The sequence below is a fragment of the Magnolia sinica genome, chromosome 3, assembly GCF_029962835.1.
Source record: "Magnolia sinica isolate HGM2019 chromosome 3, MsV1, whole genome shotgun sequence".
NCBI classification, from domain to species: domain Eukaryota; kingdom Viridiplantae; phylum Streptophyta; class Magnoliopsida; order Magnoliales; family Magnoliaceae; genus Magnolia; species Magnolia sinica.
The window spans coordinates 115399335-115543513 of NC_080575.1; the positions used below are offsets into that span (position 1 = coordinate 115399335).

Sequence of the window (144179 nt, forward strand, 5' to 3'; positions counted from 1 at the left end):
GATGGCTCCCATCAAGGACGAACAACTTTCCTACATGCTATGTGTAGGAAACAAGATAACTTCCATTCATGCTATCCTTAGTGACCCGACATAGCAGGATTTGATTGGACCATGTGTTGTTGTCACAAATGACATTGATCCAGTATTGTTGCTGTCGGAGATGGCTCCCATCAAGGACGAACAACTTTCATACATGCTATGTGTGGGAAACGAATTATGCAGCGAGTAACTCACTGTACTATAGCATGGTGTGGATACTTTTGTAGGGCCCGCCGTGATGTATGTGTTTTATCCACATTGTCCATCGGTTTTTTCAGCTCATTTTAAGGCATGAGCCCATCATTGAAGCATATCCAAAGCTTCTGTGGACAGTGGACCAGACCACAGAAGATCATGTGGATAACGATGTCCGCCATTGGAACCTTTTTAAGGCCTACAATGATGTTCAATTGTCATCAAACTTGTTCATAATGTCGCACAGACCTAAATGATAGGAAAACACAAATATCTATCAGCTTGATCCAAAACTTCTGTGGCCCCGGGAAGTTCTCCACAGTAAGCATTCAATTCGTCACTGCTTCCTATCATGTGGTTCATGTTAGCTTTGGATGTGCTTCAATTTTGGGCTCATGCCTGAAAATGAGCCGGAAAATGTTTCATGGATAAAACACTTACATCATGGTGGCCCTTACAGCGTATCCACACCATGCCCTATAGCATGGTGAGCTCCTCACCAATGTGCATCCGCTTTGCATGGTCCCATCATTGATAGATGTACATGGCCCAATCAAATCCTGCCATGTTAAGTCATGGGGCAATCTACTTCCTTTGAAAATGATATATGTGGCATATATTATCTCAAATTAAATCAACCAAGTTGTGACACCCACTTTACCCGGAGAGTCAAAATACATTGGTTGAACAAAGCTAACCTTTGATTGTGGATACTTGGTTCTGAAATAAAGCCATTGAATACTGTTCATTTTTAACCATCCAATAAAGCTCCACCAATCAGGTAGTGAGATAATCAAATAAGTTGAAATTTTGGTTCACGGTACATTTGAAATGCTACACATAGCCTCCAAAGCCTTTTTCCTAGCAAGAAAAATGGGAAAGGACACTACCTATGACAGAAAAAATTTCCATACATGCATTCTTTCTCTCCTTCCCTCAGCCACACATCTCTTTCGTTGGCTCCTTTTTCTCTTTTAATTTTTTGTGGCCATCATCAAAGAGACTAATTGAGAAAATAAATAAGTGATTTTGAGGGAAAATTTTGGGGGTTGACCCTTTTGCTACGATGTCGTGAAATAGGGTTTCTTTACTTTCCCACCGTTTAACCGAAAGTTATAAACAGGCCCTAAATTCCATGTTTAATAGTTATTTGGCTTCAATCTCCATCTTGTTTGAAAAAACAAAAAACAAAAAACAAAAAACAAAAAACAAAAACAAAAACAAAAAAACAAAAATAAAAACTCAGTTACGATTTAGAAATGCAAATTTATATCTTTGAATCCTTTGACTCATTTGATTGGATGAGCTAGATCAGAATATTTCTAAACAAATTTATAGAAAGTGTTTCTGTTTTTTTTTTTTCCATTGGAACTAACAATTTTTATTTTTATTTTTTATTTTTTTATTTTTTTATTTTTTATTTTTTACTCACGCACACACACTCACTCCGTAGTGGATACTTAAGATCTTGAACAACTGATTCAATAGAAAAACTCAAAAGAATTTTAAAAATAGTATCATTTGCATAGGATTATGTTATATTGCCATCAATCTTAGAGCAATGGGAAGTGGACCGCGCTAGCAATTGGCCCATTTCTCAGCGTTGGGAGTAATGTATGGCAATATGAATCCATTTTAAAGTGGTGTTGTCCACTCCCTGATTTTTAATAGAGAAACCATAGAATGCAGGTCCCCTTTTCTTTTAAATAATTAACTTTCTTTTTGTGCACGTGCTCAACTTGTGTAAGATCCAAACCAATCCGATCATTGGGTAGCCCTTACCTAGGATGGCAGAAATTTGAATCCATTGGACAATCCTAGACCATGGATTGGAGGAGTTTTTAGAGAAAAAATGCTAGTCTTGTTGACTTTTATATATATATATATAACCATCCATTTTCTTTCCTCAATATTCTCATATAGGATGGCTAGGATTGTCAATTAAAATGATTTATTTTGGGGATCTGGTCCTTCCCAGGTAGCGCCCACTTGAAGATCGGTTCGGATCTTGTATATGTTTGTCATTATTTGAAATCTAGCCACCTATAATCAAGACAAATGGAAAGTAGGAAACACTCTCAGGAGGCAGCCTCACCTCGAGCATCATTACACAGACAATTTTGAGAATTGACTGGCTTTAGCAGTCGTTAAAAGCAGTTGGGACATAAAATAATAATAATAAATAAATAAATAATATTAAGAAATGCCTAAGTTATGCTGCTCCTACTTGCATCCGGTGAACTTGGACAGTTCACTAGACAGGATTGCCTAATAGAATTGAATGTTTAGAATCATAAGACATCCATGATCCGAGCTATTAAATGGACTGTCATTATATTTCTTTATTCCAACGGCTGGTAAAGGGCGATTGGTGCCAGATCCTAAGTCACGGCTGAGGTGAGACGACCTCATTTGCTACATCTAAATATAATACAAGTGGCTATGTTTTTTATTTCTTATTTCCAACATGCTTTCATAAGATAAAGGAAAGTTGCATTCTTTCAAACCTGAAGAAGCACGCCAACATGAATTGTATGATCCTCGACCCAATAATATCAAAAGTTATCCTCAGGTTTTCATTTTGGGTCCCACGTCTAGGTGACCGACCATTGGTTGGATGCCGCTCACCACAGATGGCCCACAATTTTTTAGGTCAGTATCATCACGTGGACAATGTTTTTGGGCCGTGGTTCATTTGTGGTGAGGGCCAACCGTCTAACAGTCTGGATTACTGAAATATGGGTCCACTTAAAATGAAAGCCTGAGTGCACTGTACATATTCTTGGGTCCAGGATTATATCATTCTGTAATGGAAAGCATGCATAAAGCAAGTATCACATCTGGTCAATGGGTTTGAGGCAAATGAACGGACCTCGTTGCTTCTGGGCCCATTTCCTTTTTTGCGATGCTAATAAACTGGGTCATTACTCAATTTGTGGGTCCTCGGTAGGAGTATAAACGGATACCAGTCCTTGAGCTAGGACGGGCCCGGTCCAAAGTAGATGCCCTTGTCCCATTAGCCCTGGCCCTATCTAGTGTAATAAATATTGCAAAATTTTGAAAATAGCTTGATAAAATTGTAAAAAAAAAAAAAAAACACGCTAAGGGCCTGTTTGGATGCCACCAAATAAGTTTTTTCTTATTATTTTTTTATTTTTTACCTGTAATAATAGATAAGTAACTCATTTGAGATAAGTTTGGTTTAAGATTAATTATAAATTACTTTTTTTACTTAAATGTATTTATTCACTTCAGCTACATAAGCAGAAACCAAGATAAGTAACTTACTATCCAAACGCCCTCCAAATGATGCTATCATGCGATTTTCAAAATATTAACATATTTTATATTGTTGAGAAATTTTCAAAAATATTAAGAGAATAACCTCAAATTCTAAAAATTTCTAGAGAAATTTCTCTAGGAAGAAAATTGCGAATGAGAGTTGCCCTTATAGCATAAGGGCCTGTGTAGCTGGGCGGATTAAGAAGGATTAGGAGGGATGGGATGGTAAAGCTCCATGATATGCCAAACGAGCCCAATAGACCTGATGAACTTATTCTAGGATACAGCAAACACATGGATCTTAAGCCAATCCACTGACATCACCATCATTATCTTAAAATTGATTCCATCCCCCTTAATCCCATTTAATTGTGCCTGGGGCGTATTTGGTTGGATGGATTGGAAAGTAAAATCCTAGAATAAGCTGGGCGTGCCAAACAAACCCAATGAGCTTGTCTGGGGATATAGCAATCCTATAGATCTTAAACCAACTCACTGACACCACCGTCATTACTTTAAAATCCGTCCCATCCCTCCTAATGCCACGGAAACAGATACCAAGCTGGGCCTTGGCCTTAGCGCCACTGGGCTGAGCCATCCTGATAATGAAATTGTAAGGAAAAGAATGACATGGTCAAAGGTGGGAAATCATCCTAAATCGGAGGAAGTTTTGGCACATACCCTTCATTTGTCACCAATCCCATCAAAGGGGCTTTTATGGTATGAATATGACGTCACATCATCCATAAGTGATTTGAAATTTGACATGTATGTCCAATACGACCATTCACAAGTGTTGTCAAATCATATAATAGCAACCCACTAAATGATTGGACCGAAAAAAAAAAAGGAGTGGGGCGAGAAATTTATCATAGTTGCTCACCTGGCCTGGCCGAAAAACGCTGGCCGTAGATTTCAAACTTGAGCCCAGCAGTTGGAACAAGTTTAGAGGTCCAAGCCCTGACCATCCTGCCGGTTGCCACACCTGCTCTTTAGATTATGGCCTTGTGACTCGTCCGAGAACTCACATTCAGTCAGGTTGGGCTGATTCACCCTGGCCAGGACAATTTATGACTCGATTGTAGATTGAACAAGTTAATCTGAGTGACCAAGTCATTTGGACGGCTTCAGTGGATCAAACAAATTATTTAGGGTATGCTCCTAAAAATGCAGCAGATTTAAATTTCAAGTGGACCACACCAGATGAAATAGTGGTGATTGACCATTAAAAGCTTACCGAGGACTATAAAAGTTTTGGATCAAACTGATATTTGTGTGGTCCTTTTATCCAGACCTGTGTGACCTTATCAACAAACTGGAGGACAAATAAATAATTTGGTGCTCCCTAAAAAGTTTTTAATGGTGGCCATTCAATTACCATTGTTTCCTGTGGTGTAGTCTATTGGATGTTTGGATCTGCTGTGTTTCTTGGGCCTGTGCCCTAAAATAATCTAGCAAAACGGATGGACATCATGGATATAAGACACATACATGAAGGTGGGCCCCACAGGGATTCACTGAAGCCGTTAGCTGCTTAACCATGCATCCATTATAGTGGGCTGGGCCGGGCTGTCACTTTGGGCCTTAATGACCATCCAACTAGTCTGTCCTGCTTAGTTCTCGAGTCTCAAACTCACTCTCAGGACCACGTTCTACTTATTACAGGTAAAAAGAAAAAGAAAAGAAAAAAAAAAGGGACAATAGTACACCTTTGCAAAGTGGCAAAGGTGGGTGTATCTATCAGTCACGTGGGTTTCAACAGTGACTCCCTGCAGATTAAAATACCTATTGGGGTGGGCCCAGGAAGAGGTCTGTATTGTTTAGAGAATAGGGCATGGAGAAGGACATACTACCATCATTAGGGGAAAGGGAGGGGAAGCGGCTAATAAGAAATGGAAAGTAAACATAGCTTAAATGGAAAGTAAACATAGCTTATAAAATCTAGTAAATGGACGGTGATGGTGGAAGGACATGGCTTTTAATACATAGATTCTAAACAAGGTGATGTATAGAGAAAGCAATTGAGCTGTTTTGGCTTGCTTCCAAAGGGCCATGTGCAATGGCCTTTCTCACCTGGAAAAGACGCTCAATGGCTACATTTTGTGAGTAGGTCGACCCTATATATATATATATATATATATATATATATATATATATATATATATATATATATATATATATATATATATATATATATATATGGAAATGGTTCCATGCGGTCGAGCTCATGGAAATTTCCCATGAGGTTGAGCTGTGTGGGCCCCACTGTGATGCGTGTCGAACATCAACACCATGCATTTGATAGGTCTCCTTTACATTATGGGATATCCTAAAAATTAGCTGCCGTATACGAAACTCAGGTAGGTTGGACCATCTAAAATCATGTGAAGGCATACCTAAAACATATAAAAGCACTTTTTAGGGTCTACTTAAAATTTGGATGCATCTGAAACTTGGTCTAACCCCTCATCTAAGTGGGACACACATAATGGATGGGCTCGATTTGTGAACCACACCTAGGTGGGCCCAACAAATGATTATGAACGTTTTAATGGGAGAGTAACCCTTCTCAACTTTTATACGTGGTGTGGCCCACAAAAGTCATAGATCAACTTGATTTTTAAGGCCGAAGCCCAATGGGGTAGATGTTTGACACGCATCACAGTGGGGCCCACACAACTCAACCACATGGAACCATATGTGTGTGTGTGGGGGGGGGGAATGGTTTTATGTGGTCGAGCACGTGGGAACTTCCCATGTGGTTGAGCTGTGTGGGCCACCATGATGCGTGTTGAACATCTACCCCATTAGTCAGATGCACCATTCCATGGTGGGCCTAGGGCTTAAAAATCAAGTCAATCCGTGACTTGTGTGAGTCACACCACATGGAAAAGTTGAGAGGGATTACCCTCCATTAAAACATTCATAATCATTTGTTCGACCCCACTGAGAACTGATTCACAAATTTAGCCCATCCATTATGTGTGTCCCACTTGGATGAGGGGTTAAACCAAGTTTCAGATACATTCAAATTTCATATATATATATATATATTGAAAATGCTCAATCTTACCGGAACTTTTGAGCTCTATGGACCCACAGTAATGTGTGTTGGACATCCATACCGTGCATATGGTGGGTCCCCTCTAGGTTATGGGATGTCCCAAAAATCAACTATGTCCGGCACCTAGGTGGGTCACGTCATCTAAAATCATGTAAAGTCATACTTAAAACATTTAAAAGCACTTAGATGGGTCTACCTAAGTTTTGAAATGGCCTGGAATATGATGTGACCCTTTATCCCAGTGGGACATACAACGGGTGGGTTAGATGTCTGGACCACATCTACGTGGGCTTTATAAATAGTTAAAAGGTTTCAATGGGTAGGCATCTACTTTCAACTGTTGTTTATGATGTGTGGCCCACCTAATTCATGGATTGGCTTAATTTTTAGTTATGACACATCATGAAATGTGCATCTAATTGATGACGTGGATGTTGAGACATGTTACAATGAGGGCCACGTGAACTCAACCTCATGGGAAGCTCCAAGAGGTTGATCTCATAGGACACACACGTGTATACAACGATACCAGGGGTGCAGGGCACGTGTGAAGCATGTGGAAAGAATGAAAGAGAGAGATCGGACAAAGAAAATTCGAAAACTATTTGGGTTCCTTGCTAAGGTGCTATTGGAGTTTCTTTCATAAATTTGGGGAAACAAATCAACATGCATAAGATCCATGCCTATCCATTAGGTAAACCACACCCTTTATGGCCTTGATTCAAAAAATCCAGCTGATTCAACAATCAGGTGAGCCTCTTTATAAATTTATACCTAAAATATTTAAATTTATATGGTGGTGTGGCCCAATTAAATTTGGAATATTGTGATTTTGGATAGTTCTTTCATCATGAAAAGCACATAAGATGAATGGGACGGATGGCATGTAAATATGGCATATTGATTGGATGGCTTGTAAATACGCGGCAGTAGGCCTACATAAAATTAGTAATAGAGTTCCATCTCCTTTGTGTGGCCAACTTGAGTTTTGGATGATTACGACTTTTAGATTCAATGGTTAGAATGGAGTAGTGCACCTGATGGACGAAGTGTATCTCGTGAAAGTTCCCCATATATGGCTTTTTGTTTATGAAAGTAACCCTAATAGATATTTAGCTTCTGCAGGTCACCAAATGCAGTTGGGGAAAGTAGGCTTGATGAGAAGGTGATTTGGCGCGCTCAAGGTTTTTAATTGTTTTTTTTTTTTTTTTTGAAAAATATTAAGTGTTGAATGACATTTGCAAGGGAAATCTTAACCTTATGCTGTATAATATAGGTTCAAATTCCTAAAATACATAGAACTTTATTTAAAAAATCTTGTCATGTTCATTAAATACACAATTATTTGTTGTTGGAAACTAATTGCCTTCACCACTCATGTTATATATATATATATATATATATATATATATATATATATATATATAAAGGAAAGTTGCACTTGCAATGCATGCGAAGAAAAGGATAAAGAAAGAATTTCGAAGGGAGAGAATGAGATAAAGATAAAGGTAATAGATGTATAAAAGAGAAGGTCCTCAGTAATGGGCAACCCATATACACTCTTTTTTTTTTCTTCCGTTTATGCACTGCACTTAAGTTTTTGATCCATCTTTCATTTGAGTTGACATCCTAATATGAACCACTGCACGAAATGTATAGATGGAAGATATGGAGTAATCGTGATAAGCCTCATGTAGCCTTTGTTGGAAGGCTCCCTTGTAGAGTTGTCATGTTGTCTACACAACTCCCTTTTAGAGCCTACACAAATACAAAAGGAGGTGAAAGTAAGCTAATGGCACACAAATTTTGATACGGGTGGAGTAGGTAAAATCTAAGCCATTTGTTGTAATTAAAATCCAAGCCATACGTTATAAGAATGTAGATTTCAAAATTTCAGACATATCATTAACTATATTAAAAATCTTAATTAATGTTTCATAAAATCTTAAAGGGGACAGCTCTCCTAAACATTAATTACATGGAAAAAATGTGTCCACTTCTCTGCTTGTATATGACAGAGATACATATAAAAAACATGCACACATGTGTGGATTCCCCGAAAAATGGAAAGGAGCGGATTAGGCATGACCCTAGTTTCACCCAACACAGAGAGGCTCTAACAATGGCCCCACCTTGATGTATGTACAATATATCCACATTGTTCAACTGTTTTGCCAGCTCATGAACTAAATACAAATCACAGGTGGACCACATTGTAGGAAATAATGGTAATTGAATGCCCATCATTAAAATTTTCATACTGCCCATGATATTTATTTGTCATCCAGCCTACTGATAAGGTCACGGGTACCTAGATGAAGGGAAAAACAAATATTAACTTAATTTAAAACTTTATAACCCACAGGAAGTTTTTAATGGTCAATCAGCACTATTTTTGTAGTGTGGTCCACCTCAGATTTGAATATGCTTCGATTTTTTGTCTTAAGTCTTAAAATGATTTAGGAAAACAGATGGACAATGTAGACATACTACACATCATCAAGATAGGCCCTGCAGTCAGGGCTGCACCGTGTTGGGTGAGGCCAGAGCTGCACCTAATCTGCTTCCATAGACAGGCTTTCTGAAATTGTACACTGTCATATATTTAGCCAATTAAATTGTCCAAATTATAGGACCATCAGTGGAAAAGTCATCACCACAGGATTAGATTTCTTGAATAGTTTTAGGTGCCATTTGATCAATTGAAGGAATAAGTTGCTAAAAGCTTAAAATGTTGAATTGTAAATTTGAAATTATTTTAGAGATAATTTAGATAATTTAGTCAGGACTAGAAAGAAATTTTAACGCACCACCACTTTCTATGGGGACAGGCAAAATTGCTGAAAACAGGTACGGTACTTTCTCTGATAGGATGACTATTATCTGCCCAATTCAAAAGTTTGACTATTTTTCTTCTCAGCCGTCCAGGAGCTGTCCACGAATCAACTCAAGTGTGTGTGTGTATATATATATGTACAGTACTTTCTCTTATTGGATGACTATTCTCTGCCCAATTCAAAAGTTTGACTATTTTTCATCTCAGCCGTCCAGTAACTGTCCATGAATCAACTCAAGTGTGTGTGTGTATATATATATATATAGATGCTTACACATAATTGGTTGGACAATTTAAATTGGTTTAATTAGCTATGCATTAAATAGAAAAAATACTTCTTTTTATTTATATGTAATGCTTACCCATGAGATGATACATGATATCAAATTTTATATAGAGATAATAAAATACGTGTCACGTATCTATTACGTTTATCTACCAAGGCATGCTAATTTAATTGTATTTGTAAAAAAATATTAAACAATCCTAATTGTTTGATCCACGCATGCAAGTTATATCTAAACTGTTGGAATGAAATTCTATCAACTCACTTTTCTTATAATAAAAATTATACTATTAATTACAAAAAACAAATAATTTTATATGCTTCACATGCTTATAATGGACCATGAATATTTAACGGACCGGATTTGTTACACAGGTGGTATATTGTCTGGATAAATCAGAGTTTAACTTATCTAAATATACTATTTTCTTTTAAAACAAATTTGCTCGTACTCACACCCTGATCCATAGCTCAAGTGGTAGACTGATAAAAGATACCTCGTTTCAACACTGAGGTCTTGGAATCGATCCCTGGTGGAGATGGCTAACAGTGAAGTGGCAACCTACAGTGGGGAGTACTAACAAGCTCACCCAAAAAAAAAAACCTAACTCGTGCTCCTCTCTCTCTCTCTCTCACCCTTCATTTGACACTCTCTCTCCCTGTAGCATTGGAAACAGAAGCCTACAGCTTTATGTTATAACATGTACCCAAAATGAAATAGATCCAAACCTCGAGTGGGACACACGACAGGAAAAAGGTAAGAATTGAACTTCCAGTTCCACCATTAAAACATTCAAGCGGCTACAAAAGTCGTTTAAATGCGGCCACAGATGGCATATATACATCATGGTGGACACAGGGAGGTTTCAACGGTAAGAACTCCCTTACCTACTTTTTCCAGACGTGCGGCTCACATGAGTTTTGGATCTGCATCATTTTTGGGCACAATTCTAAGATGATCTGGAAAAACAGATGGACGGTGTGGACTTATCATAAACATCACAGTGTGCGCCACCTAGCTTCGCGTGGAAGGAAGTTCCCGCGGATAGCTTTGGCCGCTCGCGTAACACCTAATCCACTTCCTATGTTCTCCAGATTGAAAATTTTATGTAACCAACAATGTTGGACGGAGGTCCACTTTTTCATTTTTTAAAAAGCACCCCCCCGTGATGTGTTCATGAGATCCACTCAGATCATTAGTTGTGTAATGCTATGTTGGGCTCGGAGCCAAAAAATCAGGCCATGCAATGATTTAAGCGGGTCATACCAATTAAAACAGATAGAAGAGACATCCAACCTTAAATTTTACATGGCCTACCATGATGAGCATGTGAGATTTACTCCAACCATTAGCTCCCGCACCAAATTTTAGTCCACTGAGCCAAAAATTTGGCCCATAATTAATTCAAGTGGGCCACACCAAGGTAGAGAGTTTGGAGGTTAAGCTTTATATCTACACTTTCTCCAATTGTGTGGTTCACGTCAATTAGGGATTGGGCTCATCTTTCTCCACGGGGTCTAACATATAGTGATGCACCTAATGATTAGGTGGATTTTACATTAATGCTACAACGAGCTCCATACAAACAACCCACTTCTTTGGGTCAATTACATGGAAAGAGTTTTAACATTAACTAATCGTCAAATGACCCATCCAGTTGGATCAATTTGAATGGTCCAACTAATTATGTGTGAGCATTTCTTATATATATCAGGGGTGCATATCGAACCGGTAGAACTGTAGAACCGGACCGGAACTGATCAAACGGTCCGATTCTAGAGTGCACCGGTTCCGGTTTCAAAAAACAAAGAACCGGTTAGTTCGGTTTGATTTCGGTTTAGGGATATGTAAAATCAAACCAAATCGTGATTCAAACTGTGAAACCGAACCTAAGGTAAAAAAAATTTTAAAAAATAAGGAAGAAAAGAAAACCCTAAGTCTACCTAACCCAACCCTACTGCGTGCCTACTCTCTCTCTCTCTCTCTCTCTCTCTCTCTCTCTCTATCTCTCTCTCTCTTACTGCGATGTGCAGTGTTAGTGGTTGTTTAAATTCATACCAATTGGGTTGGATTTTAAAAAGCTCAGAATTGTAGAATCGATTCGGTTTTCGTGGTCCAGTTCCGATTCGGTTCTAGGGTGCTAACAGTCCAGTTCCGGTTCCAAAATTCCTGGAACCGTATGGAACAGTTCGGTTCCAGTTTTACCTCAGAATCAAACCGAACCGTCTTGTATGCGCCGGTACTACACACACAATGATGCCATGTGTACAATTTCAACCACCAGTCTGCTAGAATATCAAGAAATGGGGTCAATCAATCAACTGCGGGTGTCAGGTATCAATTTGCTTTAAGGGAATTGATCATATACAAATTTGTGTCATGTTAACTTAACCCACAACAGTAAGGATTAGGTATGTTTATCAGCTTATTTTAAGGCATGAGCATAAAAATAAAGCAGATCCAAATCTCAAATGGGCCATAAAGGGCGATCATAAAATAAACTATCATTAAAAACTTTCTCAGGCCAACTGTAATATTTCCCCAATGTGTATTTGTCATCCGCCTGTTTACAAGGTCACAAAAACTTAGATGAAGATAACAAATAAATATTAGCTTGATCTAAAAAATTGTAGCCCATAAGAAGTTTTTAACGGTCAACCACTGCTGAGATTTAGATCCATTTATTTTTGGGCTCATCTGCTAAAATGATTAGACAAAATGACTGGACGGCCTAGATATAGAATACATAAATCATGGTGGGTCCCACAGTAAGGGCCACACTGGCTTGGGTTAGGCGGGCCGCATCTAATATCTGCTCCCTTAACCGTCTTCCTAGGCGTCTCCTGTGGATAACAACCGCCCCTTAAATCAGAATGGTCCATTCATCAGGCAGGCTACCCGGTTTAAATCAATATACATCCGATGGTCTGAATCAACATTTGTGTGTGGCCCACCTAATTAGTGAAATGTTCAAATTTTGGTCCGCGTGATCTTCATGGTATGGCCCACATTTTTCACGGCTCAGATGTTTCACTGAAGGTACAGAAAAGCTGAAAATAAAGACGTTGATGAATGAAAGAAAGGAAGTTGATCCGGTGCATCTGGAGGCATAGGAATTACGCACCCCCATGTCATTGGAACTCAAACCGTCCACATGGATGACATCGAAGCCGTTAATTTGGTGTGTCCGGCAGCTAGTGAACCACAGACAAAAATTCTCATTGCTTAGAAAATCCCAGCCCTTAAACCTGTTGGGGTTCAAGCGGAGCGTAAATGACAAAAATAGCAACAACCCTTATCTATCAGATGGTCTGGACCGTTGGAACAAAGAGACTTCCAATCAGAGTCAATCAATTTCAGACCTAGCAAGATGAATGGTTAAGATCATCGTGCAGTTTACCACGTGTAGGCTTCAGGTGGAGTCATGAAAGCATATGATCTCTTCACGAAAGAATAAGCCAATCTAGAGTTCCGAAATACCAGAAATGGTTGACTTACCAACCATCAGCAGCCACCAACGTCTGCTGTGACTCCAACGCCGAAGTCTTCAGGAAGGATGAAGCGTGCTTGGAAAATGAGAAAATACGCCCACCACATCAGAAATTGCTAATCCCAGGCGCTGAATGACACCCGTGCTCATCCACACGCATGTACACGTGCCAATATGGAACACGTGTGACTCATCAGACATGCGGCATGCTAATCTGATGGAATATGCCTAGATATTATTGCCTGAAAATAAGGTCATTTGCTTCTACATGGGCCACAGCATTTAAAACAAACGGACCAAGAAATCATTGTAACCATTGGTTTGTTTGATTTTACTGTGGGACGGAAAAAAGAAGTATAGATGGAACTAATAAAAGAAACAGAACAACTGTCCACATCCTCCTGAACCGAAAAGGGCCCTAATGTGGGTGGCTAATATCTTCCGTTTTGGGAGGGTTTTTAATAGGCTCTGAACTTTGGAGATAATGCAAGACTCGGTGGCCCATCATGTTATTCTTCACGTAGAGAGCGCAGGACACGGTTTCGGTGGACCCCTGACTGTTGGGCCCACCATGATGTATTTAGTTCACATCCACGCCGTCCATCAGTTTTAGAAGCTCATTTTAGGACATGGTGCCAAAAAAGAAGCAGATCCAATTCTCACGTGGACCGCACCACAGGAAACATTGGTGAGTGACCATTAAAAACTACTTGTGGGCCACAGAAGTTTTGGATCAAACGGATATTTGTCGTCCCTTCATCCAGATTCCTGTAACCTTATCGACAGGCTGGATGGAAAATAAACATTAATTGAAATATTCAATTAATATAATCAAGGAAGAGGTCTGGCTCATTTTTACTTTTATTTTTTGGCGTGGGCGTCCAACGCACTGTTTCGTGTAGTATGGTCCACCTGATATTTGGATCTGCTTCTTTTCTGAGATCATGCCCTAACATGAACGGTAAAAAAAGGATACATGGCAAATAAACATTACGGTTAGTCTTAGGAATTTTTTAACGGTAGGCGTCTAATTCACTCTTTCGTGTATTATGGTCCACCTGATATTTGGATCTGCTTCTTTTTTGGCATCATGCCCTAAAATGAGCTTTCAAAATGGATGGATGGCGTGGATGTAAATCTAATACATCACGATGGGCCCTACAGTCAGGGATCCACCGAAGCCGCATCTGAGAGTGCAATCAATCTATCTCTACTAATATCCATTTCATCCAGCATACTCTTCATCGGCCACTGAGAACAAAACATTGGCATGATTCTTACCGTCCGATCAATCGCCAATCATAATTATTAAACAATACAGTTTCAGTCAAAGAAATAGGCCATCCATTTGTGGGAGACTGGGCCCCATCATAAAGCGGTGATGTTTCTAAAGTATCACTTCGATCAGAGTATCGAGGCGATCTTAACCGACCTAGGGTTTAAGACCCGTGGACTCTGGCTTACTCATACAGTCTCGAGCCGAGTCACAACGAGTCAGGATAGATTCGGGCTGAATCGGTGGTGGAGTCGGGGGTTACACTCCAGGTGATTTAGTGGGTCCAACCAAATCGGGTCCAATCGAGTCTGAGTTGAATCGGGTGAGTTCCCATATGAATCATCCGAGTTAGCAATCCATGCAACCGACCGATCCATGGCCAATAAAATAAATGACTACAAAAGAGAAAGTCAACTTTCTAACGGTCAGGATCATCCCTTCTGGCGTAAAATTTGGATGGTAACTGACAGAGTTGGGACTGGACGTAATGGACGGTTCGTATGTATCGAATGGCGGGTGACAGTGTCCCGGGAGCACTCGAGCACCGAATCAATTCGCCCGCAAAAAGAGCCAAACAAACACATTATCCTCCCGTCCAGAATCCAGTACAAGGGGACAATAAAAAGGGAGCGGCGCAAGCGCTCACACGTCGTAAGGAGCACACGTACGTGAGATCCATCCCATTCATCAGCCAGGCCCTTGCAAAATGGTCCTTGTGTAAAAAAAATAGGCCTGCGCCGTCTTCAAGTGGGTCACCACGCACTGGATCGTCCAATGATCCATCCACATTCAACACCCATCGTAAACGAAAAATGACCCAATGCTCCACATTTATTAATGTACATGTGTGACCCACCTGAAGAAAATACCATAGGTTTAGCATCCACCAGGATTTCCTGATTGATGAACGGCTGTGATCTCACACACGTGCGCTAGGGTGCCCGTGTCTGGGTTATGCAGATGGGCGCTTTCAAGCATTACTCCCTATCGGGAGATGCGACGGCAGAAAAGGCCCACTGAGCTGGGATCAGCCATTGTAGTGGGGCCCACCTTGGCTGAAAGCAGCCAAAAACAGTTGGTGCCATATGAGTGGCCCTGGTTGGGCCCTACCTGTAATGATTTTGCGAATGTCATTTATCATATGCCGCACCGCAAATTTCATAAGAAAAGAAAAAAACCCAATTCTTTCCAGCTTTCTTCAATCCCTGTTCTCATGAAATCCAAGAAACTAGCTAGAGAGAGAGAGAGAGAGAGAGAGAGAGAGAGCGCTCTTATCTATGAAATCGTTGGAGAAGAGAGCTTCTTTTTTCTTCGTTTTATGATGAAATCTGCTTATAACCGTCAATATTTTATTGGAGAAAAGCCCAATCCCAACGAATCCTCTGCGAGTAGTTACGTAAGATATATCCCTTGCTGCAAAAGCAACAACCATTTGCACACGTCAGCTTACGTTTTCTCTTTCTTCCCCCTACAGTCCCGTCAACTGCGACCGCTACACGCGCGAATAACTATCTGGATGCCCTTCTCCGCAGGTGCCAGCGTTGGAAGTCTATCCCGGCCGTTCGTAGGGGAGGCCGAATGTGCATGTTCCGTGGTCCAAGGCGGGCGGCTTTAGTTGTCGCACTGGGCCGGGTCAGCCTTCGCGGTTCAACTGGCCTGTCCGGCTAGGCAGGGGGTTTGGGCTAAGCTTAAGGGGTCGTTTGGCACCTTAGATTGAAGGGGATCAGAGGGGATTAGAGGGGTTTCAAATCCCTTTGTTGTTTGGCAGCGTAAAACAACTGGGTTTGTAATCTTTGAGGGAAGAGCTTGGATTACACCTAAAATCATTTCAATAGTTGCAGGTATAAATGTATGTCACTGTACACTATCATTCTACTGGGCACATGGCCCACTAACGATGATCAGCACCGTCCAAACATTGTTTATATAGATTAGCACCATCCAAATACTGTCCAGCACCGTCCAAACATTGTTCATATTAATCAACGATTAAAAATCGTTGGTTAGTCACTCAAACATGATCTTGTGCTTGCGGTCCATCTAACACTTGGAATTTCATCATTTTTAGGCAAAGCATATATTTTAGCGGGCTTATCAAAACCATAGTGTCAAAAATTATATATCTCACTAATTGGGGATATTAAAATTGATTTAGTAATTAAATTCAAACCCCCATAAATATACCATGTATAGGTATTTTTGAATTAAAGTTGATTCACACACCAAGGTGCCAAACACACTGAGAGGATTGTCAATCCAGCGGGTTTCTAATTCCGGGGGTTGCGAATCCAGGGGGTTCCAAATCCACGCTCCCAAATAGGCCCTAAGGGTACAACTTTGGTCAGGCTTAACTCGGATCAGACCAGTCCAGCCCAAAATTTTATTCAGGTTTGGTTGAGCCGAGTCTGGACTAAGGCCTCAGGCAACCCGCCCAACCTATAATAGCACAAATGATTATATTTAATGAATATGTGGTATCATATACAATTCACTGCATTTTGACAAGTACCATGATCCTGACCCAACCCCACCAACCTGACTCAACACCACAACTAGACCCAACTTGAGATGGGCTAGGGTTGACGATATGATAAACCAAAGTTGGGGATGTTAGGTTAGGCCTTGGGTTGAATTTAGGGATCATTTTCAACCCAACCCAACTAGCCTAAGTTGCAAACCTAATGGTCAGTCAACCTGGCTGCGCATTAAAAGTGCAGCTCATTTAAGTGGATTTTGGGTTGATCCGATCCCAACCCAACCCATATTACTTACCAATGGGCTCAACCAAATAACATAACTCAAAATAAATAAAATTTTAAAAACAAGGTACACACATAGAGATGGGCATGATGTATGGGTGATCTATGTAACGACTGAGTACAGCTAGCTGACCTTTAGTCCTATATTTCATTCTTAAACTCAAGATGGTCCTGTAGGTTGGGTTGGTAAAGCCTGGCCCAATTAAAGTAAAATGGGTAGGGTGTGGTTGGGCTGGGGTTCAACAAGCTTCAAACTGACTAGGCATAAGGTAAAGGGTGGCAGGTGTGTTCTGGCGGGAATTCTGTGCTCCTTTGGACTGGACCCGGACCCGGACCCGGCTGATTGCCATCCCCACGTGAATTCAGTCATCAGGTGGGCCACACGTGTATCAAAAAGTTGGATGGTCAAAAGATTGACCGAATGTTCACATTCGAGCATAAGTCCGGCCCTGATGATGGACCGGATCGGCCCATCGCTCGTACCAAGTGAACCATCCGAATGGTTTCTCAAGCAGTAATTTATCAACTGCGAACCGTTCTTAACGGGTAAGTTACTCCATGCTCCGACGGAGTAGGATCGTTCATACGCATGCACTTAAAACTTGTACTCTTAGCGTAATTTTGAAGAAATTAAAAAGTCCAAATGTGGAACCAACTGTAGATAGATCATAATTTCAGAATGATTTAACTTTTATAATATAAAATTAACTGAAAGAATTTCATTGAACTCAGACCGTTGACTGAGTCATATATAATCGATACCTTATGGGTCCATCACCAGGTTGGATAAGGCTTAAAATTCAGTCTAACTCTAAAATTAGGACCCGTATAAAACTGGAACAAAAAAGTTCGACGGTTATTTTGATTTACGTACACGCAAAATTCATAATTTCCGAGTGAACGAATATCAGTTATCATTCACCTCCAGAGTAGCAAAGTTTCTCTTATGGACGTTTGACACGCTCACCCAGTTCAACGCGCTCACCTGAAGAGAGAAGGCGAAGTAAAAAAAAAAAAAACGAGAGAAAAATCCCAAACCCCTCTCCTCTCTCTCTCCCTCTCTCTCTCTCCCTGCATTAAAATCAGAACCTCTTTCTTCTCTGCAAATGGAAGTCTATGTATAGGCATCGAAATTTAAGAAAATTACAATAAAATATCCTCTCTTCTATTTTAAATCTCTCACAACCCTAGCATTTCTTCTCTCAATCTCTGGAGAGAGAGAGAGAGAGAGAGAGAGAGAGAGAGAGAGAGAGAGAGAGAGAATTGCAGAGAATTTTCATAATCCATGGCAGCTGTTGCAGAGAATGCGATCGCCTCCAACGATCAGTTCCGTCATCGTTCTTCCACTGCTTCTGTTGGTTCTGCTGCCTCCGATGATTCGAAATCCGAATTCCAACGCGACGTTCGGAAGCTTGTCGATTTGCTGTCCAAGTTGAATCCTTCTGCGAAGGAATTCTTTCCTTCTTCGTATTCCGCCGAAAACCGGTCGCAGAGTAAGGATTCCATCAGTGACGGATCGTCGAACAATCGAAGGGTATTGTCGGAATAGTTCTATTTGTTTTATTTTCATTTGATTTTGTTTTTGTTGGGTTTGAGATGAAATGGTGTTATTTTGTATAATGTATGTGATGAATATATATATCTGATACGTATAATTGAATGAATTGATATTTACACCCAGTTGTTTGATACACGGACCCTTTTTCTCCTACTTTAGATAATACAACTGTACAAATTTGTATCAAACAGGGTGGGAATATCAAACAGGATGGATCGTCGAACGATCCAAGGGTATCACGGGAATGAACAAATTTTCTTACTTCAGTTAATTGAATACTCTCTTTTAAATTGCTGTCATTCATTTTTTTTTTTTTTAAAATGTGGAAATTGGAGAATCTTCTATTTTATTTTACTTTTTAAAGGGTTTTTCTCTTTTGCTTTTTGGATTTTATCATGGGGGTTTTGATCAGAGCCTCTCTCTTCTTCTTCTTCGTATTATTTTTTGAACAGAGGAAGAATAATTACAATCAGTGGAGGAGGAGGTTGAATGGGAGAGGTCTTAGAGCTCAGAGAGAAGATAGCATTCGGCGAACTGTGTATGTTGCTGAGATTGATCAGCATGTGAGTGGAAAGTGCATCCTCACTTGTTATTAGCATTGAATTTTGAATCCCTTTTGATTCTTAGAGTGATTGAACTAACCGTGGAGTCTGTTGAAATCAGGTGACTGAGGAGCAACTTGCTACTCTATTTGCTCACTGCGGACAAGTGAGTTACTGCTTTGCACATTATCTTTTTTGCTTTTACATCTTTATGGTTTATATTGTTGGATTTTGCTTTTGTGAAATGCAAGGAGCTTTCGTCTTTGTGGTACTTAGCTATCTGAAAAGGCAGATCTCCACCCATGCTTTTGGTGGGAATTTTGTCATGCTACTATGCTAAGACTGGGAGTTGATTATCAGATTGCTGCTGATCTTTTGCTCGTTATTTTTTGGGATTCTATTCTTCTACTTTATGAGCCTTGTTTCCTGGTAGCCTTAGAAACTGCAATCGCATTGGTTTTGTTTAAAGGAAAAGTCTGAAGATGCTTTTGGTAATGGTGTACTTGTTTTGTTTTGATTCTTGGACACCAACCTTCACTAAATTAAAACTTGAGCTTTTGAAGGTGGTTTGGCGATGAACATCATCATCTAAGCCTTATCGCAATTAACCAGGGTCTTCTGGGAATGAACAATTTGGACATGCATATAAGGCCTTTTCTTGGTTTACCTGTTGTGTTTTATATAGCAGAAAATACCAATGGGTGCTCTATTCTGCTTGCTGAAGAGCGTTACTTGGTTTTGGAATTATCCAACAGATCATGTCTTATATGCTGTAATTCATCAGCATCATCATTGCCTTGTTTGGATCAGCTGTATGAATCCTGCTTTGCTAAAAATTTCTATGCTTATAAGCTATGATTTAAAATGTTGAGACCTTAAAACTGTATGAAAGATCAGCTATATGAAAGATATGAGAAGTGCATTCTAAATTTGAGTTGCAGTTGCCCAAACATTGTATTGAGATAATGATCACTTGGGAAATAAAATGAATGTTTCCATGGCATTTCTGTTCCTCACATGGCTTTGTTGGGTGAACCAGGGTTTAGGAAACTCTAACCTTGACAAATGATGAGCTTAATCAACAATCAACACCATTCTCCATGATTTCTTTGTAAGGATATTAAGAGTGGTACCTATTGATGTGTATTGTACATGCCTAACATGAAAGTACTTCTGGAAATAAAGTAGTCTTTCCACATCAAAGAATGAAACTTGAAGGATGCGGAACCATTCCTTGTTGCTCAATAGTGCATGGAGATTATAAATTTCATTTACAAGCCTATCTATCTTATATTATTTTGTAGCTGATATGACCCTAATGATTTATTTTCATTGTTAAAGCACTTCTCCAGTACCTCAAGTTGGTCTATTTTGGTGTTCCTTGTATTTGAATTCATCTCCTTGCAATTAAAGGGAAATGAAAGAAAACCCATGCAATATTTTGGAAGAGATATGGACAGCAGTGCATTTTGCTTAGCTTTATATATATATATATATATATATTTTTTTTTTATTTTATTTTCTTCTACTGTACAATTTGATATATATATATATATATTTATATTTATTTTTATTTTCTTCTACTGTACAATTTGAACTCCTTAAGCTTTATGGGTAGGGTGGTTGTAGGCAATTTCTTCAATGCTTATGTACATTGTATGGGTAAGTTGGGCTTGTGGCAGTCCATGATCGTCATTCAAGCAGTTTTAGCTGTTAAGTGAGACGATGGACAATGTTTTAAAACGTGGACTCATTTGGACCAAAATTGACCACTAAAATGTGTTGGGCCACTTAGAAATGCACTTTTGGAAACAAACGTATGGACTGTCTGGGTTAGACATGCTCATCCGTTGGACCGGAGGGGAAAAATGTCAAATTTGGGTTTTTAATTTTTCAAATGGAAAAAAATTAGATGTGTGGGTAGGGTGTGAAACCTATGACCAATTGCTCAAGAAGCAACTATGACCAATTGCTCAAGAAGCAACTTCCTATCCACCCCATAGATGTTTTGTTTCGTGATTTTCGTCCTTGTATATATTTATAGTTTAGCAATGACAACATGGTAGGTTGGATTGGTTGGACCAAATGGGAATCTTGGCATGGAGACCCAATCGCGTGGTTCATTGTATGGGCATTTGCAAAACTCTTGAAGATGCCATAGATTGGATCAAAGATGAAGATTTTTAAATATACTCACTTTTATTTAATTACCATTGGTGAAAAGTTTGGATCTCTAAATAAATCTATCTAGACTACCTCCTTTGCTTTTATCCGTTCTAAGAACCATATTCATATAAGGTTTGAATTCGAACGGAGGAAATTTCACTATCGTTCTTTCATTCTTTTTGATGAGGTAGTGGGAGATGGGTATGCATTTATGATTAGGATGTCCTTGAGCGACGGGGTTTCTTTTGTAGGAGAGGAAGCATTTTTCGATCAATTAGTTTTTCAATGTGGAAGTGATGAAGTGCTCCAAGGGAAACAAGAGAGATGAGATATTATGGCTCCCCGCACCCTCTTTTCCCTTTCCATTCTAGTGGGGAGAGAAATGAGTTCCTAATTACTGTATAAGGGGTAGGCATTTCTATCCATTTGCATTAGTTATGGATGAGGTACCATGGTGTATGTTGTTTGCAAATAATTTAGTTTTGATTGACGAGATGAGGGAGGGGTTAAATGCAAAACTAGAACTATCTAGGGATGCTTTAGAATCCAAGGGTTTTAAAATCAATTAGACTAAACTAGTGTTTCAAATACTGCCCGTAGTGTAGCGTGGCCGTAGTGCTACGTAGCGTCCCAAATAGCGTAAATCCCCTGTAGCGTATGCTACAGGGGTCGTAGTGTACGCTACAGCTACATAGTGCGTAGCGTCCGTAGCGCAAGCTACAATGTATTTTTTTATTATTTTTTTCATGTTTTCTTTGTTTCTAATGTTGAGGAATGTGATACTTGTATTATACTTGATACTTTTAACCTATGGGATTTTTATATCTTTTCATAATTGTGACTAGTGGTTTCAATTAGACATTATTAATTAAAGTGGTTTGCTTAGAAAGTTGTTGATGTGATAATTATTTGCTTTGGCTTATATATGTGGATTGGCTTTTGATAAATGATAACTAATAACGTTTTTGAACATGCTTATAATTGATAAAATGAATCATCTTTTAGGCATATATATATATATATTCACTATTTATTATATTTGTCCTATTTTTTAATTAAAAAATAGAAGTATTGTGTAGCTTACGCTACATGCTACGTATTTACGCTACACGCTATAGAGGGCTGAGCACTACGCATCACGCTACTGCTATTTAAAACACTGGACTAAACAAAGCATTTGGAATGCAATTTTAGTAATCATAGGAGTGGGGACGAGGAATTAATTTAAGGTTGTTGACCAAGAAGTACCACAAAATGGCCATGTTCAATCTCTTGGATTGATAATTCATGAGAGTGGAGAGATTGAGAAGGATGCTGCTCATAGAATTAGAGCTGAGTGGATGAAGTGGAGATGTTCCTTTGGAGTTATTGTGCGATTACCTGCATTGTTAATCAAAGTAAAGAGGAGATTTTATGGGATAGCTATAAGACTAGTCGTGCTTCATGGGACAAAATGTCGGAAGTCAAGCTAAAACATGTTCATAGGATGAGCACAATTGAAATGAGGATGTTGAGATGTGTAAGTAGCAAGATGTGGAAGGTTATAATTAGAAATGAATGCATTCGAGTTCCCAACCCTCTATTATATATAACACAAGTAGCGTTTGGCCTGATTTACCTCAGTAGTTTGTCATGGGGAGGGGGTAATATTTTGATTTTAAAAGGTAAATGATATGTGTTTGGCCTTTCCAATTAAGGCATTTTGCCCTTTCAATTCTTTTATGCGAGAAGCCTGTTCCCACACATTTCTTTGTGTGTACTCGTGCCAACGCTTATAATTAGGGAGCCCCAAACGCTATGTGCCCATGATGGGGACATCTCGCGCACATGCACCCCCCCTCCCCCCCAAGGAGGAGGAGGGCCCCACCATCGATCTGGATCGATGACGACGTCCAAGGAAGGCCTCCTAGTTAGAGGGCTGCGTTTTGGTTCGTTGGAGTGGACCCGATAGTCATGTGAATCCCACCATGGGTTCTTAATATCGTGACCCACTATTATAATTAATCTAGTATTTTAGGTTTTGCTTATTATTGTTATTAGAAATATCATGGACGGTTTAGATTGCTTTGATTAGTTGTTATTTTTGATTATTTTGTCGCCAAGTAATAGGTTGCGTACATGGCGCGAGTTTTGGGGTATAAGATTTTATTATAAATAGGCACCCCTTGTAGTCTTTTTAATTCAATGAAGATTAATAAAATTTCTGCGTTTTTTTGCTCTTCTAAATTCCTGAGTTGTGGAGATTCAATTGGGTGTGAAACCCTCCCTTCCTCGAAGGGTTGACTACCGTGGTGCGAAGCCACACCTATTCCGATTCACCCTCACATTCTTTCATCCATATTTCTCTTATCTTACAATCATCTACGTGTCAAATCCATCCTCTATTGTTGCCATTTTTCTCTCTACAGCAAATTTCTAGAATCTAGCTTTGCAGAAGGGCGGAAACTTCGGCGGAGCACCACGTACAAACTGTGCATCGGATCGAGTTGAAATTTGGAGTCCACCCCTGGCCGACCAGGGCCAAGGAAGCCTTTTTCTAAATAGTGGGCCCCACACACGTGCGGCCGGGATCACACGCACGTGCGTCTGGGCCATTTGCTGCTGTTCACACGTGCGGTACTTCTCTGGTTCGTGTCTCTCCTCTCATTCACTCCTCTTTCACCCAAAATCCCTAAACCTAACCCTAAATTATTGAAGTTTCTAATTTTATGCCCTTTCTTCAACCTTAGGGTTCCCCGAATTGAAATTTCCGAATCCCTTGGATAGAGGGAATTATTTTTGTGCATGTGTGGATGAATTTACTCTTCTTTGATTCTTGTTTGGTCTATAATTTTGATTGATCCGGCCTTAGCATGTGTAGGTCTGGATCTGCATAAGATTCCCCTTGATTGAATGTTTGAACTTTTGTGTGGGATGTGGAATTTTGTGTAATTGTTTTTGAACTAGTGTGATCTAAAGCCTGAAAATCTTGCACATCATACTTGAATTTCATGTCCTGCATCAGCCCACTGGGATGACTTCGTGACGTCCACTCCTTGCATATGTTTCGCCTCCTCATATTAGGGCATCATCCCAAAAACAAGGCAGATCCAATACTCGAGTTGGCCACAACATGGCAAAAGGTGGGAATGGTTTGTCCACGGTAGAAACCATTCTTAGCAACTTTCTCTCTCTCTCTTTGAATGTAACTTGCACCTACATGTGCCCGCACCTTTTTCCTCCGTCTCTTTCTCCCTTTTTCTCTCATGTACTTTCTCCATGTATGTTGCATACAGGGGCATGCCTACAAACTGAACAACACATGAGGGACAACGTACATGAGATCCACCTTGTGCATCTGTTTTTTTTTTTTTTTCACCCTAGAACCAAAATGCCCATCGAAAACTTTGGTATGCCACATTGTAGAGAAGAGTTGGGATGGGACACTCAACATCATTTGAGTGTGGGGCGCCCACCACGGTTTATATATGAACCTGGATCACTAGGATGAGGGATTTAGGATGTACCAAAAAATCACATTGTTTGGAAACTTTGGTGGTCACACCAGATTTTAGGCATGATTTTACACTTTTTTATTGTGAGGCCCACCTAAATTTTGGATAATGTGATGTTTGGGGTAAGGCCAAACATTAGGTGGCACACTTGATGGACAGTGTGGATCTTATGCATGTGAAGTCGTTCATCCCATAGAAGCAGTAGACACACCCCCTTGCATGCATATATGTAGTCACCCCATTGTTGTCCCTTCTCTTCCATCTCTCTTTTCTTTTTGCTCTCTCTCATAACTCTTGACATGTGTTGCATGTGCCATAACTCATAGTAGGTAATATGATGAGAGAAAGTAGACTTGGATGGTTTGGCCATGTGCAATGGAGACCAAGAACTGCACCAATTAAGACTTAAGAGTGAGTTGGTTCAGGTTGAAGGCTCTAAAATGGCAAGGGTGAAGTGTAAAAGAATGTGGGTGGAGGCAATAATAAAAAAATTGATGACCTACGTTGAACTGAGGATATGGAAATTGATAGAGTGGAATGGTGGAACTGGATCCATGTAGCCGACCCTAGGTAGTTGGTGTAATGCTTAGATGACGACGACGATTGTTTGGATGATAAGAAAGAACTAATATAATATTTGACATCCTACTGTGATTAGGCGTGTTTGGTTCTGTGAGCCATTCCTATGCCTTTGAGGGGTTTCACTGTCTTGCCTTCATTGTGGTTGGTCTCAGATTTTCTTGGAGTTCCAGCTTGCCGACAAGCGACTTTTAGTACAAAAAACATGTTGACTTTATTAGATTAATTCAATAGTATTAGAGCTGTAGTAAATGAAGCCAGAACCTGCAGATTCTAGTGGGGCTTCTTAAGATAACAAAGTTGATGCTAAGGTCATATGCTGCCTGTTTGATCTCGATGGATTTGTGAAGGCCTGGCATGTTGGCTTTCTTAAATTAATTCAATGTGTGTAGGCTACTGGTAAATTAAGCCAGACACTGCAGTTTCTGGCGGGTTTTCTTCAAGATAATAAACACTTAATGCTCAGGTCATATGCTGGTCCTTTGATCTCAATGGATTTGTGAAGTGCAGAGATACCTTTTACTCTGAGGAATCTGCTCTTTTGCATCCTTTAGAGAATTTTCTTTGAACTGAAGGGCATTTTCTACTTTCCTGTGCGCAATCTACTCAAGTGTTGTTACTGTAGCTACTACCTATTACTGCATTTGTTTAGCTGAATCATCCATGATTTTGTGGTAACTGTGCAATGGTAGCTATCACCAGGACCTTGAGCTTGCCCTTCATTCAAGGGAAGCTCAGGTTGGGTGGCAGGAGCCTTTGGAGCAATTGGGAGGCTTGGGGTCCCGAATCTTCTTCTTTGTGGTATATGCATGGATGAATGACATCTTCATTTTCAGATCTGGTTACCTTTCTGGTAGGCTGGCAAACATATACATGAGCACTGCCAGCATGCTGACATGTTCTTCATGTATGTGAAACGATAAACATACTTCAAACATGTACAGGGTCTTTTCCAATAATGTCTGCTTGTTGAAAACCTTTTCTTTTATTTCAATAGATTGAACATGCATCGACCAGCATGCATATATGAAAAATGTTGAACAGTCACTTTTTACAAGATAGATGCTGGAGAAGCTCCTCTGTCAAAAAGACATCATAACTCTGAAGTTCATCATCATCATCATCATCCTTGTAGCCTTCAAGAATGATAATTTGAGCCACCATTTATCCCAAAACTTCCCAATTTCCATGATGGTCGTTTAGGAATTGTTTGCCCTAACACATCAATCCCCTGAAACATTCTTTTCCACTGGATTCCTTTCCCCAGTGGGAGGTTACTCAAACTCATTGTGGGTTTTTCTCTTCCAATTGGTAAAACTCATTTGATTCTGTTTACAGTTTACAGGTATGCCCCTCCATCCACACATTTTTTTTTTTTTTGCTTTGTCATTATGATGGGGATGCCCTGGTTTGCTGTAAAAAAAAAATCATATGTTATTATTCTTGCTCATGCGTTGACCAAATCCCAGTTTATTACCAAGCTGTAGTGGTTGATGGTGGAAGTGATAACCAAGTGGACAATCGTTTATAGAAATCATGGATAGGTCTCAAGATCAAATGGCATGGTTGGATATTACACAGACATATTTGTTCACATGCAGTTGTGATTATCTTTAACTTGCAAAAAGTGGGAGTGGATTCTGGTGCTGCAGAGGGTTGGTAAATGCAAAAGCATAAGAGCGGTAATGGGAACACGGGTTTGTAGCCAGAGTGGCATCTGGTTGGAGGAATCTCACAAAGCTGCATCTAAGATCTTTGATGCTGTAGGCCTGTCTTTATTTTCACATTAGTTGGTGTTCTTGGTTGCATGGACCAAGTGATATCTGGTTCAGACTGTTATTGGTAGATCACTTTCGCAAATGAGTTGCCGGGAATGATGTGATAGCTGGTGGTTTGCTTGATCCCACGTGTGGAGCCCTGCCAATCCACAGTGGGTCAGACTTCTTAGATCTTCTGGACTAAAGAATCAGGCTGTTCAACTCCTCAGGTGGAGCACTGTACAAAACAAACAGATGGCTAAAACAATTTCTCTTGCTATCCATTTGTTTTGTACCTTCTGGCCTAGAGTGAAAAAAAACCTGGCTTTTAGGTTAGGGCTTCAAGGTGCCTGGCTTGGGCCTAGAAAATGCAGAAATTTGAATAGGCCCGGCCAGTGCAGTTCAAAATACAGCCTGATGCTTGGCCTGTTGACAACCCTACTTCATTTATGTCTGCATTCAAGGTAGTGGGCTTTAAGTTCCATTTCTTGCGCACCGTGCTTAGATTAGTCCCATAGGGATGGTTTTGGAACTTTGTTGCTGGAAAAGGCTCTTTAGCAGGACTGTATTCTAATAGCATTAGGAAATTGTGCATGATTGGCAGATGATGGCTTTTTTATTATTTATTTATTTATTTATTATTGTATATTGATCCTTGTATTTTCAGATTTTTTAATCCCCTTCAGTTAATCAAGTTTCTATCATAAAGACTAATAATTCAATAGTTTATAGGATAATGAGTCTTACAGAAATTGAAAAATGGCCTAGCAGGTTTCCAGACAATACGGATCAGGCATACCCTGTTTTGCTTCTCTTTTCTAAGTTTGATGCAAGACAATTAACTACTTGCTCTAAAAGCTCGAACTGTTAGAGTATGACGAATTAATCCCTTTATCTCATAGCCCAGGCTCTATATCTCATGGGTTAGGACCTCAGCTGAACCCCCATTGTGGGCTCGTGGGCCCCAAATCACATGGGCCGCCCACCCCAAGTGTGTCCCCGCATACCACGGGCTACCCCACTCGAGCCCGGTGTGAAATGCCCCTGCATTAATCACCCCCGGTGAGGAGTCTCGAACACGAGACCTCCCCTGTGGGCCCCAAATTACATTGGTCACCCACCCCGAGTGTGTCCGCACATCCCAGGGGCTACCTCACTCGAGCCTGGTGTGAAATGCCCCTGCATTAAGCACCCTCGGTGAGGAGTCTCGAGCACGAGACCTCCCGCTCTAATCCCAATTTGATGCAGGGCAATTAATCACTTGCTCTAAAAGCTTGAATAGTTAGAGTATGGAGAATTAATCCCTTTATCTTATAGCCCAGGCCCCACATCTCATTGGTTAGGACCTCGGCCGAATTCCCCTCGTGGGCTCGTGGGCCCCAAATCACATGGGCCGCCCATCCCAAGTGTGTCCCCGCATCCCACGGGCTACCCCACTCGAGCCCAGTGTGAAATGCCCCTGCATTAAAGTTCATACCTTATTAGTGTGAGCAGCCTCTCTAACTGGTTTTATTGTACAAAATCATCGTCATCATCATTTAAGCCTTAACAACTAATTGGGGTCGGCTACATGAATCCTGTTCTGCCATTCTACTCTATCAAGGGCCAAAATGTTTGTACACGAGGTTTCATAAAATAAATGCCACGGTCGCCAATTCCCACGGGCCTCTAGAGTTGCTGGAATCCGCTTTCATCTCATAGTGCAGGAAGTAGTGACAATATCCATACACCATCTCATGGTGCAGGAGTTGAGCTGGAGAAAGTTTAACTTGATGCCTTTGTAACTCATTTTCTTGATTTAATTCATATATCATATACCTGTTCTTGTACACAATAGTCATTCTTCTTTCTGAGGTCACTTTTCATGAATTCTTCTTCTCTGAACTTCAATGAGTACTTTGAAATGATTTTTTTATTGTTAGAAATATGTGCTGCATGATTTTTCCTTCTCAAGGACATGCTTTTCTATACACTGGGAAGATAGTTAATTCATGTACAAGAGAATGAAGATTATGAGCTAAGCCCTACTTCTATTCAACTTGGTTGTTGATCCTGCGACTGTGTTGTCTCTAAGACATTTGAAATGTTTACACTGAAGGTAGTTGACTGTCGTGTTTGCGGTGACCCCCATTCAGTTCTTCGATTTGCATTTGTAGAGTTTGCTGACGAGCGTAAGTCAGCTTCTGACACTAAAATCTGTGATATATACTACACAATGCATTTGTTGGTATTTTGCACTTCTTACAAATCATTGTTGGAATCTGTGTTAACAGAAGGTGCAGCAGCAGCCCTAAGCCTGTCTGGGACCATGCTAGGTTACTATCCTGTCAGAGTTTTGCCTTCAAAGACTGCTATCTTGCCTGTGAATCCAACGTTTCTTCCGAGGGTGCGCATGAGTAACTTTCCCTCTCTCTGTCATTGCGCTATGCTGCTCTAGATATTTTTCATGTCTTTTGTTTGTCAGTGGTTTTTAGCTTACCTTTGGAGAGAGTTTCTGTTAAATATGTTATGACGTTTGAGATTGATGCAGTCAGAAGATGAACGGGAAATGTGCGCCCGGACAGTTTATTGTACTAACATTGATAAGAAGGTACACATTTTATGCTGTGTCTTTCATGAATGATTGGGCTGTCTGACATGGCCATTTACATTTCGTGATTCATTTCAAAGTTTAAAAAATACCAATTATTCCAATTTGATTTGTCTTTAAGGCTGCTTCTGGAAATTTCCATATAGATATATATATATTTTTTTTGGGTATATTGGTTGGTTGGCTTTTCTTTTCTTTTCTTTCTTCCTTTTTTTCCTTTCCTTTTCTTTCTTCCTTTTTTCCTTTCCTTTTTTTCCCCTACTAATTGCTTGTATGCGGTGGAATGATAATGGAAGCCGAACGGATGGGGTTAATGTTTGACTGCTTTTCTGCCCTGGAGACTATTTTGTTTGTTCCAGGTTCTACCAACATGACAAGTATTATTTCATTGGAAAAGCATTGCACCCACCCACTTCGTTAGGTGCTTCCAATGTACCTTTAGGTTTCACACTTTCACCGACATATTTATTTATTTTTTTCCACTTTAGATCTTTCAATTTTTTTTCCTGCAGGTTTCTCAAGCTGATGTAAAGATTTTCTTTGAAACATATTGTGGTGAGGTCAGCACACTGCCCTAAAACTGGTATTTTTGTGATGGGTTCCTGAAAACAGTTACATCCAAGGAGCCTTTTTCATTTAGTTGGCATAGTTTGTGCTGTACAGGTTTCTCGCCTGAGGCTTCTGGGGGATCACTTACATTCAACGCGCATTGCATTTGTTGAGTTTGTTTTGGTAAGCATTCAGACTGAATGATAATCACATACTTATGTATGCATTGGTTTTGTTTTAGGTTATCATGCAGCAATAGCAGCCTTTTCTATCTTTGATGATCAATAACAGTTTTCATTGTGCACTATCATGGACCCATAATTGTCATATAGCTTCCACGCAGCACTCCACTAACACCACTGTCTTATTGAGATGGCATTGGGTTGGTCTTTCACCTGCAATGCCACTCATACAAACCCCCTCAAAGTACACATGAAGAGGCTGAGAACCACAATTAAATGAAAATGGCTAGTTTTATTGATGCTTCGCAAGAGACAATGCAGGGCATGTACCATGAGTATGGCACATGAACGCTCATGTGAGTATGAACCCTTACATGAACTTATCACCATGTAACTCTACAGAGACACACAATGCATAACTGAAGTGGTCATAAAATCATACTGGTCAAATGATACCTATGACATAACAATGTAGTTAGTCCCTCTTAAGGCAGCAAAGCAAGTATGCCTTCTGGGCTAAAACTTGTCTTCCAGGCCATTTGAATATGCTAGGTCAACTGACATACCACCAGCTGAGATGGCTGTGACATTCTTCCCATCTTGGAGGCACCACTGCAGCGACCACCCTCGTCAAGTTTTCATGGAAGAACTCAGCTCCAGACATGAATATATTTCCTTCTGAAATTGAGAGTCCATCTTCAACTTGACCATGTTGAATCAGACCGTCTCATCCAAGTGAGCTCCACATAACAAGTGACAAGCCAAAACTCTCTGTTCTGGCCTGAATGACTTCCTGACTAAAAAGATTCCAACAAGCTGGTTGGTGACCGGATTTTGTCATTGAAGAACCCACTAAACTCGGCCTCAGTCTCTGCTGTCTCACCCAAAAAAACCTTTCTAGTTCCTGAAGTCCGCGTGTTGTTCATGGTTTCATCCTCAATTTCAGCTATGACAAATGAACTGGATGAGTAATTCACCCAAACATGAAGACGTGCATGAGCAACTTGCATTTTTCTTCACAGTTCATGAATGTCAAGAACTACAAACATGATGTGAGACTTAAGCTTCACTAAAATGCTAGATTGTAAATATTGGGTATCAAATAATTGAATAGTTGTGAAGTTCATTACATGAACTGGCTGGGAATGTTTCCAATTAAGCCAGACTCCAATGTTTGTTTCCTGCAATTTAAAAATTGGTTCACCAAAATTTCAATCCCTTCCTCTTTTATGGTGATAATGAAATGAAGGGCTCCAGACAATCTCACTACCACGATATTGAAATGAGACTGGACACAACGAGCCCTAATTATCAGCAATGTGAGTATAAGTCCTCGAAAAACTTGGCTAGGCAACAATCCTTTCAAAATCTGACAGCCCCCCCTTACCAACTCGAAATCAAACTGAATTTCTCGGTTTATCAAATTAATTTATTAAAAGAAACAAATTGAAGGAGTAAGAATCAAACCCCAGCTTTCAGGAAGCATAGCAATGCTCTTAACCATCAGAGTATATCTGTTTTATATTTCCTTCTACTATATAAATATTTTAAACATTGATTACCCTTCGTGCCAACCCCAATTAGTTGGGATAAGGCATGGATGATGCTGATGATTACCCTTTGTAATATTTTTAATTGAGTTGACTAGGGTCGAGTTTTCAAGTCAACCTGACCTGGCTGAACACCGTTTTGAGTCGAGCTTACGGGTTTTTGAACTATGTGGGGATTAGAGAATAACAAGGGAGATAATGGGTGCTCTTGCCGAACTCTACACTGCACTTTGAGAAAATGTTTGGGGCTTTTGTTTATAAGAATGGAGAACCACATAGAAGACATGCAAGCTTCAATCCATTGAGAAGGTATTAGGGCTTGTTTGGATGCACCCCCATAGGTAGCCTCCCTTCCCATAGTACTTATTTAACAGAAGTTAGTTTGGTAGCACCTTCTTAAAAGTAGCTTGTTAGCTTAAACTTGCTTATGGCCATAAAGTATTTTTTATTTTGCTTTTTATTTTTTTTTACTCTCACTCATCTCTCGACCTGATGGATGGTCCACATCAAAGGTGGGCTCCACATGATGGGTAGTGGACATTGAAGGTGGGCTTCACATGATAGACAATTAACATTGATGGTAGGATCCACATGATGGATCAACCACATCATGATGGGTCCCATATAATGTATGGTACGCATCATTGGTTGGCCCCTAATGATGAAGGATCCACATCCAAGGTGGATCATTGAAGGTGGGCTTCACATGATCGACGATTAACATTGATGGTGGGACTCACATGATGGATCGCCCACATCAAGATGGGTCCCACATAATGTATAGGCTGCATCATAGTTTGACCCCTAATGATGAATGATCCACATCCAAGGTGGGCCTTGCATGGACGGCCCACTTTGAAGGTGGGGCCCACACGATAGGCGGTTCGCATCAAAGGTGGGCTCCACATGATGGGCAATGGACAATGAAGGTGGATCCCACATGATGGACAATTAACAATAATGGTGGGCCCCACATGATGGATAAGCCACATCAAGGTGGGCCCCATAAAATGGACGGTCCACATCAAAGGTCGGCTCCTAATGATGAATGACCTACATCTAAGGCAAGCCTTGCATGATGGAGGATCCACTTTGAAGTTGGGCCCCTCGTGATGGATGATCCACCTCTAATATCCAACACGATGGACGGCCCACATCCAAGTGGGCCCCGTATGATGGATAGCCCACAATCAAGGTGGGCTGAGCAAGGTGGATGGTCCAGATTGAAGGTAGGTCCCACACGATGGATAGTTCACATTGAAGACAGCCAAGGTGGGCTAGCATGGTGAACGGTCCATATCAGAGGTTGGCCCCATATGATAGACGGTGGATATTAAAGGTCGACCCACATGAATTAGAAAAAATTGGAAAAGATTTTAATGGAAGAGATTTTAAAAAAATGGAAGAGGAGAGAAAGATGAGAAAGAGAGATTAATGGAAGAGATTTTAAAATTACTTTGTGATGCTAGAAGCCAAACATACTTTTTAACTTTTTGGCGGATAAGTACACAGTTTACCAAAAATACTCATATGTTGAATAAATAGAAACCAACATAAGCTACTTGAAGCATGAGTAGCTTAAGCAACGACTTATGATCCAAACGGGCCCTTGTGTCTGATTTTTCCCTTTGAATTTGGACCACTCATTATTTTACTTTTAACCATCCATTAGATAGCCACTGGTTTGGTGGTTAGGGTTTCATGATTAGTGTCTCTCTCTCTCTCTCTCTCTCTCTCTCTCTCTCTCTATGTGTGTGTGTGTGTGTGTGTGTGTGTATAATGGGACCTGCAATTTCGATGGTTTGAATACTGTACATCAACTGCCACATGTGAGGAGGACGAGTCAGCACCATTTTTTAGGTGCAAAACTAACATAAGAATCTATCCCCCCATTTACCTGCCTTGTTTACCCCTCCTAACTACTTTCTTCTGTCCTGACAGGCAGAAAGTGCTATTATTGCACTGAACTGTAGTGGGATGGCATTGGGATCTCTACTCATTAGGTATGTTCCCCCAAGTAAAGGCATCTTGAATTTGTTTTCTTTCTTTATTTTTTCCCCCTACTTTGATTTCCAATTTTTATGTTATGACATTTGGAGCTTTTGTGGGTTATTTAGGGTCAGCCCTTCAAAGACACCGGTGAGGCCTCGCGTCCCACGTGCGATGTTGCACTAACCTGGGGATTCTCCAAGGATCGCACATGATTGTCTAATTTCCTATTGAGAGACGTCGCTGTGTTAAAGGAGTGACAGTGACCATTGTTTTCAGCACATAACCATCTTCTTTGATTGGCAAAACATTTTTCTGCAACTGAACTTGACCTGCCTTGAAGCTTTGAAGTTTGAACATGACCCGCTCATCGCTTTGCCATGTCTGTTCTCGTTGATTGTATGTAGGTAAGTTGGTTTATGTAGCTGCTGATGTTATTTATTAGAGATGTTTATCGGACAGATCTGAGAGGCTGAGGCAACCGAGTTTATTAGGTTCTGGGGTTGAGGATAGTGCATCTTAACCACGTCTGGTTAGCTCAACCTTTCAGGTCGTTGAGCATATGTGAGGCTGTAGGACTATATTCTCTATTGAGGGCCATCTCTGTTTCTTCTAATGTATGAGCTGATTTTCCCTGCTGGTTTGGTGCTTGGTTTTTTACCAGTAAAAATGTGTATGGAAATGGTATGAACATGGTTGCAATTGTGCAATCGAATATTTGGGATATGGATAGTGTCAATGGATTGCAAATTTGCAATCTGAATAGGGGAATAAAGGAAAGAATCATGAATTTACTATCTAATTGGTTGGAGACGTTAGTTATTGCGTGGTGATCTGACTAGTATAACTATTACAAGTTTTCAACCTTATTATCGGTTTCTTGGGAATGAACAGCATTAGCAGGAGATTGTAGATTTTTTTCATCTCATGTGTGGGGTCTTTTATGGAAATAAATGGTTTTGATACTTGAATAGAACCACAGTTAGCAAAACTCCTTGAACTCAAAGACTGTTTTTGAGGGGAAAAAAAATATTGCATAATTGATTTAACGTTCAAAACTCCATAGATTTAAGGAGATGGGAAAACAAATTGGTTTTTTTGGGCAATTTGAATTAGACAGGGTTTTTTTTTTTTTTTTTTTTTTAAGGGGTGAGTTGAAAGAGATTGGTGATCACCATCCTGTGATAGGTGTTTGCACACACCCACACTCACACCACACGCACGCACGCACGCATAGTTTGGCTAGTGACCCCAACACTAGCCAGCTAGCTGGTGTCAAAGGTCTGTGGGCCACATCACAGACATCAGTCCAGAGTAGATATCCACACATTGAAACCTTCACGATCCGTTATGGGGCCACTAGGTCATGGTCCAAGTATTGAATAATATTTCATGGAATTAAAGAATGATATTAACCCTCCATCCCAGTACATGTTCACATTAGTGATGGGGCATATGGAACTTCTAATTGAAGTTTCTATTATGAGGCGAGTTCATCTTCTTTTTTTTTTTTTAAAAAATTTTTTATAAAGAACTTTCCTATTTGGAGCTCAAGGGGTGTTTGGCATTTCTACAAATAAAAGTTTATTAGCTTATTTCTATTAAAAAAGAAAGAAGCTTTTAGAATTATTTGTGAAAGTCTAATTGGGGGACTTGTTCGTTTAGAAAGTATCAAATGAGCTTCGATTTTATAAGTTGTGAAAGGGTATTTTTTAAAAAAAGAGTTTATTTGGCTTAAGCACATAGACATTTTTTTGGCTAATTTTTGGATAAATTTGTCATCGAACTTTTCAAGTAATTTACATCTTGCCTTCTTCTCTTTTCTTTATAATCTCATTGAGGTGGGCGCACATAATGAACGACCCATATTGGAGGTGGGGCCACACACGATAAATGGTCCACATCAAACGCAGGCCCCCTTAATGATGGATTATCCACATCAAGTGGGCCCCACATGATAAATGGTCCACAACAAAGGTGGGAACCACATGGTGGATGATGGACATCAAAGGTGGGCCCCTCATGATGAATGGCCCATATTAAAAATGGGGCCTCACATGATGTATGGCCCATATCAAGGTGGACCCACATAATGAATGGTTCACATCAAAGGTGGTCCCCCACATGATGGATGGTCTGCATCAAAGTGTGGCCCATCATGAAAGAATATCTAGATCAAGTGAGCCCCATTTGATGGGTAGTCCATATCAAAGGTGGGACCCACATGATGGATGATGGTCATTGAAGGTGGGCCCACATGATGATCGACCCATATTGAAGGTGGGGCCCCACACAATGAATAGTCCGCATCGAGATGGGCCAACATAATGGCTGGAGTGGCCTTCACGTGATGGATGACCCAAATTGAAGTGAGGCCCCTCGTAATGGATGGTCCACATCAAGTGGGTCCCACCTAATGGACGGTTCACATTCAAGTTCTTGCATGATGGATGATTCATATCCAAAGTGGGCCACATGATGGATGATCCACATAAAAGATGAGCCCCACACGATGAATGGTGGACATCAAAAGTGGACCCCACATGATGACAATCCACTTCGAAAGTAGGGCCCACACTATAAACACATTAAATATGGACTCCATGTGATGTGTGATGGGTACTGGACAATGAGGAGCCCGACGTAAAGGACAATTAGCATTGGTGGTGGGGCCTTAATGATGAATGGTCGACATCCGAGACGAGCCTTGCATGAAAGACGGATCGCTTTGAAGGTTTGACTCACACGATGGACGGTCCACATCAAAGGTTGGCTCCATATGATGGATGATCCACATCTAATGTATGACATAATAGATGACGCAGATGTCTTAAAATATGAAGATTATAACCATCAATTCTTTTGTCATTTTGGACATGGCATCTACGGCGAGATCTACCAAAACAGCTATTTAAATTATTCTTATAATAAAGTTGTTGTAATATTTAAAATTAATGTTAAACTACCTTTGAAAAAAGCTCTTATTTAAAAGTTTTACCAAAGGTACTTATCTCAAATCTGAGATCATTTAAAAAAAAATAAAAATTTGAAAAACTAATTTTACCACGAGCTTATTTAAAACAAGAAATAGAACAAAAAGAACTTATTGAAATAGCTTCTATTAAAAAAAAAAAAAAAACTCTTAATGAATTAAATTAGAGATGCCAAATGAGCCCTTAGTTTGTAGATATATAGACCATGGTTGATCTATACAAGCCATTGATCTTATGACCCATCATGGATGGCCCATTCCTAGAATATCCTCTCAATTTGTCAACCCCAATCTTTCCATTGTTGGCATCCAAATACATGGTTAAAAAGAAATGCACAAAGAAAGACCAAAGATTTGATGGTTAGGATCATCTTAGCCTGAAGATTTTGGATGAATCGTCCATTCATGATGGGGCTGTCAGATCAATGGCCTGGATAGACTAACTATGGGCCCCACATCCACAAACTAAGTTCCCTATTCATTAGGGAGCTTAGTACAAATGGATGCTAGTTGGCAATCTAATGGTCTTTTTGGTGGAAATGAAATTGCAACTTATGGGAATGAATATCATAAGATGGTTGCTAATTTGTAAAGACAAAGGCATTTTTGGAATAGATGAAAAAAATAATTTCAATAGAGATGTGAATTTACAATCTAAGTACCAGACGTGGGTTCGAGTGCCCATGGTACTCTGCTACGATGACCCAACTACAAAAATGCCCTTTTTTAGGGCTTGTTTGGATATTACCAAATAAGTAGCTTTTCTAATTTAAATTATTTTAGTTATTAAACTTAAATATTTTTTCTAAAAAACTACTTATTTAAGTTTAATAATCAAATTAACTTATTCAAGAAAAGTAACTTATTAACTTCCGTAAGTAGAAAAAGCTACTTGGTAGTTTCAAGACGGCCCTAGAAAACAAAAGCCAGCAGTTGCAGCCCCTATTTAGTGATGAGAAAAGTTTCATTTATTAAATGGTTAGGATGGTCCGATGGAAGCAGCTTTTGCTCAATGGCTAATCAAACGGGAATATGTCTGGTTGAGATCATCATAACTTGCCACGTGTCGGTATGTTAGCAGATTACTCTGTATTTCAGCCACTTAATGGTCTTTCTTGAGAGAATGTTGTCCCTTGTTTTTTGAATTATTTATCAGCCGTTCATTCATAAAGTGACAGTCAAATACAATCAACTACTCTTATGTTTTTATTCTTTTATTAATGGCATTCACTCCAGTAATCTCAACGCATTGTTATAGGATTCCTTGCCGGCTGTCTGCCCGTTGATTATTACAAATTATTTTACGGGATTCTTTGCTGGCTGGATGCCGGCCGTCCACGTGTTGTTCATTTGAAAAGTGAAGTGTGTGCAATTTCAACCATTGCCAACGTTACAGAAATACCAATGGGAGGAAGAAAAAAAAGGTGAAATGAGGTAATGCCGCACGTGACGAACCTTGCCTAGCAGCGACTATAAGAAAATGCCTGAGGAATTTGTTGACCGGGCTGTGAAATTTACACCATAAAAATGTATGAGATCTGAACCGTTCTTTAGGTGTGTTTCACCTTTAGTGAGTGGGCCACAGCCCAAGAGGCAAATTGATTGAAGGACGTATGAGAATATATGTCTGTAGTTAGAAGAGGTCGACCAAAGGTCAATCTGACCAATCAGGGGTGCGCTGATTGAGCAGTTTGAATCAGTCCATTACTTGATTGGGCAAAGATGAATAATGAACCGTTCAGATCTCCCACACATGTGCCGCTTGTGCAGGAAATACGGCAAAATGTTTAGCCTTTTTGGCACGAACTTATGATGGGCATTGGAAATGTTTGGGGCCACTATTTTACAATCACTCCTTTTATAACCGAAAGCAGAAATGATGGTTTGTTGCCAAAAGTAAAAGAGCTGGTGCTGGCTCTAGTACCATAGGCTTACCGTACTGCACCTTTTCTTCCTGCAATGTGTCATATGTATAGGAAATGCTAGCCGTGGAAAAGGTTGGCCCCATCATGAAGATCGTCCTCTGTGAAAATCAGATCCATCCAAAACATCAAGTGATTCCAACCTATATGTTGGACTGTATGGCCATCCGTCTATTGGTTACTGGTATCGCCTACCCTATGAGTGGATCGCCTTGATTTTCATGGTGGTTGATTTTCGCTACGTGACATACCCTTCTTACCATTTGGATTTCCCAAACAGGTGATACCTGGAGAGGGGAAGGATGCTGTTCATCAAGCATATGGTGTGATGGTCAGTACCTGATCATTTCTCAAAGTTTATGGGCCAAATGATCACACCCAATAAACAAGGTCCCAGCCCTATCACGCCTCCCTGTCTTTCTCATTTGTCTCATTTTTCTCTTTTTAGTGGACATGGCCCATGTCTTTTGGTTTTTTCTTTTATTTTTCCCGAGAGTTTCATTTTAGATTGTTTTCCTTAAAGATGGTTTCCTGAACTGGGCAGGGCCTTCGTGTGAATCAAGAACTTCTAAAGTTTTTGGAGAGGGACCCACCCTGACATCACTTTCACCCTTTCTCTTTGTCTTTCTGTGTTACTCTCCCCCTAATGATTCATGTTGCTTTGAATTTATAGATAATAATAGAGACTGTTGGCTCTTGGTGAGCTAACGGTGGACACTTGGTAAATTTTGACATGTAAGATATGTGAGGGGGAATCCATATCAATAGTCAGGCCAAAAATGTTGTCAGGTGTCTATTGATTGTGGCCAGCTAATGGTACACGTGACACTATAAAATGGTCCACTAACACCTGTAGGAGTAACAAATGGGAACTAGGATAATGACATCACCATTGGGTTATCACGAGCCTGTGGTTTTATTTTGTTAATCTAGTATGTTAGTTGCGTTTGGGATGTGCTGGAACTCTAAATGTGCAACCTGTTTGGATTTGCGATGTTTTACGGGTCGGATAGACATGATTTTAGGATACTAATTAGGTTTCCCACAGCATTTGGATGATTAGTCGGGATCTAATTTGTTAGGTTCTAAATCCTCTAATCAAGTTCATCGATTGTACCTGTGATGTACCAAAAGTCTTGCCCACTTGACCTATTAAATTTTCAATGGTCCTTACCATGGATGATTTTATCAACGCTTAGCAAAAATTAGAAGAGTAATTTAATGTCATTTAAGATAAGGTGTCTACCGCATGATACTTGATATGTGGACATTTTGAATTTATATATGGAGGCATACATGATGTAGAGCAAGTCGCAGATACTTTCATGTCCAAGATAGATTAGAGAAGACCCGATCAGAAGTAGATGTCATATATCAAGACTATCAGAACTTTTAAACATGCATATCTCATAAACTGGAATGAGTTACTCAACATAATATATATGATTTTGGGGTAGGATGAGCTATTTTAGCCAACTAACCCGGCTATGCGGGGTTATCCTTGCTGAATTTGCGAGATTTCATCAAATCGACAATCGAATTTCATGTTTATTTCCATTTTTACTATTTTTAGTAAGTTCTAGTTTGATTGCTGTTTTTACTATTGTTAATAAGTTATACTTTGATTGTTGTTTTTACTATTTTTAGTAAGTTTTGATTTGATTGTAACTCTTCATCCGTTGTGCTCTAGGAGTTGTGTCCAACATGAAAAGTGCTTAGAATAATTAGGAGAATAATGTGGTTAAGCCATGTAGGACACTTACTATTTATAGTTAGTTATGAATTTTAGGGAGTTTTAGTTGTAGTTTAATTCCTGAACTTTTTCCAAGGCTCGGTATCCCTATTTAAAGGGTTAAAGACTCATTTATTTCAATTTATCAATTAATTTATCAATTTTCTAGAATTTTATTATTATTATTTTTTTATTTTTTCCTCGTGAATTCAAAAAATCCCTGTGAGAAGTTCATAGAAGCTTCATGGATTCGAAGTAGTTATCTTTGAGGAAGACATATGGTAATCGACCTTATCATGTTCATCCTTATGTCAATACATTAACTCAAACTAAACCAAATAAATTATGATAATTGATGTCTCTCGAAGCGAAAGTTCAAAAATCAGATTGGCTGAACAAGCCTAGTCTCGACACTTTTTGTTGTTGTTGAAGTAAGATACTTTCATTTTTAGTGTCTAATGAAAACATCCATTATTGGATAGTCAACCAATCTAATAATTGTAATTTTTTATTCATGATAAATTCGATTGCGATCACAATTTGGGGAGTTTATTTTGAATCATTTGCATTCTGTGTATGCAATTTCTAAGTAATTCATAAGTGCATGCGAATCATCCATCACACTCTACTATCAAAGTTTCTCTCTTTTTCCAATGGCAAAAGGCCGTTTGGGGTAGTTAGTACCCACAAAGCAACTTTAGGCTTCTCTTAATAAGCAATGATTGCCTCTATGTAGTAAATGCCTAAACTACCTTTCCATATATAAAAGAAAATGGTTACTCACCTAAAACCATTTGTGTTTATACGGTACAACTTATACCATTGTTTTATGCCTTTCGGATTTTGTTTAGGCTTAAAAATTTGGCTACACTCACATGTCAATTTTGCATCATTTAAAAAAATGGCGGTGGCTCGTTAAACCTGCACATGCGATGGTTGCATAGGATATTCAGACCGCCCAGCTAGTTGACTCGACTGTAGATGGGATGCGGACCCCATGCAACAATGGCCTATTGCCAATAAAAAATACCATGTGTGACCTGCAATGGAAAAAGAATAATGATTAAAATATTTACTCTTTCTAGGTGCATAGGATGCTTTTTCATTGATGACATATTATTGTTGAACAACAGTTGTATGCAATTTTTGTTCATGCAAAATATCATAACCGCAAAGTTACATTGAGAACATGATATCAATTGTCTTATTTTAACTTTTGAATTTGGAACACTCATTATTTAACTTTTAAGCATCTGTCTAATAGTCGTTAATTAGATGGTTGGGATTGCTTCTGTGTGATTTTAATATGTGCTCCATTTGATGGTTTGGATAATTGTACATCAATATAATGTTTGAGGACGAGTCCCCTCCCTTTTCTAAATTATGGTTCGAAATTAACGCATGAGTTTGACTCTTGATAATATTAGTCTAAATGCTTTAAAAGAGTTGTACGGTACAATCCATTCTATTGTTTTATGCATTCAGAGATTTATTTCAGGCTTAAAATTTTGGCCACCCTTATGTTTCAATTTTGCAGCATTTAAAAAATAGTGGTGAATCTTCAAATGTACACATCCAATAGTTGTATAGGGATTCAAACCACCTAACTTGCTGACACAATTACAGATAGGACATGAACTCCATGCAACAATGATATATTGTTAATAAAAAATGTCATGTCCGCGTGATATACATGGGATTCATAGCGAAATGATAAAATCATTAGAATCTTTACTCTTCGTACGTACGTATGCCGCTTTTTCATTGATGATACATTATTGCTCACAACAGCTGTGTATAATATGTGTTCATGCAGTGTACCATGACCACAAAGTTACATTGAGAATATAAGAGAGGGACTGAAGGATATGTCTCAGCTGCTGCAAATGCGGATTCTTCTATCTGCTGTAGGTGTCTAGGCGAATCATCGACTGCAGACCGCCTAAAGGCAAATATTTCATATTCGAGTCGGTTCGCCCAATTAGGTCTCGATCTCCAGCAATTCAATTATGGCGAATGAGAAATATCAACAAATAGTAGGAACCCAGCAGCGAAGGGGGTTACAGGGGAAGGTAGCAGCAGGAGTGCTATTTTCCCTTAGTTCTCTCGTCTGCTCTTCTCCTTCATTTACTGTCTTATTTTAACCATTGAATTTGAACCACTCATTATTTAACTTTTAAGCATCCGTCTAATAACAGTTAATTGGATGGTTGGGATTGCTTGATCCGCATGATTTTAAGATGTGCTCCATTCAAAATTGGATCCACAATTTGGATGGTTTGAATAGTTAGTTGCACATCAATGTAGTGTTCGAGGAGAGTTCCTACCCCTTTTTAAATGGTTTAAAATTAACACATGAGTTTGGCTCTTTATAATATTAGAAAGATGGTAGGGTACGACTCATTTTATTGTTTTATGCCTTTAGAATTTTGTTTCAAGCTTAAAAATTGGACTGTACTCATATTTCAATTTTACATCATTTAAAAAATAGTGGTGAATCTTCAAATGTACACTTATGATGCTTGCGACAATGAAGTATCACCAGTAAATAAATTAAAAAAAAAACCATGCGCACATGCTGGACATGGAACCCATAATGGAAAGATCAAATCATCATAATTAATCTTTACTCTTTACAAGTGCATATGACGCGTGTACAACCGTATATAATTTATGTTCATGCAATGTAGCATAACTACAAAGTTACATGAAGAATATGATATCAACTGTCTTATTTTAACCGTTGTATTTGAACTACTTCTAATAACTTTTAAACATCCATCTATTAACAGTTAATTGGATGGTTGGGATTGCTTGATTAGTGTGATTTTAATATGTGGTTTGGATAACTATACATCAATATATGGTTTGAATCCCCACCATTTTTTAAATGGTTCAAAATTAATACATGAGTTGGATCTGGATATCTTTAGACTAAATGCTTTAAAAGGATTGCACTGTACAACCCATTCTGTTGTTTTGTGCCCCTTAGAAGTTCGCTTCAAGCTTAAAAATTGGGCTACACTTATATTTCAATTTTGCAGCATTTAAAAAATGTGGTGAATCTTCAAATCCACGCATGCGATGATTGTACAAGAATTCCGACTATCTAACTTGCCGTCACAATCACAAATGAGAGCGTGGACCTATGCGACAACTACGTATCACATATAAAAAGTATCGTATGCGTGTGATAGATATGGACCCATGTTAAAAATAAAAAATTATTAGAATTTTTATTATTTGCATGTGCACATGATACTTTTTCATTAACAACACATAATTACTACCCAAGAATTATATACAATCCTTGTTTATTTGTGTAACGTAGCATAACCACAAAGTACATTGAAAATATGATATCAACCACCTTATTTTAACCTTTAAATTTGGACCACTCACCATTTAACTTTTAAGTATGGGTGTAATAGCAGTTAATTAGTTGGATGGGATTGCTTGCTCGGTAAGATTTTAAGATGTGATACATCCAAAATTGGTCCCACAATTTGAATGGTTTGGATAGCTGTACATCAGTGCAGTGTTTGAGGATGTGTATCCACCCTTTTCTAGATGATTCAAAATCAACACATGAGCTTAGCTCTTGATGATATCATAGTAGAATACTTTAAAAAGGAAATTAACCTAGGACTGCTTGTAGGGATCATTCTCCATACCAATTACATATAGACTTGCTTTTTCTAGCAGGTGGCAAAAGTGAATGGGATCCAAAATAGTAATCTGATGGGTTATACCATGGATGGGCCATACCCCCAAAAATCACTAAGATCTGATAATCCTGAGCACTCTATTGTACCATGGATGGATCATCACTCTTTTTCCTGAAAACAATCCAAGGGTTTGGATTGTCCAATTAGTGTGGATTTTGGTATATGGTCCATCCAAGGTAGGGCTTACCTGATAATCGTTTCAGATCTTGTACACATTTGCCTCTGGTCACTGAGGCAAAAGAACTTATCACAAGTACTATAACTAGTGGTACTGTATCCTCTTTCAGGACAACATGCCACTTGCACACAACATCAGTACCATGAAAACAGTAGGTCCCTTCAGTAATATCATCATTCTTGAAAATCATGATGATCCGATCACTAGGTGGGCCACACCAGTATATTGAGTCAGGCTGTCGGTTGTACATTGCTTCAAACGTGTGACTCATCCGATGGGCAGAACGATCTAATTTTTTGTCCTAGTTAAATTAATGGTGGGGCCTACTGTTTTCACGGTAATGATTTCCTAAAAAGGCGAGATATTCTACAAACGCAATATCAACGGTGGGAACATGGGGTGTCGGTTAAGATATATAAAAAAACTCCTTTTGATTTGTTGGTGAAACGAAGAATCTGCTAAGGAAACATATCTCTAAAGAGCTCTTGTGAAATTACTGAAATACCCTTAGGCAAAGGATGGCTTCTGCTCGCTTCATCACCGGAGCCGGAGCACTAACACTTTTATGGATACTAGTTCGATACGCATGCTTGGACAGAATAATCAATCGATCTGGACCATACATTACATCCATCCAAACTCCATCGAGCACTATACATAGTTACACTGACTGGAACAGCGTCACCCGATGGTATGACTAAGTATTCTTTCCAGTGAAGTCCTACGCAACGGTTAGGTTTGTTAGACAGACATATTTCTGGATATGGTCCGTCCAAGATGGGGACCACCTGATGATCCGTTCAGATCTCAAGTAATATAGGCAAATGTACGTCGAGTAAGGCAATGATAAGATAAGAGAAAAAAAAAAAAAACAAACGCCATGGTGCCGAAGCAGATTGCCTGTGACCCGCATAGTAGGGCTAAAAGTTACCCGTGATCGACCTGACATTGGGTTGGGCTTGGGGAAGATGTATCGAGTTTGATTTCAGGCTTAAGTTATACAAACACCAACTCGATAATTCTTGGGCCAGGCTTGGGTTGAGGTCTTGGGTTGCCCAACCCAACCCGAACCCAATCAATATATAAGTTACTTCTAAGCTATAACTGGGTGTGGATCCTATGTATCGAAGACATAGGAAATTTAAGTTGTCCGGTCTCATTGGTCCACATTATTTCCGATGACTAAAGCCAACAAGAAATGTTGGATTTCTCTCTCCTAAATAGATTGTGTGCTGTACAACATGACTTTTAAATGAGTAATTGTTCTCTATTTTAACTTGTTTGTTTAGAATAAATGAAATTCTTTGTGATAAATAAACACATGTATAATTAATAAAATTATAAATATAAAAAATAAGACGTGTATTAAAATATAATAAATTAATACAATTATTAAAATATTAGCATATACCCTCCGACCAACCAGCCTAACCTGACCGAACCCGCTTGGGTTGGGCTTGGGTTGAATTCCCAACCCGGGGTTGGATTGGGTTGGGTTAGAGTCGAGGTACAGGAACCTTGGGTTGAGCACCAAACGGACCCAAGTCGCCGGACTTTCATCCCTATGCATAGAGATATACCTATGCTAGGGATGTGTTGAGCTCAAAGAGATGTCCCTGACAAATCTACTCCGTCCATATGTTTTTAAAGACTAGAATAGGACAGGAATCTAAAAATCAAGAATGTCCAAGACTTAGGTGGGTCACCCCAAGCGAAACAGTGGGAATGAAAACGTCCACCGTTGGAACTTTTCTGGAGCTGATCATGATGTTTATATGCCATCCAAACCGTTCATAGGGTTAATATCACTCAGATAAACTGTACGCACAAATATCATCGTGACCCCAAGCGTCAATTCCCACTGTTTCATGTGGTATGGTCCAAATGAGTTTTGGATCTGCCTGATCTACAGACTCTTGTCCTATCGTTGTCTTTCAAAACAGATGGACAGTGTGGATTTGTCACAGACATCCCTGTGGCCCCACACAGTCCCAGACACAGAAATATCTCTGTAGCTATTGCAGGCAATCCGCTTCCGTCCAAGCCCGGATGTAGATTGCCTGCGTCACAAGCTAAACCGAAAGGTTGTTGTTTGATGCTCTTAAAGAAAATGACACTTGATACGTAGGCACAAGGAATTTGTAAACATGGGTACCAATAATACAAATTAAATTAACTCAACTGTCGCTAAGTTACACTCCCAAAATTAAATTGGTTGAACAATTCTAAATTTGAATATTCATGTATACTTGTTTAATGAAATAAAACTATAACCATAATTTTCATTTTCAACCGTCCAATAAATGTTCACTGAATTAAATAAACACAGTTTTTATTTCATTATACATCTAAACTTGGACCCATAACTTTAAAAATTTATTTTGAACTTGTACGGCACCTACCAACGCAATTTCTAAATATCATCTATCATATCATTCCAGAGTATCAAACTTTTCTCTTTCTAAAATGCCCCCATCAATTAGATCGGATATCTGAATTCCTTTCGTAGGTTTTTTTTGCATTTTAATGTTTTTTTTTCACGTAAAGCCGGTGTAGAAAGTAGGGGTATGATCGTCATATAAAATTCAAAAAGAGAAAAAGCCCCTTGAAAGGGAATGGTTTTGCGGGAGGAATAAAGCTGGGCTGCTGGAGATAGACGATCCCAACAAAGCTCCAGCTTTTCTGCATCCAGTTTTCTCTTTCTTTGAATTTCCAAGAAACACATATGACAGAAACAAGGGAATAATATAAAAACGAATTTCAATTGATGGAAGATCTGAAGTGTGCGTTTCACACATTTTTATATAATTGCGCAGTTCATTGAGCATTCAAAAGGTAAACATCCGTGTCAATCCAAGCCATCCACATTGTGGGTCCCATTCAAAACTGACGCTGATTTGTTTTGGAAAACCTCAACCATCCGATTGGTAGCCTTTGAATAAATGGTCCACTTTAATTTGGTCAGGGGTCCAAATTCAACGGCCAAAATCATAAGGTTTGGATCATCCATCAGTATTAAGTTTGGCCCATGGATTCAATGTTCTGAATTTAAATTGCATTTTTGCCACGTGTCCAGGATGAGTTGGAAATAAGCCATTAGGAAACACACATCAAATCCTAGCCTTTAATTTATATAATCACGTTGCAACCCACGATCCAAATGTAGAGCGTCACCTCCACATAAGAAAAGTGCCTTGCCTGCCAATATTGAAAAAAAGATAATAATAAATAAATCAAATAGAATGAAAGGCATGTGTATCTTCAAATTCAAATAAAGATCATAACAATGACATTTTGGGAATATTGGGGTACTTCGGTAGATGGAGGTTCACACCTGAATTCTTACATTCTCTTGCGTCTCGGGCATTTTTTTTGTGCTCTATTTCTTGTGAAAAAAAAAAGAGAGTCATTTTCTGCATCTTTTTGTTGTCAGAAAAAATCGACAAGGACCCCTCTTTTTTGCTAGACTAGCCACCTTCTTAAAGCTTGGAAAGTCATCATATGTACCAAAATCCAATAACCCAAGCTTCCAAAAACCTTGCTTGCTGCCTGTTATCACAGTAGAAACAACATAAGAGAGAGAGAGAGAGAGAGAGAGAGAGAGCCACAAAATACATAAAAAAGAAAAAGAAAAAAAAGTTTAAAAAAAAAAAAAAAAAAACAATGGTATTACCTTAGTAGCACTGGAGGTAACAAAAGAAACCGAAGTAGATGTAGCAGTAGAGCCCGATAATTCGGTCAGGCCGACATTATAAACCATGGTTATGTCAGGATGGTACAACCCGTAATTCCTCTCCGACGTTGGTCCGGGTTTCATGTACTCATTAAACAGAGCAAACAGATAAATCTCTAATCTTTGGTTAGGCCTATAAGGGGTCCCTTCATTCAACATCTGCCTTTGCACCAAGTTCTTGTTATAAACCCTAGCATTTTCTATGGTTGCACCCACTTCTTCTGAGTCCCCTTTTGATGGCCACCCAGTCTCAGAAACCCCAACATCCAGACCATCAAACCCCATTCTAGAAATAGCAAATGAAACTGCATCCACCATTGCATACAGCATGTTGTTGTAGTGCAGATTGGTCTTAGGGTCTGTCATTCCAGAATTAGGGTTGAAAAGAACATAGTCTAGTGAGACTCCATTTGGGTCAGCTTTGTATGAAAAGTAGGGGTAAGCATTGATCCAAAATGTCCCTTTAGTCCTTGTCAAGAACTGCAAGAATGGTGCTATGACATTGGCGAGATTTTCTTGAAAGGCTCCAGAAGAAGGTGGGAATGACTCAGCGAGCACTGCTAGTGAACTCGCGGTAGAAACATGGATGGATGCATCGAGACCGAGCTGGACGAGTGCAGCGTGTATGCTGGACATGGCGGGTACTAGATTCGATGTCAGCGTTGCATCGTTGCTGGCGAATACCTCATTGCCGACGTCGATTCCAGTGATTTTGGTGGATGGGAAGTAAGGTTTTATATTGGTTGTGACCCATTGGAGAGCTTGTCCAGGGTCTGTGAGTGTGGATACCAAATTGTTAGGGACCATCACAATGATTTCGATTCCAGAATTTGCGAACGCGGTGAGGATTTGAGGATTGGTATCGTAGATTCTTGTTTTGGTTATCTTAAGGGAGGTTAAGAGAGTTCGAACTTGTTCTGGTTGGGGTAGATTGTCAGCTAGTTGGCCATAGTTGATGCCGAGTGGGGTTACTCCTCGTAGGAAACCAAACTCTACAAAAAGAAAAGAAAAAAAGACAGTCAAACAAAGATATTCAATGAAAAAAGTAGAAGAAACATGGTTTTTTAATAGTAATAGGAGGTGATCAGATGATTTTATCATGGAAATTGATAGTTACACTCACCCATATTGATAGATACACCTTTTCTTTTTATATTTTGGTGATATACAAATTGGAAAATGGTGGTTGTATCTATCAAAAGGGTAGGTGTAAATAGTGGCACATTTTATTTACACATGAAAAAGAAACCCACATGAAAAAAGGTAATAAAAATGCAAGGTTTTGAAAAATAAAATAAAATTATAACACTGTTATAACGAAAATGCTCTCTCCCCTGCAGTTTTTGTAACAAAAACATATGTTAAATAACGGATGTTATCTGGAAAATATAGAAAGAGAAAGATTACCTAAGGGTAAGAGAGAGAACAGCAAGCAAATGGGAGTAATTGTAGAGCTGAAAGAGAAGGTAGCCATGGCAGAGAGGGAGAGAGAGAGAAAGAGAGAGGCTATTGTAATTCCTCTCCTCGCTCGTCCGGAATTCTCTCTCTTGGCTTTGCCTTGCCAACTCTCTCCTATCACAGCTCTCTTTATACATGTTTTTGCCTTGCAATATTCAAGAGTGATTGGACATTCCGAAGGAGTGTGGGGTCCATGCAACTCACGTGACCAAGCTACGAAGGGTTACGGCCGACGGGAAAGGGGCGAGGTAAAGCGCCGTCGCTTAAGTCGCTTTTTCTGACCGATTGAAAATGTGTAACGTGCGTAAAATCGACTCCGTTCATCACTAGGTACATCACCCCCTTTTTTATTCTTCAATTTAAAAACCATTAAAATCATGTGGTATGTCCACCTGAGTTTTGAAAAAATGTACCTTTTGGGTGATTATTCAACCTGACGTGGACATTACACTAATGGGTTGGATGATATGTAAACACCATTGGTAGAGCTTACACCAAATTAATAGCCGGAGTCCTTACTAGCTTTTTCCTAAATGGCGGCTAAGGTGGTTAGGTCTTTGTCTTTGACCGTGTTTGCTTACCCGAAGAAACCCAACACAACCCAATGGAAGTGGATTGCCTTTGACTTCCGGCACAAAGGTAGCTGTGACCGGGGCTGTGTGGGGCTCACAGAGATGTACGTGATAAATCCACTCCGTCCATCTGTTTTTAAAGACCACAAAAGGACAGGTATCTGAAATCAGGAAGATCCAAATTTCAGGTGTGCCACACCAATGAAACACATTGGGAACAGAAACGTCCACCGTTGAAACCTTCCTGGAGATGAGAATGATGTTTATATTCCATCCAAACCGTTCATAGGGTTACTACCACCCAGATAAACTATAGAAATAAATATTATCCTGATACAAAACTTCTTTCAAAGTAGGTGTTCAAACCCCAGTGTTTCATGTGGTATGGCCCACATGAGTTTTGGATATCTCTTATTTTTTTATTTTCTTTTTTAATTTTTAATTCTGTCCTACTGTGGTCTTCCAAAACAATTGGACGGAGTGGATTTATAATGGACATTTCTGTGGGCTCCACAAGGTCAGGCACAGGAATATCTTTGCCCTGGCTTACAGGCAATCCGTTACCCATCCGATAGTTTTCTAATTTTTTTTTTTTTTTTTTATTTTTTTTTTATTATTATTTTTTTTTAACACACACACTCTCCGATGTTTTTTGCTTACTTTTAAAAATCAAAGAAAATAGAAAAGCCAAAATATAGGTTTTTTATACTAATAGGATGTGCCACGTGTCAATAGCATTGTCGGGCGAAATAACACAATTTTGAAAAGATTCATTGGGTTTGCCTTTGATGACAAATAGACGTGTGAAGGCCTTGAAAATGCCAGAATCTTCGTTGCTTCTGCTACGACAAGGGCTGGCGAGTTGGCCCAACCCAAGGTTCCTGTACCTCAATCCTAACCCAACTCAACCTAACCTCACCTTGGGTTGGAAATTCTCAACCCAAGTCCAACCCAAGCGAGTTCCGTGGGGTTGGCCAGCTTGATCAGGGTAGATATATGCTAATATTTCATTATTACATTAGTCTATTCAATTTTCAATACAAGTTTTATTTTTAATACCTATAATTTTATTAATTATATATATGTAGTTACTTATCGTAAATAACGTCTTTTTCTAAACAAATAATTTAAAGTGTAGGACAGCTACTCCTTTAAAAGTCATATTGTGTATCAAGCAATCTATTTGGGAGAGAGAAATCCGGTGTATCTTGTTAGCTTGAGTAATCGGAGATGACATGGACCAACGAAACCTGACAACATTCGGATTTCCTGTGCCTTCAACACAGATGATCTATACTCAATTATAATTAATTTAGAAGGAACTTATATATTAATTGAGTTCGGGTTGGGTTGGGCAACCCAATACCTCAACCCGAGCACAACCCAAGTTTTCATTGGGTTGGCGTTTTTATGGCCCAAGCCTGAGACCAAACTTGATACATCCTGCCTAAGCCCAACCCAATGTCGGGTTGGTCACGGATCGGTCGGGTTGAAACCGCCCAACTTTCAGCCCTAGATGCAACCCTCTTTTTAAGAACTCCAAACTTGCCACCGGGGTAGCCTACTTGAATCAAGGAAATTCACGATTTTAATTTCCAGTAAGGCAGGAAACCTGATGGATGGACTGGAACTCATGAAAGTTCAACCCACCGGCTCTCTGTGGGCGAACATACCTAGCTCGTTTTATGCTAGTGCATTCATATTACTTATAGGATAGACCAAGGGGGAGACATATATTTTTTGACGAAAGGTGTGCTGGTGAGGTACTAACCACATAGAGAGAGAAGGAACAGTGCAGTCTTTTTTACGGTGATTTACTCACGTTATTCATTTAGATGCATGGATTGAATGTCAATTACTCATTACTATATGCTTCACGGGTTGCATGGTCTCTCTAATTATATGCTTCTCTGCCAAACATACACCAGAGTAAAAGTGCATGCATGCTACAAGCAAGAAGCGACGGTAGCAATTTAGGCTATTGCTTTGAGTAAGAAAAATCTTAACTGTCACTTGTCAAAGGACTATATTTTGCAAATGATGATGTAAAAAGTGTTTGTATATGGTAGAAGAAAAATAAAAAATAAAAAATTGGATCTATTTTAAAGTGTGCATGAATTAGTATGAACCTAAAATCAATTGTAGAGGGTGAAAATCAATGCTTGTTCATTTAATTTTATTTTTATTTGGAATTCACCACCATAGGGTTTCTACTTTGTGTGCCAAGGAAACTTTACCATAGCATGTAGCTTTGTAAGGCTTCTTAGGCTGCTTTTACATATTTATGGAGTTGCACGTCGATTTTGCCACAAAGCTTTTCTTATAATAGATGGGTTTTTTAAGGACAATTCTTATAGATTATTTAAATTGCAATCAATACCCATTGTATACTTGCATAACTACATAAGAAATGAATGAGTAAAACTTGTCAAAGTATGAATGTCTTCACCTGTATACTACATGGATGTAAGTGATCAACCTATCTCATGTCATCATACACATTCTTCTATGTACCATCTTAAGGCTTATTGTTCTAGGCCCATCATATCTGCTGGCCATGAATGATCATCCAAAAAAAATTGAAATGTTGATTTTACAAAATAATACATATTATGATTTTGAATCCAATAGTTTAATAAAAATGATTTACAAAACTAGTTCATTCGGGCATCTTAATTGATTATTTTGATTCTTGATATAAGGTAAATCCACAAGGGCTATACATTCTTTATTGAGAATCTTAATCTTTATAAGAACATGATTGAACACCCATTTAACCACGATCCTCCCAAAAGATTCAAATATTGGTGAATTATAGCAATTGATTAAATCTCTATTAGAACTCTAGGTCATCTCAAGTCTATAAGAATAGGAAGTGCAAGCTAATATCAAACAGTTAAATTGTGTATACATGCACACACCTATAATATACATGAGTGGGGCAATGTTCTATTGCAGACACTCCACAACATGTATAATGGCTCATGGATTTGGCTATCCTGACTTATCTACTGACAATAACAATTATCTAGATTTATAAAGAACCAAATAAGTTAGGCCTTATAATGTTTTTTACATTGAATGTGTCTTACTTCATTCTCCAGAGATAAAGAGATTGTGATTAAGTTTTCCAATGAATTCATCCATATCATCTCCATTTGACTAAAACAAAGCATTAGGGTCTTTTTGTGTAACAACCCGAAATTTCACGACCAGAGTTTGTACTCGTGTCCGATAAGACTGGGTGTTAATGATGTATAAATTGGATGCTTTTGAAAATCACAACGTATTTTTTTCCTCATTTGGATCACATCCATATATATTCATGAAGGTAACATTCATAAGAATAAAATCAATTGTATTGATTATATTTTATCAGAGTAATAAGAATAATCAATTGCTCTCTCAATGGAAACTTATTACAATATCAGAGTTTATAGCGGAAGTATAGAACTAATTTATTAAACTATCTTCTCATTCTTTTCGTATAATCTTTTATAGGGAAGTAGTACTCTAAGTCTTCAATCTGTACGTCACCTGCATCATTTGTACGGTTGAGAGAGGATCAATGTCCTACTCATAGTGACGGTTATCCTTTAAGATTAACAATAATTCAAGATATTCATAAAAATAAAGTAAGGGTCTGATGCGTACCATGCTCCACTAACATTAGGGTATCAGCATGCACGAACAACTTATATGAGATGCATACCTAGCAAAGCGTGTGCGGCTCATCATACATAATGATCATCACAATGTGAAAAATAGTTTCATGATATCCAGCTCCACCCATACTCTCACTATACGGATATTCGCCGGTATGGCCAACGCTACCGTGGATTTACATGAACACCTCAAGGTGCATAACACATGAGTTAGATGATTTACGTGACACGATTTATTCATGGAGCGACTATTTGCAACATTCAAATCCCGAAAGTGATGTGATACTGCATTTGCGAATTACACACATTGATTTGTGCACCACTATCCAAAACCCAAAGAATTACGTGTCGACTAAGATGGCATTTACCCAGAGCGCATTATGTCTATGATAGACTATTTGAATCACTAGTTGTAATATATTTGACCACATCGTTTGCACTTATAGAGAATATAAACTGAATTATGGAAATTTTGAAATATTAAGATACATGCTCAAGCCTTAAAGGTAAATAACACATGACCAATATAATAAAGAGAAGAATGATAATGGTCAACTCAAACAGTGACAATGACCAACATAACAAATAGGAGAGTGATAATGGTCAACTCAATAAAAGAAGAATAGTAATGGCTAACTCAGCAAATAAAAGAACGGCAACGACCAATTCAATAATAAGGAGAGTGGCAGGGTGAACTCAATAAATTTGATAAGGCAGGAGCAAGGCTTATATCTAGGGCCCACGTAAATTCATGAAGATCACATGTAATATCACAAATCCTCACAGGATAAGTAAATGATGATATCAACTAAATCAATTGAAAGAATAATTCTCAGAAAACATATAAACAAGAAAGATAGGATAATTCACATAATTAAATGCATGAAAAGGCAGGATAAATAGAACAACTTAAATTACTGCAAGCTTAAAGGATAAAACCCTCACATGTCGAGTAGGATCACGCTCTTAATATTGAATATATGTGTTGTAGTATTCAATTCTAGCAATATTAACACAATTCATATGATTAGTTTTCCATATCATGGGAATTGTATGGTTGATCCACACTTTGCCTACGATTTAATATGGATGTAGACTAGAGTAGTTTCCATACTAATTTAAGAATTTCAATTCACAGTCATCTGTCTACTTAGATCAACAAACATCCTTAATTTAACAATTCTCGAGGTTTAGCGATTCTCTACGCTGAGTCGACTCAATGTGACTCGCTAGCTGATCAATCTAACTCGAAAGCCTAATGAAAAATCTGGTGTATGATTTAGATTAAAAGGAAAATTAGCAGAGAGATCTTACCTGTCAAAAAGGCTGGCTGAGGTTTCTACAACTAGACTCGACTCACAGTTGGACTCAGTGATTCCACTGAGTCGACCCGAAAACCTATTCTGTCTCTCGTTTTTTCTCTCTTGCGATCCCTCTCTTTCTTCCCTTCTTTCCATATCTCCTCCAGTCGCTGGGCAGCACGCCCATTTATAGGTGCGGTGCTTATTCCAGATGTTTCTAGCGAGATCGTTCGCAGGCCGATTTCTCTTCGCACTCTGTTCTTGCACAGCGGAGATGCTTGCGTTTGATTCACGTTTGGCGTGGATGGCCGTCCATTCCAACCAATCCGACCTCTTGGGGATGGTCGAAACTTCCTTTCTCGTAGCTTGGACGGTTGGGATCATTGTCTTGGTCCCGGGTTTACCCGTCCGCCCTGATGGATCGTCCGGATTGCTCGGACGCACGTTTCTTTGCGTATTGCCGGTTGCGGTGATGTCAGTGGGGCCCGTATTCTATGGTTTTTGAGAAATCCGTGCCTTCCATCAGCTGTTGGTGGAATTTCGGTCCGGGATCGAGTGCTTCGACTACAGTTGGCGCGGCCCACCTGATGGATTGTGTGGGGATCGTTCGGACGTCCAGCAAGGTGGAGGCCGATCCTTGCCGTGGCTCTGACCAAGATTACTAAGATCTTGGTCGGATTCAGCGTACATTCGAATGGACAGTCCGGATCGGACTTTTGAATCGAGAGGGTGGCCCATCAGAACCGTCCGCGGCTTCTTCGTTTGAATTTTCCGCAGCGGGTAGTCCACTAGAGAGAGGACTCTCTCTCTCTCTCTCTCTCTCTCTCTCTACCTGGAAAGCACGGGTCCACTCTGGTTTGACCGTGCTCACGGTTGCTGTACATTGCGGGTGAGTGTGCACACGCACCTTGTATGTGAGGTCCACAGTGGTGTTCCGGAGAAATCCACATCGTCCAATCGTTTTTCCATCTGATATTAAGGGCTAAGCCCAAATTTGAGGCGTATCTAAAGATCAGGTGGACCATGATTAGTGGTATTTTGATCCATACCGCTGAAACCTTTCTAGGCTCTATTGTGGTGTTTATTTGTCGTCCAACCTGTTCATCGATCCTTCTTCGCTCGCTGGACACCACATTCAATGGTTGAGAGGCTGGTTTGTCAATTCGGTCTCTTTTACAATGATCAAAGGGCTGAAATTTGATGCGTACAATTAGTCTAAGATTTCTTAGGCATAGTATAAAATTCGACGTCAATCGGGTAGAGGGAACCATGTGATCTAAAATTCAAGGTCTAAGTTAGTGGCATTTTCGTAAATACTGATAATCTAAGAGTTTTAGGCAAATCTAATAGTTCTAGATGGGTACACGTACATTTCTAATATACTCTTAGATGTGAACTTATATCTAAATCATTATGGACAAAGGGTTATTTACCAAATCATTAAAGGGAAGGTACTTACATCAAATCTCATGATGGATGGTCCTAACTTTAAAATCAACGGTCAGGTTGCTGGATCTATGAATGGAGACTGTTCTCAAAGGTTAGATTAGTGTCAGGGCAATGATATAAGGCTAGAATAGTTAGATTGGTAAGGTACATATGTATATGTTACGTTGAATCTTGTGGTAACGCTCGAGAACTTTCGATGCTCGAGTATCGAAAAGTTTGGAGCATTACAGTTTGAGACTTTGGATTTGGAACCCCTTGGATTTAAAATCCTTATGTTACGTTTGACACTTTGGATTCAAAATCTTCTATAATTCAAAAGTAGCTATCCATAAGAATTTACAGGGATTTGAATTTAATTACTAAATCAATTTTAATATTTTTAATTAGTGTTAGTATATAATGTTTGACACCATAGTTGTAATAAGCCTATTGAAATATATACTTTGCTCAAAAATGATGAAATTCCAAGTCTCGGATGGGCCACAAACACAAGATGACATCCAAGTGACTAACTAATGATTTTTAACCATTAAGTTTCATGGACAATGTTTAGACGACGTAGATCATCATTTGAAAGTAATTATAGTGGTGCAATTGATAATCTGATTGTTTTGGAATATCATTAGTGGGCCATGTACCCAATAGATTAATCGCCTAAGTGACACACATGTAACACACGCAACTCTTGGAAGGAATTTAAATGTAATTCGAGCTTTCACCTTGTTTCAAACCCCCTCTTTGAGGGGATTTGAAAACCTCAATTACCTTACGGTGCCAAACATACCAAGGGATTTGAAATCCCCTCAAACCTCACCAAATCCATGGTGCCAAACGATCCCCCAGCAAAATAATAATAATAATAATAATATATTAAGCTAAAAAGTAATACATTCCAATAAATGTTACCCCCAACTTAAAAGATTAAATTCCTTGCCTATTCCCTAATGATGGAAGCTCCTGAAGTATCCAACCGCTTAATTATGAAGGCAAAAATATCCACGACTCCTCACAAATTGGGCCAGTCAATAAGTGGGCCACAAATTCTTGAAAGAAAAGGGCCAGTCAATTCAAGAAAGATGACCAATGAGCTATAATGTTAGGATACTTCCATACGCAACAAGTGTGTACACATTGACCTACACAGGCATTCAAACACAATAGACGCATTGCTATTTACAATATTACTATAATAGCAATACTAGGTGCCTTTATTAATATATATTTTAATATTACAAGCCTTATGAATTCGCTCGTTACTTTGACTGTGTATCATCTTCACAAGTATGATTTGGTTTGTGCGAATTTTGAGAAAGCTTACTGAGTCCGTCTTTTTTATTTTATTTTATTTTATTTTATTTTTTTTATTTTTTTTATCTCACTTATTTTCTGTTGATTAGCTTGAGTTTGGATTTGTGCATATGGTCCATCATATATGTGTCTCACCTACTGATTAGACTGCTGATATTGAGCCGATTTACTTTTTATAAGTGGGCCCGTCTTGTGAATTACCTGAAACGTGCAAAAAGGAGCTGAGTAGCCTCCTCAATCTATCTTGGCGAAAACCGATTTTAGCATTTGTTTTCGTGATTCGCCTTCCCACCGCCTTTCCGTGGCTCAAGCGAAAGGGTGTGAGAAATGTAAGGTGATTTACGCGAGGAGGGGTTGAAGAGGGGATTTGCAAGGGAAGGGCCAACATGGTGGAGGTGTGAGGGATCCGGTCCATTCTTCATGTAGGTCTCAGTGTTGAAATGTGAATAATGGTAATTAGACTGGCCAAATCATTAGGTGGGCCGCACATATATGTTATGATTTAAGTGATTCGGTGGATTACTTATAGGATAGTACTTTTACTGTGTGGGGACACATAAACAAACACATACGTGAGAATACAGCTCATGTGATGTCCAACATTTTATTATTATTATTATTTTTACACACGCACACACACTCATGCTAGTGGAATTTCACCACCTATGGATACTCGAACCCTTACCGGGTGTTGAAACTCATAAGAGTCTACCACCCAAGCAAGAGTACGGATCCAATGTCCAGCATTGCTTGTAAAGGGAATTTGTTGTGCAACTGCTCATTACTATGGCACGTTTAAGAACATGTAATCAAGCAAAAAAAAAGAAGAAAAAAGACGTGTATTCTGTATCCAAACCGTCCATCCGTCAGATCATTTTACGACATTATCCTAAAAATGAAATAGATCTAATTACCTGGTGGACCATACTATAGGAAACAGTGGTAATTGAATACCCTACTATTTAAACATTCATAGGACACATTAATGTTTCTGTTTTTGCGGTATTTATTTCCCATTCAATCTATTAATAAAGTCACGTAAGCGTGCATAGAGAAATTAAAAACAAATATAAGGCATTAAAATGATATGAAAAAGCAGATAGACCGCGTGGATGCAGGATACATATCAAGGTGGGCCCAACGGTAAGAACCGCACCGTCTTGGTTGAGTCCGGATTCTCACATAATCCATTTCCTGGCCCACCAACTTTTTAAAAAATGTCAGGTCTAATACAAATGTGACTCCTCTGGCAAGCATCTACGTGTCAATGAAATGGTTCCATGTCGGTCGACCCACACCCAGTATGATAATTCTCCAGGAAATACCTAACTCCAGGACAATGTCTCCCAGCCGACTGGGGATTGCTTCCAGCAGTACAACACATGCTCTTTATATGTGTATACACCTCACGTTTACATTACATTACATGCATGGATATCTCCATCCAAAACTAACGTGGGACACACCATAGCCAACAATGTACTATTATGTTTAAATTTTATATATTCATCTATTTTCGTACACTTGTGTTTTCCAATGGCTTGATTTTTGTCTTCCCTTCATCCTTGTGGGCACATGATTACTAGTGTGGCTAGCGTATGCAAAACAAGATGGCCCCATATGTCAATATTAGAATGTGTCAAAGATACGTTCTTATCATGATTGGACCGAAAGAAGGCTGATTGTGAATTGACGGTAACTTTTTTCCAGGGCGCACAAACTATTAATCATAACTAAAATGAGTCATCCGAGATGAATTGACCCACATTTATCTATTTGTCAGACGACGTACGCTTTCAGCTTAAAAATGAATTTTTAGGAAAAATTTATTATTTTTAATAATTTTAAAATTTTTAATACTTTTCTATTTTTAGTATTTTAGAAATAACTTTAATTGCACTAGCACTTTTCTATCAAAAGTTTATTTGAAAATTTTATTTTTAGAAATTAAGCTTTATACTAGTTTTAGTAGAATTATAAATTTCATTAGAGTTAGAATTTTGCTGGTAATTATAAATTTTAAAGTTTTTTTCTATATTAATAATAATGTAATAGGTACACACATAGTAGGTAATTATTTATTAATAAAATTTTGATTTCTTTCCTTGTGATTCTAACAAGTTCCGTGGGATCCGGAGTAGGTATCTCCGCAGGAAGACGTGATTGACCTCGTCACGTACATCCCCGCATCACATGTTATCTGAAAATTTCAACGGTTGCGTCACACTCGCAATGTCCCCACCATTTATAGAAACGAGGATTAATGGTGATTAACATAGGTTTGATCCCATATGAATGTGACCATACCCAACTCGATGCACTTGCATCACACGTGAAAACAAGGAGCATGTTTGACCATATGTTTATTTTAGTGGGGCTATCTATTGAACGGTTGTGATAATCCGTTACCCATGTCCCGATCAACCGACTTATCGGCGTTGTATAAGATTTCCATTTGATAATATAAAGAAAGAAAAGAGGATAACGAGTAACGTGGTGATGGGACGTATATGGTCCCCCATCCAATGCTACTTTCCCATGTGAAAACAAAAGGTGGCCTGATCTTTTGCACAACCTTCTAAGTTTATGGTCCACGTATAATAGGGCCCACTATTTTGGACGGTACGAATTGAGTCACACGCATCCCTTTACAATGCATACGTCTGACCATCGCACTCAGCCAGTGGCGTATTAGAGTTTTCCATGTGAAAACACCACGGGCGATGCAACAAGCGGCGGAGAGAATTCGCAATTAAATAAGTTTACCAAACACCACACGGTGGTAATAGACCGCAGCCATCGAATTCACAATCATATGAGGTGTAATACTCCTTTTTTTGATTTTGTTTCCAAGAATCTGAAAGATTGAGGATTCGGGTGGGCCACAACATAAGGAGTAACGTAAATTCATATGTTAAAATATTAAATTCACGCTTTATGGCCCACTTGAGTTCTGAAATAAAGTGACTTTCGGTAAGTTTATTCATCTTGATGAAGATAATCAGATGAATGGATTGGAGGGCATATAAGAACGATGTGGAGCTGCAAATATAACTAATTGGTGGTGTCGACATCCCAACTGTTCCCTATGGCGTGGCTAACTTGAGTATTGGATCCGCCTCATTTTCGGATTAAACGGTGATAATGATATGAGACAGTGGATCTGATGAACGGGGTGGATTTCATGCTTGGTAACTCCACGTGTCTATCGGTCAGTGCTAGTACATCACCACCCAAGTTACCCTAGTGCGGTTCAAACAGGATGTGGTTTTTTTTTTGTTAGCTTGTTAGTACACCCACTGTCAGTTCACACTTCACTGTTAGCCACCCTTCTAGGGTCTTGATACCAAGACCTTAGTGTTGAAATGAGTTTCTTTCACTCAGTCTACCACTCGAGCTATGGATCTGGGTGTGGACGTGATTTGGCTAGTGACCCCAACCAGCCAGCTAGACGGTGTCAAAGCTCCGTAGGACCCATCATGTAAGACCTGTACCATAATCCGTACCGTTCCGTAGGCTTTCGTGGTCCTTCCGGTCGAATTCCGACAATTCTCGATTCATATTCGACGTTTGCACGCAATCCTAAGCCAAGTCCCGCATACCGAAGTCGGCTCGAACTGAAACCTATACCTTGTCGACCGTGCCGTCGCCGCGGTTCCAGCGCCGTGACTCGCGCACCGAACCGATACCCAGGGTAGAAGATGTAGGCCCACGTTCAATTCGAAGAAAATGCCGCGCGTACGAATTCCGAGAGAATCTCTACGACCTATCCCATCAATCAATCAATCAATCCCATCAATCAAGTACACATCACACATCAAGTCCAGTACAAGCAATATATACCCTATCCTTACCCCTCTCTTACACAAGCTATCCAAAGTCAACTTTCTCTCTCTCTCCACCCATCCCTTTCTTACAACCCATTACTCCACCCATCACCGATCACACCTCACCCATCCTTTTCACTCATCACTTCTCTCTCTTCCTCATTTTCTCAAAAATCTTTCCAAGCAACAACTCTCACACGTCCAAGCTTCTCCCTCCCAAATGCCAAGTGTGGCCTACTTTCTCTACTCTCTCATCTCCCATCTCAACCGTTGATCCATCATCTACCACCATCAAAAGTGTAGGCAAGGAGCTTAGGAACCTAAGGGAGCAAGGAGAAGGCCTAGAGGTGGGTGATCTACTGTTATTTCTTATCTTAGGGCCCACTTGTTGGTGAGACCCATTTTAATGTATGTGATTTAATCAAGAGGGGCCCATAGTGGCGGGGTCCCTCTATCTCATCGTATCTCTCTCTCTCTCTATATCTCCCTCCCTCTCTCTCTCTCTCTCTCTCTCTCTTTTTTTATGGGTGTGGTCCACTAGATCTACACCGAACGTGGACCCACCATGATAGATGTATTCTATCGACGCCGTCCATCTGCTTTTTCCATGCCATCTAGTGAGCCTGACTTGGATGATGGAAAAACACAAATATTAGACTGATCTGGTGGGTCACGTGCATGTGGGACCCACCGTGATGTCCATCTCGTCCAGCGACTCTGGACGCTCGCTGGACGAAATAGGGGTGGCTAACGTGGAGTGCATGTATTGACATGGGTGTGTACTAACAAAGCAAAAAAAGAAAAAAATTACTTTTAGGGTGGGCCGCTCATGTAGGCCCCACCTTGATGTATGTATACAATCCAAGCCGTCCATCCTTCTCCTCAAGTCATTTTAGGCGTTGAGCCAAGTTTCGGGACCAATCCGATTCTTGGGCGGGCCATACCATAGGAAATAACGGTAATACCTTTAAAACCCATCTTGAATCTTCTATTCGCCGAGAATATGTCACATATTAGCCTCATTTGGACGATCATGGACTGTATAACCCAGTGGTCGGGTTGGATTTTTCGTATGTGGGCCCCACCTAGGAAAATTTCCAAACCCAAGAAAAAAAATAACAAGAGGCAGCAGCAGCTACTGTCGCCGCTGACAGCCCAAGGACGCCAGCAGCTTCCTGCTGCGTGGGCGTTAGAGGCAGGGACCGTGGGTCCCAGCCGTGGGCCCCACCGTGTTGTGTACTGAACATCAGCACCATGCATTAGATGGCCCCCTTTCAAATGGTGGGCCCACCTTAACTTAGCCATGTAAGTGAACTCAGGTGGCCCACATCACAGGGGACAGTGTGATTGAACGCAAGCCATTGAAACCCTTTTCGGGCATCACAGAAGTTTTGAATCAGTGTGAAATTTGTTTTTCCTTTTCACCCATGTCCGTGTGACCCTATTAACGGGTTGGATTGCAAATAAACATTACGGTGGGCCCCAGTCCCACCCCAGGTCCACGTGACCCTATCAACAGGTTGGCTGGAAAATAAACATCACCGTGGGCCCCCTGGTCCACGTGCCCTTATGAACAGTTGGATGACAAATAAATGGTACAGTGGGCTCCCAAGTCCATGTGACCTTATGAACAGATTGGATGCAAATAAACATTACAGTGGGCCCAAGGTACAAGTGACCTTATGAACAGTTTGGATGGCGCATAAACATTATGGTGGGCCCTAGGTTGGACAGAAAATAAACATTTTAGTGGGCCCTAGGTCCTTGTGATCTCATCAGCAGGTTGGGTGGAAAATAAACATTATGGTGGGCCCACTTATGTATTTATTATGTCCACACCTTTCATCAGTGTGGACCTCCACCATGAAGTATGTGATTTATCTTTGCCTTCCATCCCTATGGGACCTACCGTGATGCTTGAGTTTCATCCAAACTGTCCAATAATTTTGGAGATTATTTTAAGGCCATGTGTTGAGGCCTATCTTGGTGTATTTGTGGGTCGTCCATTGAGGCCCACTTTGATTTGTATAAGGCCATTTGTTGAGGCCCATCTTAATGTATTTGTGGCGGCCGACTAAGGCCCACTTGAGATATATGAGTCCATGGTTTGAGGCCCAATTGATGTATTTGGGCCCTTGGGTCGAGGCCCAACAAGATCTATATAAGGCCCATTGCAATGTGTGATTCATGGCAGACCGTGCCTTGGGAGTAATGATGGTTTGTTGTCCACATTGTAAGGATGATGTTGGTTAAATGTCCGCATTGTCACTCTCTCCCTAGGGCCCATTAATAGGCCCATACTTATAGCATGTAGGCCGTCTAGGCCCATCTTCGTTTTAATCAAAGCCCATCACCACATAACATGTATAGTATAGATCCATGATTCATGATCATACGTATCATATGTATGCCTGATATGAGAAGTTACTGATCATAGCATATGCCTTCGGGCAGATCGTTTATGGGCTCCCTGATAGGCGGAATCGTCCCACATGAGCACTTGGTACGCGTAGGATTGTTGCATGTCTGATAGTATGATTTATGCACTGCATTTGTGTGATTGTAATTATTGTATGCCCTAGTGACATCAGGGCCATAACCTCCACAGATACATCATGGGTGGCTGGATTGGATACCGAAAATATCGTTACTAAGCATTGGAGCGCCATAAATGTCCCTAGGTGAAAATCTCTAAACCCGATGATACCAGAGGATGACTCCAATGTCGAGACCGAGTGGATAAATGAGCATATGAGGGCCAAATACCAGGAGGCCGCGTCTCCCATTGTGTCGTGGTCAGTTGGAAAGAGGTGTGGCCTTACTTACCCGAGGGTAGGGGGCAATACTAGGCTGAGTTTGACCAGCTCGTGAATGGGTCCTCTATTAACATGCCGGATAGGTATTGACAGACTATTGGCCAGACGGATAGTGAAGTTTCTTACGCTCACTTGGACTGTGCGGCTAGGAGAGCGGTGGTGCCACTTGGAGTGTATTAAACCCCAGTGATTATCCAGAATGAGAACTATACTGATGCATGATGAGGATTGGCATGCTTGAGTTGCATCTTGCATCGCATGGCCGTGTTATGGCCGATAACATTCATATCTTACACCTCATAGCCTTGGTACGGCTGATTGCATTCATGTACTCATCACCATGATTTCGCATTACTCTGACTTGCATTCTGAACACGCTTATATTGCGCACACACTTACACCACCCTTTAAGCTTTCTATAAGCTTATGCACGATTGATGCATGCAGGTGACGACAGGATGCAGTCGTAGCTTTATCGCAGCAGGAGCGTGCAATCGAGCTTTTTGAAATTTTCGTTACTTTCATTATATTATATTTCCCTTTCATACGCCTTGTACTTAAAAGTTTTTGATCAAAGTGAATTTTGTGATGGTGTTCTTGTAGTTATTGTTCGTGGGTTATGCTCATTATGAATCAAATTGATATTAGAAATCCTCCTTCTAGGATCCCAGGATCAGAACCTGGTAAATGGGTGCCGGGAGCCGAGAATAGGGTTCTACGGAGGCTGTCAGTGCCGAATTCGGCGATCAGAAATTTTGTGAGTCCGATTTTCAAGTTCGGGGCGTGACACATCAAATGTATGGTATTGATATTCGACACTCATTACAGTGGGGCCCACACAGCTTGACCTCATGGTACGTTTCCATGAGCATGACCACATAGAACCATTTCCCATACATATATATGTATGGGAAATGGTTCTATGTGGTCGAGCTGTGTGGGCCCCACCATGATGTGTGCTGAACATCTACCCCATCAGTTAGATGCACCATTTCATGGTGGGCCTCGGGCTTAAAAATCAAGTCAATCCATGACTTGTGCGGACCACACTATATACAAAAGTTGAGACGGGTTATCCTCCCATTAAAACATTCATAATTGTTTTTTGTGCCCACCAAGATGTAGTTTATAAATCCAGCCCATCCATTATGTGTGTCCCACTTGGATGAGGGGTCAAGCCAAGTTTCAGATGCATCCAAATTTTAGCTGGGCCCCACCAAATACTTTTATATGTTTTAGGCATGTCTTCATATGATTTTTGATGGTATGGCTCATCAGAGTTTCGTGTATGGCTGATTTTTGGGATATCCCATAATTTAAGGGGACCCATCAAATTCACGATGTTAATGTTTGACATACATCATGGTGGGGCTCACACGGCTCGACCTCATGAGAAGTTCTCATTAGCTCCTCTCTCTCTCTCTCTCTCTCTCTCTCTCTCTAAATACACACACACACGTGCGCGCGTCCGCGTTTCATCCACGCCGAACATCCGTTTTCACATTTATTTTAAGGTATGAACCCAAAATGAGACAGGTCCAAATCACAAGTGAATCAAACTTCCTTTGGATGTTTTGCTAGAGACCGAGTAAAACAGTGTTATGGAATGTACACCAATTGAAAACTCCTATCGCTAATGTAATGTTTATTTTCCATTTAAATTGTTGATAAGGTCTTATCGACCTAGATAAAGGGAAAACACAAATATCATATTGATCCAAAACATCCCTAGCTCAAAAACGATTCAACGCTGAACGTTCAGTCCCCACCATTTCTTCTGGTGTGGTCCATATAAAATTTAGATCCCCTTATTTTTTGGCTCATGCCCTGAAATGAACTTGAAAAAAATGAATGGGCGTATGGATAAAACACAAACATTATGGTGGGGCTTATATAACTTTAACATTAGCTAACTGGCTCCTGTTGGGTTCACTGGCCATACCCCGTCGTTTCAAACATAAGTGATTCGCGTGAGAAGAGTTTGGAGTTATTGGAGTGAGTATCTGAGCAACTGTGCCAACGTGGCAGAAATTTGTGATATAGTAGCCATTCAATCACGTGAGAACACCGTGGTTTAAACAGATCCACCCATCATGTAGATCACATATGGGTGAGAGAGTAGAAGGTTTGAACGAAATTGATCAATGGTCTACACGCAACGTACATGCGTGGCTCACCTGATGAGTGGACATTCTCAAAAAATTTCGTCCACAGAACGTTCAGGTGGTTCCAACCTTACAAGCGGCCAGGTTGCTGTACGTGCATACCCCTTGGGAATGGGTGTGATTAAAGGTCTCTTTAAGAGATCAGATGTGCAGCCCCGGCTTCGGCCAAGACTGTGCGGCCCTTACCGTGGGGCTAATCTTCATATATATATTTTATATCCACGCCGTCCATCCGTTTTTCCAGATCATTTTAGAGCATAAAACAAAAAATTGAAGCAGATCCAAATCCCAGATGAACCATAGCATAAGAAACAGTGGTGATTGAATGTTCCACCATTAAAAAATTCCTAGGGCCCACCGTAGTGTTTATTTTCCATTCAACCTGTTTATAAGGTTATAAAAACATGGATTAAAGAAAAATAATAATAACTTGATCCAAAACTTTTGTGGACCACAAAATTTTGTAATGGTCAATTGCCTCTATTTTCTAAGGTATGATCGGCCTGAGATTTGGATCTGCTTCACTTTTTGTTTTGTTCCATATAATGATATGATAAAACGGATGGACGGTGTGGATATATAATAAATGCATTAAGGTGGGCCTCCGTGTAAGGACCGTACCATCTTGGGTGAGGCCGGGGCCGCACCTGATCCGCTTTCCTTTTTCGGTATCTCCTGGAGCGAGTTGTCTCATCCTACTTGGATTGTGTGGCAAAGATAGAAAGGAGAGGAAACCGATTGCGTCCTGCACCTGCCTGAACCGACTCGATACGGGCATGGTTTATGTGGGTCCCACCGTATGTATGGATTTCATCCACTCTGTCCATCTATCTTGTCAGATCATTTTAGGTTATGTGAAAAACAATGAAGGAGATCAAAGGCTCAAGTGGAACACACCACAGGAAGCAGCGGTGATAATGACGTCCACCGTTGAAATCATCCTAAGGCCCACCGCGATGTTTATTTTCCATCGAACCTGTTGGTAACGTCAAATAGACCTGGATGAAAGTAAAAAAATAAATATAAGCTGGATCAAAACTTATATAGCTCCCGGGAATTTTTTAATGGTTAGCATTCAATCCTCACTGTGTAGTCCACGTGAGACTTAATCTGCTTCTTTTTTAGGTTCATTCCCTAACATGATCTGAAAATTTGGATGGACGGCGAGAATAAAATCCACACATCAAAGTGGGCCTCACATACCCCTGGCTGGATCGAGTGTGTCGAGGGTGGAGCAGGACTAATCCGCTTCAGAGAGGATAGACGTCACGACGCATGAACAGCTGCTCGCAAAACGAGAGCTGAAACGAAAGAAAGCAACCTCTCGCAGCCGTGACTCGGCATCTTGTTTTTCTTCGTGGAATTACACGAGGCTGATTACGAGGTGAACTTGACACCACTGACCTCTTGCGTTGTGGGACGTGGTATAATTTGATTGGATCATTTATTTTCCGTCGGCAGGGTCAGATTTGGAAAGTTCCTGCGGCGTAAGGATTCGGCGTCCATCCGTTTTATAAGCTTACTTCAGGACATGAGACAAAAAAAAATAAAAAAATGAGCCGATACAAAACTCAAATGGGCCACATCAGGAAAAAAATATTGGAAATTAAGTTAGCAATTCAAAACTCAAGTGGGACACGTGAGAGGAAACTGATGGGGTTTTTCTCCTCAGGTTAGAAGAGATGTGGTGCGGTTCGGATGCTACAAACAGTGGAATCACCGTACCGCTCGACCGGTCGAGTGGACTACTTGACCGATAGAAAGTCACTCGACTTAAAGTCTAGCGAACTTAGTGAACAGTGCTCGACCAGTCGAGGGCCGGCTCGACCAGTCGAGTGAACAGTACTTGACCAGTTAAGGGCGGTTCGGCCAGTCGAGTGAATAGTGCTCGACCAGTCGAAGACTCTGCTCGACTAGTCGAGCTTATGCAGATTTGAGTCTGGATCTTGTGCGGACTGTGAAAATTGGAGGTGATTTTGCAAGAGATGCGAAAGAGGGTTTCCAAATCTAAAAATATGGGTGCCTAGGGCCTTTCTAGGTAATGTAAGAGGCAATGCAAGAGGGTTTTCTAAAGCTTTGTAAGGATTTTCTAAAGGGTTTAGGGCTATCAAAGGTGTGAGAGAGAGATAAAGAAAGAGAGATGAAGCTTGTGGAAGGGAGGTTATGCTTGTAGAGGTGATCTATTGTGCACTTGACATCTCAGCGCTTTTACGTCCTCGTGATCGGTGAGATCTCTTCGTTTTTTTTTATTCTCTTATTGTTTATCTACTCTTGCGTGAGTGAAAAAGGTTCTAATATTCTACTTCATAGCGGATTGTTGATTTGGCGAGGTCCCGTGGTTTTTACCTCTTTGAGGGTTTTTCAAGTAAAAATCTCTTGTGTCTTGTGGCTTATGCTTTGATTTATTTCATTGCTTTATTATCTCATAATTCTGATTTGTTTTGGGAGGCTAAATCCTAAGGTTTTGTGCAAGGCTCCCAACAAAGTGGTATCAGATCTAAGTTCATTGAACGGAGTAGGATCGATTTTAAATTATGAAAGGTGGCTCATTAAGGATGATCAGCCTCAATGGTTCTAACTGGACCATATGGAAGGCTAAGATAGAGGACTTGCTTTATTGCAAGGACTTATATTCTCCAATTTTAGGCATATCAGCAAAATTCAAGGATATGTCTGATGATGATTAGAAGAAGATGCACCGAAAGGTGGTGGAGTTTATTAGATAATGGTTGGACGATTCCGTATTTTACCATATGTCTACAAAGACCTCAGCCGCTAGCCTATGACTAAATTTACAAGGGCTGTATGAGAGGAAGACAGCCCGGTAATAAGATTTTTCTGATAAAGCGACTTGTGAATCTCAAGTTTAAATATGGTGGTTCTGTGGCCGAGCACATAAATGAGGTCATCAATATAGTGAACCAGCTCTCCGCTATGAAGATGATCCTGAATGATGAATTGCAGGCTTTGCTATTGCTTAGTTCGTTGCCTGACAGTTGGGAGATATTGGTAGTGTCTCTAAGTAACTCTGCGCCAGACGGGAAGATATCCATGGAACAGGTAATTAGCTGTATCTTCAATGATGAGACAAGGAGGAAGTCTCAGGGGTCTATTTAGCAAGAGGCCCTTGTGACACAGGAATGGGGGAGAGGAAAGAACAGGAAGGGCGGGAAGGCCCGAGATAAATCAAGAGGTAAGTCGAGTACCAGGGAGGATGTTGAATGTTAGAATTATGGTAATAAGGGCCACTATAAGCATGAATATCGTAAGACTAAGAACGACAAGAAAGGAAAAGGAAAGGAGAAGGAAGATGAATCAGACTCCACTGCGGTCGCTTCAGATGGCAACGTTGTAGTTATTCTTTCAGCAGATCACGATATATGTCTCACAACTACGAGTCAGGACATCGACTGAGTAACTGACTCGGGAGCTTCTTTTCATGCGACTCCACGTAAGGATTTCTTTATAAGCTATAAGTCTGGTGACTATGGGACCGTGAAGATAGAAAATTCTTGCGTATCGAAGATCGTAGGGGTTGGTGATATTTGTGTGAAGACCGATGTGGGCTGCACATTGGTTCTCAGGGATGTGAGGCAGATCCCACACCTTTGCCTCAACTTGATGTCGACGGAAAGGTTGGATGATGATGGCTATGAAAGTCGGTTTGTTGATGGGCGCTGGAAGCTCATCAAAGTTTCGTTGATCGCAGCCAGAGGAAAGAAGTGTTGCACCCTTTACAAGGCAAGTGTTAGTGTGTACAAGGGTAGGTCGAATGCAACGGAAGATTCAGTTATTGACATGTGGCACAGGCGTCTAGGCCACATGAGTGAAAAAAGGCTTCAGCTACTAGCGAGGAACCGGCTCCTTCCAGACGTGATAGGTATACCTCTCAAAACCCGTATTGATTGTTTATTAGGGAAACAGTATAGAGCTTTATTTATTAAATCTTCTTCTCATGTTAATAAAGTGCATGCATTATATTTGATTTATTCTGATGTTTGTGGTCTTATGAGGACAAAAATCTTAGGTGGGACATTGTATTATATCACTTTTATAGATGATGCATCTAGGACGGTTTGAGTTTATGCTTTGAAATCCAAGGACGAGGTCTTTAGTGTGTTTAAATTGTTTCATGTTATGGTCAAGAGAGAGACAGGTAGATCATTGAAGTGCATCCGCATTGACAATGGTGGTGAATACATCGGTGACTTCCACGAGTATTGTAAGTCCCTAGGTATATGTCATGAACAGAAGGTTCTTAAGACCCCCCACAATAATGCTGTAGCTGAGCGAATGAATCGCACCATTGTTCAGAGAATCAGATAATTGTTATCCCATGTGCAGTTGCCCAAGACGTTCTGGGGAGAAGCAATGCACACAACAATGTATCTGATAAACAGGTCTCCATCAGTCCCGTTGAATGGAGAAGTACCCGAGAAGGTATAGACTGGACAAGATCCATCATACAGTCATCTCAGGGTGTTTGGATGTAGGGTATCCGTTCACGTACTAAAGGACAAGAGGTCCAAACTCAATATGAATATCAGGCAGTATGTGTTCTTGGGGTACGATGATGAAAAATTCGGTTACAGACTATAGGATCCGACCGAGAAGAAGCTCGTCAGGAGCAGATATGTGGTTTTCTTTGAAGATCAGTGTATAAAAGACATTGGTAAGCCAGAAAAGAACCAGCCTAGCTCAAGTGAACTAGAGCATATGGATTCGGTTATTCCTTCCGTGGTGCCTGATGACGGGGGAATACGATAAGGTGCAGAGGACGAGGAAGTTCCTACAGAAGATAGACTGGCAGAGCAGCCCCCACTTGATCTACCTGTTGAGCCACAAGTGAGGAGGTCATTTAGGGACAGACAGCTGTCCAAGAGATACTCGCCGCATGAGTACATTATGCTAACTGATGGGGGAGAGCTAGAAGATTATTCTGAGGCCCTAGCCGACGAGCATAAGGGGGAGTGGTTGAGAGCTATACAAGAGGAGATGAGATCCTTGCATAAGAACCACACTTATGATATGGTGAAGTGGATACTGCGGTATCTAAGAGGCTCATCTAGGTTGAGCCTATACTATGGTGACGAAAAATCTGTGTTAGAGGGCTACATAGATATAGATATGGCAGGTGACATAGACTCCAGGAAGTCTACATTGAGGTTCATGTTCACATTTATAAGGGGAGCGGTCTCTTGGCAGAGCAAGCTAAAGAAGGTAGTAGCATTGTCGACAACAGAGGCCGAGTACATCGAAGTCAAGGGCAAAGAGCATACAGTATAGAGGTTGAGGAAGGCTTGTATGGGTTGAAACAAGCTTCACGGCAATGGTATAAGAAATTTGACTCGTTTATGTTGAAGCATGGGTATGACAGAATGGAGTCGGACCACTGTATGTTCACGCGCAAGTTCTTAGATGGAGAATTCATCCTGAATTGGAAATGAGAAGATTTGATTGGATTTTTCTCCTCAAGTCAAGAGGAGATGTGGTGCAGTTCGGATGCCACAAATAGTAGAATCACCGCACTGCTCGACCGATCGAGTGAACAGTGCTCGACCAGTCAAGGGTTACTCGACTCAAAGTCCAGCGAGCTCAGTAAACAATGCTTAACCAGTCGAGGGTCGGCTCGACCAGTCGAGTGAACAGTGCTTGACCAGTCGAGGACTCTGCTCGAATAGTCGAGCTTACATAGATTTGAGTCCGGATCTTGTGTGGACTGTGGAAATTGAAGGCGATTTCGCAAGAGGTGCGAAAGGAGGTTTCCAAATCTATAAATATGAGTGCCTAGGGCCTTTCTAGGTAATGCAAGAGACAGTGCAAGAGGGTTTCCTAAAGCTTTGCAAGGGTTTACTAAAGGGTTTAGGGCTATCAAAGGTGAGAGAGAGAGAGAGAAAGAGAGAGAGGAAGCTTGTGGAGGGAGGTTATGCTCGTAAAGGTGATCTACTGTGCACTCGACATCTCAGCGCTTCTACGTCCTCATGATCGGTGAGAATTCTCCAATTTTCTTTTATTCTTGTATTGTTTATCCACTTCAGCATGAGTGAAGAAGGTTGTAACATTCTACTTCATAATGGATTATTGATCTGGACAAGGTCCCGTGGTTTTTACCTCTTGAGGGTTTTCCACGTAAAAATTTCTTGTGTCGTGTGGTTTATGTTTTGATTTATTTCATTACTTTATTATCCCATAATTCTGGTTTGTTTTGGGAGGATAGATCCTAAGGTTTCGTGCAAGGCCCCCAACAGAAACATTGGACATTCAGTGACCACGGTTGAAATGTTCTTATAGCTATAAAAGTTTTGTACCGAGCCAAATGTTTTATTTTTTCAATTCATCAAGTGAGAATGGCCTTTTAAATAGTTTGGATGGTATATAAATATCAAGGTGAAGATTAGAAAGGTTTTAATGGTAAGAATTTCTTCCTCTAATTTCTTCTCTCCTATGCCCACTTGAGTTATGGATTTACCTCACTTTTAATTTGATAACTTAAAATGAGCTCCCAAAACGGTTAGATGGAATAGATTCTCGCAAATATCAAGGTGGGCTCTACCCAGCATCTATAGCAGGAACTTTCACGTGGTCCATCGCGTGCTCCGCCGACGTTACCCGGTCCGCTTGGATGTATTTGTTTTAACCACTTGGTCCATTCGTTCTGCAGCTTATTTTAGGGATAAGTCTAAAATTGAAGCATATCTAAAATAGACCATAATACAACTAAAAAAGTAAGAATTTAATGCCCACTGTTAAAAATTTCTTCACGAGGCTATTGAAGTTTTGGATCAGGGTGATATTTGCGCTTTCCATTCATTCAGGTTTACATGACCTCATGAATAAGTTGGATGACAAATAAACGTGACTGTGTATCCTAGAGAGGTTCCAAGCTTGATTTCATTATCCCCCATTGTTTCCATGGGTTGTCGACTTGAGCTTTGGATATGCTTTTAATTTCAAGCTCCTTTCCTAGAATGAGCAGGAAAAATGGATGGACTGCGCGGATAAAATATATGCATCATGGTGAAGCCTTAATATCATTAAGGACGGTGGCGACTGGGTTAACAAATTTGAAACATACATTGCATGGCCCCATGTGTTACAGTAATTCGTGGGCCAATCAAATCCTGCCATATTGGGCGACCATGAAGGTTGGTAGTGTTAAGGTCATCACATAATCTGCCTTGGGAATTATGAAGGCTGGGATGCCGATTGAGTGGAGATGCTGCCCTAAGGAGGTTTAAACGGTGGACTTTGTTATCCCTACTGTTTAGTGAGGTGTGGTCCACTTGAGTTTTGGATATGCTTTGAATTTTGGGCTCATGGTTTAAAATGAGTTGGCAATCTGGATGGATGTGTGGATAAAACATATACCTCAGGACGAACCCCATGGAGTCCTGTAACCATGGAGGTCATGGCCATCACACAATTTACAACCCACGACCTAACAACTTTCAAACATGAATTGTGGGCCTATCTCTTACAGTGACACGTGGGCCAATCAAATTCCACCACTTGAGTCCACAAAGGTTGGTTGTGTCAGGGTCACCACACAATCCACCTCCAGAATCACAAAGGTTGGGACACCGATTAATTAAGTAGTGACCCTGCCACCATCACCGACCTCTCAAGTTACCCAACGTGGTAACATTTAATTAACCCCGTGCGTGTCAGGGATGGAACCTAGTCACCCAATTAAATCCCACCACGTCGGGTCACCATGGAGGTCTGTGGTGGCCGGGCGGTCAGCAACGTTAATAGCATCCTCATGCATCTTTGTTTTGCAAGTGGCGGTGGGGCCTAAGTTAATGAAAAATCTGGATCCTTGATCTAAGTAAGATGTGCATTGTAATCACCAGGACTTGATTTCTTTTGCTCTGATCTCCTGATGCAATCTTTTAAATCTCTCCATTTCTTATCTTTCATGTAATGTGTTAATGGGCCTATTCACATAAACAGATTTTATAGACACATGACTTTTTGTAAAATCTGAGATGTTAATCCTTCAATCATTTCTGGTGGGCAATTTTCCCACATACAAAACTAAATATACTTATTTTTCTCTCCTCCATTGTGTTCCATATTACCTGGTTCCCAAGACTGATGATCCAGACCATTCATCTAGTAGCTCTAGTCATGGATGGTCTGGGTTGAAGAAATCACATTCTTTAAAGATCTTATCAGTTCATGCAATGTTGTTGAAATGAAGACCATTGGCTTAGATTGTTCACATGCCATCCTTGGCACTTTTAAACTTGTTTTGGTAATATCAGCACATTAACTTTCAAATTTTGACGCATTTCATTGGACCAGCTTCCACCACTTTTAGGTTAGTGGGATTTTTTTGACATGGACCGTCAAATGATTGTCGAACCTGGAGGTGATTCTCGCAAGGATTGGTTGACGGGGTATTTTATTATGTATGTGAAACAGGCAATTCTTCAAGAGAACCCAAGACTAATGTCGGTTGACGCATTAGGTGGGCCCTAGTAGATACGAGAAAAACTATTAACTGTTGGTATGTGAGGGGCCAATATATGAAAATAGAATGGTAAAAATGGTTACCTCAGCATTGGGTCATTTGGAAATTATTTTCTTAAGATAGTAAAAGCATCCTCTATCTCAGTTGCTTAAATTGCAAATGGGATTTAATGAGTTTTGCTTTATCATTGTGATTGCTAGGATCATAGGAATCATGCTCGCAGGAGGGCTTTTCTGGACTCTTTACTTATTCAGTTCGATTTAATATATGAAATATTTGACTTGGAGTCCCCACTTTTTAGTTAACTTAAATTTTTGTAGTTGGCTAAACCCTTTAGGGATTCCTTGTTTTATAATAACTCATGATCTAACTTAAGATTCTAAGTAAGTGACCATAGCAGCAGAGAATGAAAGTCTTAGACACCTTTCCCGGTCATACAAATGTGTAGTATCTAATTTACAAAATGAGCAAATTATAAGTGATTTGATTAGTCTAGTGCTAATGCAATGAAATTGATGAAATGCTATGCAATAGTGCAATGCCAAACTCAAGTGAGACCAAGGGATTGAAACATATGTGATCCATCAAGACCCATTTACTTGAGAGAGAGAGAGAGAGAGAGAGAGAGAGAGAGAGAGAGAGAGAGAGAGTAAAGAAATGAAAGAGGATTCTAGTCGGTCTAAGTTTTTAATGTGACAAGATTTATAAATTTGACATTGTTGCAGAGCATACACTCAAATCGACAAAAGTGGCATGGAGGTTGAGGAGAGATATGCTAATGTAGATGCCAGAATATAAGAATGATTAGGATGAATGGTTGCAATGTCCAACTCAAGATTGAGAGTGAGGAATTGAAACACAATTGAACCATTAGAACCCGTTTACCTGAGAGGAATGATAAAGAAATAAAAAATGACTCTAGCTTGAGAGAGAAGTGGGGGGTTTAATGAGACAGGTGCAAATACCAATGCATGAATGAATGCGCAGTTGATCTGTGGCTTGGTTATCCTTGAGAGAAAACGATGGGTGGATGAATTGTCACAAGGATAACATTGAGGGAGGTGGTTGGCTTTTTTATGGCTTAAACAACTAAGGCTTTAGACGTAGTTAGGTTTACCTAGGGCTAGAAAGGCTTTTTTCCTCACACTCTATTTCTCTCCTTGGTGGGTGGATGAGATGGGCTAAGGCTCTCTCATTTATTCCCCCTCTTAAGGATATATCTCATGAAAACGATGATAATAGATTGTATTTATAGGTGAGGTGATTTGTATGAAGTTTGGGTGCTAATGGGGGTTTGAAAAGTTGTGATTGGCTATGAGTATGAGCGTCCCACGTGTAGAGCTGTACATGAGTCGAACCGAGTCGAGCTTGGCACAACTCGACTCGGCTCGACCACTAGCTGACCCCAGCTAGAACTCAACTCGACTCGGTCCTTGAGCTTGACTGGCTAGCTCAACTCGGTTCGTTTAGTAGCTCGGGCCAGTTTGAGCCAAGATTAAGTCTATGTGGCATTTTCTCAAACACATTGAGTGCACCTTCAATTTTTCACGATATGTAAATCAGGAGTAGAGTTTACATGTATTTCATTAAACACGTAATAGGCAACATCAAAATGAAGATACGAGGATATTTGCTTCATATCCATACATTCCTCGCCACTAGCTAACGCTTCGTTGAGTCATTTCATCAAACACTTGGTGAACAACATTAATATTAAAATAACCGAGTCACTAAACTGGTTCGATTTGAGTTGGGATTCAATCAAAGTCGAGTCAACCTCAGGCAAGCTCGAACTCATCTCAAAAAATTTTCGAGCTAAAAAAATTAGCTCAACTTGGCTCGAACTTAGTTTCGAACCGAGTCGAATCGAGCTTTTTCGAGCCGAGTAGAGCTAGATAACCGAGCTAACTCGGTTCGTGTACAACTCTAGCTGGGTGACATCTTCCCATTAACTTAAGAAGGGTAGTAAGGGGTGTAAAAAGTGAAAGTCTAAAGGTAATTTTATCATTCGAATATGAACGCAACACTTGAGATTGGGGTAGATTTCTCTCCCCTCCACAGCAAACTTGAGTTTTGCAATGATTCACGTGTGCGACATTAACAGTGTCTATATTTATTAGTACAGGCAGTCATACTCTCTCCGAGCATCTATATTTTGTCACTCTGGGGAAGATTAGTGATAGCTAACCACAGGTTTTAGTTGGGTTTTAGTTGGTTGGGACTTGTCCAATGTACACATAGCAAGTTTTGATATGTCAATCTGGACCATCCATATCGGTGGGCCCACCGTGGATGGAGTATATCCTTGAAATCACATTGATGTACTCTTCCAATTCATCTGACTGTTGGCCATCAAGTGAATTATTACAAATAGGTGATAGACGGTACAAAACTTAATCAACAAAATCAAGTGCCTAAGATCTTCTGTTCAATCTGATCATGATCCATCCACAATGGGCCCATGGTATTGATGAACCGAATTGTCACACTTGAATGCCGTCTGTATGGTGGACCAGTCACCACTATTTTAAAAAATTGGTATTAGACTATCCAAGGTAATTTTTACTGTAGACACTATCTTTTACCTACCTTACCAGCTGCGACCGACGACGGACATAGATAACCAAAGTAGACCCTCTTTGCACGGTCAATCTATTTCGGACGAAATTAATTCTCATTTTTCACCTGCTTCGTACCTTAACGTAAAGGGTCGGGGGATATTTTAATCCGTTCGTAACTTAAAAATTCTCTTCCACCGGCAAAGTTTTCTGCCAGTGGGAAAAATAATTACCCTAAAAGACAGCGTATACAGTGGTAATTTTTTCTTCTACGAAACATATATTAAGTGAGGTAGAGCATTAAAAACTAACATATGGTCAATATGTATCCTTATAGTAAACGGCAGGAATATATGCCCGTCCATCTAAAAGCTACACGTATTAGACATTCCAATCCGCAATCTTTGTCACTTCTTAGGCCTTAATGGTTAACTGCCCTTGTTCTCCACCGTTGTTTTAAATTTCTCCGATCAAATGACCAGAACCATCCAATGTCTGTCAATTTTGAACGGAAACGCATCTAAGACCGTTCAACCCATCATAATTGTCATCTGGACCCTCAGTTATATGTATATTTTTTGTTAGAGAGGATAAGTGACTTTCCAAGGCGAGAGCTTTAGTGGGTGGGCCAAAGTACCATCTCCACATCTGAATGCCATCACAGACACGTAAGATGCATGCCAACGTGATGTGTACACGCGTACACAATCACAAAGTTGCCAGAGAATCTAATCCATTCGGCGAGTTATTTGATACTCTGACAGAGTATAACTCTTGATACGCAGGCACTCAGAAACTGTAGACGTAGCATTTATCAACTCAAATTAAAACGATTAAATTGTTATACCCACCATTGATAAATCACAATCTCAATACCAGATTGGTTGAACTACCTCATCCTCTGATTCATGGGCACGTGTTTGTTGAATTATGATCATTGGATATGTTCATCTTTAACCGTCCAATAAATGGAGATCAATCTAATTGTCATCTAGTCAAATGAGCCTAATATAGGGTTCTTGATACATCTAAACTGGGCCATAAATTCAACAGGGTAATTTGAATTACTTGTACGATAGATATGCAATTTATGAGTGATTTCAAAGTGCCTGCATATCATCCATCACATCGGCAGAGTATCAAACTTTTTCATTTCCTATCTTCTCTATCTTCTGAAACTTGAATCTGACCGGACCAATGTGTCCACGTCAGCCAGTCGATTGCTTTTCATTCCAAAAGTAAAGAAAAAGCCTAAACAATGCTATCCCTTGGTTAAAAAGAGAACGGTGGACAAGGACGCGGACCGCGTACCGAGTAACTCGGTGCTCTATAGCGTACCGAGTAACTGTGGGGTCCACCGTAATGTATGTGTATTATCTACGCCGTACATCCATTTAATCTGCTCATTTTAGGACAAGAGGACAAAATTTAAACATATACAAAGCTCATGTTGATCACATAACAGGAAAGAGTGGGGATAGTAACGTCCACCGTTGAGACCTTCCTGGGGCCCACAGTGATATTTATTTGTCATACGAACTGTTTATCAGATCTATCATAAATGGATGAAGGGAAAACATAAATACCAGCTTCGTCTAAAACTTGTGTCCCCCAGGAAGTTTTCAACAGTCAACGTTCAATTGTGGAGTGGTCCACTTGAGATTTTTATATACATTAATTTTGGGTTCATACCCTGACATGATCTGTTAAAGCGGATGGACAGAGTAGATAAGATACATACATAGGTGGCTCCCACAGAGTTTACCCAGTAGGTTATACCGTACTGAGTTACTCAATACAAGAGCTTAGAGTTGTACACGAGTTGAGTTGTGTACGGCCTGACTTGGCTTGGCCACTAGTTGACCCCCGCTCAAGTTCAGCTCAGTTCAGTCAACTGCTCCAGTAAGTTGAAGCCGAGTTCGAGCCAAGATTGATCTACCGTGGGATTTTCTCAAACACATGAAGTATACCTTCAATTTCTCATGGTGTGTAAAACAATATCATTAGTTTACAGGTATTTTATCAAATGCTACAACATAAAAATCAAGATACAAAAGGTGTTTGTTTCATATCCATGCCTGCTCCCCACTAGCTAACACTTCTGAGTCACTGCACTGGGTTGATCTAAGTTTATTATTATTTTTTTTTTTAACACACGCGCACACACCCCCACACACTCATGCCTTAGTGGGATTTCACCACTTATGGATGCTCGAACCCTTGACCGGGTGTTGAAACTCCTAGGAGTCTATCACCCGAGCAAGTGTAAGGATCCAGTTCGATTCAAGTTGGGGTTCGATCCAAGTTAAGTAAAGCTTGGGCAAACTCAAACTCAGCTCAAAATTTTTTCCAGCTCAAAAAAGCCAGCTTGACTCGGCTTGAACTCAGCTTCGAACCAAGTCAAATCAAACTTGTTTGAGTCAAGTCGAGAGAGCTAACTCGGTTCTTATTGAGCTCTACTCAATACTTAAGTCGCGTCCCGGTGAAGGAAAGAATAAATATGGTGCAATTGGTGTGAAATAAGTGCACGCGTGAGGTGGGTCCTTACAACTCTGCTAAGCCCACACGCGTGTATAAGACACCCATCTATATGCTCACGTGTCCCAATGTGGGACACAATTGTGTGATCCAAGACGTCCATCAGGTGGGTCCATCCCTTTAGATCCCCCGGCCCGTCCACCCATCAATTTAGACATAATTTACCAAACTAATGAATGGATATTAATAGAACGTCGTCTAAGCTCTTTCCTTGTTTCTAATATCTTAGAGCCCATCTTATTAGTAGAAAAGCTTGAATTTTGGGCCAGTGCATTTACATGGTGGGCCCCAGATGATGGTCGGATCACCAACGTGCCACGATGGCATATATGTTTGCATGTAAAAGGGCTACCTTATACATGCTTGTGTGAGCTTGCCAAATCTCCACGTTGTTATTGGTAAACGTGTTATTTCCTCGTATGTTGCCGTAATGTAAGACTGGAATCCCTTCAACTCAAAATCACCATCGCTTGTTTTTAAACTAAAAATCCTTGACCAGTAATGATCCAGTGGGCCCAGTGTATAAGAACCATTACATGCATACAATATCATTTGGACTCTGGTGAAATCCACATCACTTATCTGGACTGTCCAATATGTCCACTGCACTCTGCATAGGCTGCCTTGAAAAATTCATACTGATCAGAGATCCAAACTATTCAGTTGGTCACATGTAAAGTGGATGTGGAAGATCATTTGTTCAATATAAGATCAATCATGTATGGTTAGAAACGTTTGACAGCTGTGATTATTGCCCAGTAGTAGAAGAGGAGGGGATTGGATTAATGGATGGTTCTGATAGGTGACGTGCACGCCAGCATGTCCAAATATAACTATGTGCATGGGAAGGTTTATCTGCACTTAGCTCACATCATTACTCTTTACTTTGACTTTACATGTTAATGTTAGGCAGTTAGGCAGGTACATGCATTTAAAGTCCGGATGTTGCTATCAATCACTTTCTTTGCGGTGCTTATGATACTTTCACCGACCCAAGATAAGTACCTTCCTGCGCTCATAAATCAGGTGAGGCCCACCGTGTTGTTGGTGAGAAATCCACTTCAATCATCCGTTTCGCAGCAACATGAGCCCAAAAATGAGGTAGATCCAAAACTTAAGTGGGCTCAACGATGGGAAATAGCAGGTAGGTAAATGTCTACTATTGAAACCTCACTATGTCCACAGTGATGTTTATATGCCATCCAAAATATTCGTAATTTCATTACACTGAGATGAGTTGAAAACATGAAAATATCAGCCCAATTTAAAACTTCCGTGGCCCCACAAATGCTTCAACAGTGGACATTCAATCCTCACTGTTTCCTATCATATACCAACATGAGTTTTGGATTGCTTTATTTTTGAGCTAATGTCCTAACATAATCTCCAAAAGTGAATGGATGAGGTGGATTTTTCACAAATATAGCTGCCTTCTAAGCACAAGAACTTCTTGTGACAAGTGTGGCCGGCAATCCTTACTCTTGCTTACGGTGGTAGACTCTCAAGAGTTTCAACACCTGGTGGGTTCAAGTACCCATAGTGAAATAGCACTCTGGACTGAGTTCGTGGGGGTGTGTGTGTGTGCGTGTGTTAAAAAAGAAGAAGAAGTGTGGCATGCAATCCAAGTTCCTAGAATACCAATGTGAGCATATTCAACTAGTGACATGCATGCGATGTCAAGATCTTATCATTGATCATGATGACCAATGGCCTAATGGAAAAATTAATATAATTTACGGGTGATGTGGATGTGCTATCAATTATCTCAGCATTGATCATGATGACCGAGAGCATTAGATGGAAAAATTAATATACTATAGTTAATAAGAAATTTTACAAATTAATACCTTACTAAATTGGTATTTACATCCTGATACTTTTTTCAAAAAGCTTTTTAAGTTCCGCCGGATTTGTAGCGGATGTTGGGTTGAGTGGTACGAGCAAGGATGGTGGCTTGAGCGGACCTCACCGTAAAGTTTACATGGAATCCACTCCAAACATCAGGTGTGTCAACCCATTTTAGGCCTAGGACTGAAAAATCAGCTCCATCATGATTCAATTGGGCCATGCAACTGGAAGCAATGTATAGGGTAACGTTTACCCTCCAAATTATTTTCCTTCGTGTGGCCTACCTGAATTATGAATAGGTCTTATTTTTTGCCCTGTACTTAAATTTTGGTTTGGAATCTACTAGTTGGAAAAGTTTTTATATAATAATCACCGGCGATAGAAATCAAGTGTGCCTCGACTTCTCTATCCTAATCGTTTTCTTTGGTGTGGCCCACCCTGAAATCACAAGTCAGCTTGATTTTTTTGACCCTAGGCCTAATATGAGATTACATGTCTAATGGTTGGAGTTGATTTCACACATGCATTAAGCAGGCTACCATCTTTAACTTCTGGTCATATACTTAAAAAAGAAAAGGGGTCGCATAGACGAGAAATCAAAATCCATCCAAAAGATTCTTTCCAACCTTCACTATGTGTGCAACATCCAAGCCATCCAATAGGTTGGAATTGGCATGTTGATTTCATCGTAAAAAATTAGTCATATCTACTCAATTATTGGACCTCACATGTATTTTGCAATTTATCAATGGTAAAGATTATTTGCTATGGTCTAGCCCATTGGATGATTAGATGGGACTAATTTTTGAATATTTGATCGTTATTGTGGGTCCAACTTATTGGAAGGATGAGATGTTGCATTTGATTAAAAGGTTCGAAATTATTCGCTAGGTGGACTGTAACTCGTGGTCCAACTGGTTGGACTTGAAATGTTCTCTTAAAAGAACACTATAGGTAGGCCACCCTTGAATTTTGGTGGGGCCTACTTGGATGTGTTTGTGCCATCTACTGTGACAATTAGATGTGTAATCCAATGTTAGTTCTAAGGACAAAAAATAAGGGTGACACGTGATTTAGGTATGCCACAACAAAGGAAATAGTTGGGAGAGATGTGGGCCTTTGATTTTTATAGGACCCACCATAATGATTATATTAAATCCATTCCAACCATTAGATTCCAAACCAAAATTTCGGCCTAGGGTCCAAAAATCAGACATATCCTTGATTCAGGTGCGCTACACCAAGTGAAACAGTGTGAAGGGTAAGTGTTGCCCTTTACACGGTTTCCAATTGTGTAGTCCACCTAAATCATGGATGGGGCTGATTCTTTTGTCTTGGGCCTATCATAGGATATCACACATGGTGGATGGAGTGGATTTCATGTTAACATCACTATGAAGCCCACCCAAGCAGTTGAACCCTTGCTCTCACCATCAACCCCAACTTCAGCCAAGAAAGCTAATGAAAGGTAGTTCATTGAAAATTACTTAAATTAGTAGGCTATCTCACTCAATTTTTTTGAAAAATTATGTTAGGATGTAAACACTATATTATTGAAGTAGTCATTTGTAAAATTCCCCCAGTTAATATGTGGAGGTGCATATAATTATATCGGAACATATGTTTAATTATGAGAAAGATCCTTTTGGAAGTCCTTGAAAACTTAAGATGGGATGCAATATTCATTAATTGAAAACTTAAGATTGGATGCAATAGTCATTAACTAAGGGAGAGCTGTGGTCCATAGAACTTAGCGAATGGTTGTTATTATGAATATGATGATATATGTAAGTCATTCTTATGAAAATGATGAGAAGTCATGATGGAATGTCTCCACCATCGAACATGCATGTAGATGAGTTGATGTGCCTTGCACCATCCCCGATAGGAGTGTGTGCCACGGATGCAGGATTTTAGACCAACAAGCACAACATGCCTAGACTATGATTAACTTGAAGATGCATTCGATCTAATGAATCCTTAGATATGAAGATGTGTGAGATTTCAATGTCTTGATTTTACGTATTTTGACTTGCTTTATACAGTCATCACTCGGCCAATAAAAGTGAACTAGGCACATCTATCAATGTATGTGGATACTCACATGAGTAAACAAGATATTAATTGATTTTACGTGAAATCATTTTTGATGTAGATTTAAGAGATTAAGTGTTCATGAAAGGATGGGGGTGGTAGTCACCATCTCATGCCCTTCCTTTATCACACGTTTGTGATGAGTGCAGACGGCTTGTGTCTCCCTTGGTCCTTCCCTAGCACTACCCAGTTTGGCTATAATCTCTCCTTAACTAGGATAGATTTATGAGTAACTTCCTAATTTGGAAAATCAACAGTAGCAATATCAAGCACATCAAGCTGTTTTTTTAGTAGATAAATTCTTTCCATTAATCTTATGTTTTCTTTTAATAAAAACTTAAGATTATCAAACAGGGATTCATTAAGGCTGGTCAACAGGCCGGGCCTATTCAAAATTTAAAATTTTCTTGACCCGAGCCCGGCCCATTGACAACCCAAGTATTCATATAATTACATGAATTTGATCATTTTCAAAATTTTAATCTCCAAGGCATTACTGAAAAATCCAATAGTCCAAGCCCAATCTTAGACTGATTTGGGCTGGCTTTAGCCATGGGCATGCTTCATTGCCACTTGACCCAGCCCATTTGCCACCTTAGGGTTGTCAAAGTGAAAATGGACATCAGAACAAAAGACAAAACTGCTTATTTTTGGCAGAGCACATCAAAGGCTAATCAAGCTTTGTATCACTCAATCTTTTTATAATGGTCCACTACTTTCACTCTGACTAATAAATACAATCAATCTTTATACTCTTAATACAGTAGTATTATACATACTGTATCAGAATCAAAAGTAGAAAGGTTTGAAGTATTTACCAGGCTTGATCCATGGGCCAAGTCCTAAGTACAATCCAAACCAGTGTACAAGTAAAACCATCCTTACGACCCATGAAGCCCACATGCAAATATTCAATCCATGGTTATTTCCATTGCTTCAGATGGTTCACCGTTTATTGCCCACCTCTCTCGAAATTTCACTTTGGTCCGATGATCCTAACTGTCCATTCAATGGCTTTGGCAAATGGATGGTCCATGTTGATCATACTACAAATGGTCCGGTCGAGGCCATACACATGTTAGTCTCACATTGATTGAACATCCCTCTGAAAAAATCACTGGGCCTGAAAACTGGAATCGGCCCTGACGGAAATTGGAGTATACGGTAATCCAATTACTTCCAATCCAAACGGCCCCTTGATAAAATTCAATATCAGTTTCTCCACGGTAGTAAAAGGCTGGTTCAAGTCGAAGCATGTCCATTGTCCAGCCCATGCTCTAACCACCTGATACAGGACCAGACCAGTGCCACTAAGTGCCGGTCTGGGTAAAGGCAGGCCCCTCACACTTGAGCTGGACCAGTGCCAATCTGGGCTAGCCCAGTCATGGTTGAAGTTCCAATATACTTATCTGAGTCGACTCTGACTCGGTCAGACCTGGTCTGGTTCCACATTACAAAGTCATCTGGGCGAGTCAGACCTGACTCGGAAGATTCACCCTGACTAAGGCGAGTCCTGACTCGACTTGAAAACGGTCGAGTCGCCACGAAACAAGCCTTTTAAGCATGAGCCCAGTCCATTTGCTGCACACGGTCCCTATGGGACTTCATCTTATGCCCTTAGACCGGGGGATATATGCATTGTGATGATCTGAACCGTGCATTCAGCGGGCTCATGAGATGGACTAGCCACCGAGCAAAGGAGTCCCTCCACCTGCCCATCCTAACCATCTAATAAGTTTTTCTCACTGACTCGAGCCGTTGATGATTTCATCTTCTAGTAGGTATTTGTGTGCCACCAATTTTTAATGGATAAGATGATCACTATTGTACCCTAATTCTGACGATTCTAAGAAAGACAATGGAGAAATGATACATGGCGTTGTATGAGAGATAGGAAGAGGATAAAAAAAGATTTTCAAGAATATGGAGCACTTTTTACGGGTTTAATGATGATGTAAGTTTACTTTTACATGTTAAGGAGGGTCGGTAGAATGTTATGATCAATGTACAAGAAGCACAGTCAAGCCGTTTAGGATATGAAGGGCAACCAAGGATAATAAAAGCAAAACCTTGACCTATAGACATGAAGGATGTGGCCGAGAGGCGTTTGGAAGAAAAACCATTGCAAAAGAATGATCTAGATAAGAGAATGGTTCAGAGAGAGTCTTTAGAGCCAGTTTTTTTGACTGCTGACCATTATAGTAATAAAAGAAAGATGAGATGAGTAAATTATAGTGGAAATATATAAATAATAAATGAATGTAACAAAAAAACAAACTCAACAATCAATCATTAGCCAATCCAACACAATAAATTATCTGTCAATTTACTTTATTTAAGAGTATCTTAAAAGTAGTGATAATCTATTAACTATAATTTTTAGTTGTAATACAAGCCTATTCTCATATGCTAAATTTATTCTTTTTCTTCTTTCCAAGTATGCATTCTTGCAAACACTCTTACCAATCTGCTATGAGTTGTTCATTTTATTTGATTTGCATTTGTATTCAAGAAATCATTTATTGTGGAATCTCCCATTTGATTATTGCATGATTACTATAAGGGCGTGTTTGGGCGTTGGGATTGGAAGGGATTCGGTGGGATGGGATTCAGAAAACATAATTACCTTGTTGCCGTGGGATGAGAATAATTCCATGCTTTGTTGGTAATCCGGTGGTACATTGAATGGATATACTAACCATCATTCGAAGTTATTGAGAATAACAAACATGTGTTATATCTAGACCGTTCGTTTGTTTTGTAACCTCATTTTATGGCATGGGCCTAAAAATGAGGTAGATCCAAAACTTATATAGCCTCATTGAATTTTTCAACGGTAAGTATTCAATCCCCGTTGCTTTCTATGGTGGGGTCCACTTGAGCTTTAGATTAACTTGATTTTTTGGCCCATGCTCTATAATAATCTCAAAAAACGAGTGGACGGTGTGGATCTAACCTACACATCATAGTGGGACCTACACAACTTGCTAACATTGAGTGAAATTGGCATGGGACCCAATGCAATTCCATCGACATCTTTTCCATCCTCCCCAAACATGTTGTGGAATTGGCGCGGGACCAGATGCAATTCCATCCCACCTAATCCCTTCTAATCCCAGTGCCCAAACACGCCCCAAACTTCTATAGGTGATTAAGTGAGCGATCAATCTTCTTAGAATTTAAGCATACACGTTCATATTCAACATATCTAGTTATTTTGGCGTTTAAGGTCAAAATTGATCAGATTGAATTGAGCCGTTATATCAATTCTGACACGTGTGTATGATTAAAAACAAACAGAAAAGCCAACAATCACAGTAGTGTAATTTTTGGTCCATGGCCCATTAACTATTGGTCCGAATGGAACGGTTTTGTTCTCACCTATGTATGCCACCTGTGCATATATGACACGTAGGCATAGTTCATCTCATGAGGCATGGAAACTTTGACAGGAAGAGATTTGGTTTATAAAGACCTGGGTTGGGTCTAAAGCATGCATCGTGGGGATTGACCAGCCAAAATATCCACACTCGTGCCTAGAAATAAAAACCAAGTGGCTGTACGAAAGGACAACACGAAGGATCCCAAGTCCGGTCCAGATACGTACGTATCTACAATCTCGCGACTCGGAATCTGATTCGGTAGTGACCCCACTAGTACCTAGGTAGAGACAGGCGGTTTGTATGGTGCTCTGTGGGGCCACCTTGATCTGTTTTATCCAAGCCGTTCATCAATTCTGACAGATCATTTAGGGCATGAGCCAAAAAAGAGTCCAATAAAAAGGTCCAGTGGACCACTGATGTAGAGCGGGTCGCGGACAGTTTCATGGCCAGGATGGATCAGAAAAGACCCAGTCGACGACAGAAGTGATCCGGGCCGTCTGACCTTAGATCGGGCGTATTTCGCAATCCGGAATGAGTTATCTGACGTAAAATATATGATTTTGGGGTAGAATGAGTTACTTTAGCTAACCAACCCTGCTACGCCGGTTACGCAGCTTGGAATTATGAAAAATCCTTGAACCAACGGTCGTTTTCCCGTTTTAATTTTGTTTTTACTATAAATAATAAGTTTTAGTTTGATTATAACTCTTCATCCGTCGGGCTTTAGGAGTTGCGCCTAACGTGAAAAGAGCTTAAAATAATTAGGAGAACGATTTGGTGAAGCCAAATAGGACACTTACTATTTTTGGCTGAAAACCTTGCGCACTAGTAGACATCACGACCGTCTATAAATAGTAAGTTTATTATTTATAGTAAGTCGCAAATTCTAGGAGTTTTAGTTGTAGTTTGATTCTGATTTCTTTCCCATTGCTTAGTACCCCTATTTAAAGGGTTGTTAACTCATTTTTATTCATTCATTAATTAAATTCAAATTTATTAGAATTTATTTCTTCTATTTCCTGCTTTCTTTCCTCGTAGATTCGAGAAGTCTCTGTGAGGAATCCTGAGAAGTTCCGTGGATTCGGAATAGTTATCTTCTTGAGGAAGGCAGTGCTCAACTTCACGTCCTCCCCTGCGTCAGTTTGGAATCAAAGCGAGATTTCTCCTCGGATTGATGGCTTCTAACGACGAGTCGGGCAACAATCCCATGGGTGGTGCTCCAGGAAATTTTCCTTTAACAGCGGTAACTTTCGAAGTGGCGCAACGAGAGAATCAGCAAGTCATACAAGGGCTGCAGGCTTCCATCGACCGCATAGCAGATCTCTTTGCGAAAAACCTAAGGCAACTCCGTGTTCCTGGTAGTAATCCTCCACCGCCAATTGCTGAAATTCGTAATCGTCCTGATCGCAGGATAGTACCAGCAGTGCATCTAAGGGTCATTCCTGAGGAAGGGGGCTCCAGTGAGGAGGAAATCGATGACATAATCTTCCAACACCCCAGACATGGCAGCGATCGAGTAGATTGAACAGATTGAGAATTCAAGATGCGGGTTGATATTCCTAGCTTCAATGGCCAACTACACATTAAGGATTTTCTCGATTGGCTTTCTGAAGTTGAGCGATTTTTTGACTATATGGATATCCCTGAAGTAAAGAAGGTCAAGCTTGTGTCCTACAAGTTGAAAGGAGGAACTTCAACTTGGTGGGAACAACTGCAACTCGCGCGAACCAGGCAGACGAAAGCACCAATCCCCACATGGCAGCAAATGAAGCAGCTACTACATGTCCGATTCCTCCCTAGCGATTACGATCAGGTATTATTCCAACAATACAAAAATTGTCAACAGGGTAGTCGGTCGGTGAGAGAATACGCAGAAGAATTTTATGGCATTGCGCCGCGTAACGATTTGGTCGAGACTAAATTGTAACAAGTCGTCCGATTCAACGGTGGATTGCGTATGACTATTAAGGATCGGGTTCAGATATAGTCTGTTTGGACGATGAATGATGCGATCAAGTTGGCTACTCAGGCAGAAGCGCAACTTGAACGTCCTAACACACGGACCTATCCTACTGCAAGGATCCCTTTGGCAGGTCCACCCTAGGGAGCTGTACAGCCCAAGGAGAAGGAGCCCGTAGGAGCACGCACTCAACCTCCTACGTTTGAGAATCGAGATCAGGAAAGCGAGCAAGCTAGACCCCAAAGAGGCGTATTGACTGCTGCTGGTCCAAGTAGAATCCCGAACCCTTATGCTTGGGCAAGGCCCGATAACTGCTATCATTGTGGCCAACCAAGCCACCTATCAAATAATTATCCCCAGCGAAAAGTAGCAAACCTCGCCATTAATGATGGTAGTGCTGATAACGCTTATCAAGATCTAAATATTGAAGAACATGAGCATACCACCGAGGACGAGGCAGATGATTCAGGTTAGGTTCAGTAAGATCACAACGAGTTGCTCGTCGTGAGGCGACTATTATATGCACCAAGAAAAGAAATGCATCCACAGCGGCATAACATCTTCCGCACTAGGTGTACGGTGAATCGAAAGGTTTGTGACGTGATCATTAACAGTGGGAGCAGCGTGAACATCGTGTCCAAGGTCATAGTTGAAAAATTACAATTGAAAACGGAGCGCCATCCCTCTCCATATACATTCAGTTGGATCAAGAAGGTCAGTGAAACAAAGGTAACTGAACGGTGCACCATATCCTTTTCAATTAGTAAACATTATAAGGATGAAGTAGTATGCAATGTGGTTGACATGCAAGCATGTCACATACTACTCGGTCGGCCTTGACAATCTGACCGTGACGCCACTCATAAAGGGCGAGATAACATATATATCTTCGTCAAGGACGACCGGAAGACCATATTGGTCCCTATGGATCCAGAGGGACCACCTGAAACTTTTAAAGTGGAGGGCCATTTTCTCTTAACCATATGGGACTTCGTGGAAGAATTCAAAGAAACGGGACAAACTTATGCATTAATTGTAAAAGGAAAAGAACTCGAGCCTACCATCATCCTTGAAAGACTAAGGCCTCTCCTACATGAATTCAAAGAAATCTGGCTCGATGACCTTCCCGATGGTTACCCCCCATGCAGGATATCCAACATCATATCGACTTTGTCCCTGGGTCCAATTTACCTAATCGTCCTCATTATCGAATGAGTCCGAATGAGTGCAAGATTCTGCAAGGACAAGTAGAGGAGTTGATCCGTAAGGGTCTTATTCGAAAAAGCATGAGTCCATGTGTTGTACTAGATCTATTAACTTCAAAGAAAGATGGGAGTTGGCGCATGTGTGTCGACAAGCGAGCCATCAACAAAATCACCATAAAATATAGGTTTCGTATACCACAGTTGGATGATATGCTGGACATGCTAGAGGGTGCAAAAATATTCTCTAAATTGGACCTAAAGAGCAGCTACCATCAGATTCGAATACGGCTAGGTGATGAGTGAAAAACGGCCTTTAAGACCAATGAAGGATTATACGAATGGATGGTCATGCCCTTCGATCTTTCGAATGCGCCTAGTACATTTATGAGATTGATGAACCAAGTTCTGAAACATTTCATTGGGCAGTTCGTTGTGGTTTATTTCGATAATATTTTCATATACAGTCAAGACGAAACCACCCATATGGAACATTTCAAGAAGGTCCTTCAAGTGCTCACTAAAAATAAAATGTATCTCAATTAAAAAAAGTGCAGCTTCATGACTGATAGCCTATTGTTCCTGGGTTTTGTCATAACATCCACAAGCATTCGGGTGAATGAGGAAAAGGTGAAGGCAATCAGAGAATGGCCGGTTCCCACAAATATTCATGAAGTGCGAAGTTTTCATGGAATGACGACATTCTAGCGTCGGTTCGTGAAAATTTTCAGTACCATTGTATCACCAATCACAAATTGCATGAAGAAATGACAGTTTCAATGGACTGACGAAGCCGACAAAAGCTTTGCCGAAATCAAGAGCAGATTATCCATGACCCCGGTTTTTGTACTTCCCAACTTCGACAAACTGTTTGAAGTCGAATGTAATGCCTCATACATCGGAATTAGGGGAGTTTTGTTTCAAGAAGGTAGGCTGGTAGCCTTCTACAGTGAGAAACTTAGCGATGTACGTAAGAAGTGGTCTACATATGAGATCGAGTTATACGCGGTGGTCCAGACACTGCGACACTGGCGACATTATTTGATTCAAAAAGAATTCATACTTTACACGGACCATCAAGCTCTCAAATTCATTAATAGTCAAGCTAACATTAACCGTATGCAAGCTAGATGGATCTCATTTTTGCAGGAATTCACGTTCGGACTAAAACACAAGTCAGGGCAACAGAATAAAGTAGCTGATGCACTGAGTCACCGTGCAACTTTGTTAGTCATTATGAGCAATGAGGTTGTCGGGTTTGAGCTCCTCAAAGATATATATGCCGATGACGACGACTTTAAGGACGCATGGGTTAGATGCCAAGAAGGTCACCCTGGCGACTTACATATGCAAGACGGGTTCCTTTTCAAGGGAAATTGACTGTGCATCCCGAACAATTCGCTAAGGAAACAGATAAACCAAGAGCTACATGGAGGTGGCCTCAGTGGACACCTTGGGCGAGACAAGACGCGAGCTCTTGTGGAAGAACGGTATTACTGGGTGCAATTGGTACATGATGTGGGAAAGACAGTCCAACGTTGTTATATTTGTTAGACCTCCAAGGGACAATTTCATAATACGGGCTTCTACACCCGTTACCCGTGCCTGACGACCCTTAGGAGGATTTATCTATCGACTTCGTGCTTGGTCTCCCAAGAATACAACGCGGTATGGATTCGGTGTTTGTGGTAGTAGATCGTTTCTCCAAGATGGCACACTTTATTTCATGTAAGAAGACTCTCGATTCAACACACGTGGCGAATCTATTCTTTAGAGAAATTGTGCGGCTACATGGGGTTCCCAAGACTATTACTTTTAATCGTGACACGAAGTTCATAAGCCACTTTTGGCAGACTTCGTGGACTCGATTTGATACACGACTTCAATTCAGCAGCGCCTACCACCCACAGACTGATGGTTAAACTGAGGTTGTGAATCGCACGTTGGGAAACCTCCTTCGATATATTTCAGGAGAAAAATTGAAGCAGTGAAATTTAGCTTTATCTCAAGCGGAGTTTGCATTCAACAACATGGTGAACCGCTCGACAGGAAAATTCTCATTCCAAGTTATTTACGGATGAGTACATCGCCACACACTAGACTTGGTCCCTCTGCCCAAGCTCCCAGGTATGAGTATTGCAGCAGAACATATGGCTGACAAGATCATGGGCATTCATGCGGAGGTACAAACCAAACTACATGCCTCGAACGAAAAGTACAAGAAGCAAGCGGACAAGCATCGGCGACAAAAAGTGTTCGAGGTGGGTGACCAAGTAATGGCCCATCTGCGCAAAGAACAATTTTCGACCGGAACGTACAACAAGTTGAAGAATAAAATGATTGGACCGGTACCAATCATCCGAAAGATCAATAATAACGCTTATGTTATTGATTTTCAAGATGACATGGCGATCTCACGGACTTTCAATGTCACGGACCTGACCGAGTATCATGAACCAGCGCAGGATGAGAACTCGAGAGTGAGTTCTTTTGAAGTGGAGGGGACTGATGTAGAGCGGGTCGCGGACAGTTTCATGGCCAAGATGGATCAGAAAAGGCCCAGTCAACGACAGAAGTGATCCGGGCCGTCAGACCTTAGATCGGGCATATCTCGCAATCCGGAATGAGTTATCTGACATAAAATATATGATTTTGGGGTAGAACGAGCTACTTTAGCCAACCAACCCCGCTACGCTAGGTTATGCGACCCGGAATTGCGAAAAACCCCTAGATCAACGGTCGTTTCCCTGTTTTAATTTCATTTTTACTGTAAATAGTAAGTTTTAGTTTGATTATAACTCTTCATCCATCGGGCTTTAAGAGTTGCGCCCAACGTGAAAAGAGCTTAGAATAATTAGGAGAACGGTTTGGTGAAGCCAAATAGGACACTTACTATTTTTGGCCGAAATCCTTGCGCACTAGTAGACATCACGACCGTCTATAAATAGTTTACTATTTATAGTAAGTCGCGAATTCTAGGAGTTTTAGTTGTAGTTTGATTCTGATTTCTTTCCTGTTGCTTGGTACCCCTATTTAAAGGATTGTGAACTCGTTTTTATTCATTCATTAATCAAATTCGAATTTATTAGAATTTATTTCTTCTATTTCCTGCTTTCTTTGCTTATGGATTCAAGAAGTATCTGTGAGGAGTCCAAAGAAGTTCCGTAGATTCAGAATAGTTATCCTCTTGAGGAAGACGGTGCTTGACCTCACATCCTCCCCTACGTCAACCACACAACAGGAAGCTGTGGTGATATCATACTCACTGTTGAAACTTTCCTAAGGCCCACGGTAATGTTCATTTGTCATCCAACCTATTCATAATGTCACATAGACCTTGAGGAAAGGAAATAAATATCAGCTTTCAATCTCCACCATTTCCTGTGGTGTGGTCCACTTGAGTATTTGATATAACTCATTTTTGGGCTCATCACCTGAAACAATTTGCAAAATGGGTGGATAGCATGGATAAAACACATACATCATGGTAGGCCCCACAGAGGCCATGTTAGGACCGTCTGTCTCAAACTAGGTCATGGTAGGGTAGTTTCCAATCCATGCCCTTATTTTCCTTTCAACTTTTATAAACTTTTTGAGAACTCATCATAGGTGACGTGACTATAAAATCTAAATGGTCTACATGAAGCAGCACCTCATGAAACCTTTCATCCTCAATTTTTTCTTTGATATGGAACTTTGGTGAGCCATGAAAAATGAAAACAGTTTCCTCCCTAAATTTGCATTTCTCATTTCTATGGCCCATCAGAATTTTAGATAGGGGGAAAAATTGTCCCTTGCGTTTATGGGCGACTCCGTCGATTTGGAAACAGGGTAGGAAAACTCGGATAGTCCGTTCGGCTAGTGGTCGGTGCTACATGGACCCCACCATAATTTATATGTTTTATCCACACCATACATATAGTTTGAAAGATAATTTTAGGGCTTAATCCCAAAAATAAGGTAGATCAAAATCTCAGGTGTACCACACCATGGGAAAACAATAGTGATTGAATGTCCACCATTAAAAACCTCCTAGGCTTACTGTAATGGTTATTCGACATCTAACCTATTGATTAGGTCATATAGACTTGGATGAAGGGAAAAAATATATGCCACCTTGATCTAAAACTTTTGTGCCCCAGGAAGCTTTTAATGGTAGGCGTTCAATCAATACTATGCTGTCCACTTGAGATTTATATCAACCTCATATTTGGGCTCATACCATAATATGACCTAAAGAATAGGTAGACGGCATGGTTGAAACACATATATCATGGTGGGACCCACAGAGCACCTACCACTAGCCATTGGCTAGTCGCAGGGTCAGTAGCCAATCCGTTTCCGGAAAACTTGATCGGTTGTCCACGTCGACTCGTTTTTCTGATGTTGGACGGTAGTGGTAGTTGGACCCGGATTTCCTGGGAAAGCCTTTCTTATGAAGCTCCAACGCATGGATTCTAGGTGGGGCCACTGTTATGTTTGAGAGATATCCACCCTATCCATCGATTTTTTGAGTTCATTTTAAGACATAAGGCTAAAAATTAGTAGGATCCAAAACTCAAGTGTGCCATATCGGATGAAACAGTGGGAAAGGAATGCCTAACGTTGAAACCTTCCTAAGCTCCGCCTTGATGTTTATATTCCATCCAAACTGTTAATAATGTCATTTTCACTTACATTAAGTGAAAACATAAACTGATACAAACTTTTGGCCATATAATTATATTTAATTGTTTCTCGTGTGGCACATTAAAGTTCTGGATATACTTTATTAGTGGTTGTATTACCTAAAATGAGCTCGAAAAACTGATGAACCGAGTGGCTTTGTAGCCAACACAGAATTCTTGTGCAGGAACTTCCTGCAAAAGAAATCCGCGTCCGTGGTAATTAACCGTTTTGCTCGGCACGCGTGGTGAACACGTTACTCAAACTAATTAAGCCGTCCAAATCATGAAGCCCCCCAAATCAGGAAGCCCCCGTCCAAATCATGAAGCCGTCCAAATCATGAAAAGTATCCAAGGGTGCAAATTCAACCGCTCGTCATTCCAACCATCGTGTCTGACGACTTAGAACGTTTTAATCAGCGTTACACGTATTCGACAAGTACAATTTATGAGTCATGTATGTGGGCCATCCCACTCTCCCCTTAGTATCAAGTAATATCTATTTTAGAGTTTGGGTCACCAGTGATTGGATAGATCTGCTTTTGCCATCATATGTTGGAGAAAGAAAGCATTGGCCATTTGGATGAATGAAGTGATAAATGGTCAAATTTTCCTTCAACGTTGCACATGTAATAGATCTGGACCGTTCATTTGCTAGTCCCAGTGGTGGACATACACCTAGTGTGCTCACCTAATAATTGGATAGGTTTGCTTTTGCCATATATAGAAGAAAGAAAGCATAATTAACAAAGTGATAAACGCAGTTAGAATAGTCCATCTTAGTCAAAATTTCATTGTGTTGCACGTGTAACGGATCTGAATCATTCATTTGCTAGTGGCAGTGGTAGAGACGTACCAAGTGTGACTAACGAAATGATTGGATAGATCTGCTTGGAGAAAGAAAGAATTGGCCAGTTGGATTAACGAAGTGATACACGTGGTGAGATCAGTCCATCTCGGTTAAAATTCCCATATGCGTTTCACACGTAAGAGATTTGGACCGTTCATTTGCTAGCCCCAATGGTGGACACATACCGAGTATGGTCACTCAATGATTGGATAGATCTGCTTGTGCCATACGTAAGAGAAAGAAAGTATTGGCCAATTGGATTAACGAAGGGTCAAAATTTCCTTCTGCGTTGCACATATAATAGATCTGGACCGTTCATTTGCTAGTCCCAGTGGTGTACACATACCGAGTGTAGCTCACCCAATGATTAGATAGATCTGCTTTTTCCATACTAAGAGAAAGAAAGTATTGGTCATTTGGATTAATGAAGGGATAAACGCAAAGATATTAGTCCATCTCGGTTAAAATTTCCTTCTGCGTTCCACTTGTAATAGATATGGACCGTTCATTTGCCTAGCCCCAGTGCTAGATACATACCGAGTGTGGCTCGATTAGATAAATCTGCTTTTGCCATATGTAGGAGAAAGAAAGCATTGGCTAGTTAGATTAGGGAAGTGATAAATGCAGAGAGATCAATCCATCTTGGTTAGAAGGGAAATTTCCTTCTGCACTAATTACACATGTAACATAACTGGACCGTTCATTTGCCAGTCCTAGTGGTGGACACATACCGAGTGTGGCTCACCCAATGATTGGATAGATCTGTTTTTGCCATATATAGGAGAAAGAAAGCATTGGCCGGTTGGATTAACGAAGTGATAAATACAGAGATTGGGTGATCCTAGCCATTGATTGTAGGCACTAGGACGCGCATAAATCCTCCAATCAATGTGGATGGAGCATAATACCTGACTTAACCATCCATTTGATAGATGGTTAGGATTATTTGATCAGTGTGATTTTAGAGATATACTCCCTCCACAATGGGACCCACAATTTGAATGGTGCTGATATCTGTACATCAATGCCACATGTGAGGAGAGAGAGAGAGAGAGAGAGAGAGAGAGAGAGAGAGAGAGAGAGAGAGATGTATGGTGTATGAGATAGACATATATTTCCTTTTTTTGATTTACAAAATATAGGACATCCCACCTACTATAAAAATGGCAGGAACGTCCGTGAAAATTCAATAGGCCCACAAGCCCATCAAATCATCTAACGGTGGCATCTCCATCACCATTCTCTCCAACTCTTCCAACTGCAGATTCCCATGTGTGGGCCCATACGAAGGCCCGACATTCACCTCCTTCCTTCCAACACTCGATCTCTCCTCTGTCACCGCCACCACTGCTGCCATAGTCGATTCTCTTCCCGTCAGGCTCTGAACTACAGACTTGAAGCTCATCGGATCCGTTTTCACAAATCGGGTCTCGATTATTTTCACTTTCATCGTATTCCTTCCTCTCGTCGCCGACATCGATTCCGTAGCGAATTCCAAACAAAGTACAATCCAACCGATTTTACTTTTGTTTTCGTGATTCGTTTCGGTTACCATATAAGCTTGGGTTTTAGCAGGTTTTATAGAGAAGGAGAGATGGAGAGAGAGAGAGAGAGAGAGAGAGAGAGAGAGAGAGAGAGAGGCGGGAGGAAGGTGTTATGGTCGTCGACGGTTGGAAGGCAATCCTAGACTTTTGAGACGCTGGCTATGACCGAAATTATTTGTAGCCCAAAACAGCACGTGCCAATATCAAGAACATAAAAATGAAAGGTAGATTGATTGACTTGACTTGCCTTTTCTGGGCACACAGAATCCGCCAGCCGTTCGGCCTCACAACGCGGTGATCTGGACCGTTCATCTATAAGGTAATGTAGTCATAAAGTTCCTGTGGTCGGAAGCTATCTTGGGCCCACAGAGATTCCCATGACAAATCCACTCCGTCCATCAGTTTCGCAAGACCACAATAGAAGAGGGTTCTAAAAATCAAGTAGATTCAAAACTCATATAGGTAAATAGCGGGATTGAACGCACACCATTGGAAACTTTGTAGGGCCCAGAGAAGTTTTTTTTATAAGGACGATATTTGTGACTACAGTTTATCTGAGTGTTAATAACCATGTGAACGGTTTGGATGGTATATAAATATCATGGTTGGCTCCAGGAAGGTTTCCATGGTGGACGTTTACATTCTCACTGTTTCGTTTGGTGTGATCTACATGAGTTTGGATCTGGCCGATTTTTGGATTTTTTTTTTCCAATAGTAATCTTTAGAAACTGATGGACGGAGTGGATTTGTAACAGGCATCTCAGTGGGCCCCACGTAGATTCCGAACACAGGAACTTCGTGTGGCCGACGGTACAGGCCATCCGCGTCCGGTTGCCATGGATAGAATCTCGCTTTTCAGGGATTACCTCAGCTCATGAGGTGCTGAGTGAAAAGCTGGTTTTTTTTCGACTGTCGGATCTAAGTCATCTTGTAGCGATGACGAGATCCGATTGGGAGCGAGCCTTGCTAGGAAACCTCTGACCAGAAAGGTAACGGAAAGTTCCTGCAGAGAGAACCTACGTGGGGTCCAATGAGATGCCAGTGAGAAATCCACTCCGTCCATTAGTTTCACAAGCTCACAATATCACATGAGATCGATATTTGGGGAGACAAAACACTCAAGTGGACCACGCCACAAGAAATACGGGGATTGACAGCCCACCATTGGAAACATGATGGAGACACAGAAGTTTAGATTCAGGACAAATACGGGTTTCGTGCCTGGTGAGAAGCTCCATGGGGCCCACCGAGGTGCCTGTGAGAAATCCGCCCCGGTTTCTCCAGCTCATGTTAGGTCATGGTCCAAAAAATGAGCCACAACCAAAACAGTGGAGATGGAAATGCCTAGGATTGAAACCGTCCCAGGCCCACCATGATACATGCCATGGCGAACCGTTAACCTGGTCCAATATTTCTGTGTCCCCATGAAGGTTTTGACGGTGGAAGTTCCATCCACACAGTTTCATTCAGTGAGCTCCATTTGAGTGTTGGATCTAACTCATTTTCGGGATCATGTCTTAAAATGAGGTGGAGAAACTAATTGACGGAGTAGATTTCTCACGGACATCTCACTTGGCCCACGTAGCATCCCTCCGCAGGAACCTCCAGCGGTCAGGGTTGGCAGGCAACTCGCGTCCTGTCACCTGTGTGCTAGTTGCTAATCCCGCGACGGACCGTAAGGAAAGCCTACAAGCCACCACATGTGCCAAAGTCACACACGTGTGTGAGATCCAACCAGTCCATCGGATGCCACTTTTCTAAAACTTAAAAATGATTAATCATTAAGTGACTACAGAATTGGTAATTGATTGCTGGCCTAGAAAAGCTTGGACTAGCTTCTCCAACCGTCCGTTCGTTTCATAGGCCGTAGCTGCCCGGACAATTCAACCTGTGGATATTCATCGTAAAGGGTGGGTCCCAGGCGATGGATGGCGCAGATCTTGAACCTGAGCCCTACATTAGAATATGCGGTGGCGTGTAGAGATGCACCCGCGTGTGAGGTATTAACTAAGAAAGAGCTCGGTATTAGTCAAGTCCAAGTGTGCACACACGATCTTTTTATATCCTTTGGAAAAATGGGACGCGATTTCCTGCGAAAGCCTTTGCCGGAAGTTCATGCGCTGTGATGCTAGGTGGGCCCACCATTATGTTTGTGAGAAATTCACACCGTTCATCCGTTTTGAGAGATCATTTTGGATCATGCGACCAAAAATGAGATGGATCCAAAACTCAAGTGGTCCGCGCGAGAGGAAACAGTGAGGATTCAGTGACACTCGTGTGTTCACAAAGTTTTACATTAGGCTAAGTTTTCCATGTTTTCACTTTATCACAGTGGGAATGACCTTATAAAGAGTTTGGATGGCATATAAACATCAAGGTGTACCCCCAAGAAGATGTCAACGGTAGGAGGCTATTTCCCTGATTTTCCCTCTCGTATGGGCCACCTTGAGTATTGGATCCACCTGATTTGTGATCTTACGTCCTAAAATGATCTGAAAAAACGGATGAACGGTGTGGATTTCTCAAAAAAAATTCACGGTGGGCCCTACCTAACATCCTTTCGCAGCGTACGGATAAATGTGCGGTACGGACAGTTCAGAGCCGCCACCTCACCATCATTCACGTGGCTGGGCGACTGGGAACGGTACCCTCCCATTTGGTGGACCCTCGATGGATGGGGAAGCAGTTGCGTTCTGCCACCGCCTAGCCGACGAAGTAGAACAAAGGCTCAAGTGGAAGGCTCAAGTGGACCACATATTGAGGATGGAAGAACTGCCATTAGAAAGTTCCTAATGGAAGGACCCTCGATGGATGAAGTTGATATTTGTGTTTTACCTTCATGAATATCTTTTGAACAGTATGAATGGAAAATAAACATTACAGGGCCCTTATAAAGATTCCAACGGTGAGTGTCACTATCACTGCTGATTTCTGTGGTGTGATCCAAATGAAAATTAGACCATGAAAAATCTATAAATGGCGTAGATAAAACCTATACATTATACATTATGGTGCCCCATAGAGGGGGCAAGACCCAATCCCCTTCCCATGAATGGAGACATCTGTAATACCCTGAAAATCGGGGGTCGCGCATACGCTCAAGTCCCGAGTTCTCGAGAGTCACTATTAACCGATTTTCATTAATATGCATTTAATCTGTTTTAGTTACGCAGCTTGGAATTTCCTGGAACATGAAACATAATCACACAAGTCTACTGAAATGAAAGAGATCTATGATATATACAAGTCCAAAAATATAAATGAGTCGCACATGGCGTTGCCCAACAGAAACAACAAAAAAATACTATATCTCAAAAATGATAAGACTGAGCCCACTACTCAGCAATCTCGTTCCTGCCCATCAAGCCGATGGAGAGTCGTCCATCAATTGAAAATAAGATGACTCATCCTCCTCGTCGAAGCTCATCTCGCCAGGCTCCTCCAGTCCTGAGTCACCTGCATCTATGAACGGGTCTGGTTGGTGTTTTAAAACACCGTCCCAGAGTGGAAGTGAGTGATCAACTCAATGGGTGCTATTACTCTCAAGTTATCACAAGCATCAATTATAATATGATCTTAATGAAAAGCAGTCAATCATAAACATCTATCTAGTCTTGTTAATGCGCATGCATGCAGGATGATATGATGTATGCCCTCGCCACAACGCTCCCTCGAGCGACTCCATTTAACGATCGAGTATGACAACACTCCCTCAGTGCGACCTCGACTGCCGAGTCGTCAACCTAGTTAATGTCATGCAATGATGATGTTAACCGGATTCTTAGTTAAGTCCATTTATCCAGCAGATTTGGGAATCTGATACACCCCACATATCAAATGCCCTGAACTAGTTGCGAGGCCAAGGCCCCCCAATGTGTGAGGCTGAGACCCCGCGATCCTTGACCCCGTCGAGTTTCCCCCATCCCCGACTTCAAGCACATGGGAGGTGCTGAATGTGGGATCGCTCGCGGTCACTACGGGGAGGCGTGTCACCCCAGCGTAGGCCGACAGCTCGAACACAGTGTCCCATTCCACCATGCCTGGCTCATGAGACTGTGAATCAATATTTCATTCGGTATCGATGGGCTACAACGGTGGTAGAGTGTTCCAGTTTCCATACATATATGAGCAAAAAAGGTTAACAAACCAGGTGGGTCAGCCAGTAGACTAAACCGCACAAGCCCAGGCAAGTATGTGGCGGAACGACATCGGGTACAAACGACCCATGTAGCCTAACTACTGCCGCCCATATGTACTCGCCCAAACCCATGGGTTTAGCCTCAAGGTGGTCCTACCAATGGAACCACCTTCGCTCTCCTCATGTTCCTGACCAACCCAAGGATAGGAATAGTGACTCATAGCATGCCAACTACCAATGTAACATCAAGCATATTCAACACCATGTTCTCATGTTACTCAACATACAATTCAAATTTCTCTAGCAAGTAAACTATTAATATAATAAATAAGGTGTATTTGTGTGGTATGGGTTGGTGAGTAAGTTAAGCACTTCTTACACATCAAGGGATCAAATACATAAGAGCAAATGAATCATACACAATATAAAACAACACATATGAGAAAAGAAATCAACCAAACATGAGCATACAATCATCCATACACTAGATCATGAGAGAGGCAAGATTAACATTAAGGAGAAATAAATATACAATTCATACAATTCCAACAACATGTCATCCCTAAGTTTCCTCTAAATTTTTCAATACATCATACCTAACAAACAAAATCATTAAACTCCTATTATAATCAATGCTAGGCCACCTAAGGATAATAGTTCGCACCTATGGATTGTTGAAGTCTCGAAAAATGACCTAAAAACGTCGAACCCGGTGCCGATAGGCCGGAATCCTAAGACATCGCACTTGCATGTTAGAATCTCATGCAAAACCTCCCTCAACATGAGGGGTTTCCAAAAAGATGAGAGATTTACCTACCAATTGGCGGAGAGGGCTTCTCCCAGTTGTGGATGATGGATTTCCTTGAGGGAGAAATAGGGTTTTGCAAGATTGGACTCCCTTGGGCCCCACTTTGATCTATGGCCCACCTTTACTCTCCTTCATTCTCCCTTCCTCTCTTCTTCTTATCTTCTTTCTCCATTTTTTCTCTTCTCTCTTTCCTTCCCTAGGGCAAATTCGTATGGGGAGAGGGGTGCCCCAAATGAGGCCCTTTTATAATGCCAGATTGGTGCAAATGGCCCCAAGTGCTAGATTTTTACTATAATAGACCTATGAGAGGGTCTTTTTAAGCTCTAGGGCCCACTATGGGGCGTAGAAGTCGACACCCACCGTTGGATAATTGGTCCTAATGATGATCTACGTAGGTATATGATCGGCCCGCCATTTGGACGCGCTGATCGACAGATATAATTAAAAGTTTGTTCAACGGTCACCGATAGTCGCTCAGGGCCGCGGCTATACGGATATGAGCAGGGAAATATCCTTACTCCACGGATAAAGTTTGGTCGCAAACCGATGGTCCGAAATCCTCAACTTAGCATAAGAGTGGACGACTTAATTCACTTAAGTTCCAACTCCTTCCTTTAGGGTATTTGCACTTCTCATGCACTCGTCCTTTGGCCCAAGTTGAGCTGTTCTGGACAGTACCCAGGTCTGATTCCCGCGATGGACGTCAAGCCCAATGAGACGAACATTATTCTATAGTTTTGAAACTAATGGCCCGCCAACGAGCGGTTTAAAGCTTGTTTGGAGAATCGGGGCAGTTCTGGTGGCCCTTTGGCTATGAAACTTATAGGATAGGTGTTCCATGACCCGATGAAGGGCCATGTAAAATTTGGGGATGATCGGATATGGGGTTTAGTCGCACGAGTCTGATTCGCGATCAACGGTCACCGTGCCACGATCAGGACCCAAAATTTGTGGGCGGGCGTAGAAAAATACATTAGACCTTTACCGTAAATTTGGAAGAAATCCGATAGCTAAAATGCCTGAAATCTCAGTTTTATTTATCCGTATCAGATTCCAATTCTGGCATTGGTGGGGCGCATCTGGTAAGTGCCAGATTCCACTACTGGGTGTCCACTGGGTCCGTGGTCCGCGATGGTCCCCAAGCCTAGTGAGATCTATACTCTCCTAAATTTTTATAATTTTTTGACCCTCCCGTGTCGCGGTATATCCTGCACGAGCTGTCGCTAGGTGTTAACGGCCATCTGGCTTGGAGGCCCGCACCACGTTCTATCAGGACCTGTCTGACCTATTCAATTGGGCTAATCTTAGTCTAATTTATTTGTGATACCTCACTATGAGTGGCTTAAACGAATGGTCCTATGGCAAATCCTACGTGGACGCCCCAGGACACTATTCTGGTTGGGCGGGATGTTACACTACACCTGGTGTTCAAGTGATCGGGCGGATTCATTGGCTTCCTATGGCTGATTAATCGGACTGGTGTGGCTCTTTACTGGTATCACCCCTGTATACACTGACATTGAGTGCTAATGATTATTAAGTAATATTTAGGTTAATTAAATAAAATTAAAAAAAAAATTGATGGATTTTTGGAAATCCAAAACAGTGAAAATCTAGGATGTTACAACATCTGTGCCATTTATTTTTTCTTTCTTGGGATTTGATTTTGGTACTGGTTATTGCCCTGGAGTTATTAATTAAAATGACCCTCAACAATGATGTAATAAAGTAGTTTACATTAAATTTTGAATTCATATGTTTTTTTAACCATTTGGGCTTTTTTAAAACTTTTTTAAGGATACAAATGTTTTTCTACTGCCCTCCCCTCGTTCCTTGTTAGCTTGTCTTGAAAGTTGAAAGTACCTTGTGAAAATATGGTATAAGTACCATTAAATCAATTATTGGAGCTACTCCTTAATCAATATGATCTATTCACTTTGATCAGACAATTATAAATTCACAATGTGGTCATTTTAAAAATAAAGTTGAAGTTATTTACGACTCATAATTGCATTAATGTTATGAGTTAATTCCGAACTATTTCCTTTAATATAGTCTATCCGTGATAAGTTTTGCCATCAAATTTGGACAGACATCACGAAATTAAAATCCTTTTGATTCGAATGGCTTTCGAATGGCTTGAAGCTTATATAATATTATCCAGTGGGCCCCACATAAGACGTTGGATGAGTTTAATAGGTGGGTTCCTTGAGCGGGAAAGGCCATTTGGCCTTTTCTTCTTTATTGTTTTTTCACGAGAGGAGACTATTTTGCCCATTAAGACTATTGCCACCTCCATGGGACTCGGTCCGGGGAGCTTCCGGTGTGCATCTGACATCATTTCCTCTATTCCAACAAACTTTTAAGTATTTTTTTAAAAAGATTTTTTATCACCCAAAAACGGATAAAACTCACTCATTACATGCTCAATTTGGGTGATCTTGTACTCATTGAAAAATTAATTTGATATAAACTTTTAAATAGATTTGGAATTACCTCATTTATAAAGTACTATTTGATTATCGAAAAGTGGGCCCAAAGTTAATATGGTTCGCCAATACTCACTGTGGATACCCGGTCTCACAAAACAGTCATAACGCCCTCGTTATATGTCCAATTTAGGCAATATTATACTCATTGGAAATGTAATTTGATGGAATTAGAATTACCTCATTTGGACATTATTTGATTGCCCAAAAGTGAGCTTAAAATTACTATGGTTCATCGATACTCACTATAAATCGAAGATCCCACCAAAACGATCATAACTCTCTCGTTACATATTTGATTTTGGTGATCTTACACTTGTTGGAAAGGTAATTTAATAAAATTTGAATGAATTTGAAATTATCTTATTTTGACACAATTTTATTGCCCCAAATGAGCTCCAATTTCATTTATTTAGACATCTCATTCGCTATTAAATGTCATGATGAACGTTTGGCTCATTTTTGGCACTTAAATGGTGTCCAAATGAGGTAATACTAAAATCATTTGAAATTTTATCAAATTATCTTTTAAACAAGTATAGGTTCACCTAAATCGAACATGTAATATGAGAGTTATAATCGTTTTTATATGATTTATGATCCACTATAAGTATTGACAAACCATAAAAACTTTGGGCCCGCTTTTGAGCAATAAAATGGTTTACATATGAGGTGATCCTATAGTCATTTGAAAATCATTAAATTACTTTTTAAATGATGTACAAGATCACTCAAATCAAACATATAATGAGAGAGTTTTGTTTATTTTCATTGGATCAATGATCCACAGTGAGTATCAACGATCCACAATGAGTATTGGTGAATCACTATAACTTTGAGCCCAATTTTGAGTAATCAAATGGTCTCCAAATGATGTGATATAAAATTCTTTTGAAAGTTCATCAAATTATCTTTTCAACGAGTATAAGATCACCCAAATTAAATATATAATCAGGGAGTTATGACCATTTTTAGGAACCGACGACCTACAACGAGTACTGACGATTCACGATAAGTATTGGCAAACCACAATAATCATGTGTCCACTTTTAGACAATCAAATAGTGTCTAAATAAGTTTATTATAAAGGCATTTGAAAGTTCATTAAATTTCTTTAAAAAAGAATATAAGATCACCCAAATCGAACATATAACGAGGGAGTTATGACCATTTTCATAGTACTGACAATCCATAGTGAGTACTGACAATGCACGGTTAGTATCGGCAAACCATATTAACTTTATAATTTTTGGACAAATAAATGGTGTTCAAATGAGATGATTTTAAAACCATTTAAAATATCATCAAATTATATTTCTAACAAGTATAAGATCACCCAAATCGAACATGTAGCAGAGGAGTTATGACTGTTTTTGTGGGATCTCCAACCCATAGAAAGTTAGGATCGTTCATCTACTTCAACATTCATCCATTACAACATTAATTCATTTAAAAATTTATCTATTATAAAATTTATTCATTTTACATACTCTCACAATTCATTCCTATAAATAAATAAAGTAATTATTATAAAAGAAACCATCACACCATTCTCTTATTCACAAACTCCTATCATTGATTTTAAAAAAATAAAATTAAAATAAAGAAACATAAAAGCTATTATTGTCCTAACAAAACTTACGTATGGTCGTCATAAGGATAATGTGGCTAGAAATCTTTAAAAAAAAAAAACTCAAAATCTATTCATCTTGTGTGAGGCTCACATGAAAGGGGTTTTAATTTCATGCTGTTCGCTTAAGTTAAAATGCAAAAGGCTCTAATTTTTTTAAAGAAATGATCTTATCATGTGTTTACAGTTATTCAATTAAAGTGAATAGATCAGATTAGTTAATGTATAATTCGATTATCAATTTAACGAGGCCATATTCTATTCTCAAAAGATCTTCTCAACTTATGTAAAAAAAAAAACCCACCATAATACAAATGAATGACTAATAAAAAAGATTTTTATCATAAAGATAAATAAATAATGCTCAACTAACTAAAAACATATAAATTAAAAATCTAGTATCAGCACCCACATTACCTTATAATTAAAGGCTATTTTAATTAAAAACTTGTGCCGTGAGCTCCACCATAATGCCTTTGTTTTATCCATGTCATCCATCTAGGTCATCAGCTCATTTTAGGGTACCAGCGGCAGACCCAAATCTCAGATGGACCAGACCGCAACAAACAGTGGTGATTGTTCCGGTCATACCATGAAATGAAATGAAAAAGGAAGAAAAAAAGATTCAGGGCTTGGATAAAGTACATGCATCATGGTGAGGCTCACAACACCAACCAGTACCGAGATTTCAGTGCCTAGCTTTGGTACGGGAGGCGTCACTACCGAATTCCAGAGTCCCCTTTTTTGTTTCCAGCCATAACTTAAAGGACACTGATCTGAATCCCTCAATGGTGGAATCGAAGTGATTTTAAAACCGTGGGCCATACCCAATAGGGTTCTCTACATGGACGGTCTGGATTCACACATACTCATGTCACACTTACTTTAGATGGATCGATCTACCATAATCTCGTTCCAGCATCTCTACCGTATCAGTCCAGTGCTTAGTACTAGAGGGAGGCGAGTTCGCGTAACCCAAAGCTCCGTGGAACCCAATATGATGTCTGTGTAACATCCACTCCGCCTATCAGTGAGCTCATGTTTGGATGTGAGCCCATAAAAGAAGCAGATCTAAAACAAGGATTGAACGTTCACCGTTGAAAACTTACAGGGTCCTTACAGAACTTTTGGATCAGGCCGACATAAGTGTTTTCGCTTAATCCTGGTGGATTCCACCTTATGAACAGATTGGATATCATATTAAACATCACGGTGGGCCGCAGGAAGGTTTCAATGGTGGGTGTTTCCATAGCCTGTTTCCTGTGGTGTGGCCCACCTGAGTTTTGAATCTTTCTCAATCTTGGAAGCCTAACACCGATGACAGAATCTGATTGACGAAGTGGATGTCATATCAAAGTAACAGTGGGTCCCACAGAAATTTGCGTATATGGAGCTCCTGGGAAACTTGCTTCGGCCACACGCGGACAATGATTCACACCGTTGAAACCTTCCTAGGGTCCATCCTGATGTTTATTTGTCATCCAACCTGTTCATGAGGTCACACAGACATGGATGAAAGGTAAAAACAAATATTACATTGATCCAAAACTTCTGTGGCACCTAAATAGTTTTCAATGGTAAATGTTCAATACCCACTGCTTTCTATTGTGTGGTCTATTTGAGCTTCGGAAATGGCTCATTATTTTGTTCAGTATATAAAATAATCCTGTAAAATGGATGGACGGTGAGGATATAACTTATACATCATGGTGAGCCATAAAACTTGATAACGTCAACACACAATGCAGGTATTGGAGTGTGGCTCACCACACAATCCGTTTCCGGATCATGGATCCCTCTATTATTATTTATTTATTTTTGTTGGGTCGGATTCGAGGAAACGGATTGCTACTCCCCCTGCCACCTGCTATTGGCTGATGGTCGGTGCTTTGTAGGCCCCACCATGATTTATGTGTTCCATCCATTCTGTCCATCTATTTTTATAGATCATTTTATGATATAAAAGAAAAAATGAAGTATATCTCAATCTCAAGTGGACCACATTATAGGAAACAGTGTTGAATGAAAGGTGACCATTAAAAACATTTTGGGGGCCATAAAAGTTTTGGATCAAGCTGATATTTATTTTTTCCCTTCATCTGGGTCTTTATGACCTAATCAACAGACTGGATATCAAATAAACAGTACAGTAGCCCTTAGGAGGATTTTAATGGTGGATATCCCATCATTTTTTTCCTGTGGTGTGGTCCAGATGAGATTTCTATCAATATCATTTTTTGTATAAAGCCCTAAAATGATCTTTAAAAATCGATGAACGGAATGGATGAAACACATACGTCATGGTGGGGCCCACAGAGCACCGACCACCAGCCACGGGGCTAGTGTCAGGGGGAGTGGCCAATCCGTCTCCCGGATTCGACGAGCTCCTCGAGATGGGGAGCGGAACACGTGTCACAGATCTTGAAGGACAGCACATGTGCTACAAATCCGAACCATTCATCAGGCAGCTTACCCTGAAAGTATGCCATGGACGAAAATTAATATTGTACTGCCTTGATTATTGATATACGATGTATTCACAGTGCGTACTCCTTATGAATGGCTTGGATCTCTGACAGGTGGGCTGTACGGCTACATCTCTTACATGCATACGGCACCTTACATATTTTATTTGACTGACTAACGAAAAATCGCGAAGTTGCTAAGCATGGATTGCGACACCGTTAGATTCCTAGAAACTCGTGGAATTTAGAGGACCGAGAAATTCTCACATTTCGAACTTTCTGTGCTTCCGTGGGGAAGCTGCTAGGATGTAGATATTTTGGGCCAGGATCAATATCTAGGACTGGACCAAATGCGAATAAAACAAAGAAAATGGAAAAAATAAAATAAAATAAGATAATGAGAAATTCTGTTCCCGCTTACGAAGAACGTCCACTCAGCACTTGCAGTCGTGCTGTTTGTAGTTTAGGGCACGCTCAAACGCATACTTTGGGGAAGCTAATGAGGGGCCCACCTTGATGTATGTGATTTACATCCATGCCTTTCATCGGTTTTTCCAGCTCATTTCAGTGCATGAGCCAAAAGATGAAGCAGATCCGAAGCTCAATTAGACCACCCCATAGGAAACTGTGTGGCAATTGAAACCAAAGTTTTGGATCAAATTAATATTTGGGTTTTGGCTTCATTGATGTATGTGTGACCTTGCCAGCAGTTTGGATGGCAAATAAACATCATGGTGGATCTTATAAGGAAGGTTTCAACTGTCATTATCCTGAATGTTTCCTATGGTGTGTTCCAATTGAAGATTAGATTTGCTTCTTTTTTGGTTCATGTTATAAAATAATCAAGAAAAACAGATGGATAGTATGGATTTAAAGAATATACATTGAGGTGAGCCCTATAATGCCTTCCACCATGGACATTTCATGGCAGGGATATTAAGAATCCATATAGTTTATCTCGAACTTACATTGAATACACCCCTGCTAGTATAGTTACAATATCTAAGGATTTGATTGGACGACATGTCAATGATATGTTAGTTGAACATACTCCATATGAGCCCCATCTCTTACAATGGCCTGTTGTCTTCCGTCAGTGTCTATGCCACCTTGGTGTAAGCAAGGTGAGTACCTAATCTATATCCATTTATTTTGCATTTTTTGTGATGAGCTTTGTTATTACCATACACGTGTACAAGACAATGAATGCACACACCACCGCATGTGCCAGTGTTGTAGACAAGTTAATACTAAGAATTAGTAGTAATTGTTTGAATTGACCCAATCCGTTTTGGCATGCCCACAATCCACATACATGCTAAGTGAGGCTGAATACGAGACCAACAAGACTGGTGATGCAATGTTGGAAATTTTAAGTTGATGAGATCGGATGTTGCAATTCAATTTGATGAAGGTAAAAAAAAATTTACAAGTTGTTGAATCTGGACTTTTCGTTAGAAAGTGAGACAGAAACAAGGAGCAATAACTGATGAGACAATCTTAACCATTCAATCAGTTGCGTACAAGTGGATACCAAAAACACTTGATTCACATACAATGAGAAAAGAGTGATTGATAGGATGGTTGGGATTGTCCTTGCAAGGCAATTTCTCATTAGTGTCCAATTAATGGTGAAACCCACCAGATGAGCGTTCCGGATCTCATCCATTAATGCCATCCGTGCATGATTTTCAATGCATTTCCTAATCCTGTCCTCTTCAATCAAGTAGACTCGTCCTTTGGTGCCTTGATCATGAGTTTTACTACATGGCTGGAGACATGATACTTAGTAGGCTCGAATACATTCCCACGTATTATAATCAGATACCTCCTAGCCGTAGCCATTGTAGTTGAGGTTTTTATTTTTATTTTTCCTTAATTACTTATATCCAAACCGTTTATTTGATAGAGCTCTACTTGGACAGAGGATGCACAAAAAATACTCTTGGATTGAATATTTCACCCCTTATCATGCAAAGTTTACGGTCGTGCGCTATTAATGTTCAAAACTTAAAAGCCAAAATTTCACAGCGTTGAAATAATTCAGTTGGTAGTTTTTAATTGTTAGCTGTCCACCGTACAAAAGTGATACTACATAAACGGTTTGGATCATTTGAAGATGATCTATATTCAAATGCTAAAGTCAGCACATCATATTGCAATACCTTAGGGTGTATTAAAGCAAACCTCTACTTGTATGGCATGAGACAAGTTAAGGTTCAGTGATCCAGACTGTTGATCTGATGGGCCCCACTGTACATGAAAAGAACTCCAAACTCATTCAAATCGAAGCGGCCTAACCCTTTGATTGGTGGCCTACAACTACACGGCTAGGAGATGCATACTATTTAAAAAAAAAAAAAACACATATTCGATGTAAGAAACAAAGCCAGCAATTGGATGGCTAGGATCCATCCAGAGTGGGGCCCACTTGTACAAACTCTTGAGGAACAAGGGTTGTTGAAAATAGAGTTGACCATTTGTTCCAAGAAGATCTCATGACTCAATCTATGCACGTTGTCAAACATAGAGACCGTCCTCGTATCAGTGAGATGAGATGATCCCTCTTCAATCTTCCATTTTCAAGCACGTTGTTAGACCTACGGCACCTCCATCCTTTTCTCAGAAATGAATAGAAGAAAGGGTCCGAAATTTGGGTGACTCGGAGGATCACCCAAATTTGTGTGAGTGCCATCCAACCTGTCCATTAGATGTGTCCCTTCCAAAATCCAGCTGCTCTATGAATCAGGTTGGGACACCTGAAAGGGAGCAACGAGACACATTGGGTAGCGCGACGCTCACTGGACAAACCTCCATGTGGAATGTGGGGTCCATCATATTGTGTATATGTCATCCAATCTAGTAATCAGGCGGGCCCATCAAGATGATCCTTAACTAAACTTCGGTGGGCCATAATGTGTGAATATATAGGTTACAGCATGATTGTATATATATTGCTGCTTGTTTCGTTCTGGCTAAGTTTTTTATGAAGGCTATTATTATACAAGTAAGAGTTCAAATAAGGTAAGAATTTACATTTTACCAGAGTAATAAGACTACAACTATAAGTTTACAACATTCAAGAGTTAAGATAAAAATATATTTCTAAATTTTAGATTGTGTAATTTATGTTTTTATAATTTAAGTAAATTTCTCTCTCTTTCTTCTACTACAAGTGTAACACTAAATTCCTCTCCTTTTCTTTTATCTTTTCTCTCTCTCTTTTCACTACTACTAGTGTAAATGTGTAAGTAACTCTCTTTCTAACTCTATCTTTATTCTATATTCTCTCTTTAATCTCTATTTCTCTCTCCCTCTCCTATCTCTTTAATCTTTACTCTTTACTTTAGTTTTTAGTTTTTACTAGTTCACCACCATCAGGTGGTGACAGGGTCAACATGCAATTTACGTTACTTCTTTAAACATGTTTGTGTGGGCCTCATCTCTCGCATAAGTACATACCTCAATCAAATCCTAATATGACCCAACACCACCAACGTATGTGGTTTCAGAGTCACCACCATCTGATTCAAAATTACCAAACCTACAAACGCACGTGATCATCACCCTTTGGGTAAACTAAGGGATGCGACTAGGCAACAAAGAAGCATGTCCAGGTCCGGCCATTTTCTAAAGGACCTTAGTCCTGGCCCAGCCCAGGATTCAAGGTATCAACCTCGACTAGAGCGAGCCTAACTCACAGCCTTCTATGTAGGGTCCAAGCCCAATTCATAAAAAGGTTTTGCGGGTCTGGATCTTGGACCGCATCAATCATGTCCCACCTTAAAGTTTCCCTTGCCTGATAGCAGGCTAGTCAACTCATCAGGTGGGACACACTTGTATGTTGATCAAGGATCACTGGAGATTTGTTTAAGTACCAAACGTTTTCGTAGATGTCTGACCACCTGATGAGTCAAACAGCTTGATTAATCAGCCAAGGAATCTACACATGTATTTTGATCATGTATCCTTGGAGATTTATTCAACTAGCCATTTTATGCATGGCCCACCTGATCTATACGACAGCAGAAGAATGTTTTGATCCTATTGTAACACGAATGCATCAAACATGATAAGTGCATTTTCGTATTAAAAGAATAACTCAAATGACAAAATGTAATCTAGTCCGTTTATCAGAGGTAGAAAGACAATCACAAAAGATAAACAAAAGGGTGACGTGGATTGAACGGCTACAAACGTATGATAGAAGAAGAACATACAAATCACGAACGAGTATGAATATTTATAGTTGAATTAGCTGTTGCACATTCATGGGATCTTTGCTCTGTAATTTTCCTTGATATGCTTGTTGGGCTACGATCGCATTGAAAGCGTCCGTTGGGTGATATGGATCCCAGAACACAAACTGGGACCGATCTTGGCATTCAAATGGCAGCAATGGCAAGCACAATATCTGACCCTTGGATCGTCCTCCACCGCAGCATGCCTTGTGTGCGTACTTGAAACCTGGTCAGAAATTCATAAATAAATATCCATACATCCGCTTGTGTTGCAGGAAAAATTTACCGGTGCAGATTAAAAGGGACTCCAATTAGCTCGAAGTGGAAAATAATAATAATAATAATAAAGAAGTGGGACCCATGACTTGGTGGTTCATGCTACTCATCTACCTGGGCCCATCGGCTTTGGTTGATGCTCCAAATATCTCCTAGATTGAAGATTATAACTCCTCAAAGGCAAAGAACCAAAGAGTTAGAATCTTCTCATCCAGGGTCTTTACTCATGCCTCGGTGGTATGCCCGTTTACTCACAAAAGTTTCAACACTAAGGTCATAGGTAGGAGTACCCATGCAGTGAAATCTTACTGTGGTGTGAGTGCTTGTGTTTAAAAAAAAGTTAGGATTATTAAGTTGTATTAATATCTCATCTTTTGGAACCAATTAAGGGGGCATTGGAATAGTAAGCTATATATATGCTTAAGTACCCTATCTTGGTTTCTTGTTATTTAGCTGAAGTGATTAAATACATTTAAGTAAAAAAGTCACTTATAAGTCATCTAAAATCAAACTTCTCTCAAATTAGTTACTTATCCATGGTTGTAAGTAGAAAAAGTAACCTATTTGATGGTATCGAAACTTACCTTAAAACTCGGTTCTAATCAAGTTTCGTTTGTATGCGGGTTTACCACAGTATTTGTACGAATCTCACCCATCTAAAAAGGTTGTTCCATTAAAAAATAGGATGTTTTGAAAGTTAGGCTGATCCAAGTCTTAGGTAAGGCGCACCATAAAAAATCATAAACAATCATCCAAAAATTCTTCATATTAAAATTGGGTGTCCCATTTTCATGGTTGGATCCATCCGATTTTTGAGACATACTACTTTTATAACGGGATAACCTTATTAGATAGGCAAGATGTCTTACAAACACCATGGTAGACCCTCTTGTAAACTGGCTGGACGTGTAAATAATGTAAAAGCATTTTTCAAAGACACATTCACACAGATCTAACATGACTTTTACCAAGTACATCATATGGACCTGACGTGAAATTAATTACACCCAATTTTCCAAAAGGCGAGATATAAACCTGACACGATTTCTTAGCCGATCTAATAAATGATATCCGTACCCCTTAAATCGGTTCAGGTCCATAAGTACATGTGGATTCAGGTACCCATTGAAAGCCCACCAACTATTTCAAAGTACTATGCATAAAACAAGTAAAATACATAATATATGTATATTTTGAAGGCCAGACCAGTTTCATTCTCCAAAGGAACCGAGTTGACTCAGACAGGTTAACTCGGTTCAGCAAACATTTAAAAACAAGCACCAGAGCTTGATCAGAGAGAGAGAGAGAGAGAGAGAGAGATACCGTAACGAGTTGGATTTCTGATAATTTCAAATGTTGGAGTGTATATATCCCAATAAAGAAAATGGGCGCCGGCGAGATTATCATTGAGTTCTCTAATCGCCATTTTCAGCTTCGCATTGTACTGCGACGATATTTCATTTGTCGTCTCAACACATGCACTTAAATTTTTGCTTGAGGATCCTATTTGACTTGGAATGCAACCAAGAGGTCCAAGTCCTGCAACTAAAAATTTCCGTCCGCCTAAATCATAAAGACTCTGCAACAACAACAGCAACAACAACAAAAATTACTCAGTAAAATATAGATAATGCCGTAAATTTTTAGAAAGATGTATTACTCAATTATCCAAGTGGGCCCATTATTCAATGATCGAAACTGTTTTATATTATGAGTGCAACTTGGAAAGTGATCCACTACTCATTCAGAAAAACCATTCAATCAAGATCAAATGGTCATCAGAAGCTGTTCCACTTTCACATTTTATGAGCTGGTAGGATTGATTGTGGATCACTGATCATCATGGTCTGATTTTGATTGGGATGTTGATAGGTCGTGGCCCCCTTACCTTGAGCTGCCTGGTGAATTGTTGGATGACTGATTCATGAAAAGCATTAATGGTGTATTTCAGTGGTTTGGTAGATAATGGAAATAAGTAGTTGTTGAGGTAGTCATTGCTTCCAGTGCAAACAAAGAAGAGAGATTTCCGAAGAAAATCCTCAACTACTCCTCCATTGATGCTTCTCAGCTCTAACTTCAATTCCTCATGGGTCTTTTGGTAATTCTGAATTTGTTCATCCATAGAGAATAAATCGCCCTGCCATACATATAAATGAATAAATACAAATTTCAGCCTGTCCACATTAGATCATTGATGAATTTCAAGTGAGGCCCACTAAGAAATTTTAAGAAGGAATATCAGATGTGATGAAGTATGTCAAGGGAATGACGTGAAAGATATCATACAAACAGTTTTCCAGTGTCGTCGAGGATTCCGGCAGCCGCAGATGCATAGTTCACTCCCTGTAGTATTTTTGAACCGTTGGTACTTAGATCACTGAACCGTGGGATCAACGGCAAACCGAGCAGATTGCCTACATAAGCAATCAAATGAGATTGATGAATAGTGTGAAATAGTTGTGCCATGCAATTAGAGGCTTTGATCATGTTGGATGGTCCCATCATCGATCTGGACGGTCCATTCATTTCAGCTGATCCTTGGCAGTTAGATGATGAGAGAATCATACCTATCAGATTATCCTAACCATCTGATCGCTAAAGAAACACCTTAGTCAGATAATGGTTACCATCCAGTCCATGGACTTTCACAGATGGCTTGGATTGAATGATTTGACTCTCCTACATATTCATAAGCATATATTACATATAGTTGTATAAGATAATTTCTAAATTGACCACCTATACAACCGGTTGTAGGTTAACCCAACCGGTATCCCTTCATTTAGAAGCATTTTGCTCTTGAAGGAACGTGCATTATTGGAAGTCAAAATTCTGAAGGTATAAAAAAAATGGGTTGCAGCTGCACGTACGTTGATCAGGACGGTTGTTCTGATGGGCCATCACATGGATAGGTCATACCACAAAAATCAAGGGGATCCGACAGTTGGATCCATCTGATCAGTGGCCTGCAAAAGGAACAGTTACAGCAGCAGTTCACATTCAAACTGCAAAACTCACGATGGCCCACTAGATCAACGATCCAATCATCATCATCTGCATAATGGGTCACCATGCAAATAGAATTCAAATTCAGAATTTCAAAAATCCAAATTGTGGGCCCTACTGCGGATGTACCATAGAATAACAATCACACAGATTGAAAAAACGTAGCCAATTTAGACAACTGACTATTTTCTTAATGGGATTTAGAATCATCCAACCACATGATTCTTGGATCCTCTCCATCCACAGAACGGCCCACAATACGAATGGTCCGGATTGGTGGGCCACATTGCTTCATGTGAAATCCAATCTGCACCAACACCAGCTGATCTTTTCAAATTTAAAAAACAGGTGTAATTACTAATTACCAATACCTAAATGATCAGCAACCGTGCCACCATTGCAGAATCTTCCCGTAACACCAGCTGGGAAATCGATCCCGTTCGGATAAAAATTCGCCTTTGCCAGTGTCTTCAGATTATTGTTATTACCTGGATCGACCAACGAATCTCCAAACACGAACATGGCCGGAACCTGACTGGCCGCGTCAGCGTTCCCGGCAGCCAGAGCCAATGAAATTGCCAAAATCAACATGGCAAATGCCATGTTATAGCGATATTATTCAACTAAAGAAACACTAGTGTGGAGATGATACGAGACACAATGGAAGGAAGGAATGCAGTGGAAGGAGACATTTATAGAATGTTAGGAGAAGATGTGAGAAAATCTTTATGGTGTGTATGTCCACATTGAGATGTAGGCTGGACATGGGAAACCAAAAACAAACGCACGCAATTAACGTTATGCGATGAGGATTGAAGTCAACGAGAAATGGAGTTACAGTCCTCTATCGTTCACTGTTCTTGAAAAAGAAGAAATAGAGTTACAGCCCTCTATTGTTCACCGTTTGAAAAAGAAAAAACCCTTGCGTTGGCTTTAAGTACCTGAGGTTAAGCTTTTTAGCTACTTTGTTTCACTAATTACCATGATAATATATATATATATATATATATACTTTTCTTACCATTGGGTGGATATTACCAACTGTACGTGATCTTGGTAGAGGTATGTTCATGTGGCATGCATAGTTTCGTGGGCCCCACGTGATGCATGTGTTATAGGTATCCATACCGTTTATCCATCTTGCGTGATGATTTTATGAAATGAGATTTTAAAAATGAGGTATATTCAGAAAAGAAATGGACCACATCACAGCTAGCTAGCAGTCCCGATTGAATAGCCGCCATTGAAAACTTCTTGAGGTCCACAATAGCATTGGATTTTCCTCGTCATGCCCTGAAATAATATTATAAAATAGATGAACAGAATGATTATAACACATATTAAAAAATTTACATTTAAACGTATCTAACTAGCTAAATTATTTTATATGTTGAAGTGAAGTTAGGAGAATATCGTGTACCGTAATAATTGTCCCTTACATTCCCTAGGTAGTAATAGTAATCATTACTTTTACCACACATCCCGACGTTACTACCACAAACAAGCCTTATCGAAAACGTGCATTGATTACAAATTATAACGTTGACATTTCGCTGAAGATTTCTATGCTTATTTTGAGTAAAATCATAGTAATAGTGGCCCCATGAAGTTTTTAATGGTGAGGATTCAATCATGACTGGTTATGGGGTATGGTCCACCTAAGATTTGGATTTGCTTCATGTTTAGAAACATGCCTAAAATGAGTTTTTAAAAAGGATGGAGAATGTAGATGTCAGTTACATACATCACAGTGGGCCCCACACTTAGAGATCCACCCAAACTGCACCAAAACTCTTTTGCTTGTTACATGAAACCATTTGCATTTAGCAAAGGATTCTTGGGTTTGATTTGGCAGTGGTAAATTTATAATGTTGGCAAATTTATTATACAATACTGAGATAATTGGTGAGACAAAACAAGCCTTAGTGTTGAGAAAAAGCCTCAACAGGCATGAAATCTAATCCGTCCATCTGGTACATTAACCTTGTTTGGCCTTGATCTCAAAATTTAAGCCATCCATCACTTGGGTTGGGCCCCCCAGAACCTAAAAACATCTAAACTTGCTTGTTGTAATTGATCTTCTTTGTAATACTACCACTTTTGGGTAATTCTTTCATTCGAATGAGTCACTTCTGAAGAATGGTTTGAATTTCAAATAAACATGATGTTAATTGCCCAACACAAATAATTGTGGGCATCCCATGCCAATTTTTCCCAAGGTGTAGCTTACTTGATTCCATGAACGATCTTGATTCTAGGATTTCAAGGTTAAGATGATGCAGCCTTCATGATTGAGAGGAAGGATTGGGCTACTGTAGACATTGGAAATCGGTGCCCATGCTAATTTGTATTGTTATGTTTTGGAGATGGAGGTGATTAGGATATTGGAGTCGCCACTAGCCAATTAATATTCGAATCCCACAGTTGGCTAGAACTTACGGAATACGTGAGATTGGAGAAATTCGAAGATTCTCCTACCTTAGATTGACTCTTGGTCTGCGATCTGGGTAAGGGACCTCGGTTACAAAGAGGGAAGGTGTTAGGCACCCTCTCTGCCCGTACGAACGTACGGTCTCTATTTTGTGTGGTAGATCAATCTCAATGGATGATGGATGCTGTGGTCGAGATGGGACTAGACACACGTGGATTTCTGATGCAGCAAGATCCGAGATTTCGGTAGACTACAGAGCATCCGTCCAACGACGTGTCTAGAAGGCAGTTGTAATGATGCTTATGCAAAGAGGTAAGAAAAATGGACTAGACACTAGAAATTTTTGATGTGACAGGATCTGGTGTATGGTAAGTCACAGAGCATACGTTCACCAGAGATTTAAAGGAGCAATGGGGTTGAGAATGGAATAAATGTCATGATGAATGCTCGTATGTAAAAATGAATAGATCTTTAGCTTGATTCTCGAGTAGGCTAGGACATGGACCAAACCATGGTCGAACTGGGCTGGGTTAGATGGGCTAGAGACATTAAGAGGAAAGGTTAAGGGGTGGCTTGAAAGATCAAGATTTTTAAGGCTAGGGAGCTCCTTCTCTTTTCTTTCACTCTCTTCCTTACTCTCTTTCTCTCTCACTCTCTTAAGTGTGAAATGAGAGTGACTTGGTGAAAATGTGAAGAGGAGAGGGCTATTTATAGCCTTCTCCAATGGTAATGTGGTAATTTCTGGTCTTGGGAGCGGTAAATGTTGACGTGGCAAGAGCCGATTGGTTGAGGAGAGAGAGACGCCACGTGACACACTCTTATTGGCTAAAGGGGTTGACAAAATGGTAAATAAGCTCGGATAGGGCGTAATTGTAGGAGAAAGTTGACTTTCGAATGCTAGGACAGCTGTCCCTATATGTCCACACGTGGGCCGCATGTGGCGGCACACTGAGTACCGCCGGCGGTAGTCAGATTACCGCCGGTGATGGGTTCGGGCTGGGCTCAACCGTGTAGGTCTTGTTCGTCGCGTTGGTTCGTCCGATGGTCTTCTTTTGAGATTTTTGCGGCTCAGATAGGTAGGCTTAGGTTTGGGTAAAAGGTTCTAGTTAAGGTATAAGGTATAGGCGGGAGCTATATGTGAATTGAACGGTTTGGATCAAGGTTTTGGGTCTCGGTCTAGAAGTTTGAGACTTTTGGGTTAGGATTAGGTTTACGCTGGGATTTAGGTTTGGTTTTGAATATGATAACGATTTATGGATTGTCTTAGCCTTCTCGAGACATTAGCTTGGGTGGGGTGTCTACAGCTGTATTCGGTTTGGTGATGATAAAATCATAATGATAGCTCATTTACTTTATTTTACATGGATAATTGGCAAAACCAACTAGCCATAATGCGAAGGAAAAGACTTAAACATGTATAAAATCTAACCCATCCATCAAGTACATCAATCTTTTTTTCTTTTTTCTCTTTGGCTTTGATCCTAAAATCAAACCATTCATCACTTACGTGAGCCATCCAATAACCTAAAAACATCTATGTAAACATCTGTGCACACATGTGATCAACTCTTTTATTTGTAATATTGTGACTTTTAGGTAATTCTTTAATCCTGATGAGAAACTTTTGATGAATTGATTGGATTTCAAATAAACATGATGGTAAGCCATTACAAAAATAATAGTGGGCGTCCCATGCCAAGTTTTGCCTAAGGTGTGATTGTCCGATTTATGGATGATCATCATTTCAGGGTTCTAAGGTGAAGATAATGTAGCATACTTTACCATAATTTACTTTAGCTGTTTGAATTCAAGATTCTAACTGAACAAGTGCAATGATTATAAATTTTTTTGCTATATTTGCCTTTGAAGGACTTAATTTGGTTTGGTGATGGTAAATTCATAATGATAGCACATTTAATTTTATTTTTTTTCTAATATAGAGGGTGTCACGCCCCAAAATTCGGGTACAGAGTGTGCACCCTCAGACCCGAGTTTTGATTCGTAACTTATACACAAAGTATACCAACTTAATTCTTTAATCGGTTTAATCGCATGTGATATTTACATTTAATATAAAGTCCACCACAATCTCAATCACACATACATAATACATAACACCAATCAACCAAGCATTTATAAATCTTAATAATCCTTAAAATAAAATAAACCTTAAAATTATTCATTTATTATACCATTATACAATAATGATATTTATTTCATGCTAATATTGGTCCCAAGAAATAAAGCTAAATAATTCCTTAAAGTCGCAAAATAAATACCAGTATGTATTATTCGTTAATTAAGTTGTGCTAACAAAATAAAACATATAATTAAAAATTTTCTAATGCAGCCACTTCATCCTCAGATAAGTATGGCCATGATTCAGGTGGGTCGTGTTCAGGTATAGTAGATCCTTCCGGTTCTTGCGCCACGTCATCTGCTAATGGCTCCTCTGTATGGTTTTTCCATCAATAAAAAATATAAGCTGGCCAGGCTTAGTGATATAACCCAGCATGGTTCATAATCATAATAATTAAAATAATGCAAAAATACATGTACAAAGATATGAATGTAAAATGGGGTATGAATGCATCAGATGGGGTGATCGTCCATCTGCTGGAGGTTGTCAACCCGCATCCACCCGTTAGGTAGGCTTCCACCTTTCGGTAGGCTTGGGCATAGCCCGCATCTGGTAACGCTCTACCAGGATTGACATTTCTTGCAGGGAGGGCCCCTAAGATCGACCATGCATTATGCAATGCAATGAATGATGGATGATAAGTAAATGCGTATTTTTCATATTTGGCATAATTGTCTCAATTAAAATATTCACATATAAATTTATCGTACAATCATCATATCAAAATATTCAAACCAGTAAATAAATCAAACAATCACAATGATTTATTTTAATTTTAATGAATTATGAGACAAGTTGGGTCACTCACCTGAGTTTGGTAGTATTGACTCTGCAATGTAATTAGGTTGATTTGAATGTCGGGGTCCTATCAATTATATCAACGGTATTATTATTCATATATTTGTATTACATGGTGGGGCTCACCTTTGATTAACATCCTAGTGGTCAGATCCAAAATAATTAAATAATTCAAATTTATATTCTATTTTTTTTCTCCCTCATAAGATTTTAAAATTGAATGATAATTACTTGATCAGGGTGGTCCATCGAATGGTCAGATCATTCAGATTCTTGAGGTCTTGTCATGTTTTACCTCTATGCATTTGAGGAGTGGTGTGGATCTAACCACACATTCACCTATGGCCCATCTTGACCTTCTACCCCAAGTGATAGTAACACTTGCGCAAAATATTCAAGATTCTTTTATCAAACACTTCTAGGTCTAACTAATATGGCCCATCTGATGGTTAGATTGATCTGAATATTAGGGCCTTTGTATATTTTGGCCTTAGGGATCATATGATCCGTACAGACCAAATCTAATTTGATCAGACGCGCACCAACTACAATTACATAATTTTAGGTTCACCTCACCTTTAAAGGGCCTCCACCCATAATCCAATACAATGAACGTGTGACCAATCCACACCGTTCATTGCATTCACCGAATTAATTTATATTAGATATATAAAAATACTAGAATGAGGACGATATACAAACCCGATGTAAGCACTCCAAAATTATCTTTCTCCCTTTCTCTGTTGTCGCAGGTAGCCTTTTTGTTATTATTTTAGTTTGACTAGAACTCTTTTTATCTCGAGAGATGCGAGGAGTGTTTGGAGGTATATTTAAACTAAACGAGTAATAGATTTAGATAAGATAGGAGATAAGGTAGATTTAAAATAAATAAATAATAATAAAGATAAGATTAAATATATATATATATATATATATATATATATATATATATATATATATATATATATATATATATATATATATATATATATATAAATTAAATTTTATTTTGCAATGATTATAAATTTCTTTGCTATATTTGCCTTTGAAGGACTTAATTTAGTTTGGTGATGGTAAATTCATAATGATAACACATTTAATTTTTTTTCCTTACATAGAGGGCATAATGTAAATGAAGCTAAAAACTTAATATGCATGAAATCTAGCACGTCCATCAAATGCATTAATCTTTCTTTGACTTTGATCCCCAAAATCAAACTATTCATCAATCGGGTGAACCATCCAATAACCTAAAAACATCTATGTAAACATCTATGCTCACATGTTGTGATCACCCTTTTTTGTAATATTATGAGTTTTAGGTAATTCTTTAATATAATGAGGAGGAACTTTTGATGAATTGATTGGATTTCAAATAAACATGAAGGCGGGCCAATACAAAAATAATAGTGGGCATCCCATGCCAACTTTTTTCACAAGGTGTGCCAACCCAATTTATGGATGCTCATAATTCCAGGTCCTAAGGGAAAGATAATGCAAGAATAGATAGGGTGGGTTTGTATGTTTGAATTCAAGATTATGAAGAAGTGTAATGATTACAAATTTTTTTACTACATTTGCCTGTGAAGGACAATGTTTGGTTTGATGATGGCAAAACCATAATAATAATACATTTACTTTTTCTTAACGGGGATTGGTGAACTAAAGGGCATAATGCAAAGGAAATTAAAGATTTAACATGTATGAAATCTTTCCACCCTGTCAAGTACATTAATCTTTCTTTGGCTTTGATGCCAAAAATCAAACAATTCATCCCTCAAGTGAGCCATCCAATAACCTAAAAATATCTACGCACACGTGTTGTAATCAATCTTTTGTTCATGATATTGTGACTTCTAGGTAATTCTAATCCTGACGAGAAACTTTTGATGAATGTATTGAATTTCAAATGAACATGATGTGGGCCCAATACAAAAATATTGGTCGGCTTCTGATGCCAACTTTTTCTTAAGGTGTGCTTACCTCATTTATGGATGCTGATAATTTCAAGGTTCTAACTCAGTGTCCAAGTTGTGCTAGCACGGCTCTTTTAAAATTGGTGTTGACGCATCAAACCTACGCAGGATATTTGCATGGAAATACAAACGGTCCAAATTGATAGCCCAACTGTGGATAGAGTATAAGCAAAAAATTGCGACAAAAAGATGATATTAATTCACCATTTTATCTTTAATTGTCCATTTAATGGCCATTAATTAGATGGTTTTGATTTATTGATTGGTGTGATTTTAGATATATGCTTCAAATACAATGTGACAACCACTTTGAAAGGTCTGGATAGGTGGACTTCATTGACAAATCTAAGGAGGATTAGGCACCACCCTTTTTTAAATGGTGTAAAACTAATACAAGAGCCTAGTCCAGAGTAATGATGGATGTTCACTTAAAGTCCGCTGTATTGGTCAATACCAAGTGGGCCCTAGCTTGATCACATCTCATGTCGACGGGAATGGGCGAAACTGACGAATAGTTTCGGCGCAGTTTTAAAATGTTACTGACTCAACCATTAATTACACGTACGTGCCACTATTTGGCTCAAAATTCGAGTGTTGGTGTGTGTTCTGCCAGGCTTGCTAGAGATTTTACGGCTATATCTGAACGGAACACTCGAGACTCTGATAGCTGAGATTGATATAGAGACTATAAGTAATACCATAAGGGCCCGTTTGGCCGGGTGAATTGGGAGGGATTGAATGGTATTAGGGTGGATGGCATGGATTTCTAGGTAATGATGATGTTGCCAGTGGATTGTCTGGAGATCCATGGGATTGCAATATCCCTGGATTGCTATATCCAATCTGTTCGGCGCCCGGCCAATCTTGGGATTAAACCTTTTCATCCCTTCCAATCCCTCACCAAACACGTCCCATGTAAATTTGAAAGGATTAGGTTAGATTGGATGGGATTTAAAGGTAATGATGGTGTCGTCAGTGGATTGTCTTAAGATCCATGGGATTGGGATCAGATCACCGACTCTGTTTGGCACGCCAGGCCAATCCCAGGATTTGACTTTCAATCCCTTCCAATACCATCCAAGCCCTTCCAATCCGACCGGCCAAACGGGCCCTAAGTGATTGTCTATAATTAAGAACTAAGTAATTTGTATATTTTATATTATTGGGGCCACATTGACGCATGTGTCTTCTTGTCTATTCATTTTACCGTCTCAACTTAGGGCATGAGTCCAAAATTGAAGTATTTGCAAAGTGCAAATAGACTACACTGCATGATACAATGTGAACTAAATATATGTAGTTGAGAACATCTTAGGAGCCACAAAATTTTGTACCGAGCTGATACTTGTGTTTTCCTTTCATTTATGTCTGTGTGACTTTACTAGTAGATTAGATGACAAATAAACATTACTGCAGGCTAAGAATATTTCATAGTGGATGTCAATATCCCGATGTTTCCTATGGTGTAATCTACTTGGGCTTTGGATATGCTGGTTCATGCCCTAAAATGGAGCTAGACAGCATGGATGAGACACATACATCTACAGTGGGCCCCACATATTTACTCAGGTAGTATACCGAGTGAACTCTGTAGGGCCCACTGTTGATGTACGTGTCTTATCCATGCCGCCCATTCGCTTCCCACTTACACCCTATAGGCCTGAGCTGGATTCCATATCAAGTCAAAGGAAATGGGATAAACTGACCAATAGTGTCGGCGCGTTTTTAAAATGTCACCGACTCAACCGTTTACATGTACCGAAATCCACGCCGTTCCAGTTGTGGGAGCTGTTGTGTATGGTAACGTCCTGAAGATCATTGATGGAAGATCCGAACCATCGGAATGGTGTTGTCGGTAATTGTTGGCAGTTCGAATTGAATGTTCAGATTTAGATTGTTTAGTTTGTTCAGTCATTGTGATTTTTATGCTGAGCTATATTCACAATCTGGCCCACTACTTGAACGGTGCGGATAGTTGTATATGTATGGCACATGCAAGCTGGTGGACTCTCACCCTGGTCTAGCCCAATGCTAATACCCGTATACCCAACTTCTCATCAAGACTCTTATCTTGATCGAATGGTAATAGCGTCCACACATTTCGTGACTCGCGAACCAAAACGCGGGCCTAACTATCGCTAACACAGTGACACGTGGGATTACTTGCAGATGCTCCAGTGCTAGTTTAGCGAAATTTAAAATTTAAAATATTTTTAAAAAAAAGAAAAAGAAGTTGACTCTTCAAACGTACGCATGGCATAACTGTCCATCATCCAGACCGTCCAAATCTTTAACCCGATTGTGAATTAGCATGACTATACAGAAGTCAATATTAACCATGTGGCTTTATTTTCCCTTCATTCCTTTAAATCTAGACGAATTTCTATTTTACATTTTAACCATTCATTTGCTAGCTGCAAAATCGATGGTTAGGATTGAGCCACGTCCACGCGTACAATGGCGCTGTTCTTAGAAAATGAAATGAAGAAGGGATTGCATCTGCCTCGAGGCATAGAGTTATAGCTGTGTCCGGGGATGTGTGGGACCCACAGATATGTCAGTGACAAATCCACTTTGTCCATCTATTTTTTAAGACCACAATAGATTAGTATTGTAAAATTCAGGAAGATCCGAGACTCAGATGGGATACCACAAATGAAACAGTGGAAACGGAAACGTCCACAGTTGAAATTTTACTGGAGGTGAACATGAAGTTTATATCCCATCCAAACCGGTCATATGGTTATTACTACTCAGATAAACCGTAGGAACAAATATCATCGGTTACAAAACATCTATCACCCCCAGGCGTTCAATCCCCACTGTTTCATGTGATATGGCCCACATAAGTTTTGGATATGCCTGATTTTTAGATTCCTATCCTATCGTGGTCTTTAAAAAAAAAAAAAAAAATGAATGGAGTGGATTTATCACGAACATCTCTGCGGTCCCCACACAGCCCCGGGGTGACTAGCCCTGCAATAATGGGAAACGGATTGGCTACTCCCCCTGACACCAGCCCCGGGGCTGGTGGTCGGTGCTCTGTGGGCCCCACCATGATGTATGTGTTTCATCCATTCCGTTCATCCATTTTTGACAGATCATTTTATGGCTTGATCCCAAAAATGAGAGGTATATAAATCTCAGTTGGACCACACCACATGAAAACAATAGTGGTTGGCTATCCATCATTAAAATCCTCCTAAGGCCCACTGTACTGTTTATTTGACATCTAATATTTTGATTAGGTCATACAGGCCCAGATGAAGGGAAAAAACAAAAATCATCTTGATTCGAAACCTTTATGGCCACAAAAGGTTTTTTAATGGTCGACGCTCATTCAACACTTTTTTATGTAATGTGGTGCACTTAAGATTGGGATATACCTAATTTTTTGTCTCATAATGTAAAATGATACGTAAAAATAGATGGACGGAATGGATGAAACATATACATCATGGTGGGTCCCACAAAGCACCGACCACCGGCCATTGGCTGGTGTCAGGGGGAGTAGCCAATCCGCGTCCGCAATAATGGGAAGCGGATTAGGTGTCAGGCGGGTGACACCTGTGTGGGGCCTACTTTGATAAATTTATTGTATATCCATGCCGTCCATCTGTTTTTAGGGTATATTTTATATCATAATTCTAAAACTTAAGAAAGTCCAAGGCTCAATTAGACCACACCACTAGAAACAGTGGTGAATGACCATTAAAAACTTGTGGGACCCAAAAGTTTTGGATCAAGCCGATCTTTGTACTTTCCCTTCGTCCAGGTGTGATTAATATCATCATCGGTTTGGATGGAAATTAAAAAAAAATTAAGGTGGGCCCTAGGAAGTTTTTAACGGTGAGCGTTCAATCACCACGGTTTCCTGTGGTGTGGTCCACGATCTGTGTAATTTTTGGAAGCAGGACTTTAAATGAGCTGGATAAACGGATGGACGGCATGGATATACGAAAAATCATCAATGTGGGCCTCAGGGTAAGCGTAACACCTAATCCACTCCTGCAACAATGAGCTCTCTGACCCACCATCACGTCCTTATAAAATCCACTCCGCACATCGAGTGCCAGATCATTTTAGATTTGGAAAAAAAAATCAAGCAGACACAAAAATCAAGTGGGCCACACCACGAAGTGAGATGGGACGTCCACCATTAATATCATTTTATTTGCTCCGTTCCGTTGATGGCGGTGGGATTCACAGTATGAACAGGTTGGATGGAATTCTGCTGCTTTTCCTTGATTCCTTTTTCTGGGTCCGCCGCACAGAGATATTCAGGGCTGTTTGGGGCCCACAGATATGTCCGTAATAAATCCTGTCCATCCATCTGTTTTTAAGACCGCAATGGGACAGGATTCTAAAAAATCAGGCAGATACAAAATCCATTTGGCCCATACCACATGAAACTGTGGGGATTGTATGCTTGGGGTGACAGAAGTTTTGTATCAGGATGATATTTTTCCCTACAGTTTATCTGATTGGTAGTAACCCTTTGAACGATTTGGATGGCATATAAACATCATGGTCAGCCCCAGGAAGGTTTTAACAGTGGAAATTTCTATTCCTACTGTTTCGTTGGTGTGGCCCACCTAAGATTTAGATCTGCCTCTTTTGTTTTAAATGCTGTTCTATTGTGATCTTTCAAAACAAATGGTCGGAGTGGATTTACCACAAACATCTCTGTTGACCCCACACAGCCCTGGGCTCAGGTATATCTTTCATCCTCCGTCACAGGCAACCCGCTTCCACTTTTACCGTCCGGCCCAGTTGAGTTTTGGTTCCGGTCTGAAAAGGAGCTAAAGTTCATTAATCAGTCTGCCTTTTGCACCGCGCGATTGGGTGGGCCCCATTAAGAGCATCCCTCGCCCAAAAGATTAGGGCTGTCCGCTAATAATTAGGACTGTGCACAGTAAATGAATGGTCTATAACCAACGCTGCACATTTAGGGCGTGTTTGGGCATTGGGATTAGAAGGGATTAGGTGGGACGGAATTGCATCTGGTCCCGTGCCAATTCCACTCCATGTTTGGGGAGGATGGAAAAGCTGTCGACGGAATTGCATTGGGTCCGATGCCAATTTCAACCAATGTTAGCAAGTTGTGTAAGTCCCACTATGATGTGTAGGTTAGATCCACACCGTCCATCCATTTTTTGAGATTATTTTAGAGCATGGGCCAAAAAATCAGGTTAATCTAAAGCTCAGGTGGACCCCACCATAGAAAGCAACGGAGATTGAATACTTACCGTTGAAAACTTCAATGGGGCTATATAAGTTTTGGATCTACCTCATTTTTAGGCCCATGCCATAAAATGAGGTTACAAAACAAATAAACGGTCTAAATATAACACATGTGTGTTATTCTTAATAACTTCGAATGATGGTTAGTATATCCATTCAATGTACCACCGGATTACCAACAAAGCATGGAATTATTCTTATCCCGTGGCAACAGGGTAATTATGTTTTTTGAATCCCATCCCACCGAATCCCTTCCAATCCCAACGCCCAAACACGCCCTTAGGGAGCGTTTGGATCGTAGGTTGCTTTAGGTACGTTACTTATGCCGCAAGCAATTTATCTTAGTTTATGCTATTCTCCTCTCTTTCACCTCTCTTATGCCTCTTCAGGGGAACTTATGAAAGTATAAAAAGCTAAAATAATTAGCTGAAGTGATTAAGTACTTTTTAACTAAACAAGTTATAATAATAATCTATACTTATTTATTTGAAATAAGTTACTTATCAACTAGGAAAAGTTACTTATCTACTAGGAAAAGTTACTTATTCGGTGGTATTTTCCAAATAATGTCTCGCCTAATTGACTTTTGATAGGTTGTTTTCAGAGGAAAATGACTAAAATACCCTTGTATATTATGTTTTTTAGAGTCCACTTTCTATGTTAGGTTGTTGTGGACCACGGTAATTGAACTTGAACAGCAATTGAGTTCAATTGCCGTGGTCGGTCGCAACTAAACATGGAAAGTGAATAATAATTATATTAATGATAGAGGGAAGGGTGTGACGAGAATGATCACTATGTAGCAAAATCTTAAATCCATATGGTTTATTTTAAAATCACTGGAAGAAAAAAAAAAGAACAAAGAAATTCAAAATCTTATTAAGTAATTATACTTAAACTTTCCTATTATATCAACCGGAAAGAAAAGCGAAACCTAATTTGCTTAAAACATTTACATATACTATAGCTTTAAACTAAAACTTATCAAAAGTAATAAGTTTTTCTTGTGAAATGGAGTGACGTGACTGGCTTACATGAGTTGATTGTTGACTTTGGATAGCTTGCTGCAGTGAAAATTTATAGGTCATGTGTCCCCTATAGATACTTGGATAAAAGTTATGACCGATTACGAATCACACTTCAAATGACATTTTTTCCTTATCTAAAATGAATTTGTTGATCAAGATACACTTGAAGCCCAATTAAGTCATGCCCTATTGAGAATTGGGGTGAATCCAACTGACTTTGTCTTCATTTGGGCTTCTTTTAATTTAGCCATGCTAAGAATAAGCCTACAGCCCACTCTATATCAACTAATCAAACACACCTAGGAAAATAATGTAAACCACTTGAATGCATCACCATTTAAGTGCAGCAATCTGATGATCGGATTGGCCTGATTATTTTGTTAGTATAGGCGTAGTTGGTGGTTGCATTTATTCGACAGGTTGAATGTAATAGAAACACAAAATGGCCCTACAAAGTGGATTTCACCACTTTTTTAGAGAAAAACAGTGAGGGCACGCCTAGCATTGCATGTTTAGAGGTTTGCTCGAATAAAATGAGCAGGGATTTTAGCGTTTCAACCTGGTTCATCTTCCAATGATCCAAACCGATTATATGGCAAGTCCCATTTTGAACGGTGGAAAATCAATATGTAAAAGCTCTCAGTTGCATCATTTCAACCCTTTGATAGTTTTCCTCTTTTCTTGGAAACCGTTACCCTACATCGTGTATGATCGAAGGCCTGAACATGGAATGCGGGACGTTCGGAGGGATTTTTTTTTTTAGTTTTTCATTCGAGCATATCTTATAAATCAGAGCTTTGCTAACCCCTCACGTCATGTGCAATAAAACTCATGTACACGCCACACATATGTTAGCATGGAATAATATCAGGTCCAAGATCCAATCCATCCATCCGAATTGCACAAGCATATCAATTTCCTAAACTAAAAATCAAGTTGATCCAATTGTCAGGTAAACTACAGTTTGCAATATGGCTCTAAAACACTCGGCTGAAGTTTTCTAAACCATCCACCTGTTTCTAATATTGGGGTTCACACACCAAGAGGAACAGATTTTCAACATGTACTTGGTCGTATGAAACTGATGGATGGATGGATTGGATCTGGGACCCATGTGCCATGGGGGCACTTGGGTAGCGTGTACACGAGTATATTGGACATCCATCTACACTTATTTATTTATTCAACGCAGATCACATGGGCACTTTAACCCATGAATTCATGCGTATTTTTTTTCTTTTCTCTATTTCAGATTATGGGTTGCGCCGGGTCATCTGGCACACTTGTTGATAGTTGATAGCCGATTTGTGTCACATCAGGTCTTCTAGGCTCACCGGCACTCCATTTTTGCATTTCCAGTACGAGCCCAACCAAGCACTCATTTTGTCAGGCCGGTTGACCCACAGGCCAACGCAACCCATAGCCATCATTAGGACCAACACCAATGTAGTAGCATGAACCCTTCTGTGGCTACTCAAGCACAAATAATTAAAAACGTTGGTGGGCTGCTCCAAGTACTGGCCCCCATCTAGCCTATGGTGCCACGTGTCATGCATCTGCGCAAAGAGAAAGGACCGTTTTGAATGTTGTGACTAGGTGATAAATAAATAAATAAAAAATGAATTATTTTATTTTTAAATGCAGAAAAATTACAAATGTAATAAAGGCATCACTTGGCTATTTATCTGCCATACATGTGATATGTTGATGATACTTAAAATAATAATAATAATAATAATAATAATAATTTAAATTTCTGTAAATATACTACAAAATACCAATGTATTTTAGCTTCCTATAAGTATAGGATAAAATTTCAATGTATTTCAGTTACAACCATCCAAACAGAAATTTTGAATTCCAATGCAATTTAATTATAAGCATTCGAATAACCATAAAATTTAATTTATATTAATTCAATTATAATTATTATGTTGGTTTCAATTCATAACAAATACAAGCTACTAAATTAGCCCTAAATTTGAAAACAATGCTGAATCATCTCTCTAGAAGCACGAGCATTGCTAAGCCCACACACATGTACCCTGTCAGCTCATTTACGCACCGCTAAATGCATGACATATGGGAAATCTCAAGCCATTCATCATGTGGGCCACACCATGTAGATGCGATTGACCGAGTGATGGTGGTCTATTCAGTAGTTGTTAGAAATAAATGGTTAGGGTAGAAAACATTGGTTGGTTTTTTCACAACGGTGTGGTTGTTCAGTTAATTACGGCCCATCTGGGTAGTGGACCCACCTGATTCTTGGGATAGGAATTCAAGGTAGTCATGGCCTTGCGAGGATTGCTTGGGATTGTGCTGTTTGCCTCCTTGACACGTGTGCTCGCGTGTGCATTAATTGATTGACTCATACGAGAGAAAGCTGAAGGCATCCACCCTGGACGGACTCAGTATTGAAAGGGGCTCACTCAGGTCAAGATAATGTACGTTTTTTATCCACTACTGTCCATCTATTTTAAAAGATTATCTCTTAAGGCATGAGCCCAACAAGGAGGGAAATTGACGGCACAAATGAACCATATCACAAAAAACAATAAAAGATCATCTTGAAGCATGAGCCCAACAAGGAGGGAGACCGTAGGCTCAAGTGGACCACACTATAAAAAACAATTGAAATTCAATGCTTACTTTTGAAAGCTTTCTCCGGCCAAAATTTTTTTTTTATCAAGCTGGTATTTGTGTTTTTCCTTCATCCGGATAGATACACGTGAACTTACTAGCATATTGGATGAAAAGTAAATATTACGGTGGGCCTTAGGAATGTTTCAACGGTGGCAACATTATAACCAAAGCTACTTATGGTGTGGCCCACTTGAGCCTTTGATATGTCTCATTTTTTCAATCATGATTGATAATGATCGGTTAGAATGGATGGATAGCGTGGATAAAACACGTAAATCACGATACACACCCACATGGCCCTGCTAGCACGCAATTCCGGACTAAAGCTGATTGCCTGCAGCACGGCCACCTGGGCTGGAACCGACCATGATGTTTATGCTCTGTCCATACTGTCCATCCATTTTGACAGCTCATTGTCGGATATCATCCAAAAAAAAAAAAGAGGCAGATACAAAGTACAAGTATACCACAGGATAGGTAAGGATAACAACGCTTGAAACCTTTCTAAGGCGGGGCTAATGTCTACTTGTCATCCAATCTGTTCATAAGGTCAAAGGAAAAGATAAATATCAGCTCGATCCTCGGCGGTAGAAATTCATTTCATATGGTGTGGTCCACTTAAGCTATGAATGTGCCTCATCTTTAGGCTTCTACCTAAAATGAGCAGAGAAACCGATGGATGGAATGGATAATACATCACGGTGGGGCCCACAGAGTCACTGGTGGCGGGTGCTGCTGCAATCCACTTCCCGCATATGGGCTGTGGACAATTCCGCTCTCTAGGTAGGCTACAGCATTCTATTAAATCTACGGTCATGTTTTTTTTTTTTCCTGGCCATTCATTTGTCGACGACCGGAAATGTGAATGGCCTGATTTTTCTTCCAAAAAATCTACTCCGCGTGTGAATGTGCACAGCCGGAATTAGCGAACTTGTTGTTATAGTACATCCCCACGCATCCGTGCAGCATAGCTAAGGACTTTTAATCTTCGCATCCAAGGACAACTTAAAATGATCAAAGCCGTTTATATGATGGAACTTAGTTTGGGTGAGGATAGACAAAACGCTTCATCATTTGACTCTTTTTCTATTGAACATGAATTGTCTCCTTAATCTTTAAATAATAATAGAACTGAAATATTACAATCTGAGAGCTTTTTTCAGGCATCCCATCCATGTTGGCATCATATCAACGGTTCGGATCACTGATCCAACAATCATAGGCCCGTGGTATCCATTGCAATACACTGGATATGTTACAGTAAATCTGCGAGAGTACGAATCCCCGAAACATATCCCAAAAATGTAGGCGAAGGAGGGCCCACATCGATTTCGGATCCCTTCTCTCTCCGCTAGGGGCGGGGAAAGGGTACTTCCCCGTCAGGACGTAGCTAGAGACGGACCGTCATGTGGGAAATTACGGACCCTGCCACTAGCCAATGGCTAGTGGTCTGTGCTCCGTGGGCCCCACCATGATGTATGTGTTTCATCCATGCCGACCACCAATTCTTTCAGATCATTTTATGTTATGAGCCCAAAAATGAGGTTGATCCAAATCTCAAGTGGACCGCACAGTGTTGATTGAACGCCTACCATTAAAAACTTCTTGGGAACCACAAAAGTTTGGATCAAGCTGATTTTTTTTCCCTTCATCCAAGTCTTTATTACCTAATCAACAGGTTAGATGTTCAAATAACCATTACAGTGGACCTTAGAAGGTTTTTAATGGTCAACATTCAATCACTAGTGTTTTGACATAGTGTGGTCCACCTGAGATTTAGATCTACCTCATTTTTTGGATCAAGTACTAAAATTATCCTTCAAAATGGATGGACTGCGTGGATAAAACACATACATCATGGTGGGGTCCACATAGCACCGACCACTAACCACCTTCATCCTGGCTTACGTGACCTTACCAGTGGATTACATGCAAATAAACACTACGTATACATTAAGGTGTAACCTACGAAGTTTTTTTTATGGTAGGACGTTCAATCACCACTGTTTCCTAGATTATGGTCCACTTGAGATTTGGGTCTTATTCATTTTTTGTATGATGCCCTAAAATAATATGGAAAAACGGATGGACGGTGTGGATACAGAATAGATACATCAATGTGGGACCCATGGTAAGGACTGCACCATCTTGGGTGCAGCCACGATCTCACCCAATCCACTCCCCTTGAAGGGATACCAGTTCAAATGGTGACCTCGCAACTGTTGGAAGGATAGAGAAGGTCCTTAAATGGTGAGGCATCCCCTTACACTGCCGTCTTAAATTGGGAACATGTAAATGTGGGTCAATGTTCTCCACTGGCAATGATAACCACAGGACCACCGAAGGTACCCACTTAAAATTGACCGCGATACCTTCATTGATGCGTGGTCCCCACCAAACCAAATCTTCGGTATACCATCCGTACAATAAGACCCAGTACAATGACCTGCACCAGATGTTAGGTGTCGATTGAATAATGGTCTCGTGAAGGGGTGGCAATGAGCTGGGTTTGGAACACAACCCACAAGGCCTGGCCCAAGCATGGCCTAGCATAGCAGTGGGAAGCCCAAGCCTAAAATGTTGGTTGGGCCCGGACCAGGGTTCGACCTGTCATGTCCCTAAAATTGATCAGATCTAGGGATGGCAATGTGTTAGGTTTTGACTGGTTCGAGGCTACCCCAAGCCTAATCCATTACTAAATGGTCCAATAATTCCTGCCTAAACCCACTTAAAAATTCATCAGGCCAGACCTGACCTGACCCGGCCCGGTTTGAATAGGTTAGGCTCGACTGACCCAACCCAACTCAGGTTTAGGAATGGAAAATGACACTAGGGCTATGCACAACCTAACCTAATTGTTGTCTCCCCACTGAGTAAAATAGTTTGGATAGATTGTATCATGAATGTAGTTTGTTTGGGCGGTTATCCCAACATGAGCTAACTCATTTAATGGTCAGAGTGAATTTCACATGCACATCAAGATGAACCCATATAAGCCCAGCCCAATTTTATTAAAAAATAAAAATAAAAATAAAATGTTTTCCCAGCCCAACTTAATAACACCCACGAACTTCTCTTTTCTATTTTGTTTTAGATTTTAGACCTTATTTGAGTAATCTGACCTAACCTATTGATAATCTATACCAGTAAATAGGGTAATGTTCAGCCCATCCACTTGATAAGTTCTATTTCTAGTTCATGGGTCAGTTAGTTGACCCATGAGCTAACCCAATCTATGGCCACACTAATCAGATCCTATTTTCCTTGGTTAATGTTCTTGGTCCATTCCTTAATCAAAGCCAAATAACCAAATTTTCAAAACGTTGAAATAATCTAATTGGTACCTTTCATTTGTTGACCGTCCACCGTACAAAATTGACACTCTATAAACGGTTTCGATCATTTGAAGATGACTCATTCAAAGGCTAAAGTCTGCGCATCATGTTATGGTTGTAAAATACCTTGTACGAACTCTTGAGGAACAAGGATCGTTCGTTGAGGGTAGAGTTGGCCGTTTGTTCCAAGACGATCTCTCGACTCGATCCATGGACGTTGTCAAACCAAGAGACCATCCTCCTATCAATGAGATGATTCCTCTAGAAACTTCCATTTCCAAGCACGTTGTTGGACTTACAACACCTTCATCCTTTTCTCATTAACGAATGGAAAAAGAGGTCTGAAATTTTGGGTGACTCGGAGGATCACCATACGCTCGAGCTATGTGGAGCCCACTACTTTGTTTGAGTGCCATCTTTCCGTCCATTAGACGTCTCCATGACTCAGGGTGGGACACTTAAAAGGGTGGAGCAAATCGGGAAGCGACGTGCACCAGAGAAACATCCACATGGAGTGTAGGGTCCACCGTGTTGTGTGCATGTCATCCAATCTAGTAATCAGGTGGACCTCATCAAGATCATACATGAAAAAATTTAGGTATGCCATAATGAATAAATATATATGTTTCATCAGCACGATTGTATATATTGCTACTTGTGCTGAGTTTTGGATTGTGCTGATTCTTCTGACTTACAGTGAAAATAAGGTGGCCCAGCAAATGCAAGGTTTAAATTCCACATGAACATCACCGGTGGTCCCCACTCAACTTGAACCTATGGTAATTACCAGACCTTTGAACATGTGACCATTTCGTTTTTCTGGGCCACAAAGAATCATGTGCAGGTCCGGCCCACGTGGCTAAAGGACCTTAGCCCTGACCCAGCCCATGCTTCCAAGAAAACGACCTTTTTGTTCAAAGCATCCGTTGGGTGATATGGGTCCCAGAACACAAACTGGGACCGATCATGACATTCCATTGGCAGCAATGGCAGGTAAGATCTCTTTCCCTTGGATCGTCCTGTGCTGCAGGCTGCAGCACTTGTGTGTACTTGAAACCTGGTCACAAAATCATAATTAAATAGCCATACGTCCGCTTTTGTTGCAGGAATATTTATCGGTGCATATAAAAAATTATATATTCCAATTAGCTCGAAGTGAGGCCCATGAGTTGGTGATTTGACTGGGCCCCTTCGGGTTTGGTTGATGCTCCAAATATCTCCCACATTGAAGATAAAACTGTAATGTCATGTAAATTGGTAGTGATTATCACTACTACAATAGTATAAAAGCCCCATGTAATACAATACTATCATTGCATCTTTTTATACACACACACATACTTGCCTTATATGTGTTATATCCACGCTCTTCACTCATTTTGTAATGTCATTTTAAGGCATGACTCTAAATGTTAGCTTCATCAAACACTTATGTGGACCATAGGAAGTTTTTAATGGCCGGCATTAATCCCAACCACTTTGTATGGGGGTGATTAATTTCGATTTTAGATGTGCCTCATTTTTCGTCTCTTTCTATAAAATGATCTCACAAGATGAATGGACGTGAAATAAAGATCACCAAAACATCACATGTAAGAAGTTTGAAGGTGGACGATGACACATATATCACAAGTAGCATTTTTTTCACATAAGCATACACGGGGTGCTTGATCATTGATGGTGGCACATGTACGGAGTGTCATGTTCCAACCGACACCAATATAGGAATACAACTTGTGCAACTTATATTTGAAGTCATTTTCCAGCTCACAGGTACCCAATGACCCCAAATCAATTTAATGGGTATGGGTTTCATTTATTGGAGTGATTAAGAAATCAAGTTGGTTTATATCTCACCTTTTGAATCGATTTAATGGGCACAGGTTTCATTTATTAGATCCGTTAAGAAATCAAGTTGGGTTTATATCTCACCTTTTGGAACCAGTTAGAAGTCAGTACTGATCAGGTTCAGATTAGGTCCATGTGATGGACTTGATTAATGTCAGGCTAAGTCCACTTAATTTTAATAATGTGTGTATGCGGGCCCACCATAGTAATAGTATGACATCTTGCCTATTTAATAAGGTTGACCCATAAGAAAAATGGGATGCTCCAAAAATCAGGTCGATGCAATTCTCAAGTGGGCGCATCATCAAGAAAACCATAAACAACCACAAGACACAATCATCAAGAGCAATGGTGCACATTGCTCTTATAAAGACGGCCACCTATGCACAATAAATGAATAGTAATTAGCCAATGGTGCACATTTAAAGTACCCATGTGGCTTATCTTGCGACTGGACTAGCCTGGCTCTGCGTTCAGGAAATCTTTGTAGTGGGAACCGTGTGATGAACGTCACGGAATCTTGCACACGTGAGTTTTTTTCCTCCCGGACTTTTACGGTAAAAATTCCTCCAAATTATCAATCTTACCAAATAATGATTTCAAGAGGGTGTTTTAAGGGCCTGTTTGGATCCAAATGGAGTGGAAAAGAAATATTGTTTCTCTTGAAACTTACATGTTATTTGTCAAGCTTTTTTTTCATTTTTTTTTGGGGGGGGGGGGGGGGGGGGGGGGGCGGAGGGGATTCATTTTATTTTATACCCCGTGTATATCACATTTGTCATTGTCCATCTTCAGTAACTCTAAATATGCAACGTGTGCCAATGGTGCCAACGTGCACAAGTACCACTATCTGATTTCGAGTGCCCACGTGCCAAATGTGTTGATGTGACTCTTGTGCCGCATATATGTACTGTAACATCAATCACCTCTTATGCAATACGTGTGCCACACATCAGCTTCAAGTGCCCACCGTTATGCCACATGTGCGGCTATTCATCTTTACACATACTACATGCCAAAATGTTACATGCTGGTCACCTGAGAAAAATATTGTTTTACCAAATAAAAACTTTTAAAATACGTTCAAATTATCTAAAGAAAATCTAGTTGAAAAGCAAATGAACAAAAAATATATATGTTTTTGCACATTTAATTTTCTAAAAATAAAGTTTCTTAAGAATACTTTCTTTTTCTTACCTTTCTTAAATCCAAACGGGCTTTTAAAGAAACATGACTAAATGCCCTTGTATATTTTTGTTCCCAAGAGAGTAGTGCCATTGATAACTATAGGCCCATGTGGTCTACGTATCCAAGTCGTCCACTAGGTGCACCTTACCATGATGATGGCTAGAACCATTTAAACACATGGCTAATCAAATCATTAGATGGATCACACCATATAAAACATCTACATTCAAGTGTAACACATCAATGATTGAATGTGTTTTGTCTTATTTTTTACTGTTCTTGGAAAATTCAATTGGAAAAGACATGTGTTATAGAAAAGAAAAAATATAGTGTGCTAAAGATCTTGAAAGATACTTGGAGTGTTTTTTATGGAATCACAGCTGATAAGATAATAATATAATGAGCAATTGATACGTATTCAAAAGCAAACCAAGCAGCCAAGAGTCATCCAAGAGGTACGGCTGAGAGGCGTTGAAAAGCATATCAAGCGGCCGAGAGAAGTCCAACAATAAACCGATTAGCCAAGAGAAGCTAGGAAATAAAATGCGGTCGAGAAGCTTCGTCGAACGGTCGAAATGGAAAAATACGAAGAGTAGTCGAATGGAGAGTGGTTGAGCGGAGCGTGTACGAGCTACCGATAAAAAAAATGTGGCCGATGCGTGGTCGAAAGGTGAGTGACAACCAAGAAAAACAGATCTTGCTCGAGAGGATGAGGAATAGTCAAAAAAGGAAACGTAACAAGAGAATGATTTAGATAGAGGCTTTTCAACTATTGCAACTGTTGCAGTAATTGAAAAATGATTTGAAAGAATAATCTACAACAAAACTTCATAAATAGTAAAAGAATCCAACAAAGCAAGATATCTCCAAACCAATTCAACACAACAATCAATCAAATCAAATATATCGATTTGTATTTTATCTCAGTTTATTCTAAGAGTAATGATAATCCAGTATCGGCAATTCTTAGCTATAATCTTTAGTTATAATCCCAATCTATGCCCATCCAATGAATTTGTCTTTTATCTTATATTATGTTGTCCTTTCAAGAGATGCATTCTTGCAGTCTTTTTGTTTAATTGCATGAGCATTCTGAAAGTTTTTTTTTTATGAAAGACACAAAATAACTCATCTTTAGAGGAAGAACCCCACCTTCCAATTATTGCGTGGTCATTATCGAATTTTGCAAGTGACTAAATAAGCAATCAATTTTATTGGTAATATATGTTCACATTGAACGTATTTGCTTATTTCGGCACTTAAGGTCGAAGTTAATCAGTTTGGATCGAGCCACTATATCGATTTTGGCACACCCGCACACACTACACGTGGCAAGAAAAAACAAAACCAAAGTGTCAATAGAATGGGCCTAATTCTTTTGTTGATAAATATTCACAGTTTGTTTCATCTATTCAACAGGTTGAATGTAATATAAATAACACATGCGCCCATAATCCCACATTTCACCACTTATAGAGAGAGAGAGAGAGGGCACATAACACGAATGCGTGCATGCACAAATAACCCATGAAGTTTATTATACATTGCGATTTTAGCCTTTTCAATTTGGATTATCTTCCAATAATCCAAACCGTTTATATGGCAAGTCTCATTTGAATGGTGTAAAATAAATGAATAAAACCCCTTAGTTGGATTATTTCAATCCTTTCTTAATTTGGGTCTTTTGATTTGATCATGAATGGTCGAGGGTTGAAATATTGGGGTTTTTTTTTCCTGTACTTACAAAATAGAGCCGTGGTGAGTCCATGCGTCTATGCAATAAAGCTCATGTATATGCCACACATCTACCACCATGGTATGGTAAGTCAAAGATCCAATCCATCTATCAGAATGGCACCACTATATTGATACCCCAAGCCAAGAATCAGGTTGATCCTGTTGTGGAGAAGGAAAGATTATATTTCTATATTTGTGGGTGGTGTTAATATGGATGGTGCTAATATGGAATGTGCTATGTTTGGGATGTGCTATTTTTTGTTATTTTCTTATCTTAGAAGCTTTTTGTATCTCTATATATTGAGGTGTTCTTATATGAGCAACCATGAATAAGAAATCTTTATCTCTTCTTCTCCCATGGAGGTAAGCTACCAGGCCGAACCACGTAAATTTCCATTGTGTTAAGTGTGTGATTGTGTTTATTAGCTTCTTCACGGTATCAAAGCTATCATTTTGATCCGGCCCTCGTTTATCCGTTAATTTGGGAAGAAGTGAGATCGTGAAAATCAAACACACTTCCAATATACATAGCTTTTCGCTCCTCCGAATCAGTAAGAAGGCAGGGTGCTTCCTCTTACATTTGTCCTCTGAATCAGTAAGAAGGCAGGGTGTTGCCTCTTACATTCGAGATTTTTTAGACGAGACTTGCACAGTACGACGCTTCCTGTAAGTTATCTCCACTATTTTTACTTAATGGTTAAATCTGATAGTAACATCAACCCAAGCATGAGGCTCTCATCGATTCTCTTGAATGGTGTAAACTATGTTCCTTGGTCGCAAGCAGTCTCTTTATCGCTTGGTGGAAAGTCGAAATTAGGGCACATCAATGGAACGAAAAATGCACTTAAGATGGATGACCCCAAATTCGAAGAATGACAGTCTCATGACCATCTGGTTATGTCTTGGCTCCTTAAGTCCATGGAACCAAAGATTACTGAGATATTCACTTTTTCTGAATTTGTTAAGGATCTTTGGGAATCTGTTAGGGATTTATATGGCCACCAAAATAATGCTGCCTGAATCTTCCAGTTGAAACAAGAGATCAACAAATGTAAACAAGGAGACAATTTCTTTTCTGAGCACTTGGGCAAGATGAAAAGTATGTGGGATGAACTCAATATGTATCATCCTCCTACAACAGATCTCAAAATACTACAACAAAGGGCAGAGCAAGACAAGGTGTTTCAGTTATTGGCTAGTTTAAAACTTGAGTTTGTGAATCTTTGAAGTCAGATTTTGATGAGATCGGTGTTCCCTCCCTATCCAATATTTGCGCCACCATCCAATAAGAGGAAACCAGAAAAAGGGCCATGAGCAATGAGCCTAACTCTACCACCATCCCTTCTGAAGCAAGTGCTTTATTGGTGGATAAAAGGAAGGATGACAAGAAGCAATGGAACGATTATGGCAAGGATCAAAATCATTCTCACAATTAAGGGAAAGGACGCCGTTGTGAACATTGCAATAAAACTAGGCATACTAAAGATCATTGTTGGATCGTTCACCCCAATCTCAAGCCAAAGTTTGATAAGGGTGACAAGACTGACAGAGCAGCCAACAATGTCACCTCCGATACCGTCATCTCCATTGGGCAATTGACTAAACTTCTACAGTAACTGAGTAAGCCTGAACTCATCCATTTCTGAATCATCACCTTCTACCCATGCCTCAGGTGATCTCCAAGCCTTTCTTTCCGCCACCTCTAGTTCCCACACTTGGATTATTGATTCTGGTGCCACAGATCATATGACTAATGAATATGTTGGCTTATCTAATTTTACCTTACATACTAATAAAAATGTCTCAGTTGCAAATGGGTCTTCTACTTCTAATTGTGGTTGTGGACAAATTAATTTTTTTCCTAACTACCCTGATTCTAAGGCACTTTTCATTCCTTCTTTCCCTTCAAAATTACTTTATGTTGGAAAACTAACTAATGCCTTGAACTGTGATGTTATCTTTTCTCCCACTTCTGTGATTTTTCAGGATCGAGTCATAGGGAAGAGGATTGGTGAGGGCATCTATTCGCATGGGTTGTACTTGTTGAAATATGACTCTCAAGTTTTGGCTCTTCAAACTCCTACTAATTGGCACAAGTGTATGGGACATCCTTCTGATCACATTTTATCCTTACTTTTCCTCATTGAACCTAGCCATTCTGGTACTTGTGAAGTGTGTCGATTTGCTAAACAGACTTGTTTACCATTTAGTCCCTCATTGTCCGTATCTACTAAACCTTTTCAATTAATTCATTTTGATGTTTGGGGCCCTGCTCCTTTTGATTCACATGTTGGTTATAAGTATTTCATTACCTTTATTGATGATAAATCACGTGCCAAATAGATTTATCTATTGAAATTTAAAAGTGAAGTTGTTTCTGCCTTCCAAACTTTTCGTTCCATGATTATAAATCAATTTGGTGCTCGTGTCAAAATTCTTCGATCAGACAATGGCACTGAATATACTAAGAATATTTTCTCTAATTATCTTAGTAAGCATGGTATCATTCACCAAACCAGTTTTGTGGGTACTCCCCAACAAAATGGCGTGGACGAATGAAAAAATAGGCATTTACTGGAAACTACCAGATCTGTCATGTTTCAAATGA

At 40.0% G+C, this 144179-nt stretch overlaps 3 protein-coding genes across 13 annotated transcripts; 1 reads left to right on the forward strand and 2 right to left on the reverse strand.

Annotated features, from left to right (window-relative positions):
- The first annotated feature begins 18225 nt into the window (after positions 1-18225).
- Positions 18226-34822, forward strand: LOC131240861 (polyadenylate-binding protein-interacting protein 9-like). Of its 9 annotated transcripts, none has more exons than XR_009168886.1 (10): positions 18227-18762; positions 19239-19349; positions 19450-19494; positions 29423-29495; positions 29598-29710; positions 29855-29914; positions 30427-30474; positions 30564-30646; positions 34137-34198; positions 34313-34822. XR_009168886.1 is itself a non-coding variant. In XM_058239364.1 (10 exons), the coding sequence occupies exons 1-10, from the start codon at positions 18514-18516 to the stop codon at positions 34368-34370; spliced, it is 897 nt and encodes a 298-aa protein (XP_058095347.1). In that variant the 5' UTR covers positions 18230-18513; the 3' UTR covers positions 34371-34822. The 9 variants fall into 9 exon arrangements, 6 of the variants coding, with proteins under 6 accessions (XP_058095349.1, XP_058095352.1, XP_058095351.1 ...); XR_009168885.1 differs by having other exon boundaries at positions 18228-18762; positions 30427-30469; positions 30578-30646; XM_058239364.1 differs by having other exon boundaries at positions 18230-18762; positions 30427-30469.
- A 12672-nt stretch (positions 34823-47494) lies between these two features.
- Positions 47495-50047, reverse strand: LOC131240862 (glucan endo-1,3-beta-glucosidase 11-like). Of its 3 annotated transcripts, XR_009168888.1 has the most exons (4): positions 49877-50045; positions 48410-49461; positions 48071-48285; positions 47495-47934 (listed from the first exon to the last, which is right to left on the reverse strand). XR_009168888.1 is itself a non-coding variant. In XM_058239371.1 (3 exons), exons 1-3 carry the CDS (start codon positions 49941-49943, stop codon positions 48292-48294), a joined length of 1116 nt encoding a protein of 371 aa, XP_058095354.1. In that variant the 5' UTR covers positions 49944-50047; the 3' UTR covers positions 47495-48291. The 3 variants fall into 3 exon arrangements, 2 of the variants coding, with proteins under 2 accessions (XP_058095354.1, XP_058095353.1); XM_058239371.1 differs by having other exon boundaries at positions 47495-48296; positions 48418-49461; positions 49877-50047; XM_058239370.1 differs by having other exon boundaries at positions 47495-48285.
- A 63737-nt stretch (positions 50048-113784) lies between these two features.
- Positions 113785-118077, reverse strand: LOC131240864 (GDSL esterase/lipase At1g71691-like). Its single transcript, XM_058239372.1, has 5 exons — positions 117572-118077; positions 116481-116608; positions 116083-116331; positions 115518-115773; positions 113785-114144 (listed from the first exon to the last, which is right to left on the reverse strand). Exons 1-5 carry the CDS (start codon positions 117801-117803, stop codon positions 113921-113923), a joined length of 1089 nt encoding a protein of 362 aa, XP_058095355.1. The 5' UTR covers positions 117804-118077; the 3' UTR covers positions 113785-113920.
- Positions 118078-144179: the final 26102 nt, after the last annotated feature.

Coding starts and splice junctions, on each gene's coding strand:
- LOC131240861 (XM_058239364.1), top strand. CDS start 18,514: ATGGCAGCTGTTGCAGAGAATGCGATCGCCTCCAACGATCAGTTCCGT. Junction 19,350..19,449: donor TTGCTGAGATTGATCAGCAT/GTGAGTGGAAAG, acceptor TGTTGAAATCAG/GTGACTGAGGAGCAACTTGC. Junction 30,470..30,563: donor TTTCTTTGAAACATATTGTG/GTGAGGTCAGCA, acceptor TAGTTGGCATAG/TTTGTGCTGTACAGGTTTCT.
- LOC131240862 (XM_058239370.1), bottom strand. CDS start 49,943: ATGGCTACCTTCTCTTTCAGCTCTACAATTACTCCCATTTGCTTGCTG. Junction 49,462..49,876: donor GTTCTCTCTCTTACCCTTAG/GTAATCTTTCTC, acceptor TTCTTTTTGTAG/AGTTTGGTTTCCTACGAGGA. Junction 48,286..48,409: donor TTACCTCCAGTGCTACTAAG/GTAATACCATTG, acceptor CTGTGATAACAG/GCAGCAAGCAAGGTTTTTGG.
- LOC131240864 (XM_058239372.1), bottom strand. CDS start 117,803: ATGGCATTTGCCATGTTGATTTTGGCAATTTCATTGGCTCTGGCTGCC. Junction 115,774..116,082: donor AATTCACCAGGCAGCTCAAG/GTAAGGGGGCCA, acceptor TTGTTGTTGCAG/AGTCTTTATGATTTAGGCGG. Junction 114,145..115,517: donor CAGAAATCCAACTCGTTACG/GTATCTCTCTCT, acceptor ATTTCTGACCAG/GTTTCAAGTACGCACACAAG.